The 104,399-nt window shown below is 39.7% G+C and overlaps 2 protein-coding genes across 5 annotated transcripts; one reads left to right on the top strand and one right to left on the bottom strand.

The window, feature by feature from the left end:
* The first annotated feature begins 10,393 nt into the window (after positions 1-10,393).
* Positions 10,394-44,477, top strand: LOC139755162 (charged multivesicular body protein 1a-like). 4 transcript variants are annotated; one of them, XR_011714058.1, is made up of 7 exons: positions 10,394-10,551; positions 12,101-12,174; positions 13,300-13,442; positions 24,370-24,526; positions 33,397-35,000; positions 37,265-37,378; positions 43,131-44,477. XR_011714058.1 is itself a non-coding variant. In XM_071673322.1 (5 exons), exons 1-5 carry the CDS (start codon positions 10,512-10,514, stop codon positions 33,610-33,612), a joined length of 630 nt encoding a protein of 209 aa, XP_071529423.1. In that variant the 5' UTR covers positions 10,394-10,511; the 3' UTR covers positions 33,613-36,833. The 4 variants fall into 4 exon arrangements, 1 of the variants encoding a protein (XP_071529423.1); XR_011714057.1 differs by having other exon boundaries at positions 43,128-44,477; XR_011714056.1 differs by lacking the exon at positions 43,131-44,477 and having other exon boundaries at positions 37,265-37,503.
* Positions 43,068-97,921, bottom strand: LOC139755163 (DNA repair protein XRCC1-like). The gene is made up of 13 exons (XM_071673323.1): positions 97,621-97,921; positions 88,473-88,667; positions 86,538-86,738; positions 84,932-85,067; positions 80,734-80,871; positions 75,134-75,554; positions 72,926-73,039; positions 72,498-72,625; positions 65,735-65,807; positions 55,367-55,637; positions 53,588-53,721; positions 48,911-48,986; positions 43,068-44,499 (listed from the first exon to the last, which is right to left on the bottom strand). The coding sequence occupies exons 1-13, from the start codon at positions 97,669-97,671 to the stop codon at positions 44,386-44,388; spliced, it is 2,052 nt and encodes a 683-aa protein (XP_071529424.1). The 5' UTR covers positions 97,672-97,921; the 3' UTR covers positions 43,068-44,385.
* Positions 97,922-104,399: the final 6,478 nt, after the last annotated feature.

The following is a 104,399-nucleotide window of genomic DNA, read 5'->3' as shown; positions in this document are numbered from 1 at the left end:
AAAGATTGACCAAGAGGATATATGTGTCGGAGGTGGAGGGAACGAGGAGAAGAGGGAGACCAAATTGGAGGTGGAAAGATGGAGTGAAAAGGATTTTGTGTGATCGGGGCCTGAACACGCAGGAGGGTGAAAGGAGGGCAAGGAATAGAGTGAATTGGAGCGATGTGGTATACAGGGGTTGACGTGCTGTCAGTGGATTGAATCAAGGCATGTGAAGCGTCCGGGGTAAACAATGGAAAGCTGTGTAGGTATGTATATTTCCGTGTGTGGACGTGTGTATGTACATGTGTATGGGGGGGGGTTGGGCCATTTCTTTCGTCTGTTTCCTTGCGCTACCTCGCAAACGCGGGAGACAGCAACAAAGTATAAAAAAAAAAAAAAAAAAAAAAATATATATGATTTCAGAAGTGGTAGAGGATGTGTGGATCAGGTGTTTGCTTTGAAGAATGTATGTGAGAAATACTTAGAAAAGCAAATGGATGCATATGTAGCATTTATGGATCTGGAGAAGGCATATGATAGAGTTGATAGAGATGCTCTGTGGAAGGTATTAAGAATATATGGTGTGGGATGCAAGTTGTTAGAAGCAGTGAAAAGTTTTTATCGAGGATGTAAGGCATGTGTACATGTAGGAAGAGAGGAAAGTGGTTGGTTCTCAGTGAATGTAAGTTTGAGGCAGGGGTGTGTGATGTCTCCATGGTTGTTTAATTTGTTTATGGATGGGGTTGTTAGGGAGGTGAATGCAAGAGTTTTGGAAAGAGGGGCAAGTATGACGTCTGTTGTGGATGAGAGAGCTTGGGAAGTGAGTCAGTTGTTGTTCGCTGATGATACAGCGCTGGTGGCTGATTCATGTGAGAAACTGCAGAAGCTGGTGACTGAGTTTGGTAAAGTGTGTGAAAGAAGAAAGTTAAGAGTAAATGTGAATAAGAGCAAGGTTATTAGGTACAGTAGGGTTGAGGGTCAAGTCAATTGGGAGGTGAGTTTGAATGGAGAAAAACTGGAGGAAGTGAAGTGTTTTAGATATCTGGGAGTGGATCTGGCAGCGGATGGAACCATGGAAGCGGAAGTGGATCATAGGGTGGGGGAGGGGGCGAAAATTCTGGGGGCCTTGAAGAAAGTGTGGAAGTCGAGAACATTATCTCGGAAAGCAAAAATGGGTATGTTTGAAGGAATAGTGGTTCCAACAATGTTGTATGGTTGCGAGGCGTGGGCTATGGATAGAGTTGTGCGCAGGAGGGTGGATGTGCTGGAAATGAGATGTTTGAGGACAATGTGTGGTGTGAGGTGGTTTGATCGAGTAAGTAATGTAAAGGTAAGAGAGATGTGTGGAAATAAAAAGAGCGTGGTTGAGAGAGCAGAAGAGGGTGTTTTGAAATGGTTTGGTCACATGGAGAGAATGAGTGAGGAAAGATTGACCAAGAGGATATATGTGTTGGAGGTGGAGGGAACGAGAAGTGGGAGACCAAATTGGAGGTGGAAAGATGGAGTGAAAAAGATTTTGTGTGATCGGGGCCTGAACATGCAGGAGGGTGAAAGGAGGGCAAGGAATAGATTGAATTGGATCGATGTGGTATACCGGGATTGACGTGCTGTCAGTGGATTGAATCAGAACATGTGAAGCGTCTGGGGTAAACCATGGAAAGTTGTGTGAGGCCTGGATGTGGAAAGGGAGCTGTGGTTTCGGGCATTATTGCATGGCAGCTAGAGACTGAGTGTGAACGAATGGGGCCTTTGTTGTCTTTGCCTAGTGCTACCTCGCACACATGAGGGGGGGGGGGGGGGGGGGGAAGGTATTCCATGTGTGGCGAGGTGGCGATGGGAGTGAATGGGGGCAGACAGTGTGAATTGTGTGCATGGGTATATATGTATGTGTCTGTGTATGTATATATATGTGTACATTGAGATGTATAGGTATGTATATTTGCGTGTGTGGACGTGTGTGTGTATACATTGTGTATGGGGGTGGGTTGGGCCATTTCTTTCGTCTGTTTCCTTGCGCTACCTCGCAAACGCGGGAGACAGCGACAAAGCAAAATAAATAAATAAATAAATGTGTATATTATATGGGAGGGTATTGATTGAGAGGGTGAAGGCATGTACAGAGCATCAGACTGGGGAAGAGCAGTGTGGTTTCAGAAGTGGTAGAGGATGTGTGGATCAGGTGTTTGCTTTGAAGAATGTATGTGAGAAATACTTAGAAAAGCAAATGGATGCATATGTAGCATTTATGGATCTGGAGAAGGCACATGATAGAGTTGATAGAGATGCTCTGTGGAAGGTATTAAGAATATATGGTGTGGGAGGCAAGTTGTTAGAAGCAGTGAAAAGTTTTTATCGAGGATGTAAGGCATGTGTACATGTAGGAAGAGAGGACAGTGATTGGTTCTCAGTGAATGTAGGTTTGCGGCAGGGGTGTGTGATGTCTCCATGGTTGTTTAATTTGTTTATGGATGGGGTTGTTAGGGAGGTGAATGCAAGAGTTTTGGAAAGAGGGGCAAGTATGACGTCTGTTGTGGATGAGAGAGCTTGGGAAGTGAGTCAGTTGTTGTTCGCTGATGATACAGCGCTGGTGGCTGATTCATGTGAGAAACTGCAGAAGCTGGTGACTGAGTTTGGTAAAGTGTGTGAAAGAAGAAAGTTGAGAGTAAATGTGAATAAGAGCAAGGTTATTAGGTACAGTAGGGTTGAGGGTCAAGTCAATTGGGAGGTGAGTTTGAATGGAGAAAAACTGGAGGAAGTGAAGTGTTTTAGATATCTGGGAGTGGATCTGGCAGCGGATGGAACCATGAAAGCGGAAGTGGATCATAGGGTGGGGGAGGGGGCGAAAATTCTGGGGGCCTTGAAGAATGTGTGGAAGTCGAGAACATTATCTCGGAAAGCAAAAATGGGTATGTTTGAAGGAATAGTGGTTCCAACAATGTTTTATGGTTGCGAGGCGTCGGCTATGGATAGAGTTGTGCGCAGGAGGATGGATGTGCTGGAAATGAGATGTTTGAGGACAATGTGTGGTGTGAGGTGGTTTGATCGAGTGAGTAACGTAAGGGTAAGAGAGATGTGTGGAAATAAAAAGAGCGTGGTTGAGAGAGCAGAAGAGGGTGTTTTAAAGTGGTTTGGGCACATGGAGAGGATGAGTGAGGAAAGATTGACCAAGAGGATATATGTGTCGGAGGTGGAGGGAACAAGGAGAAGAGGGAGACCAAATTGGAGGTGGAAAGATGGAGTGAAAAAGATTTTGTGTGATCGGGGCCTGAACATGCAGGAGGGTGAAAGGAGGGCAAGGAATAGAGTGAATTGGAGCGATGTGGTATACCGGGGTTGACGTGCTGTCAGTGGATTGAATCAAGGCATGTGAAGCGTCTGGGGTAAGCCATGGAAAGCTGTGTAGGTATGTATATTTGCGTGTGTGGACGTATGTATATACATGTGTATGGGGGGGGTTGGGCCATTTCTTTCGTCTGTTTCCTTGCGCTACCTCGCAAACGCGGGAGACAGCGACAAAGTATAATAAAATAAATATATATATATATATATATATATATATATATATATATATATATATATATATATATATATATACATATTCATACTTGCTGCCTTCATCCATTCCTGTTGCCACCCCACCACATGAAATAGCATCCCCTCACCCCCAACAGAAAAAGACAAAAAAGGCATTAATGGGATGGCCTTGATTAGGGCCTCAGCTGCCCATGTCATCTCAGTTGACATTAAAAAAAGGGGTGACAAGTGGTCATTTCAGCTGACAAATGATACTAGTTTTGACAAGGTTTAGAGTAACATTTACTGACTCTGATGATCAATGGTAGAACAACTTTCATTCTGTGAATAGTGTTGGTTGCCTATGACTATAGTCAATATAGCAGAAATATGTGTGGTATTCAAGCATCAAAAGGTAAATTTCTAACCTCTACCTAAACATTCAAGAGTTAAGAAGAGGATGACTGTGATACATATAGTGTAGGAGAATCGTTACATGAAATATAAAACATTTTAAGTTGCATCAGTGTTGCTTATGAAAATATGTATAAATTATTCTTTTACAGGGGTGTATTGAAGGGGGTGGATGCAATTGCCTTCTTCCCCTTCAAACTATCATTATACAATAAACTTACTCAGTGTTATTGATAATTTGAAAATTTTTACAATTATTTTATGCCATATAGTGCCTCGAAATGAAAAATTAATGTACGTATAACTGTTTCATCAAGTTACGATGAAAAAAATGTTCATTTCATGACTTTCTGTAAACTCTGATATAGATTCACAACATTTTTTATCTGCAAAGGCATATTGATTTGTTTTCTTTTGTCATTTGATATATATATTTGTTTATGTTTGAAAATGGTCACTAGTCTCAAACTCTCCTCAGGTACAATGTACTCTTACATATCACAATTGCTATGTGTTCACTGTGTGCCCCCACCCCCTCTAACCAAATCTTGGACATGTCCCTGCCCTTTCAACGTGGAAGTACACAGCTGATATCCTTAGCTGATGATGTGGCAGATATTTTCCAATAATCCATTAACCAGAAGCCTATAGAATGAGGACCAAAACCTCTAACCCATCATCCAGCACTGAAGGGAGAGGTCAGCCAAGCCTGCTTAGGAGAAATTAGCTGCCTGTCAGCAAAAACCATTGCACACAGTAGGATGCTTAACTGGTAGAGGACACCATGGAGTACTGCTTGAGATATCTGATGACAAAAATTTCTTGTAGACAATAGTACCAAAAATGTGGATTACCATCTTGAGGAGGATGGACAACTGATATTCCATTGGTCATCTTGGAGTGATCATGCTTAGTGGACTCTATCAAATATTTTATTGTATGTGCATGCATCATGATGTGATGAACTGGTGCTGGTCACATGACAGATATTGTGCCAAGAAGATACAAAGATGGTCTTATTTGTAACTCTACCAAGTCATAGCACCCATAGGTACAGTCTCTTTGGATACAGAAGTGGCCCTTCTTGAAATAACTACAATTGTGATTCCTGACTACTTCACCAAGTGGCTAGAAGCCTATACCATCCTGGACCAGGAGGCCTCTACTACTGCAAGAATACCAGTGGGTAAGTTCTTCAGCAACCTTGGTATGATGAATGAGTTGCATGCAGACCAGGGAAGGATCTTCAGCTAGTCTTTCCAGATTACTGACAGCTGGTAGATGTCAGGAAGAACAAGGAGGGCCTCCTTGGTGCCCTTACTGTGATAGCATTGTGGAGAGGTTTAACCTGACACTAAGACAAGTATTAGCCAAGTTCTGTGCTGAGGGGTCTCTCCAAGTAGGACCTGAAGCTACCACTAATTTATTCATGTTTGAGGTCATCAATCATGAATATTTATAAACCTTCATCGAGGTCAGGTCTTTACAGAAAGGAGAAAAAAAATTGTCAATCATAAGCTAGAGTGTTTGAGGAGGTCAGTTTTATTAGCATGTTTTACCAGATATTAAGAAAGGAGCAGGTCATAGGTGTTAGGATAAATTTTGATTCGTGAGAAAATGTTAATAAATGTGAAAATTTGGGAAAAGTGAGGACAGGTGTAAGATGCAAATTGCAAGATGTAGAATGCTTCTGGGAACTACAACCTTCAAGATGGTAGTGCTTCCTTGGGTGACTGCTGCGCACTACTCACTGATATGGAGGGTGTAAGATGGTTCCAGGCAGTTCTGCAACACAATTCGGGGAGGGTGGGGGTTAGATTTCACTAATGTGGCAACAATTTTCCTATAACCTATTGACAAGTTGGATGGACTTCTGTGGTGTAATAATTAGCATTCCTGACCATGACACTATCATGAGCCGCCCAGTGTCGAGCGCATAGGTTCAAATCCTGGTTGCGGCGGTCAGTCCGCAGTCAACCCAGCTGTTCATCCACTCCTAAGGGTTGGTCGATAAAATGGATACCTGCTCAGGGGGTGATGATGCTGTTTCCTGTAGAGCGAGGTGGCGCTGAGAATGGATGAAGTATATATATATATATATATATATATATATATCTGTATATGTTGACATGTATATGAACACGAATATAGTGCAGAGGAATGCACTCTCATATAGAACACATAACCAACAGCCAGGACTCGGACCAGGACCTTTGCGTGGTAGTCGGGAACGCTAACTGCTAGACTATGATTGCCCCTACATTCATGTTCATATACCTCCGCATTTGTACAATAAAGTTCTGTGAAATGCAAGCTGCTGTTAATGTCAGCCTGATGGGATTTCACCAGTTTAGACCCCGTTGCTCATGGATGTGAGACGAAGGGTATTCGATTACTTGTAATCGAATAATCAGTATTTCATTTCGGCCGATTATAACCGTTTTCGTTTAACACGCAAAGGTCTAGGTTAAAGCTATTGGAGAGTATTATGTGTTTTATGAAAATGCGCATTCATATGTATTATATTCGTGTATATATATATATATATATATATATATATATATATATATATATATATATATATATATATATATATATATATATATATATATATTTTTTTTATTATACTTTGTCGCTGTCTCCCGCGTTTGCGAGGTAGCGCAAGGAAACAGACGAAAGAAATGCCCCCCCCCCCCCCCCCATACACATGTATATACATACGTCCACACACGCAAATATACATACCTACACAACTTTCCATGGTTTACACCAGACGCTTCACATGCCTTGATTCAATCCACTGACAGCACGTCAACCCCGGTATACCACATCGCTCCAGTTCACTCTATTCCTTGCCCTCCTTTCACCCTCCTGCATGTTCAGGCCCCGATCACACAAAATCTTTTTCACTCCATCTTTCCACCTCCAATTTGGTCTCCCTCTTCTCCTCGTTCCCTCCACCTCCGACACATATATCCTCTTGGTCAATCTTTCCTCACTCATTCTCTCCATGTGCCCAAACCACTTCAAAACACCCTCTTCTGCTCTCTCAACCACGCTCTTTTTATTTCCACACATCTCTCTTAGCCTTACGTTGCTCACTCGATCAAACCACCTCACACCACACATTGTCCTCAAACATCTCATTTCCAGCACATCCATCCTCCTGCGCACAACTCTATCCATAGCCCACGCCTCGCAACCATACAACATTGTTGGAACCACTATTCCTTCAAACATACCCATTTTTGCTTTCCGAGATAATGTTCTCGACTTCCACACATTCTTCAAGGCCCCCAGAATTTTCGCCCCCTCCCCCACCCTATGATCCACTTCCGCTTCCATGGTTCCATCCACTGACAGATCCACTCCCAGATATCTAAAACACTTCACTTCCTCCAGTTTTTCTCCATTCAAAGTCACCTCCCAATTGACTTGACCCGCAACCCTACTGTACCTAATAACCTTGCTCTTATTCACATTTACTCTTAGCTTTCTTCTTCCACACACTTTACCAAACTCAGTCACCAGCTTCTGCAGTTTCTCACATGAATCAGCCACCAGCGCTGTATCATCAGCGAACAACAACTGACTCACTTCCCAAGCTCTCTCATCCCCAACAGACTTCATACTTGCCCCTCTTTCCAAAACTCTTGCATTTACCTCCCTAACAACCCCATCCATAAACAAATTAAACAACCATGGAGACATCACACACCCCTGCCGCAAACCTACATTCACTGAGAACCAATCACTTTCCTCTCTTCCTACACGTACACATGCCTTACATCCTCGATAAAAACTTTTCACTGCTTCTAACAACTTTCCTCCCACACCATATATTCTTAATACCTTCCACAGAGCATCTCTCTCTCTCTCTCTCTATATATATACACTATCTCTGGGGATAGGGGAGAAAGAATACTTACCACGTATTCCCTGCGTGTCGTAGAAGGCGACTAAAAGGGGAGAGAGCGGGTGGCTGAAATCCTCCCTTCTCTTTTTTAAATTTTCCAAAAGAAGGAACAGAGAAGGGGGCCAGGTGAGGATACTCCCTCAAAGGCCCAGCCCTCTGTTCTTAACGCTACCTCGCTAACGCGGGAAATGGCGAATAGTATGAAATATATATATATATATATATATATATATATATATATATATATATATATATATATATATATATATATATATATATATATAATTCCCTGGGGATAGGGGAGAAAGAATACTTCCCACGTATTCCCTGCGTGTCGTAGAAGGCGACTAAAAGGGAAGGGAGCGGGGGGCTGGAAATCCTCCCCTCTCAGATTTTTTAAATTTCCAAAAGAAGGAACAGAGAAGGGGGCCAAGTGAGGATATTCCCTCAAAGGTCCAGTCCTCTGTTCTTAACGCTACCTTGCTAACGCGGGAAATGGCGAATAGTATGAATAAAAGAAATAAAGAATATATATATATATATATATATATATATATATATATATATATATATATATATATATATGTATATATATATATATATATATATATATATATATATATATATAAATCCTTACACCAGCACAAAGGCTTGTACACTTACTGATATGCAAGAGCAGACATTGATCGATCTGACAACGGTGCCTTGTGGCTAGGGGAGTTGTGATGGGGTGGTTGGCTTTCGTAGCCACATGCTTGTTCTCCTACTAATTATGCAATTTTATCTTGATATTTATTTCATAATGATTGGGGGGATGATAGAATGTGCTTTCAATTTACATGGGAACAGATTAGTGTTATTAATATTAGCAATTAAGAGATTCACTACGGGTAGTATAATCCGATGAGGGGTAAAATGTGACAGGGTTGTTAAGGTCCACAGTATACAAGGTGATCGTTTTCTTGTCAAGTGTTTAGCAACAGCATTACTGTGGTCACTTATGCTCACTGAATGACAATGCCAATAGCATCTCGGTTAATGTTTCATCTGTCTGGGCAATACACACGTCTTACATGCCTTACATTAACGACGTTAACAGTCCCAATTTTCTGATAATTTGGTCCACTTTTAATCAAGTAAGGTCTTACTGATAGTTTTATCCTATTGGGAGGCAGCTTGAAGCACTGTTTATACTCTGTCTTACATTAGCTAAGTTAGGAGAATAGGCCAACGACAAACATCAAGGTCTATCATACTTTTGATCATTGTTGTTACTAGATATATGAAATGTCTCCTTGGCTTTCCAGTAAGCCTTCTTCACAAACCACTTGGGATAACATATGGCTACATTCAACTTTTTGAGTTGAGGGATCACATATACTTAACGCTTCTAAAAGCATGAATATTATACACGCAGAAAGATCATGCACTGAAAAATGATGAATATAGCTCTCAGTGCATGATCATTCAATAAAAATGTCTGTAGTTATGTCCATGTTATAGGAGCATTACGTATATGTGATCCTACAAGTCTAGATGATAAATGTAATCATATAAGATTTACCTTTGGGCAGTTATGTTATTCCAAGTGATTTGTGAACAAGGCTTACTGAAAAGCCAGGGAAACATTTCATACACTAGAGAACAGTGAACAAAAGTATGATAGAACTTAATGTTTGTTGTTAGCCTCTTCTCCTAATTTAGCTAATGCTGCTAAGATGCAATGAAATCTTTCAGTGCAGACCGCGAAGATAATGGTTGTATGGCTCTTCACTAGTGCTACGTTTCTTTTCTTTAGCAAGACCCCAAGCAGTCAGTACAAAGGCTATGCTATCATACCTAAAGGTCACACCGTCCACGTGTGGGTCGTGCCCTGATCAAGGGTTCAAGACACTTTTGTGTCATACCGCCGTCCACGAGGAAATTATTCTTCCCTTGCGTCCATGTCACGGTAATGAATACACATTACGTAGGTAATTCTTCAGTATATCCGTCATGAGTAGAACATTCCTCTGGTCAGTATCAGGCGGAGGGGGTGGTGATGATCTTTCAATGGAGGTAAGAATGAGATGCAAGACTCGTGAATCTAACCCCTTAAACAAAATTTATTAGTAATATGCACAATGAGTTCTAGTGGATAGAACTTGATGGAATACACATGTATGGCTGAAAATGGATTGTGGATGTAGGCCAGAAAGAAACGAAAGATGTATTCGATGATAGATTTCTCGTTATGTAGCACTAAATGTCAATGGCTTATGCAATTGTACAATACCTCTCGGGATGTCAGACAAGAGACTTATAATATCCGGTGGGATACATTTCCCACAGATTAAAACTGGGATATGTGACCTGAACTGAGGTAGATGACATAGCTGTAATATAGAGTAATTTCATATCTTAAAACACGTACACAAAACGTGATGTTAACAGTTTGAACTTCCCGCTGAATTTGTGACGTCATAAACAATAGACGTACCAATAGGATCATATAAGGTATTGAAATATTTTTGGACAGCCATTAATACTAAGATTGATAAAATCCAAACCTCTTCATCCTCAACATGATCCTGCTGTCACGGACCTTATAGTGTGTATGTTTTGGCCTTGATAGAAGGAATTTGTGATCGTGACTCATATTATCACTCATAAGGAAGGTACAGACCTTACATTACTGCCGAGCAAGATGTCCTGGTTTGGAGGCAACTCTGACAAGAAGATGCAAGGTTAGTACATGATGGGACGCTGATATAGTGGCCTTGAACTTGAAGTTCATCTTGTGAAGATTGTTAAAGGTACAAGGGTGTGCAAGAATGTCGCGTATATATATATATATTTTTTTTTTACTGGTTCAAGATCTTGGATTTCCCAGTTTTTCCCGACCATGAATATGTGTTCATGATGATATTATCGTGTGATGGGAAAATGTTCATGAGTCCATGTTGCTTGTCAGTGGCCTGTGAAGTGCCATTACCTAAGAAATATTTAGAACGAATGATGATTTTATCTGATATTTGAAATAAAGGTAATTAGAAATATTATTCTTGATGGAATATCTTAATCATTATTCTTGATGGAATATCTTAATCGTAACTTTCTTTATAAATATACTGAATATTTAGATCCTATCATGTTGATTGTATTTGCGTCTCCCTATGGTAAAGTAATTAATTTTCAGGCTATTTAGATTATTTTTTATTGTCATTGTATTGCAATGTAAAGGTTCAGTACAACTGTCAGTATCACCCTGTAGACATTTGTTTCAAAAGCATGCTGTATTTGTCGCATAAAATTTCCTTGACAAATGAAAGTTATCAGAATTTTTATGGACCTCTGTATTTGTACATCACCTTTATGTGGACAACATGTTCAAGTTTTTCATTTCCCTTCCACATGGTTGGTGTGCTTGAGGAGTGGCACAGATCTTTCCCACAGTTAGATGAGTTATTCAGAAATTTGCTTAAATATTTCTCCTTTTCCTTTGTACACATTACATTTAGACTGTTAACAAAGCTGCAAATACTTTCTGGGACAATAAACTCTTTTAACTTTTGGATGTGTCTGTCTTAACAATGGGATGAATTGATGAATTATGAAACTAACTGAAAAAAAATTGAACTTGTGATTACAGTCCACATATACATATGTTTAGGGAAGTATTTATATGTTTACTTTTTCATGGTAACATAGATATGCTTGCTTCATATATTTTTATTACAACTTACTACTAATCTGTAATTACACATTTTTTTCTTTTACATTGGAGACTGCCAGTCACTAACAAAAGTCCACATAAAGGCCAGGCCTTAATTGAAATATGGAGAGGTTAATGGAAAGGAAAAAGGAGATAAAGGAAAGTATTTACAAATTTGAAAGAAGTGAAAATCTGATCTTTTGAAATGTTTATAGTCATAATTATTGGGAAAGGACTGTATGGGATGAAGTTTTACACTCATAGGGCCCCATCTCTTGAATGCTGTGTTATCATAGAACCTCTTGAATTTATGCATGCTGTCTGCAGTAGGCATGTCCTTTGTCAGTTTGCTCCATTCATCCACCACTCTTACACTGTAAGTATTATTTTACATTCTTATTTAAATTTTTTTACATGATTTCCTGTTATTTCTGGTTGCAGTAATTTAGATGAGGTCTCAATCTGCAGTCATTTTAGCTGAATTCAAAGGAGGAAAACTGATCACCTCAAAGTGTTAATGGATTTGTCATATTTGAAATTTTTTGTCTGTTCAGAGTTTGATTTACAATTGTTTATTTCAGACTGTTTGTTCCAATTGAAGTTTTGCGAGAAGCAAATGGAAAGGCTCTCCAAAAAGGCAGAGAAGGATCAGAAGGTATTATTATTTTAATTTTGTGTCTAGATTTGTATGAAATATACAGGGTTTGGATTGTCTGTATATGAAATTTTTCTTGTATATGTTCATCTGTTTATTCAGTATGTAACGACCTATCGTTTTTCAGCCTTTTGGCTAAGATCAAAGTGTAGTATGTAATGACTGTAGTGCAGTGGTTTGTCCTTGTAGAATCTCTTAGTAATACCATGATCACTGCTTTTTTTTTTTTTTTCACTCACCCAAGTGATTGTGGTCTGCTGAGACATTCTTTAACTAGCAAACAAGTACAGCAAAAATATAAGCTTGAATTTGTAGTATCTTTTAATCTACCATAAGAATTGGTAAACAGAGCATTTGTACAATGTATTTATTAGGATATTGTGTATTTTAAAAGAGAAAAAAGTTGAAATATTGTAAGTAGATATTACAACCATCCATATCATAAATGCCTTTTTAATTGATGGAAATACATAAACAGAACTGAAGCCCTGAGTGAGGGGAGAAGGTGTTCAAGGGAAAATTCTCATAACAGTACAGAGTATTTTTCTTTATGATTTAAAATTACTTTAGAATCAGAGGCTCATATACTTTCAGTATATGAATGATGGAATCTTAGCTGGTCACACTGACCACATTCTATTGAATGTGCTATTTTTTTGTATGATGAAATGCAAGAACAATATAAAATTATAAGGAAATGAAAGATGTGCATTATACTGAACATTTTGTGACACTTAAGTTGGTACAGGCTCTTGTTAGTGACAGCCCACTTCCAGGTGTGTCATTACTTACTCAGAACAGGTATATGTGCTCAGGGTGCTATGACTGGCACAAGGCAGCCTGAGTGTAACTTAAATGTAGTGGGCTCTTTTAGCTGGCTGTCTGTGTTGTGCAATCAGTTCATGAATATGCTTTTTTTTTTTTTTTCTTTACTTATTTATAATTTTTTTGAACTCATGAATCCATATATTCCACAGGGAAGTTGTTTAGTGTAAAAATGAGTATGAAAATGGTCTGAATGGGTTTGTATTTTTTTTCTTTCTATAAGTGGATGAATCTACATAATGTTATGTTACTCATATGTAACAGTTGAAATATTCAGTAAAGCTTTTCTGTGTTTCTCAGATTCAAGAAGGTAAGATCAAGAAGGCTCTTCAACAGGGCAATGTTGAAGGAGCTCGAATTTATGCAGAAAATGCAATACGGAAGAAAAATGAATCACTTTCTTACCTACGGATGGCATCAAAGGTTGATGCTGTGCAGTCAAGGTAAGGGATTTTTTGAATAGTTTTGTGTTACCAGTAATATTCAAAGAGATTTAAAGTCATTTGAAATCTGTATACGGATTAAGTTTGAGATCTATATATGGATTAAATATCTATAAGCGAACACCATCTCTTGTGATATTTATCTGTATAGTAGGGAGGAACTAAGGCATATGTGATATCTATGTCTGTGGACAGGCAAATGTATATACAGCAAAGATAGATCAGATTCAAACCCTTGAGAGGGTGCCTAGCTACCTTAGCCACACGGGAGGTTAACAAGACATGCCTTAGAATTCTGGGATTTTTATGTCCCAACTTTGTCTTATTGAGGGTAGTTTGGACTCTAATCTATTGTGGGTTCAACAGTTTAATAAATTTGTAAGCGGTCTGAAAAATATATAGACACTATAGGTCTGATTCTAGCCTTAGACAGGGCACCTGGTTACCTCAGCAATACAGAGGGTAAAAGACACGCACCAGAATTCTGGTGAAGGTTACGTGTACCGAACTTCATTTTGGTGGGGGTAACATGGACTTTAATTCATTTTGGCTCCAATGTTATGACAAATATGCCAATGGATAGTCTAACGTACGTACACCATGGGTCAAGTTCGAACTCTTGGCAGGGCACCTGGCCGCCTGGGCCACATGGAGGTGAACAGATACACACCCCAGAATTCTAGTGTTTTATGAGTCCCTACCTCATCTTGGTGGAGGTAGCATGGATTTTAATTTCTTACAACTCTAATGGTTTGACTAATATGTTGATAGACAAACAAATGTATATCCGCCATGGGTTGGATTCGAACCCTTGGCAGGGCTCCTGGTTACCTTGGCCACACAGAGGTTAAAGGACACACACATCAGAATTTTGGTGATTTGTTAGTGTATCCCAACCTCATCTCAGTGGGAGTAGCATGGACTTCAATCTATCATGGTTCCAATGGTGTAATTTTTTGCATAGAGCTAGTTGTGTAGGGTGAATATAAAGAATACAGGTTGGCATGAAGAGCTTGGCAATGTTGCTCTGGTGGTCATTATTTTTAAAGCTAGATTACTTGAAATGCTCGTCATAACTAAGGAAAAATGAAAGAACATCCTCCCAGGCTTTTGTCCATTTTTAAACATTGTTCATAGGGAGTAATTAGAGGAGAGCACAGAGAATTATACAAACATAACTGAATGAATATCAAGGTCTCTTGCCTGATTCACCAGTATCTTAGGAACAAGGATTTATACCTGGCCTGACCGTACCTAAGGACATCCTCTGACCCTCGTATCACATGTGAGGTCAGATCAGAGGCCATGTTCTAAAGGGATTGGTAGATTAGAACTTTGTTCCACAGGTAATGAATAATAAGTCATGTGAGAAGCCTTGTACCTTATTTAGGTTTGTGTTGATGATTTTATACTGTTTTTGTGTCATTGAGATATTCATTCATTCATTCATTTCTCCTATGAGCATTGAAGATTCCAACTACCCTTTTCTCCTGTGGGATATGAAGATTCTGTTTACTCCTTGGTACAAATGTGGGTCACCTTTAACATTGATTTGAGTAAAGTTAGGCTTTCATTTTTATCATAACCCCTTCACTTATGCATTTTTTTATGTTAAAAAAAATTATTTTCAAAATGTTTACATTGAGGCAAAGTTACAACATTTAACTACAAATACTGTTTTAGAAAAAAAAATATTACGTACTTGAGTTATTGAACAAAAATATTGTTTTTCTTAACTTTTGATTGTTTATGATGAGGATTAAATGCTATTTCAAATGATTTTGATTGACAAAAAAAGTAGATTATATACCTTTGATAAATTTTCCTCTAAAACATGTACACATGTAGAAAATAAGCAGCCAAGGAAATACAAACTTCATCTCAGGTATATAGGTGCCAAATATTTCTTCCATATTTACATTTTTGTGACTTTTTTGTCTTGTCGAAGCTCATTACTATTAGATGAACTTGTTAGTGTTAATTGATATGTTGAAAAACTGCATGAAACTGTCATAAGCAAGGATTATGGTTTTGTTGGTATCCATCCTCTTGTACTGAAAGAGTGTCCCTTGGAACTTGCTCCTGTGTTTGCTCATCTGTTCCATATTTAAAAATCAAAACTATTCCTTGTTCTTCGAAGCATGCTTTGATACATCCTGTCCTTAAAGAAGGTGACCTTTCTGACCCCTCTAACTATCATCTTACTGTTTTGACATGAACCATTTCCAAAGACTATGAATCCCTCCTCATCTTCCATATCCTTTGACACTTTAAATCTCACAGTCTTGTCTTTGATCACCGGTATGGCTTTGTAAGGCAGATCCAGTGGTGATATTCTTTCCCATCTTACTTATGTTTGGTCATCATTCCTAAAAGATTCTAGGGAGTCTTATGTTGTTGCCCTTGACATATCCAAAGCTTTTGACAAGTTGTGGTGTCGGAGTCTCACCTCTAAAGTTCCTTCCTTTTAGCTTCCCTCCCTCATATGTACCTTCCTATCTGGCTGATCTGTGGTTGTTGATGGATCAGCCTCCATGCCCTTTCACCATCAACAATGGTGTCCGTCCTGTCTTTCACACTTTTTCTCCCTTTTATCAATGATTTCCTCCCACAAATAACCAGTTGCACTCATATGCTGATGACTCAACACTGCATTCATCCACATCCTTCATTTCTGCTCCTTCTCTCACTTGATTTACATCTCATCTCAGACTTGGACAGGATATCTCAGTGGTCTAGACAAAATTTAGTTTAAGTTTAATACCTCCAAGACTCACTTTCTTCCCACCTCTCCAAAACTCCTCACAACTGTAATTTCACCTCTTGCCTCAATGAACATACTTGGTATTACTGTAACATCAACTCTTTTGTAAAATCCCACATGACGGATGTTTTTGTAAAATCCCACATGACGGATGTAGCAAAGTCTCCCTCATAGAAGCTAGGATTCCTGTTTAGATTTCAAAATTTCTTTGCTTCTAAACAGTTGCTCTGATCATACATAGGATTGATACATCCTTGTACGGAGTACTGCTCTCACACTTGGGTGGTTCTAGCTCTGCATCCTTACTTTGCATAGTTAAGTTGAAAGTGGTCAGATTTGTAAACTTGACCCACTTCCTCTATGCAGCAATGTTGGTTCACTTTCCCTCTTTTATAGGTATGACTTTGGTTTTTGCTCCAGAATGCTGGCTGCTTCTGTGTTGCCTTCACTAGACAGACCACACGATACTTGGCAAGCTGCTGTCACATAATTACTGCATGGCTATTGGCAACTGAAGTTTGGGCTATCTTTGTAACTGTTTCTTTCCTTACATGCTGAAGTTTTTGAACTCTACCTTTGCATGTCTTTCCCAGTAAATATGAACAGGTATATTTAAAGTGACAGGTTTTTACTTCTTCAAAATTTGTAAATACTTTCCTTTACCTCTTCTTTTTTTATTTTATTGTTATTTTGCTTTGTTGCTGTCTCCTGCGTTAGCGAGGTAGCGCAAGGAAACAGACGAAGGAATGGCCCAACCCACCCTCATACACATGTATATACATACACGTCCACACACACAAATATACATACCTATACATCTCAACGTATACATATATATACACACACAGACATATACACATGTACATAATTCATACTGTCTGCCTTTATTCATTCCCATCGCCACCCCACCACACATGAAATAACAACCCCCTCCCCCTGCATGTGCATGAGGTAGCGCTAGGAAAAGACAACAAAGGCCACATCCGTTCACACTCAGTCTCTAGCTGTCATGTATAATGCACTGAAACCACAGCTCCCTTTCCACACCCAGGCCCCACAGAACTTTCCATAGTTTACCCCAGACGCTTCTTACGCCCTGGTTCAATCCATTGACAGCAGGTCGACCCCAGTACACCACATCGTTCCAGTTCACTGTATTCCTTGCACACCTTTCACCCTCCTGCATGTTCAGGTCCCGATCACTCAAAATCTTTTTCACTCCATCTCTCCACCTCCAATTTGGTCTCCCACTTCTCCTCGTTCCCTCCACCTCTGACACATATATCCTCTTTGTCAATCTTTTCTCACTCATTCTCTCCATGTGACCAAACCAATCCAAAACACCCTCTTCTGCTCTCTCAACCACACTCTTTTTATTTCCACACATCTCTCTTACCCTATTATTACTTACTCGATCAAACCACCTCACCCCACATATTGTCCTCATACATCTCATTTCCAGCACACCCACCCTCCTCTGCACAACTCTATCTATAGCCAACACCTTGCAACCATATAACATTGTTGGAACCACTATTTCTTCAAACATACCCATTTTTGCTTTCCGAGATAATGTTCTTGACTTCCACACATTCTTCAATGCTCCCAGAACTTTCGCCCCCTCCCCCACCCTATGATTCACTTCTGCTTCCATGGTTCCATCCGCTGCCAAATCCACTCCCAGATATCTAAAACATTTCACTTCCTCCAGTTTTTCTCCATTCAAACTTACCTTCCAATTGACTTGTCCCTCAACCCTACTGATCCTAATAACCTTGCCCTTATTTACATTTACTCTCAGCTTTCTTCTCTCACACACTTTACCAAACTCAGTCACCAGCTTCTTCAGTTTCTCACATGAATCAGCCACCAGTGCTGTATCATGAGCGAACAACAACTGACTCACTTCCCAAGCTCTCTCATCCACAGCAGACTGCATACTTGCCCCTCTTTCCAAAACTCTTGCATTCACTTCCCTAACAACCCCATCCATAAACAAAATTAAACAACCATGGAGACATCACACACCCCTGCCGCAAATCAACATTCACTGAGAACCAGTGACTCCTCTCTTCCTACACGTACACAAGCCTTACATCCTCGATAAAAACTTTTCAATGCTTGTAACAACTTGCCCTCCCACACCATATATTCTTAATACCTTCCACAGAGCATCTCTATCAACTCTTATCATATGCCTTCTCCAGATCCATAAATGCTACATACAAATCCATTTGATTTTCTAAGTATTTCTCACATACATTCTTCAAAGCAAACACCTGATGCACACATCCTCTACCACTTCTGAAGCCACACTGCTCTTCCCCAATCTGATGCTCTGTACATGCCTTCACCATCTCAGTCAATACCCTCCCATATAATTTCCCAGGAATACTCAACAAACTTATACCTCTGTAATACCTCCGTAATTTGAGCACTCACATTTATCCCCTTTGTCTTTGTACTATGTCACTATGCAAGCATTCCTCCAATCCTCAGGCACCTCACCATGAGTCATACATACATTAAATAACCTTACCAACCAGTCAACAATACAGTCACCCCCTTTTTTAATAAATTCCACTGCAATACCATTCAAACCGGCTGCCTTGCCAGCTTTCATCTTCTGCAAAGCTTTTACTGCCTCTTCTTTGTTTGCCAAATCATTCTCCCTAACCCTCTCACTTTGCACACCACCTCGACCAAAACTTCCTATATCTGCCACTATCAAACACATTCAACAAACCTTCAAAATACTCTCTCCATCTCCTTCTCACATCACCACTACTTGTTATTACTTCCCCATTAGCCCCCTTCGCTGAAGTTCCCATTTGTTCCCTTGTCTTACGCGCTTTATTTACCTCCTTCAAAACATCTTTTTATTCTCCCTAAAATTTAATGATACTCTCTCACCCCAACTCTCATTTGCCCTCTTTTTCACCTCTTGCACCTTTCTCTTTACCTCTTGCCTCTTTCTTTTGTACATCTCCCAGTCATTTGCATTATTTCCCTGCAAAAATCATCCATGAGCTAACTTGGGCTAATAACTTTCATGTCACAATTGTCTTAGGTTAACTTGGGATGATAAATTTTCACGCAAAGGCCTATCATTAGAATACTGTACTCAGGATAATAGGGAAAGAGATTAAAACATAACTTTATGGTATATTATTTTTGTATCCTGGATTGTTATGAAATTTTTCCTGTTTCCTGGATCACTGCAGCACTTTTGTAGGCAGCTTTTTTTTATTCTTTATTTTGATTATATGTATTTTGATTTTCACACAAAAAGTTTGGCATCACTTAGAGATCAGTGCAACCTTCTTTTGACTTTGATAGTCCACCAGTATAACCAACTTTTTTATGGGTAGAATCCTTTCTCTTGATGTAATCTTGGCTGTGAGTGACCTTGTCTTGTTTAGCAGAGCTATGGTCTTAATTTAATTGTTGCTTCTGATTAACCATAGATTAGAGACTAACCTCACACAATAAGCACCATAATGCGTTAGCAGGCAGCACACTGTAGTTTTTATGATTCATTATGATAACCACAGTATGTATAATGTGATTAATATTCATGCTCATCCATTCAATTGGGAACCAAACCTGTACATATAGAATACAGAATTTGGTATTAAGGAATAAACCTTCATTAGAATGGCTACTCATAGAATGAAATTTCATTCTTGTTAGATTTTAGAATCAAGGTACAGTTTTGAACTATGTCCAAGATAATGGTTTTGAAAAAATTGAAATTCATATTTCTAATATCTTCTTTTTTTTCTTTTAAACTATTCGCCATTTCCCGCGTTAGCGAGGTAGCGTTAAGAACAGAGGACTGGGCCTCTGAGGGAATATCCTCACCTGGCCCCACTCTGTTCCTTCTTTTGGGAAAAAAAAAGAAAAAAAAAACAAAAAAACAAGAGGGGAGGATTTCCAGCCCCCCCCGCTCCCTCCCCTTTTAGTCACCTTCTACGACATGCAGGGAATACGTGGGAAGTATTCTTCATCCCCTATCCCTAGGGATATCTACAATATTATTATTTACTTTATTTATTATACTTTGTAGCTGTCTCCCGCGTTAGCGAGGTAGCGCAAGGAGACAGACGAAAGAATGGCCCAATCCACCCACATACACATTTATATACATACACGTCCACACACGCACATATACATACCTATACATTTCAACATATGTATACATACACAGACATATACATATATACACATGTACGTAATTCATACCTGCTGCATTTATTCATTCCCATCGCCATCCCTCCACACATGAAATGACAACCCCCTCCCCCTGCATGCATGTGAGGTAGCACTAGGAAAAGACAACAAAGGCCACATTCGTTCACAATCAGTCTCTAGCTGTCATGTATAATGCATCGAAACTACAGCTCCCTTTCCACGTCCAGGCCCCACAAAACTTTCCATGGTTTACCCTAGATGCTTCACACGCCCTGGTTCAATCCATTGACAGCATGTCGACCCCGGTATACCACATCATTCCAATTCACTCTATTCCTTGCGCACCTTTCACCCTCCTGCATGTTCAGGCCCCAGTCGCTCAAGATCTTTTTCACTCCATCTTTCCACCTCCAATTTGGTCTCCTACTTCTCGTTCCCTCCACTTCTGACACATATATCCTCTTTTTCAATCTTTCCTCACTCATTCTCTCCATTTCAAAATATCCTCTTCTGCTCTCTTAACCACACTCGTTTTATTACCACACATCTCTCTTACCCTTATTTACTTACTCGATCAAACCACTTCACACCACATATTGTCCTCAAACATCTCATTTCCAACACATCCACCCTCCTCCGCACAACTCTATCTAAAGCCCACGCCTTGCAGCCATATAGCTTTTTTGGAACCACTATTCCCTCAAACATACCCATTTTTGCTTTCTGAGATAATGTTCTCGCCTTCCACACATTTTTCAACGTTCCCAGAACTTTTGCCCGTCCCCCACCCTGTGACTCACTTCCGCTTCCATGGTTCCATCCGCTGCCAAATCCACTCCCAGATATCTGAAACACTTCACTTCCTCCAGTTTTTCTCCATTCAAACTTACCTCCCAGTTGACTTGTCCCACAACCCTACTGTAACGAATAACCTTGCTCTTATTCACATTTACTCAGCTTTCTTCTTTCACACACTTTACCAAACTCAGTCACCAGCTTCTGCAGTTTCTCACCCAAATCAGCCACCAGTTCTGTATCATCAGTGAACAACATCTAACTCACTTCCCAAGCTCTCTCATCTGCAACTGACTGCATACCTGCCCCTCTCTCCAAAACTCTTGCATTCACCTCCCAAACAACCCCATCCATAAACAAATTAAACAACCATGGAGACATCACAAACCCCTGCTGCAAACCAACATTCACTGAGAACCAATCACTTTCCTCTCTTCCTACTTGTACTCATATTATTATTTATTTTAATATATTATACTTTGTCGCTGTCTCCCACGTTAGCAAGGTAGCGCAAGGAAACAGACAAAAGAATAGCCAAACCCACCCACATACACATGTATATACATACACGTCCACACCCACACATATGCATACCTATACATCTCAACGTATACATATGTATACACACACAGACATATACATATATACACATCTACATAATTCATACTGTCTGCCCTTATTCATTCCCGTTGCCACCCCGCCATACATGAAAAGAAAACCCCCTCCCCCCGCATGTGCGCGAGGTAGCGCTAGGAAAGACAACAAAGGCCACATTTGTTCACACTCAGTCTCTAGCTGTCATGTATAATGCACCGAAACCACAGCTCCCTTTTCACGTCCAGGCCCCACAAAACTTTCCTTGGTTTACCCCAGACGCTTCACGTGCCCTGGTTCAATCCACTGACAGCACGTCGACCCCAGTATACCACATCGTTCCAATTCACTCTATTCCTTGCATGCCTTTCACCCTCTTGCATGTTTAGGCCCCGATCACTCAAAATCTTTTTCACTCCATCTTTCCACCTCCAATTTGGTCTCCCACTTCTCCTCATTCTCTCCGTGTGACCAAACCATTTCAAAACACCCTCTTCTGCTCTCTCAACCACTTTCTTTTTATTACTATACATCTCTCTTACCCTTTCATTACTTGTTCAATCAGACCACTTCACACCACATATTGTCCTCGAACATCTCATTTCCAGCACATCCACCCTCCTCCGCACAACTCTATCTATAGCCCACGCCTCACAACCATATATCATTGTTGGAACCACTATTCCTTCAAACATACCCATTTGTTTTGTGATAGAATATTTAAAGATACTTTAACATTTATTTTGTTCACTATACATATTATATTTAAGTCATGGCAAAATATTTTGTGATGCATATGTTGTCCACTGGCCATTAATCTAGTAATCTTTTTTCTTTATGATGGAGACAAAAGTCCACGACTCTGCCAGTGTTTTTGTAATTTCTATAATTTTCTGCCTCCAAAGTATATATAGTAAGTTCAGCTTGTTTGCTAAGAGTAATAGGAGATCCTCTTGAGGTTTATGATGGAAAGAAGCTCTTGGCTATAGCCGAGTCCATCCTCAGTGCACACTCAACTGTGGCCACTGTAAGCAAAATAAAGAAAACTGAGATCTAGTTCTTTGTATGACATTCCATTAACTGCTTAGTTGATGTATAGTAGGGTTGATGTGATGGAAAAAATGGGAAACCTACTATCTGAATCAAAGACAGAATCAGAGGAACTTGCTGGAAACAACTGCAGTCATTCCTAAGGCCAAGTCATTATATGACAAAGAAAAAAAGTAATATGATACAATTCACAAAGAAACTTTGAGTGTTAGTAAAAGGTGGTTTGAGACATCCAAAATGCGTCATGGTTTGCCCTTATGCATGACTGGGAAGGCTGCCAATTCTGATACAGAGGTAGCAGAATGGCTCCTCAGGATATGAAGAAAATTATTGAGGTAGGAGGTTGTGCATCTAAGCAGTTGTTTAATGTCAATAAGGATAGCTTATTTGTAGAAGAATTACAGAGAAGACATTCAATAGCATGGAAGAAAAGACTGTTATAGGGTTCAGAGCAGCCAGTCATCTCTTGATTTTTGGGGGGAAGGGAGTGCTTAGGGAGATTTTGGGAAGTAAACAAAAGAAGTATCTCATATCATAACAAGATAGAAGTAACTGCCGATTTTAGAAATAGATGAAAATAAATGGAATGCAGCAGTGGAATAAGCAATTGAACTGAGCAGCCTAAATTTGTTTTGATTTAACAAGGTTGATGGGAGTTAGTCTTCTAATAGGAAATGCAAAACGGAATGAGGTATTTAACAGAGCTGTCATGTGTAATGCACCGAAACCACAGCTCTCCATCCACATTCAGGCCCCACAGAAATTTTCTTGGTTTACCCTGGTTACTTCACATGCCTTAGTTCGGTCCATTGTCAGCACTTTGAACACTGTATACCACATTTCAATTCACTCTGTCCCATGTGTGTGTTTTTACTCTCCCGCATGTTTTGGCTACAATTGTTGAAAAAAATTTTCACTTCATCCTTCCACCTCCAGTTTGGTCTCACTGTTCTGCTTGTTCCTTTTTTCAACCTTTCCTCTCTGATTCTCTCCATATGTCCAAACCATTTCAGCACATCTACTTCAGCTCTCTCAACCACTCTTATTTCATAACCGCACATTTCTCTTACCCTTTTATTACTTAATCAAACCATCTCACATCACATATTTGTCCTTAAGCATTTCGTTTCCAACAAACCCACCTCCTCCCCACAGTATTATCTATAGCTGTATTGCAAGAGGTCACTGTGGTGCATGTGGTCTAGTATATATGTATTTAAGGTGTAGGCACAATCTAGTGTATAACAGGTGCAAATAATACCATAGTCCATTGAAATGCTTTCAGTGAACTAAACTGTAGCATATGAAACAGCTTGGAAAAACTATGGAAAGGTCTGTGGGTGTAGTTGTGGATTGGGGGCTATGGTTTCATTGCATTACACATGATAGCTAGTGAATGGATATGAATGAATGTGCCCTTTCATCTTTTATTCATGGTACTGCTTCACTAAGGCAGGAAATGGAAACAAGATTGGGAAAGAAATAGAAATGAAATAAATTCTAATCATGTTTTTTATTTCTTTTGTGTAGAATTCAGTCAGCAGTGGCCATGAAAGGTATCACCAAGAATATGGGTTCCGTGGTCAAGGCTTTAGACCAAGCTCTCAATTCCATGGACTTGCAGAAAGTGTCTTCTATCATGGATAAGTTTGAGTCACAGTTTGAGGACCTGGATGTAAGAACTTCTGTGAGTATCTTTTTAAAGATTGATTTTAAGTGTGTTAGGAAACTGGAGATACTTTTTAAAGCACCATGCTATCTATATCCAAACCATCCCTTACTGTCATCACCATGTCACCCACAGTTCCTCAACTTGTATAGTGCACCACTTACATAAATGGCCATGTCCTGCTAATCACACTATGACATCCATACTTCCCATATCTCTACTGCTTAGATGTAGAATTTATTATAGCTCATCAGGTGGATTACCTTTTCTATTGTGGTAAATGGGCTTGAGTTGTCAGTTGTTGCATGATGTAGCATAGGTGACACAATCAGACACACCAGCATGCATGCACACACTAACAGACACACATAGGAAATTGCAGTGCATTGATATTGTGTATGCATAACCATCATAGAGGACCAGTGATGATGAATGAGATGGAAGTTCAGGAGCTAGCCAACAAATGGGTTAGACCAGATGTGAGAAAAGCAGTAAAGCAGGAGGTGACAAGACTTACATAGGTGATGGTCTTTGTGATGAAACAGAAAAACACATGTCATCAAAGTAAAAAAGCAAGTAAGGAAGGAATGAGGATTAAAGAGCTACTGTATGCCGTACATATGGGAGAGGCAGTGCCTGATTTAAGGAAATTAAAATGACAAGGAGAGATGATTGAGATGAGAGTATATGATGACCTCATAATGTAATTAGTATGTACCAACTGACTTTATTAAGGTTATTTTTTAAGAAAGTCACTTACAAACAAAACTCTGTCTATATAAAATCTTTCAGAGATATTTTTAAGCTTAAAGAAATGTTAACTAAAGTAAAATGTACAGAAGAGAAACCATGAAATACATGTAGTGTAAATGTTGAAGGTTTGAAGTATTTCTCAAATCATTTAGATAAAATTGGAAATATGCCATTACATTTTTTTTTCTAGAAATAGAAAAGAGGGGCAAGTATGAAGTCTGTTGGGGATGAGAGAGCTTGGGAAGTGAGTCAGTTGTTGTTCGCTGATGATACAGCGCTGGTGGCTGATTCATGTGAGAAACTGCAGAAGCTGGTGACTGAGTTTGGTAAAGTGTGTGAAAGAAGAAAGTTAAGAGTAAATGTGAATAAGAGCAAGGTTATTAGGTACAGTAGGGTTGAGGGTCAAGTCAATTGGGAGGTGAGTTTGAATGGAGAAAAACTGGAGGAAGTGAAGTGTTTTAGATATCTGGGAGTGGATCTGGCAGCGGATGGAACCATGGAAGCGGAAGTGGATCATAGGGTGGGGGAGGGGGCGAAAATTCTGGGAGCCTTGAAGAATGTGTGGAAGTCGAGAACATTATCTCGGAAAGCAAAAATGGGTATGTTTGAAGGAATAGTGGTTCCAACAATGTTGTATGATTGCGAGGCGTGGACTATGGATAGAGTTGTGCGCAGGAGGATGGATGTGCTGGAAATGAGATGTTTGAGGACAATGTGTGGTGTGAGGTGGTTTGATCGAGTAAGTAACGTAAGGGTAAGAGAGATGTGTGGAAATAAAAAGAGCGTAGTTGAGAGAGCAGAAGAGGGTGTTTTGAAATGGTTTGGTCACATGGAGAGAATGAGTGAGGAAAGATTGACCAAGAGGATATATGTGTCGGAGGTGGAGGGAACGAGGAGAAGAGGGAGACCAAATTGGAGGTGGAAAGATGGAGTGAAAAAGATTTTGTGTGATCGGGGCCTGAACATGCAGGAGGGTGAAAGGAGGGCAAGGAATAGAGTGAATTGGAGCGATGTGGTATACCGGGGTTGACGTGCTGTCAGTGGATTGAATCAAGGCATGTGAAGCGTCTGGGGTAAACCATGGAAAGCTGTGTAGGTATGTATATTTGCGTGTGTGGACGTATGTATATACATGTGTATGGGGGTGGGTTGGGCCATTTCTTTCGTCTGTTTCCTTGCGCTACCTCGCAAACGCGGGAGAGAAAAAAAAAAAAAAAAAGAAATTGAAAATAGAACATCTAGCTCAAGCAAATAAAGCACCAAGAAGTTAGGGGTTTCTGAATATATGATAACTGAAAATAAAAAAAGAAATGGAATTTATTAGTTTAGGACAAGATTTATATTCTGACACCTACAATACTGTTTAAACTTTTATGATGTGATAGTAATGTTATATGTGTTGTTTTAAAAACAATTTACATTAAATGCATATTGACTTCAGTAATGAAAAATTCTTCAGAATATCTTTTTCTCACCATAAATGATATAATTTTGATGAGCTATGGCCAGGAGTAAGTTGGTGGTGATACAATATAGTGGGAATGGTTCTTGTACATGACATTACTGGATATATATGAGACCAGCTGTTGCATGAAATATCAGTTGTCTTATTATACCTTCCCTCTTTTGTCAAATAAATGATTACTTTAACCACAGCATATGGTAGTCCAAAGTAACAAGAAAAATATACATTGTGGAAAATTTTGTAGGCAGTAAAGGTACACTTCATGGTGAAACATTTAAATAGAATTGAAAATTATCTTACAATTCTTTGACGGCAGAGAGCTGGGGTGAGAGAGTATCATTAAATTTTAGGGAGAATAAAAAGATGTTTTTGAAGGAGGTAAATAAAGTGCGTAAGACAAGAGAACAAATAGGAACATCGGTGAAGGGGGCTAATGGGGAGGTAATAACAAGTAGTGGTGATGTGAGAAGGAGATGGAGTGAGTATTTTGAAGGTTTGTTGAATGTGTGATGATAGGGTGGCAGATCTAGGGTGTTCTGGTCGGGGTGGTGTGCGAAGTGATAGTGTCAGGGAGAATGGTTTGGTAAACAGAGAAGAGGTAGTGAAAGCTTTGCAGAAGATGAAAGCCGGCAAGGCGGCGGGTTTGGATGGTATTGCAGTTGAATTTATTAAAAAAGGGGGTGACTGTTTTGTTGACTGGTTGGTGAGGATATTCAGTGTATGTATGGCTCATGGTGAAGTAGCTAAGGATTGGTGGAATGCATGCATAGTACCATTGTACAAAGGCAAAGGGGATAAAGGTGAGTGTTCAATTTACAGAGGTATAAATTTGTTGAGTATTCCTGGGAAATTATATGGGAGGGTATTGATTGAGAGGGTGAAGGCATGTACAGAGCATCAGATTGGGGAAGAGCAGTGTGGTTTCAGAAGTGGTAGAGGATGTGTGGATCAGGTTTTTGCTTTGAAGAATGTATGTGAGACATACTTAGAAAAGCAAATGGATTTGTATGTAGCATTTATGGATCTGGAGAAGGCATATGATAGACTTAGAAAAACAAATGGATTTGTATGTAGCATTTATGGATCTGGAGAAGGCATATGATAGAGTTGATAGAGATGCTTTGTGGAAGGTATTAGGAGTATATGGTGTGGGAGGCAAGTTGCTAGAAGCAGTGAAAAGTTTTTATCGAGGATGTAAGGCATGTGCATGAGTAGGAAGAGAGGAAAATGATTGGTTCCCAGTGAATGTCGGTTTGCAGCAGGGATGCGTGATGTCTCCATGGTTGTTTAATTTGTTTATGGATGGGGTTGTTAAGGAGGTAATTGCAAGAGTTTTGGAGAGAGGGGCAAGTATGCAGGCTGTTGTGAATGAGAGTGCTTGGGAAGTGATTCAGTTGTTGTTCACTGATGATACAGCACTGGTGGCTGATTCGGGTGAGAAACTGCAGAAGCTGGTGACTGAGTTTGGTAAAGTGTGTGAAAGAAGACTGCTGAGAGTAAAAGGCAATTAGGTTCGGTAGGGTTGAGGGACAAGTCATTTGGAAGGTAAATTTGCATGGAGAAAAACTGGAGGAAGTAAAGTGTTTTAGATATCTGGGAGTGGATTTAACAGCAGATGGAACCATGGAAGCAGAAGTAAGTCACAGGGTGGGGGAGGGGGCGAAGGTTCTGGGAGCGTTGAAGAATGTGTGGAAGGCGAGAACATTATCTCAGAAAGCAAAAATGGGTATGTTTGAAGGAATAGTGGTTCCAACAATGTTATATGGTTGTGAGGCACAGGATATAGATAGGGTTGTATGGAGGAGGGTGGATGTGTTGAAAATGAGATGTTTGAGGACAATATGTGGTATGAGGTGGTTTGAATGATTAAGTGATGAAAGGGTAAGAGAGATGTATGGTAATAAAAAGAGTGTGGTTGAGAGAGCAGAAGACGGTGTATTGAAATGGTTTGGTCACATGGAGAGAATGAGTGAGGAAAGATTGACAAAGAGGATATATGTGTCAGAGGTCGAGGGAATGAGAAGTGGGAGACCAAATTGGAGGTGGAAGGATGGAGTGAAAAAGATTGAGCGATTAGGGCCTGAACATGCAGGAGGGTGAAAGGCGTGCAAGGAATATAGGGAATTGGAAGGATGTGGTATTCCGGGGTTGACGTGTTGTCAATGGATTGAACCAGGGCATGTGAAGTGTCTGGGATAACCATGGAAAGTTTTGTGGGGCCTAGATGTGGAAAGGGAGTTGTGGTTTTGGTGCATTACACAACAGCTAGAGACTGAGTGTGAACGAATGTGGCCTTTGTTGTCTTTTCCTAGCGCTACTTCGCATGCGTGCGGGGGGATGCCATTACATGTTTACATGTTTAACCTAACTCTTTCACAGCTAACGCAGGAGACGGCAACAAAGTATAGTGAATAAATAATTTTTTTTTTTTTTTTTTTTTTTTTTTTTCATACCATTCGCCATTTCCCGCGATAGCGAGGTAGCGTTAAGAACAGAGGACTGGGCCTTTGAGGGAATACCCTCACCTGGCCCCCTTCTCTGTTCCTTCTTTTGGAAAAAAAAAAAAAAAAAAAAAATATCTTTTTTATTATACTTTGTCGCTGTCTCCCACAGCAACAAGGTAGCGCTAGGAAACAGACAAAAGAATGGCCCAACCCATCCGCATACACATGTATATACATACACACCCACACATGCACATATACATACCTATACATTTCAACCTTTTTTTTTTTTTTTTTTTTTTTTTTTTATACTTTGTCGCTGTCTCCCGCGTTTGCAAGGTAGCGCAAGGAAACAGACGAAAGAAATGGCCCAACCCCCCCCCCCCATACACATGTACATACACACGTCCACACACGCAAATATACATACCTACACAGCTTTCCATGGTTTACCCCAGACGCTTCACATGCCTTGCTTCAATCCACTGACAGCACGTCAACCCCTGTATACCACATGACTCCAATTCACTCTATTTCTTGCCCTCCTTTCACCCTCCTGCATGTTCAGGCCCCGATCACACAAAATCTTTTTCACTCCATCTTTCCACCTCCAATTTGGTCTCCCTCTTCTCCTCGTTCCCTCCACCTCCGACACATATATCCTCTTGGTCAATCTCTCCTCACTCATTCTCTCCATGTGCCCAAACCATTTCAAAACACCCTCTTCTGCTCTCTCAACCACGCTCTTTTTATTTCCACACATCTCTCTTACCCTTACGTTACTTACTCGATCAAACCACCTCACACCACACATTGTCCTCAAACATCTCATTTCCAGCACATCCATCCTCCTGCGCACATCTCTATCCATAGCCCACGCCTCGCAACCATACAACATTGTTGGAACCACTATTCCCTCAAACATACCCATTTTTGCTTTCCGAGATAATGTTCTCGACTTCCACACATTTTTCAAGGCTCCCAAAATTTTCGCCCCCTCCCCCACCCTATGATCCACTTCCGCTTCCATGGTTCCATCCGCTGACAGATCCACTCCCAGATATCTAAAACACTTCACTTCCTCCAGTTTTTCTCCATTCAAACTCACCTCCCAATTGACTTGACCCTCACCCCTACTGTACCTAATAACCTTGCTCTTATTCACATTTACTCTCAACTTTCTTCTTCCACACACTTTACCAAACTCAGTCACCAGCTTCTGCAGTTTCTCACATGAATCAGCCACCAGCATACATATACATACACAGACAATCACATGTTTACCAAATGGTGTCCTAGGTACGTCTCTTCGCTGTATATCAACTGACTATTATATTTCTCTCTTGTGTCTCCACTGATGATGTGATTATTACATGAAAGTGCACTTGGGAACTTGTTGTGTTTCATTTTCCCTGTGGACTCATAGGAATACACAGGCATATACATATTCATACTTGCTGCCTTCTTCCATTCCTGTCGCCACCCCGCCACACATGAAATGGCACCCCCCTCCCCCCACGCACACACAAGGTAGCTATAGGAAAAGACAACAAAGGCCACATTCGTTCACACTCGGTCTCTAGCTGTCATGTGTAATGCTCCGAAACCATATTTGAAAATTCATAAAAGATCAACCTGCATTGTCCCTTGAAAACCATCATAAAGAATACCATCATAAATGCTGAGTACAAGGGCAAAAGTCTTAAGTGAGTTATCCCTTCATTTCCCTTTAGGAAAGCTGAAACTGCCCACCAAATGAATTTTATATGGTAATTGCCAAGTGAAGTTTTACCAGAGTTGGTCTACGTAAGGTTACACCACAAAACCTGTGGTGAACTGTATTCCTCATCACCTTATGAATCAGAGTAAGGTATCATACAGAACTCATGTTAAGGTCCATCCTGTCCCTGCTATTAATAGTACTGCAGCATTGGAGCTACAGGAGCCCATGAGAAAAATATCTGAGGGTGACACCAGTATCCTTTGTCAAAGAGATTTTTGAGTATTTGTAGATAAGCAAATAATTATTAGAGGCCTTAGGAATGAAACATCCTTGACAAGATTGTAAATGCAAAAAGAAAGACCAAGAGAAGAATGAGAAAAGGGTCAGTGTATCCTCGACAAGTGTAAATGCAAAAAGAAAGACCAAGAGAAGAATGAGAAAAGGGTCAGTGTAACACCAAAGAGGCAAAACAGGAGTTAGAGATGGAAATAGGAGACCAAGTCACTGGCTTCATCAGTAGAGAGAGACCAGATAATCAAGATGTGAAAGAGTTAGGTTAAAAGTGGTGCAGTTAGCGTATATACAGATGGAGATGGACTGGCAGTAAATTGTAAGGACAAGATATTTTCTGATCCATTTGATGGTTTTTACTGAAAAATAGTTTTTGTGATGAAAATGGTATATTCAACATGATGGTCTCACAAGTAAAAATAGCTTTATTAAGATGATATTGTTATTTTAATTGAGATCTTGTTGGGAAGAGGAGTTGATGATTTAGGAAAGAATTAAATGGTCATGGTCTGTGTATGCTGTATGTCTTAAGGATATGCATCACTATTCATCTATTCAGTATTCTTGAATAGATTTCATTTACAATATTTAAGGTAAGCTGTGAGCATTTTAAAGGTATTGACACGTAAAAATACCAGTCAGCTCTTCAAACACCATAGAAACTTTGACAAATTTCTTTATTCTTTGTCTTACCCTATTTCCCTCTCACCCAAGATAACCATATTGGTGTGTGTTTTGCCTGTGCCATGGTGATCACTGTATAAAAACATACCCATCTTTAAGAATTTAAAGTTACACGATTGTATAGAAAGTTCAAGAAATTGGCCCCTTTGAATGTAGAAATCCCTCCCCTACTTCAAAAATAGGTACTAACACTTACTTATATGTGCATGCATATGTCATAGGTACAGAGTAATACCTATGATTGATCCCAAAGATTATTGAAAATATTCAAATACAGTTTTAGTGATGCATGTAGAACATTCAGTTGTGATTGGGATATGAAGTTTTTGAATGATGTAAAACAGATCCTAGTCATTTTCTAAGAAAATTCATATATCATTTATGGTATTAAGACTAACATGAAGTCAACATCTAACAAATCATAATAATTTCCTCAACAGGAAATGGTGTAATTATTGTATTCTGAAAAAATATTCCAATAAAAAGTTGATGTATATAATCCAGAAACTGCAGAAGCTGGTGACTGAGTTTGGTAAAGTGTGTGGAAGAAGAAAGTTAAGAGTAAATGTGAATAAGAGCAAGGTTATTAGGTACAGTAGGGTTGAGGGTCAAGTCAATTGGGAGGTGAGTTTGAATGGAGAAAAACTGGAGGAAGTGAAGTGTTTTAGATATCTGGGAGTGGATCTGGCAGCGGATGGAACCATGGAAGCGGAAGTGGATCATAGGGTGGGGGAGGGGGCGAAAATTCTGGGGGCCTTGAAGAATGTGTGGAAGTCGAGAACATTATCTCGGAAAGCAAAAATGGGTATGTTTGAAGGAATAGTGGTTCCAACAATGTTGTATGGTTGCGAGGCGTGGGCTATGGATAGAGTTGTGCGCAGGAGGATGGATGTGCTGGAAATGAGATGTTTGAGGACAATGTGTGGTGTGAGGTGGTTTGATCGAGTGAGTAACGTAAGGGTAAGAGAGATGTGTGGAAATAAAAAGAGCGTGGTTGAGAGAGCAGAAGAGGGTGTTTTGAAGTGGTTTGGGCACATGGAGAGAATGAGTGAGGAAAGATTGACCAAGAGGATATATGTGTCAGAGGTGGAGGGAACGAGGAGAAGAGGGAGACCAAATTGGAGGTGGAAAGATGGAGTGAAAAAGATTTTGTGTGATCGGGGCCTGAACATGCAGGAGGGTGAAAGGAGGGCAAGGAATAGAGTGAATTGGAGCGATGTGGTATACCGGGGTTGACGTGCTGTCAGTGGATTGAATCAAGGCATGTGAAGCGTCTGGGGAAAACCATGGAAAGCTGTGTAGGTATGTATATTTGTGTGTGTGGACGTATGTATATACATTTGTATGGGGGGGGGGGGGGGCATTTCTTTCGTCTGTTTCCTTGCGCTACCTCGCAAACGCGGGAGACAGCGACAAAGTATAAAAAAAAAAAGAAAAAAAATATATATAATCCATGTAATACATAAGATTATCATGTCTTTTTTAGTCTGTTTATGTCAACTTTCATGAAACTTATCACCACCAACAGGTATTGGAAGACAGCATGGGTGCTGCTACAACTCTAACCACTCCAAAAGAGTCAGTGGATTCTCTCATCCAGCAAGTGGCTGATGAAGCAGGTCTGGAAGTGATGGATCAGGTCAATGCCCAGACTGTGCCTGTAGGAACTCTTACTACTACCGGTGAACGCACAGCTGATCAGGAGGACCAACTCACCAGACGGCTTGCGGCTCTTAGAAATTAGCACTGTGCCTCAAAGGGCCATGACTTATTTATAATTATTGACGTAAATATATCTCGTCATACACAGACACTTTTGTAGAATATAATTCAATCTAATGTTATGTATGACTAATATGATATTAAGAATATCTGCTGATTTTACATACAGTTGGTCATAAACATTGAGATTTCTGGGTTGGAACAAGTAAGACAAAGTACTTTAATTTGTATACTTTTATATATCATTTATTTTGATCCAAACCACTTTGTTCATCAGATTCTCACTCTTCCCCAAAAGTCACTGACCTCTTAGAGATTTGGTGTTTAGAAGCATATTCTTACCTTGATGGCAGTTTTGATTGACTTTAGCAGTTTAAAAGGCAAACAATTTACTTAGTGTGTGAATCTGATGGTATTAATAATGAGTCTTCTGGACCTAAGGGTTTATTTTAATTGTCACAATTTGAAATGATATTTTGGACATTTGATGGTTTTTACTGAAAAATAGTTTTTGTGATGAAAATGGTATATTCAACATGATGGTCTCACAAGTAAAAATAGCTTTATTAAGATGATATTGTTGTTTTGATTGAGATCTTGTTGGGAAGAGGAGTTGATGATTTAGGAAAGAATTAAATGGTCATGGTCTGTGTACGCTGCGTATGTCTTAAGGATATGCATCTTTTCTCTTCAAATGCTGATTTATGGTATTGATTGAATTATATTCTTATTATATGTAAACTTTCAAGGTAAATTAGGGATATATTGGAGAAGTGGAGCTCATTTAGAAATAAATCTTTAAAGGTTTCAGAAATGTTTTGGTCAGGATGAAAGAGAAATCATAAGACGGCTGTTTGTATTCTTTAAAGTGTAGATAGGAGAGGTATATCATCATTTACACATGTTTCCAATGCACCATATTAAAGAGACCTCTTATAACAAAACCTCTTATAGTAGCTTTTTGCTTAAAGGACATGAAAAAAATTTCATAGAATAAATATATACATTTCATTAAAAAGGAAAATTGATCAAGAGGCCCAAGACAGAGATACTGAACTTCATAAAGTCTTCAGCACAAAGATCTCAAGTGATGACTACATGATGTTGTTTGATGCCCTAGAGCTTGTTGCTGAAAATGACCCAAATATGGAGTGATGCACAGGAATTGTGAGGATCATGTTCCCTTTGAGGAGATGCCTCACAACAAGAAACAAAGTTAAACAATCAATCCTTGATGCCTTCTATGAGAAGAAATGTGAAGCTTCACAGAAAGATTTACCACAGTCTGGTCCGTCTTCTTAGCAGTAATTCATCCCTCTCATCTCCTACTGCTGCCAGGAAGGTATTGGTACACTGTCAGAGCACAAAAGCTGTGGTCATCAACATAGCAAAGTCTGACAAACTGATGAGGTAGGTTTCACATGATATTTGTATTAACAATATCTTTGTTTTATCTATAAAATGCCCTAGTAACATATGTAAAGCCATTACTGTCACCCAAGGAAGCCATTCTGTAGCATTTACTAGTATAAGAATTGACAGTCAGGGACACATCTCCATAGGCACCATGTTCTAGTGACCCTTTTTAATGGATTTTTTCATTTAATGGACATTCATCAAGAACACATATCATCCTTTATAAGAGGTTTCTTTGTACACTTGAAATAATTCCCTTTTGGCATGAAAGACTGTAATATATTACTCTTAAAAATCAGTTGGTGTGATTTGCACGAAAGGAGAAAAAACCTTGAATGTCCAGGCCCCGGGATTATTCTCTTCAACACATGGCATGCACCCATCAGAAATACTACATACACAGTGGAGAAATTTAGAGATGCTCTGGATAGTATTTACAAAGTGTAACAGACCAGTCAGGCTTTAATGGTTACATGGGCTTGTGGGTTGAAGCTTCCAACAGCTTGGTTGACCAGTGACTCAGGTCTGTAGCCTGGGTTCAGGCTAAGTTGTTTGGTTGGGAGATCTTAGAAGATGTCATCAGGGAAACTCCACCTGGATAAATTTGATAGCATATGGGAAATTTTTCATCATTGATACAAATCTGGTGGCACTGAGAAGAATAGACTAGCTGATCTATAAGGGAAATTTAAAGATATAAGAGAAGTTTTTGGTACATGGATTAGTCTTTGGCATTTTGAACAATATTAGCCACACTAGGAAGAAAAGAAAATTTTTTGGATGGTAGCAGATGATGATGGTGAATTTTTTTGTACTTCAGCATATTGCCTTTTCTTGCATTGTCAGATCTTTTGTTTTGCCCTTTGTACCCCTTTCCCTTCTCCCCTGCTCTCATTTCTTCTTTTCTCTTTCTATACCTTTACCAAACTCACTGTTGGGAAATGCAAAGTGTATTGAAGTGGAAAGCTCATTCATGAAATACTTATTCTACCACAGCTTATGCTGAAATAAGCTCACACCTCAATATTGCCATGTTACAGTTTTCTGTGGTATTCAGGAATGATAATTCAGAAATTTACAAAAAGTGTTAATTTCTAATGACCACAATCATTTGTAAAGTTTATGACATAATAGGAGTCTTGTGGGTTGCTGGATGAATGAGTTTGAATGTTTTGTTGTAGATATAGATTTAAGATTTAAGTGCATACAGTATTGGTAGAAGTAGCATAGTATTTTTGGCTATACATAAGTTACATGGTTGAAAAATCTGATATCCAAGTAATTTTGAATGATTGTCAGTAATGAAATAAACTGCAATCATCGTGTGTTTTAGAGCCTGGATGTTGCTTTTGAATGATATATTCTTACTAAATAGCCTTAGATCTCAAGTTTGAATTTTTATTCCAACTTAGTTACATTTATAACCAAGTCAATACATACAGTGTGAATGTATGTTATTTGTATATGCACTAACTTTGTCAGTTATATAACTGCCCATAAATAGTGCTTTCTCTGAAATACATAAGATTAGGCATGAACTTTTACATACATACACTGTACTTTATAAGATATAGGTCTTGTGGTTATGTGATGAATAGTTTTTCTGAGTACCATTTTCACTTTAACAACTGTGCCTTTGATATGTGAATTGTGTATCTATTGAAGGAAATCTAAATGATTATTTTTTCCCATTAGATTATTTTTTCCCACTTATACAAAGGGAACTTACATACGGGGTACTGAGTACACCTCAGTTTAGTTGTATTCATCAACTAGTTACCTTTAATAGGTTTATTAGAGTCAGTTCAATAAATTTTTATAACATTTTTTTATTGTATTATCTTCTATACTGTCCGTGCTAAATTTTGAATTGTATTATCTTGGATATGTCCTTGCTAGACATACAGTAATTGTTTGTAAACCTGTGTGTTTATAAATGATAATCCTTTAGGAGGAGTGTAAGTGTATTGTTCATGGACTATACCATTAGGTACTTATTTATATCCAGCTTATGCATGTCAAGTTTTATGAGAATTTCCATGATTTTAGAAACATTTCATTTTCTCTTAATACAGTTTTTACAAATGCTATGGTGAAAATATGATACACAAGTCTCTTTGATAACTGTTGTTAGTTTTACTATTATATTGTCCATGAGTGACAGCAAATTGCTATTCCTTCAACAAATGAATTAATGTAAAACAAGCCTTTATGCATGTCTTGATTTTATGCATCTTGTCATCCTTAATCTCTTTCAGAGTAATGGGGAAGATCATTTACCTACCTGGAGGAAACCATGGAAATGTCTTTAAAGCCTTGTGGACAGGGAGCTATGCTTTTGGTGCATTGCACAAGACAGCTAGAGAGTGGATGTGAGCAAAAGCAGCCTTTTTTTCACGTGTTCTTGGGGCTACCTCACTTATGTGGGGAAACAGCAAACAAATACAAATTTTTTTCGTATCTCCTCTCCATCTTCACTAAATGTGGCAAATTTTAATCTTGTGTGGTGCCTTTATGAAAAACCTCTTGACCATATTGTTTCCTTCAAACAAGTACTGGTGGGTGTACCCCTCACCCATCCTACTCAAGTTGGCCCTACACTACTAGCATTTGTAAATACTAGGAAACTTATCTAAATTAAATGGGATTTTAATAACTGTACTTGATCTGAAGTATATTTATTGTTCTAAATTCAGTAAATTAATACTTTATTCAGATTCTATATCAGGTATAAAATCAGTATTAGAATATAAAGGTGACTATTCTATTACATTAGGATCCAATCTGATTGTTTATGGGGATTATCAAATGTACTTTCCAAATCTTTATATAATTAAAAATTTCATCATTAATAATAGCAGGAGAAACAGAAAATGTACTTGAAATGAATTTTGCTCACCGTATTAAGGTAAATGATCTTATTTAGGGCATATTAGGTCAGTTTGATGAGGAGGAAACACATTTACTGTTGCCCTTGTGGTAATTAGGGAGTGCCAAGGCTTCATATAAATAAATACCTTTTTTTTCAATACAACATAAATTGATTTGTTCATGATAAACTTTTACAGTTTGAAGACTAAGGGTCTCATCTGCATGTCTATTTAAATAATTTGGAGATACATAAGAAATATTTTATTTTGTGAACTGTAGTAAAAGCTGTCAACTAAAAGGCGTGCAAGGAATAGAGTGAATTGGAACGATGTGGTATACCGGGTTTGACGTGCTGTCAATGGACTGAACCAGGGCATGTGAAGTGTCTGGGTATACCATGAAAAGTTTCATGGGGCCTGTATGTGGAAAGGGAGCTGTGGTTTTGGTGCATTACACGAGAGCTAGAGACTGAGTGTGAACGAATGTGGCCTTTTGTCCTTTCCTAGCGCTACCTCGCGGGGGGGATGATGATGATGTTATTTCATGTGTGGCGGGGTGGCGATGGGAATGAATAAGGGCAGCAAGTATGAATTATAAGCATGTCTATATATGTATACGTTAAAATGTATAGGTATGTATATGTGCGTGTGGATGTGTATGTATGTACATGGGTGGGTTGGGCAATTCTTTTGTCTGTTTCCTTGCGCTACCTCTCTAACGTGGGATAGGGGAGAAAGAATACTTCCCATGCATCCCTCACGTGTCGTAGAAGGCGACTAAAGGGGACAGGAGCGGGGGCTAGAAACCCTCCCCTCCTTGTATTTTAACTTCCTAAAAGGGGAAACAGAAGAAGGAGTTACATGGGGAGTGCTCATCCTCCTCGAAGGCTCAGATTGGGGTGTCTAAATGTGTGTGGATGTAACCAAGATGAGAAAAAAAGGAGAGATAGGTAGTATGTTTGAGGAAAGGAACCTGTATGTTTTGGCTCTGAGTGAAACAAAGCTCAAGGATAAAGGGGAAGAGTGGTTTGGGAATGTCTTGGGAGTAAAGTCAGGGGTTAGTGAGAGGACAAGAGCAAGAGGAGTAGCACTACTCCTGAAACAGGAGTGGTGGGAGTATGTGATATAGAGTCTAAGAAAGTAAACTCTAGATTGATATGGGTAAAACTGAAAGCTGATGGAGAGAGATGGGTGATTATTGGTGCATATGCACCTGGGCATGAGAAGAAAGATCATGAGAGGCAAGTGTTTTTGGAGCAGCTGAGTGAGTGTGTTAGTAGTTTTGATGCATGAGACTGGGTTATACTGATGGGTGATTTGAATGCAAAGGTGGGTAATTGTGGCAGTTGAGGGAATAATTGGTGTACATGGGGTGTTCAGTGTTGTAAATGGAAATGGTGAAGAGCTTGTAGATTTATGTGCTGGAAAAGGACTGGTGATTGGGAATACCTGGTTTAAAAAGAGAGATATACATAAGTATGCGTATGTAAGTAGAAGAGATGGCCAGGGAGCGTTATTGGAGTACGTTTTAATTGACAGGTGTGCGAAAGAGAGACTTTTGGATGTTAATGTGCTGTGAGAGGTGCAACTGGAGGGATGTCTGATCATTATCTTGTGGAGGCGAAGGTGAAGATTTGTAGAGGTTTTCAGAAAAGAAAAGAGAATGTTGGGGTGAAGAGAGTGGTGAGAGTAAGTGAGCTTCAGAAGGAGACTTGTGTGAGGAAGTACCAGGAGAGACTGAGTACAGAATGGAAAAGGGTGAGAACAAAGGGTGTATGGGGAGTGGGGAAGGAATGGGATGTATTCAGGGAAGCAGTGATGGCTTGCTCAAAAGAAGCTTGTGGCATGAGAAGCGTGGGAAGTGGGCAGATTAGAAAGGGTAGCGAGTGGTGGGATGAAGAAGTAAGATTATTAGTGGAAGAGAGAGGCATTTGGACGATTTTTGCAGGGAAAAAATGCAAATGATTGAGAGATGTATAAAAGAAAAAGGCAGGAGGTCAAGAGAAAGGTGCAAGAGGTGAAAAAGAGGGCAAACGAGAGTTGGGGTGAGAGAGTATCATTGAATTTTAGGGAGAATAAAAAGATGTTTTGGAAGGAGGTAAATAAAGTGCATAAGACAAGGGAACAAATGGGAACATCAGTGAAGGGGGCTAATGGGGAGGTGATAACAAGTAGTGGTGATGTGAGGAGGAGATGGAGTGAGTATTTTGAAAGTTTGTTGAATGTGTTTGATGATATAATGGCAGATATAGGGTGTTTTGGTCGAGGTGGTGTTCAAAGTGAGAGGGTTAGGGAGAATGATTTGGTAAACAGAGAAGAGGTAGTAAAAGCTTTGCGGAAGATGAAAGCCGGCAAGGCAACCTAGCACGCACAGAGTGTCGGAGGGCAAAAATGTGCCCGGTGACGCTCCGTCACTTTGCTCTCCTAACCTCTCAGCCTAGCGTGCACCAAGTAGCGGGTCTGGATGGTATTGCAATGGAATTTATTAAAAAAGCGGGTGACTGGATTGTTGACTGGTTGGTAAGGTTATTTAATATATGTATGACTCATGGTGAGGTGCCTAAGGATTGGCGGAATGCTTGCATAGTACCATTGTACAAAGGCAAAGGGGATAAAAGTGAGTGCTCAAATTACAGAGGTATAAGTTTGTTGAGTATTCCTGGGAAATTGTATGGGAGGGTATTGATTGAGAGAGTGAAGGCATGAACAGAGCATCAGATTGGGGAAGGGCAGTGTGGTTAGTGGATATGTGGATCAGGTGTTTGCTTTGAAGAATGTATGTGAGAAATACTTAGAAAAGCAAATGGATTTGTATGTAGCATTTATGGATCTGGAGAAGGCATATGATAGAGATGCTCTGTGGAAGGTATTAAGAATATATGGTGTGGGAGGCAAGTTGTTAGAAGCAGTGAAAAGTTTTTATCGAGGATGTAAGGCACGTGTACGCGTAGGAAGAGAGGAAAGTGATTGGTTATCAGTGTATGTTGGTTTGCGGCAGGGGTGTGTGATGTCTCCATGGTTATTTAATTTGTTTATGGATGGGGTTGTAAGGGAGGTGAATGCAAGAGTTTTGGAAAGAGGGGCAAGTATGCAGTCTGTTGTGGATGAGAGAGCTTGGGAAGCGAGTCAGTTGATGTTTGCTGATGATACAGCGCTGGTGGCTGATTCGGGTGAGAAACTGCAGAAGCTGGTGACTGAGTTTGGTAAAATGTGAGAAAGAAGAAAGTCGAGAGTAAATGTGAATAAGAACAAGGTTATTAGGTACAGTAGGGTTGAGGGACAAGTCAATTGGGAGGTAAGTTTGAATGGAGAAAAACTGGAGGAAGTGAAATGTTTTAGATATCTGGGAGTGGATTTGGCAGTGGATGGAACCATGGAAGCAGAAGTGAATCATAGGGTGGGGGAGGGGGCGAAAGTTTTGGGAGCATTGAAAAATGTGTGGACGTCAAGAACATTATCTTGGAAAGCAAAAATGGGTATGTTTGACGGAATAGAGGTTCCAACAATATATGGTTGCGAGGCATGGGCTATAGATAGGGTTGTGCGGAGGAGGGTGGATGTGCTGGAAATGAGATGTCTGAGGACAATATGTGGGGTGAGGTGGTTTGATCGAGTAAATAATGTAAGGGTAAGAGAGATGTGTAGTAATAAAAATAGTGTGGTTGAGAGAGCAGAAAAGGGTGTTTTGAAATGGTTTGGTCACATGGAGAGAATGAGTGAGGAAAGATTGACAAAGAGGATATATGTGTCAGAGGTGAAGGGAACGAGAAGTGGGAGACCAAATTGGAGGTGGAAAGATGGAGTAAAAAAGATTTTGAGCAATCAGGTCCTGAACATGCAGGAGGGTGAAAGGCATGCAAGGAATAGAGTGAATTGGAATGATGTGGTATACCGAGGTCGACATGCTGTCAATCGATTGAACCAAGGCATGTGAAGCATCTGGGGTAAACCATGGAAAGTTTTGTGGGGCCTGGATGTAGAAAGGGAGCTGTGGTTTCGGTGCATTATACACGACAGCTAGAGACTGAGTGCGAACGAATGTGTCCATGTTGTCTTTTCCTAGCACTACCTTGTGCACATGCGGGGGAAGGGGGCTGTCATTTTATGTGTGGCAGGGTGGCGAGGGGAATGAATAAGGGCAGACAGTATGAATTATGTACATGTGTATATATGTATATGTCTGAGTGTGTATATATATATGTATATGTTGAGATGTATAGGTACATATATGTGCGTGTGTGGATGTGTATGTAAATACATGTGTATGTGGGTGGGTTGGGCCATTCTTTCGTCCGTTTCCTTGCACTACCTCGCTAATGCTGGAGACAGCGACAAAGTTTAATAAAGAATATATAAAAAATAAATATATATGAGAGAGAGAGAGAGAGAGAGAACGGTTGCTATTTGAGAAAATGAAATGGTTATGTTTGGGAGGTATAGTAGTCCCAATGGTGTTGTATGGATGCAAGGCATGGGCTAAAAGTGAGAATGTATAGAGGAGGGTAAGCATTAGAAATAAAATGTTTGAAAACAATAAGTGGTGTGGGAGGGGATGATTGAATATGTAATGACAGGATATAAGAGAAGTGTTGAAAAGAGCATAGCTAAAATAACTGAAGTAGGTGCATTGAAAAAGTTTGGACATATGAAGAGAATGAGCGAGAAAAGGTTTACAAGGAGCATAAATGTATGAGAAGTTGGGGGTACAAGGAAAATATGGAAAGCAAACGGGAGATGGGAGGGTGGAATGAAAATGATTCTGAGTGCTTGGGGCCTAAATATGCAAAAAGGTGATAGGCATACATGGAACAGAGTGAACTGGAGTGAAGTGGTATATGTGGAACATGTTGTCAAAGGACTGAACCAGGGTATATGAAGCAGACACCAAGGAAATGTCTGTGGGGCCTAGTAATGACTGGGGGCTGTAGTTTTGGTGAATTATACATGACAGCTAGAGAGTCAACTTGAGCAAATGATGCCTTTTCTTCATCTGTTCCTGGCACAACCTCACTAACACGAGAGATGGCAAGTATGAAAGAAAAAGAAAATACGTTAAACATTGATAGTGCAATCAGGATGTCATTCAAATACTAAAAGAACAAAATGGAACATGCACTACGTTACAGAAAATGCCCTCTACTGATCTGTTCCTACATGGTCAACTTTCATAATCAAATTAAATTCTTTTATAAAGTATATCCCAATGGTATCTGTGCCTTGTAAATATATTAATATGGCTCATTTCCTACAGCAGGTGTGTATGGAAGGACAGATGAAAAGACAGGCAGACAAAAGGTCTAGAGCAGAGCAACAAAGATAGCTTAAGAAAAAGATGATTTACAGGGAAAGGCTACAGGCTTTAAATTTGCCATCATTAGGAGAGAAAAGAGTGAGGGGTGATCAGTTCACTCTTTAAATTTCTAAAGAGATTAATGAAGTTCAGAGTGACCAGTTCTTCAAGAAATACATGGATACAGCAACCAGATTAATGCATTAAATGACAAAACACTTTAATGTGAATAGCAAACATTAATTTAAACAGCTTTATGATACTAGAGAATGTTCCAAAAATGGAGCCCAACAAGTTGTAATTCCTTCCTTGTACAGTACAAATAGGTAACTGCACATAGATAATTCATGACTTTCTTACTATACCCTTCTGAGGGACAGACAAGACTTTAAATGTAAACATAAAGCTACGTTTAAATTTTTTTTTTACACATTTTTCATACCTTCAGTAAAAATTTCTTGTACTATGGAGTAACTTACTGTAAAAAAATATTGTCCTTTTTTTCATGGAATTTTCTAAAAAGTCAACAAACTATGAAAAGCAATTATTGGACTTAAAGCATTTAGAATGTTACTTTTCAGACTAATTAAAAAATGGTCTTAACATGTGATAAGTAGTCAAACGTTTATATAGAAGATTACAGACAGACAATATTTGATTCTAGTAGTCTTTTTTTTTCTAAGATTTTGTGAGATATCTGACAGGTGAGCTTTTCAGTTCCACAGGAGTTGCATTAGTGCATACAGTATATCACTATATACATCAGCCAAATGCTTCACAAACCATTCTCCACCTCGGAAGATCATCAATATGGTATCAAAATCCTAAAAACAAGAACATTCTTCCCTCACTTTCCAGCAAAAGACATGCTCACAATTTTATTTTTGTTTTCTTTATGAAAAATAGATATAATCATCACTTCTTAAAGCGAAATAACTTTACAGCCACACTCTGAACTGCGAAATACACAAGTATATTTTGCACAAATCAACAATCAAGCAAAAGCAGCCACAGTGTAATTTTGAAATATGTACATTTCTAATCAACTTTTCAAAAATACCTGAGGTTTCTCATATACTACCAAAAAAATTTGAATCACAGTACCGAGTTCTTTAAAAGTCTATCACAGGGCCAAAACAGCTCATAACGAAAGAAAGCTGTATTCCATTCTGTATGTTTTACAGGTTTGTAAATGTGAGACTATCATCACATCATTACCTTACTCCTTGGGAACTATCAAAAATGGCTGGTGAGGAACAAGCTTCTGTTTGTCACTGCAACGCCATATCCATAAAGGTTTTACAAACTGTAGAGATGAGTTTTCATTCAGAGCCTGAGGTAGAAATTAGAAAAAGTTAGTAAACAGAAGAAAACTATTGGTTTCTTAGTCCCTTTATATTTCTTATTACCCCCAGTAAAGCAGTGTTCTTCAGGCTGCCATATCCAAAAAAACCTCTCAAGCACCCACTCCTCATATTTTCATGGATCCTCTCCCAAAAATATCTCCACTTTCCCCACTCAGGTTGCCCACTGTCTTTAACAAATTCTGATTCCTTCCATTCTATTTATAATAGCCCCAAGACCTCTTTCCAAGAAAGGGTCCCAAGACCTTTCTAGAGGCTCCTATACCCTAAGGTAGTGCTACTTCCAGAAGAGGGGATACAATGGACTCCTTTGGTGTACTAAGCTCGACAAGACTGTACTCTAAATGATATAGCGCTGCCAAAGGTGACTTTTGATTTGCAGTGCCCCCTCCAACCTGCAGAGTACTGAAACACTTCCTTCTACCTCATTTCTATAGATTTTCTTTTTGATCCTATCATCTTGCATCCTTCCCACATGGCCAAACCATTTCTGGGTACTCCTCCCAATCTAGTTTCTAACATCTCACCCCCATAAGGTTCTTTCCATTCTTTGACACCTTAAACCTCTTATAAACCTCACTATTACTTACTCCATCCAATTTGCTAACAAGGTAAGCACTCCTTAAATCAGCTCAATATTTTAAAGTATGTAAAAACATTTCTACACCATAGGCAAGGCCCTATGAGCATTAGTGATAGCATCTGCTTGCAGAGGTGTTCAAAAATCAGGATTCCACCCACTCTAACCACCATAATAACTATGAGGCCATCTAATACTTGTTCATAAAGTTCTAAAAACCAAAAAGCAACCCATCCAGTTCTATGATATCAGTGGCATGGTGATGAGGAAGTGGCTTCTTGGCTTCCAACCCTCATCATTCACTAACCAGTGAAGTCTGTACATTGGGGTTGTTACTAAAATGACTTGAGCATTGCAGCCTTTCCAAAGGAAGGAGAGGAAGTAAAGGATCAGAATACACTTAGATTCCTGTAAAAGTTTGCCTTTACAAGAAAAATTAATTGTCATACTTCAAAATCAATATAACATTTCTGAAGAGAACATTAGAGAGCAGTCACATGGAGAAGGATGGACCTTAAGAAAAATCAGTGTAAAAAACCTCAAGAATGAATACTCCTTTGCAAAAATTTGGCCTAAGCTCTGGATTATCCTCCAATGAAGGTGGCATACTGAGCCATACAAGGGAGGTCAACCACATCTAAACACAATCATAAACACCTTTTAATGATTTCAGCACAGAGACTCCTCATGAAAGCCAAGGCAGAGGACACTTTCCTTATTATATGGTGGATTTTAGCAGACAGCCTTATTTGTGAAAGGTGTACCAACTTCTTGATGTACAATAATATATACTTTGCTGACAGAGCAAAAGATTGTAAAACATTAACTAAATGTTCCCATAGAGCCGGATGCTACAGGTTTCCTTAACTATGTCCCCCTTGCTTTTATATAAGAGCATTATACATGTACCTTGCCAGTTCTAAGGCAACTATCCATGGACCACAAACAACAATAACAATAACATCACTCTCTTCTGAAACATAACTGTAAGCTCATTCATCTATATTGCCTTACCACATTTCAAACTACAAAAGACTTTCACTGCCTCCTCTTTTTTTCTCAATCTAATTCACCATGACTCTCTTACTCCACATCTCACCTCATCATAAACATACCACATCTAACTCCCTATCATCTAAAATATTCAGCAATCCTTCAAAACACTGTCTCCTTTACACATCTTTATCTGTTTCCTTTTGCTAATTCACTCTCCTTATTTTCATCTCCGTTTCTCCTATTGTTCTCCTCATAACACTCATCTTCAAAAATATTTTATTATTTTCTAAAGTTCATAGCCACTCATTCCCTATCAATCATTTGAACTCTAATTTTTCTGACCTTTCTTGTAATCTCTTACCATTCTCTCTTTCAACTAATCACTTGCACTTCTTACCAGCAAATACTGCTCATACACCTACCTTTTCTAATTCAGTAGCAATTTTACTTAATTCTACCTAACACTATGCTTTCTCATTAGTCTAAATACTGCCATATGCCACGTGCAATAAAACCCTCTGTTATTCAAAATGCTAAGGAACCAGCCATTCAAAAAAAAATTTGTTACTCTAATTTCCATAGAACATTGAATAATTCATAAGTTGTAATATCTTAATATATTCAAACTGTTAGTAAATATATTACATTCGGAAAAAAAAATATCTTTAAGCAAATAAGTACAACTATATGCCTTGATCTTCTGTTGCTTGGTATTGTCATAAATAGTCATCATGCTGATTTTGGTGTCCTTCACATGTGACATCTTGGATTCACCCATAACCAACCTCTTGCAAAACTCTATCTCCTTTTCGAGGCTTAAAACTTTCCTCTTGAGCTTTGTGTGAGACACAGATGGCTTCAAGGAGCTGTCAGACAATTGCTGATGACAACTGAAAGGGGCTCCTGTCCACAATTGTAATCCAGTATGAAAAAAATACACATGTGCAAGATCACCACACAAAACTCTGACAGAGAGCGCATGGGAGATGGTAGACAATCACCAACACCACAAAACACTAGGGGGTGAATACATTAATCACTGCGAAGTGGTGCTCAAGCGATCTGAAATACTTTTAAGAATTTCTTTTTTAATTTTTCTAATTTTTTCACTTAATTGATGGTAGCCCACTGAAACAAAAATATGTTAAAAACATTTCCCTGTCTCAAATAAAGGAAAACTGCATTTTACCTGCATACTTCAGAGATGATTCTCTACGATATCTTTCTCTCCCGACTTGCATATAGTCTCATCCCATGTTGTTCTTCACTCAATCTCTCCCAGTATCTCTAAAAAGTGCCACTTTTCTAGATCATGCACTTCCAATACTTCTTTCAAATACACTCCATCTTTACCTAAACCCTGCACCAATTTTTACTATACAATCCACCATGAAATGATCAGACATTCAACCTGCTGCCCTGCATATCATAATTACAACCACCAACCTCACTACTGCACATCAGTGGATTAACACACAGTTCACTTATGCCCATTGATCCCCTAACCCCACTCATCCATGCACACTTTTGTAACCATATTTTCTTAAACTATGCATTATTGATCACCTTTCTTCTCTCAGGACACAGTCCAACAGTCATTTCCTATTTTCACATACACCAGGGACACACACGACCTCAAATTATACTTTCAACTCCACAATTCTCACTTGCAATCATACATTTTGCTTAATTTACCACATATTCAGTGTAAAGTAATATAACTGGTCATGAGTAACAATTCTGTTTCCAGTCTGTAGTCCCTTTACTCTGCAGAGTGGTTGGTTGTTTAAAATCATGCTCCCATACCTACTTCTCTCATTCTCACTTTTCCCTGGTATGGGAAATAAAAAAAAGGGCATTCTTTTTCATTTTCTATTCACTAAGATCGAATAATTGTTCCTTTGTGAATTTCACTCTGGTGTAATGATGACAACCATCAACGATGCTTACAAATGTACGTATCACAGGACTGTCTTTGGCACAAAGCCATTGCAATAGATTATCAAGGGCAATGAGTGATCCTATTCAGGCTACTATATCCACAAAGCCACCAATCTTTATACATCTGACAAAAATTTTAAGGGTGTACCCCATATTGTCAAGGAGCACCTGGAAAGTGTTTCACTGGCAAGGGACTCAGTTATGTCCTTAATAATATAATTCTACATTAGATGGGGAAGTAAATGACCCAATATCTAGACAGAAGATTGGTGATAAAGTAGTTGCGTAAGGAACACTCTATGACAGTCATAGTGACTGGACCTCAGTTTCAGTTTTGCAGGTTTACAGTTACATTCAACAGAAACCACTACTTTCTTTTCACTGATGGTTCTTATTCTTTACATACCTCACATGACAGTCCACCATGTATGCAATTTCCACACAAATAAAGTTAATGACCTCACGCACACCAATGCTATTTCCCTTTTTGGTTCTCCAGCTGTTTTCCTAATTCCCCTTGTATACATTAATTCTTCTTTCTACTCTTCCACTTGACTACTAGTTTGTATTTTTTCCTGTTCCCTTAGGATATATCAGTTTTTCTTATTTCCACTTCTGCCAAGTCCCTCGCTGGCGCAGTACAAGCACAAGCAAACTGTTTCACATAAATGTTAGCAAAACAACTAACAGAAAAAATGACTAACACCTCATACACTGTTATTGGGCTGCTGCTCGAATGCATTAAGATACATGGTAACCAAAGTTCTATGAAAAATCCTACATCGGCTACCTTATTCTGAATTCGGCATTTATATGATATAATACATACAATATCATTTCAAAACCTTTGCATAAGCACTAACCTCATCAAAATTTTCATCCCAATCTTCATCAGTAATGACAAACTTCACTTTTTCATTCATATAATCTTCTACATCTCTGAAATGGAAAACACCTGTCAGTCAAAATCTACATTTGAGAAACTAAAATGCACAAAAACAAAACAGAAAGTATTTAACAAGGACTAAATTAACAATCAAATCAAACTGTGGTGAGGTAACAGAATTTAACAGAAGTGTGGAAACTTTCTCAATGAAAATAAAGAGTGACCTCAATGTCAAGGTTACTGGAGCAAATACTTGGTACTCATTACAATAATATTCACCTATGGTGTTATTACAAAGTTAAAAGAATATGGAGCAATTTCGATGTCAGGGTTATGGGAGGAAACACTTAGTATTCAGTCAAAAAATGTTCACATCCATCACTGAGATTAAGGAATGTGTCAAAACCTGAGGGAGCACGATGGAGTACTTTCCTAAGAATACCTACTATTTGATTTAATAAATGATTGCTGTTTCTCGTGTCAGCAAGGTAGTGTCAGGAAACAGATGAAGAATGACCCATCCACTCATATACACATACATATACACAAATGCCCATACACACACATATACATATCACCATATACACATATGCAGACATATACATATGTACATATTCAGGCTTGCCTTCATCCATTCCTGGCACTATCCTACATCACAGGAAACAGCATCACTACCCCCAGCTTTAGCAAGGCACTGCAAGGATAACAGACAAAAAAGACCACATTCATTCACACTCAGTCTCTAGCTGTCATGTGTAATGCACTGAAACCACAGCTCCCTATCCACATCCAGGCCTCGTAAACCTTCCCCAGACATTTCACATGCCCTGGTTCAGTTCATTGACAGCACATTGACCCTGGTATAACACATCATTCCAATTCAATGTATTCCTTGCACGCCTCTCACCCTCCTGTATATTCAGGCCCCGATCGCTCAAATATTTTTCCCTCCATCCTTCCACCTCCAATTTGGTTTCCATCTCTGAAACATGTATCCTCTTTGTCAACCCTTCCTCACTCATTCTCTCCATATGTCCAGACCATTTCAACACACCCTTTTCTACTCTCTCAACTACACTCTTTATATTACCACACATCTCTCTTACCCTATTATTACTTACTCGATCAAACCACCTCACACCACATATCATCCTCAAACATCTCATTTCCAGCAGATCCAGCCTCCTCTGCACAACTCTATCTATAGCCTACGCCTCGCAACCATATAACATTGTTGGAACCACTATTCCTTCAAACATACCCAATTTTGCTTTACGAGATAATGTTCTCGACTTCCACACATTCTTCAACGCTCCCAGAACTTTCGCCCTCTTCCCCACCCAATGATTCACTTCCGCTTCCATGGTTCCATCTGCTGCCAAATCCACTCCCAGATATCTAAAACACTTCACACCAAAATTACATTTCTCAAAACCCTTCAATCACCATGGCATATTGTTTCACACAATAAGTGGTAAGATACTGCTTTCACAGTGTGTACCTTCATTATAATTTGAGGCTACTATGTCATCTATTTTGAATAAGTCCAGTGATTTAAAAGTAATCTATAAGGCAAGGGTGGCCTCTGGTGGCTTAGAAATGTATTTTGAGGTTGCCTAAAAACCTTGCCAATTTCTGAAATACCTATTACAAAAATATGAGGCCTCTAGGTTCTACATAAAGCTGTAGTAGCTCTGATCCTTCATGAGTGGACTTTATTGGTCTTTTCAGGCCAGGCTCGATTACACCTGGATCCTGCCTTTGACCCTGAAGTACCTTCATTATTTTGTGGCTGCCTGTTCTGAATGAGAGCAGTGAATCAAGTGTAACCTTGAGGGCAATCTATAGGGTCTGGGTGGCCTGTGGTGGCCATGGGATGATAACTTAAAGCCTTGCCCACATTCTTAAGTAGTTACACCTGTATCTGAGGTATTTAAGTACATGACGCTGCATTAACTCTGAACCTATCAAAGGTGGCATGTCTTGGTCCTTATGGCCAGGCTTTGATATCCTTGGATCTTACCTTTAATCCTGTGGTACTCTCAAGATAATTTGAGGCTCCAAGGTTACTTATTTTGAAAGACAGCATAGCCCTAACTGTAATCTTTAGGGCTGAGGTGACTTCTGGTGGCTTAAAAGGCCTTTAAGGACAATATTAGGTGATAACACTTATCTAAAGTGGTTTTCTTATGATTAAAGTTTAATTCCAACCATCTCTTCTAGTTACTGTTATCAATGGAGTTGGTGTTAACGATATGCATATGTGATAGTATTTTGAACATTTGTGCATATAACTAAGCCAACTTCTTGCTAAAGAGAAAAATTAATCTTTCATATTTCAATGCTGAATTGTTTTTCTTCCAGTTAAGTCCCTAAAAATACAACTCAAAAAATTTAAGGATGAGTAAAGGGTACAAGAGAATTATGAGGGAAGGTTCAAATACAGAATACTTTGAAATTTTGCAGATGAGAAAGGGCATTTAATAGCTAAAAGAAAGTTATGATATTGGCTCAAATGATATGAACATTCTCTTACCCATTAAAAGCTATGATGTAACGGTGTAAGAGTTTCTTCTTCTCCTCAGCCATCTTGCCATAGATAAAGAAAAATTTCCCTTTAAAGTAATCCCCAAGGGGAGGGAGAGGCAGATTTGAAGTGTCAGGAAGCGTCTGGTCAAGGATTAAAACAATGAATGATTTTAGTAAATTAAACAAATACTTGACACTCGCAAATATTACCTTTTCTTTCTTTTCATTTATGCGTAATCACTGTTTCCCACATCCACATGGTAATACCAAGAACACACAAAGAAAGGCCACATCCACAAACATCCATTAATTTGCTGTCATGTGTAAAGCACTGAAACCACAGCTCCCTATCCACATCCAGGCCTCGTAAACCTTCCCCAGACATTTCACATGCCCTGGTTCAGTTCATTGACAGCACATTGACCCTGGTATAACACATCATTCCAATTCAATGTATTCCTTGCACGCCTTTCACCCTCCTGCATGTTCAGGCCCCGATCACTCAAAATCTTTTTTATTCCATCTTTCCACCTCCAATTCAGTCTCCCTCTTCTCCTCGTTCCCTCCACCTCTGACACATATATCCTCTTGGTCAATCTTTTCTCACTCATTCTCTCCATGTGACCAAACCATTTCAAAACACCCTCTTCTGCTCTCTCAACCACACTCTTTTTATTACCACACATCTCTCTTACCCTATTATTACTTACTCGATCAAACCACCTCACACCACATATCATCCTCAAACATCTCATTTCCAGCAGATCCAGCCTCCTCTGCACAACTCTATCTATAGCCTACGCCTCGCAACCATATAACATTGTTGGAACCACTATTCCTTCAAACATACCCAATTTTGCTTTACGAGATAATGTTCTCGACTTCCACACATTCTTCAACGCTCCCAGAACTTTCGCCCTCTTCCCCACCCAATGATTCACTTCCGCTTCCATGGTTCCATCTGCTGCCAAATCCACTCCCAGATATCTAAAACACTTTACACCAAAATTACATTTCTCAAAACCCTTCAATCACCATGGCATATTGTTTCACACAATAAGTGGTAAGATACTGCTTTCACAGTGTGTACCTTCATTATAATTTGAGGCTACTATGTCATCTATTTTGAATAAGTCCAGTGATTTAAAAGTAATCTATAAGGCAAGGGTGGCCTCTGGTGGCTTAGAAATGTATTTTGAGGTTGCCTAAAAACCTTGCCAATTTCTGAAATACCTATTACAAAAATATGAGGCCTCTAGGTTCTACATAAAGCTGTAGTAGCTCTGATCCTTCATGAGTGGACTTTATTGGTCTTTTCAGGCCAGGCTCGATTACACCTGGATCCTGCCTTTGACCCTGAAGTACCTTCATTATTTTGTGGCTGCCTGTTCTGAATGAGAGCAGTGAATCAAGTGTAACCTTGAGGGCAATCTATAGGGTCTGGGTGGCCTGTGGTGGCCATGGGATGATAACTTAAAGCCTTGCCCACATTCTTAAGTAGTTACACCTGTATCTGAGGTATTTAAGTACATGACGCTGCATTAACTCTGAACCTATCAAAGGTGGCATGTCTTGGTCCTTATGGCCAGGCTTTGATATCCTTGGATCTTACCTTTAATCCTGTGGTACTCTCAAGATAATTTGAGGCTCCAAGGTTACTTATTTTGAAAGACAGCATAGCCCTAACTGTAATCTTTAGGGCTGAGGTGACTTCTGGTGGCTTAAAAGGCCTTTAAGGACAATATTAGGTGATAACACTTATCTAAAGTGGTTTTCTTATAATTAAAGTTTAATTCCAACCATCTCTTCTAGTTACTGTTATCAATGGAGTTGGTGTTAACGATATGCATGTGTGATAGTATTTTGAACATTTGTGAATATAACTAAGCCAACTTCTTGCTAAAGAGAAAAATTAATCTTTCATATTTCAATGCTGAATTGTTTTTCTTCCAGTTAAGTCCCTAAAAATACAACTCAAAAAATTTAAGGATGAGTAAAGGGTACAAGAGAATTATGAGGGAATGTTCAAATACAGAATACTTTGAAATTTTGCAGATGAGAAAGGGCATTTAATAGCTAAAAGAAAGTTATGATATTGGCTCAAATGATATGAACATTCTCTTACCCATTAAAAGCTATGATGTAACGGTGTAAGAGTTTCTTCTTCTCCTCAGCCATCTTGCCATAGATAAAGAAAAATTTCCCTTTAAAGTAATCCCCAAGGGGAGGGAGAGGCAGATTTGAAGTGTCAGGAAGCGTCTGGTCAAGGATTAAAACAATGAATGATTTTAGTAAATTAAACAAATACTTGACACTCGCAAATATTACCTTTTCTTTCTTTTCATTTATGCGTAATCACTGTTTCCCACATCCACATGGTAATACCAAGAACACACAAAGAAAGGCCACATCCACAAACATCCATTAATTTGCTGTCATGTGTAAAGCACTGAAACCACAGCTCCCTGGACACTTCACACGCTCTGTTTCAGTCCAGTGACAACATGTCTGCTTCCTTATGCCATATTATTCCAATTCACTTTATCGCATGCATGTCTTTCATCCTCCTGCATGTTCAGGCTCCAATCACTCAAAATCTTTTTCACTCCATCCTTCCATCTTCAATTTGGTCTCCTCATTCTCCTTGTACCCTCCAATTCTGACACATGTATCCTCTTTGTCGACATCCCCTTACTCATTTTCCCTGTGTGTCCAAACCATTTCAACACACCCTCTTCAGCTCTCTAGACTGCTCTATTTACTACCACACCTTTCTATTACCATGTACTTGTGCATGTCCCTCTTATCAAACTAGGTGTATTCCCAATCACCAGTCCCTTTTCAACAGACAACTCCTCAAGTAGTTCATTATTTTCATTCTAATGCTGAATATCACATGCGCCACAATTGTACCCTCCCCTACCACATCACTCACCTTCACATTCAAATCACCCATCACTGATACCTGATCTCTTACATCATAATTGCTAACACACTCACTTAGCTGCTCCCAAAACACTTGCCTCTCATGGCTAGATGCACAAGCAGAGATAATGAGCCATCTCTTGCCATCCACTTTCATTTTCACCCACATCAGTCTGGAATTCACTTCCTTACACTCTTCCAAACTCCCACTACTCCTGCTTCATGAGTGGTGCTAATCCTTCCTTAGCTCGTGTCCTCTCACCAACACTTGACTTCACTCCAAGACATTTCCAAACCATTCTTACTCTTTACCCTGGAGTTTTATTTCCATCAGAGCTAAAACATCAAGGTTTCCTTCCTCAAATATGCTACCTACCTCTTTCTTCTCACCTTAATTACATCTACATACATTTAGTCACCCCAACCTTAGCCTTTGAGGAGGATGAGCACTCCTTGCATGGTTCCTTCTTCTGTTCATCTTTTAGAAGCTGAAATATAAGAAGAGGAGGGTTTCCAGTCCCACACTTCCACCCCCTTTAGTCGCCTTCAGCGACATGCAGGGAATACAGAGGCAGAATTCCTTTGTCCCCACCCCAAACATTTCAACTTCAAAATTCCATATAACTGATTTCCTCATTACGGGCTTCTCTTGATAAGTCACTCTCCTAATTCATACCCACTTTAGTCCTATTTAATGATATAATACATATTGTTACCATCACTACTCCTATTACCTATTTCTGCTTGAAGAATGAATTCGTATAATTATGGTCCATGGTAAAGTTTCATTTGAGAGAGAACTATGCTAACATGAAGTCTTGTTGTTGGTATCCTAAAACACTATTGCACTGAAACATGTGGAAACCAAAGCCCTTCTGAAGATATATCAAAACTTGTCAATTCTATCATGTAGCATGTATGGATAATGCGTTTATCCACAACAAAAAAAATCACCACTTGACCAAACTGACATTCTTACCAGATACTTTACGTTATCCTCATCAATATCTGTATCATCATCATAGATTTCATCCTCACTGCTCACCATAGTGCCGTTTGCCACTCTTGCATCTTTAATTTTAGTTTCCTTCACATCACTCATCATAACTTCTCTGTCTTTCTTTACTTTTACTTTAGGATATGCTGTACCCTCATTTTCTGCCATTCCATTACGATTATCAGGTCTCGTATTCTTGGCAGTGTTTGTCTTGGAAGAGAAGTCTTCATTCTTTCTGTGTCTTGCAAGAACTCTGAAATGTTCAATTAGGTTAATAATTCATTTACCACATATTACTATTAATTTCACGATGAGAAAAACTAAATAATACAAGAATAAGCAAAGTACTCATGGCCCATTTGATCTTGGTTCAGTCACAAGGCAAGGCAGGGATGTAAATGTGTTAGATGCAGTGTTTCCACATATGTGGATCACTACATTCATATAATGGTCTTACTTCATCTAAGCTTACCTAGTGATTACCTTACACTCATGTTGCTTGTCTCTACTATCATAGCAACGTCTGGGATCAAACACCATTGATGACCCTCTGTCCAGCTGTCTAGTCTAAGGCTATGGACCACAAGACTATACCCTTGATAACATGTGTGTCTAGCAAAAGGTAAGAAGTTTAATGAAGCTTATATGGACCTGGAGAAAGCATTTGGCAGCCTAGTGGAATGCTTTTGGGTTTGTGTTAAGGACATATGGAGTAGGGGGACAACTGTTGGATACTGTAAGCCTTCTATAGAGGACCAAATGCATGTACATGAGTGGATGGAGAGTTGACCAAAAGTTTCAGTATACAAGTGGATGTGAAGTAGGGCTGTGTGATATCAACATGGCTTTTTAAGATATATAGATGGAGTGATAAGCAAGATGAAAGCAAAACTAGGGAAAGGGGGTGGAGATGATGTGTGGTGGTAAGGCATGTTGGCTAATAAAAGGCCTGTTTGTAGATGATACTGTGTTGTTTGCTAAGAGAAGAGGAGTTGCAGAAGGCTGTGTGTTATATGATGTGTGTGAGTGTAAGCGGTTGAAGGTACATACAAGTAACGGTGTCTAAAAGGAAACAGAGTGAAAGTATATATTTTGCAAAGCCCTATAGTGTGTGAGATGAAAGTGTACTAAACTGTGTTATAGATGTTGGGGGAGAAAGACTGGAGGAGGTGAAAGAATTCAAGTGTTGACGAGCTATCTTTGGTAAGTCTGGTGATACAGAAGGATAGGTAAGGGAGAAAGCAGTATTGGGTTGATGACTTATTGGGTCCCTTATCAGATTAATGAAGGGTAGATGTGTAAGTATGTATATGAAGAAAGGATTAAGGAACATCACAGTCCTCCCAACCTTGACATTTGCAGCTGAAACATGATCCTGGAATGAGGCAGAGAGGTCAAGAATCCAGGCTATGGAAATGACCCATTTGAGAGGAGCATGTGGTACGACTAGATGGAATGAAGAAAGAAATGAAGGGGCATATAAGAGATATGGTAAGGCAGGAAAAGCAAAAGGAATGAAATGTAAAGTGGTAGAGTGGGCAAAAGATAATATTTTAAAGTGGTTTGGGCATGTAGAAAGAATGCAAAGAGAGTATATGACTATGATCAAAGGGGATGATGTGAAAGGAATACCACCTGTGACATAGGGAAATAGAGTGGAAGAATACTGGAGGGAGAGTAATGGTGGAAGTCTTGTGGAATGGTGTAGGCAAGGGAGGTATATAAGGTTAAGGATAAATGGAGACTCTTTTGCTGTGGCCACCAACTTAATGGGAGTTTCCCGAGGGAACAGGCAGATATAAACAGATATACAGATAGATAGAACTAAAGGTGCCCTTGACCTATCTAAGGCTTTTGACAGGGTGTGGTATCAGGGTTTCATCTCTTAAGCTACCCATTTTTGGCTTCCCTCCCCCACTCTGCTCCTTCATATCTAGCTTTCACTCTAGCAGATCTATCTCTGTGGATGTTGATGGATCAGCCTCCTCCATTTCTTCGTCAACAGTGGTGTCCCTCAAAGTTCAGTCCTGTCTCCTACACTTTTTCTCCTTTTTTTCAACAATTTCCTCTCCTCCACAAATAATCCAATGCACTCATATGCTGACGACTCAACACTGCATTCATCCATGTCTTCCAATTCTGCTCCCTCTTCTCTCACCCAATCTGCATCTCATCTTGAAACAGCTTCCTCAATAAACTCAGACTTGGACAGGATATCTCAGTGGGGTACTCAAAATCTTGTTAAGTTTAATGCCTCCAAGACCCAGGTCACCCGTCTCTCTTTTGAAAACTCCTAACAACTCTTGTCTCTCCTTTGGCAATTCTATAATTCCACTTCTTGACTCAATGAACATATTTGGTATTACTGTAACTTCCAGTCTTTCTTGGAAAGCCAACATTACAGTAATAGCCAAGTCTGCCTCTAAGGAACTGAGTGTCCTGTTTAGATGTCGAAACTTTTCTCTTCTGAAAAGTTACGCCACTTATACAAGGGATTGATTAATCCTTGTATGGAGTGCTGCTCTCACACTTGGGGTGGTTGTAGCTCTGCATCCTTACTTAAGGGAGTTGAGTTGAAAGCAGTCCACCTTACAAACTGTCCTAGGCCAACTTCCAAACTTGACCCCCTTGCCCTACACCACAATGTTGGTTCACTTTTCCTCTCCTATAGGTATTACTTTGGGCTTTGCTCCTGAGAGCTGGCTGCTTGTGTGCCTACACCACTAGCTAGACCAAGCAATACTCAGCAAGCAGCAGCATTACATGATTATTGAGCGGCCACTAGCAACTCAAGGGTGGACTGTTTTGATACCTGCTTCTTTCCCTACACAATGAAACTTTGGAACTCCCTGCCTTCTCATGTCTTTCCCAATAACTATGACCTGGCAAATTTCAAAAGACAAGTTTTTCACTTTCTCAAAAATTTGTAAATTCTTTCCACTGTCTTTTCTTTTTAAGCTTCATAATTCTCTCTATATTTCAATTAAGGCCTGGCCTTGATGTGGACTCTGTGATTGGAGCCTTCAACATAAAAATAAAGCTAACTTCCAAACTTGACACTCTTGCTCTAGGCAGCAATGTTGGTTCACTTTCCCTCTTCTTAGGGTATTACTTTGGTTTTTACTCCTGAGAGGTGGCTGCTTGTGTGCTCCCACCACTTGGTAGACCATGCAATACTCAACAAGCTGCTGAGTCACATGATTACTGTGTGACCATTGGCAACTAAGGGGTGGGCTATTTTGGTAACTTCTTCTTTCCCTACATGTCGAAGCTTTGGAATTCTCTACTTTATCATGTCTTTCCCAATAATTATGACCTGGCACATTTCAAAAGACATGTTTTTCACTTCCTTCAAAGTTCGTAAATACATTCTTGTCTTTTCTTTTTTCCTTTCAACATAAAAACAAAATTGGTTCAGCAAACTATTTCTGAATTTGAAAACTTGTCAGATACTTTCTTGTTTCACTTCATTTTCATGATTCCAATTTTTAATGAATGTATTCACTTTGTTTTAGATATCTGGGAGTGGATCTGGCAGCGGATGGAACCATGGAAGCGGAAGTGGATCATAGGGTGGGGGAGGGGGCGAAAATTCTGGGGGCCTTGAAGAATGTGTGGAAGTCGAGAACATTATCTCGGAAAGCAAAAATGGGTATGTTTGAAGGAATAGTGGTTCCAAAAATGTTGTATGATTGCGAGGCGTGGGCTATGGATAGAGTTGTGCGCAGGAGGATGGATGTGCTGGAAATGAGATGTTTGAGGACAATGTGTGGTGTGAGGTGGTTTGATCGAGTGAGTAACGTAAGGGTAAGAGAGATGTGTGGAAATAAAAAGAGCATGGTTGAGAGAGCAGAAGAGGGTGTTTTGAAGTGGTTTGGGCACATGGAGAGGATGAGTGAGGAAAGATTGACCAAGAGGATATATGTGTCGGAGGTGGAGGGAACAAGGAGAAGAGGGAGACCAAATTGGAGGTGGAAAGATGGAGTGAAAAAGATTTTGTGTGATCGGGGCCTGAACATGCAGGAGGGTGAAAGGAGGGCAAGGAATAGAGTGAATTGGAGCGATGTGGTATACCGGGGCTGACGTGCTGTCAGTGGATTGAATCAAGGCATGTGAAGCGTCTGGGGTAAACCATGGAAAGCTGTGTAGGTATGTATATTTGCGTGTGTGGACGTATGTATATACATGTGTATGGGGGGGGGGGTTGGGCCATTTCTTTCGTCTGTTTCCTTGTGCTACCTCGCAAACGCGGGAGACAGCAACAAATTATAAAAAAAAAAAAAAATTCACTTTGTCAGTGTAAAATACTCATTTGAGGAACCTGCACTGACTTATTCAAGCATTTTGCTTAATCAAAAAATCAACCATATTTGCAAGTTTCTCACTGCAACAAATCTGCATCACTGCTCTTGCTACCATTTAGGGAAGGGTGCATATTTCATCTCTTAGTTCATACACTTTCTGAAGCACTTCTGGATGGGACTGCCAGTGCAATTCACAATAATGCAGGAAAGCATTATGTTCTGCCCCCATATTTTCACATAAGTGCAATGAGCTTTCCTTTCTATGGATATGTTTTTTTTTTTTTTTTTTTTTGCTTTGTCGCTGTCTCCCGCGTTTGCGAGGTAGCGCAAGGAAACAGACGAAAGAAATGGCCCAACCCACCCCCATACACATGTATATACATACGTCCACACACGCAAATATACATACCTACACAGCTTTCCATGGTTTACCCCAGACGCTTCACATGCCTTGATTCAATCCACTGACAGCACGTCAACCCCGGTATACCACATCGCTCCAATTCACTCTATTCCTTGCCCTCCTTTCACCCTCCTGCATGTTCAGGCCCCGATCACACAAAATCTTTTTCACTCCATCTTTCCACCTCCAATTTGGTCTCCCTCTTCTCCTCGTTCCCTCCACCTCCGACACATATATCCTCTTGGTCAATCTTTCCTCACTCATTCTCTCCATGTGCCCAAACCATTTCAAAACACCCTCTTCTGCTCTCTCAACCACGCTCTTTTTATTTCCACACATCTCTCTTACCCTTACGTTACTTACTCGATCAAACCACCTCACACCACACATTGTCCTCAAACATCTCATTTCCAGCACATCCATCCTCCTGCGCACAACTCTATCCATAGTCCACGCCTCGCAATCATACAACATTGTTGGAACCACTATTCCTTCAAACATACCCATTTTTGCTTTCCGAGACAACGTTCTCGACTTCCACACATTCTTCAAGGCTCCCAGAATTTTCGCCCCCTCCCCCACCCTATGATCCACTTCCGCTTCCATGTTTCCATTCGCTGCCAGATCCACTCCCAGATATCTAAAACACTTCACTTCCTCCAGTTTTTCTCCATTCAAACTCACCTCCCAATTGACTTGACCCTCAACCCTACTGTACCTAATAACCTTGCTCTTATTCACATTTACTCTTAACTTTCTTCTTTCACACACTTTACCAAACTCAGTCACCAGCTTCTGCAGTTTCTCACATGAATCAGCCACCAGCGCTGTATCATCAGCGAACAACAACTGACTCACTTCCCAAGCTCTCTCATCCCCACCAGACTTCATACTTGCCCCTCTTTCCAAAACTCTTGCATTCACCTCCCTAACAACCCCATCCATAAACAAATTAAACAACCATGGAGACATCACACACCCCTGCCGCAAACCTACATTCACTGAGAACCAATCACTTTCCTCTCTTCCTACACGTACACATGCCTTACATCCTCGATAAAAACTTTTCACTGCTTCTAACAACTTGCCTCCCACACCATATATTCTTAATACCTTCCACAGAGCATCTCTATCAATTCTATCACATGCCTCTATCATATGTTTTATATATTTGACAATTCTTATGAAATCATTTAATATGGTCGTTAGCTCCTCACACTTAATGCTAGATCCAGGTGCCTGCCTACGAAGCATGCAGCACCTCTATACTGCATGTGGGGTCTTCCCTCTCAACAATGCTTGAAATCCTGCACTTTATTCTAACACTGACCGAGCTCCATCAGTGCAGATCTCATATTCAATGCCATTTTCATTTCAAAATTCACCAGTAATACTGAACACCTCCACTGCAGATGTTCTTCCATCACTAGCTTTGCAAAACAAAACAAAAAAAAAATCTTCCTTAATTTCATCATTTACAACATAAAGTGTCAGTTATCAAATAAGCATCTTTTAAGACATCCACTGCCTCATCTATTTACAATCCAAAGCGTGATTCTTACAAAATTCCATCAAATAATCACGCAGGTTTTCACTTGTATCTGAAATTCATCTTCCAATTGTTTCATCACTATATGGAATATTACACAGCTGTTTCACACTTGATTCACCAAGCATTACTTACAGTGTGTCTATAACAGCAGGTAGCACCAAATATTTTGCTATCATGTGAATTTTTTTATACCCTGTAATTCTGTAGGAAACTTTGTAAGATGCAAGGTATGTCCTTGTTGCAAAAGTTGTCGCTTTTGTAAAGACCTGTCTCTGCATATCAACCTCTCTGAATTGTCTTTGGAACAAGTCAAAGGTTTTACCAATACATTCAGGATGCTGGGTTTCAAGATTCCACTTTAATCTATTCTGCTTTATATCATCCATGGCACAACACTAGAACATAACAAACACAGAGGCCTCTTCTCCATGACCATTCATATTTGTGAACCTGAGCAAAATGTTATTTCCATTGTATTTCTTTTTTCTTTTTTCTTTATTTGCTAATTTCAGTATCATTTCAGAAATACTACTCACAATCTCTCTTTCCTCTTAAAAGCAGTTGAGAACTTTTCTTTTCTAACCTTTAAGGGTTCACAGCAATAAATAAACAGAAGATAAAAGCAGTATGCACCTCCACACAAAACTAGTATCACACATGTGTTGACTGGACTGTCCTACAGGCAATCTGTGAAGAATATTATATCTGTCCCAAACATGAACAGGACTGAGCCAGTTCAGTGAGCACAATAAATGATTTTTTCAAACTTGGTGAATTTCTTTTGCAATATATTATCCAATCATTTTAAGTATATAGTATATGTCACAGCTTGTAAACCAGAGGATGACACATATGTAATGTCTGGGACTTGGACATATGCAAAGGATGTTACTGGGCTTTGTCTTCAAGAGGTTAAAAGTCACCTTTGGCAAAGCTATATTATTGGAAGTAGAGTCTCATCAACGAATATCTCACTCTAAAGGCTTCTATACATCCCTACTACTTGAAGTAGAGCAGCTTTAGGCTGCAGAAGCCTTAGAAATGTCCTGCCTATGACCAGGACTCTTTCAAAGCATGTGGTCCTGAGGTAATTGAAAAATATATACGGTATGCAAAGAAAGAGAGCCAGGACAAGTGGTTTGCAAAAAGAGAAGAGGTGGTGAATGCCATGTGTAAGATGAAGTGTGGGAAAGCAACTGGAGGAGATGGGAAAGCAGCCGAGTCTCTTACTAATGGGGCTGGTAGTGTTGTTGACTGGGTAGCTACAATTTTCAATGCATGTATGGCTCAAACTATGCTACCTTGGGACTGGTGAGATGCCCATATAATGCTATTGTATAAAGGCAGTGATGACAAAAGTCTATGTTCAAATCACAGTTTGACTAGTATACCCATTGACTTGTAAGAGTGGTGACTGAGAAGGTCCTGGCAGGAATAGAGGACCATATTGGGGAGGAACAAGTGGCTTTTGGAGTAACAAAAGATGGTGTGATCAGGTTTTTGCTTAGATAAATCTGTCTGAGAAATACTTAACAGAAAGAGAAGGGTTTATACCTAGCATATACAGATCTTCAGAAAGTGTAGGATAGGAGTGATAAGAGATGCTTTGCAGATGGTGTTACAAAGATGTGGTGTGGGAAGAAATCTACTAGAAACAGTGTGGAGTTCTATCCAGCAAGCAAGGGATGTGTGTGAATAAGGAGAGAGGAGGATGAGTGGTTTCAGGTGATGGTGGGTATGCAACAAGGGTGTGTGATGTAACTACAACTGTTTAATCTGTTTATGAATGGGGTGGCAAGGGAGACGTGCAAGGGATGTGTAAGGAGAGAGGATGACAAGCGGTTTCAGGGGAAGGTGGGTATGCAACAAGGGTGTGTGATGTAACTATAACTGTTCAATCTGTTTATGAATAGGGTGGCACGGGGGACATAAAAGTCTTTTTCTTTCTTTTTAAAGACATGATTCTGGTGACAGACTGTTTGAGTTTGAGAGAAGAGGATGTTCATAGTTTATGTGAATAAAAGAAGGAACATATAATCTAGTAAGGGAAACAGTGTAAATGTGAGTTTGAATGGAGATAACCTGAAGGAAGGGTGTGTTATACATACTCAAGAGTGGAAATGGCAGGGCAGTAGATGGAACAATGGGATCTAGAGTCAGCCATAAGGTGGGTGAATGGCTATGGTCTTGGGTGTATTAAGGTGGATGTGAAAAGAATGGCTATGGTCCTGGGTGTATTAAGGTGGATGTGGAAAGAGAGGTCACTGTCTCTCAAGACAAAAATGGGTATGTTTTATGGTACAGTAGTCCCAACAGTGTTGTATGGAACACGGTGGATATGTTGGAAATAAAATGCCCACAGACAATATGTGGTGGGAGGAGGGCTGATTGATTAAGAAATGGTAAGGTATGAGATAGGCGTGGAAGTAAGAAGAGCATGTTTGAGAGACCTCATGAGGGTGTGCTGATATAGTTTGGACTTAAAAGGATAAGTGAAAGGTATATTGAGTTATCAGGGCTTAAACAAGCTGAATGGTATGAGGCACGCATGGGACAGAGCAAACTGGACTAGTGTGTTATTAAAGGGGTGACATGCTGTAGATGAGCTGTTTTAGGGTACATGAAATGGCCAGAGGAAACCACAGGAAAATTGATGGAGCTTTGCAGGGGATAAGGGGGTTCTGGTTTCAGTGTATTACATATGACAGCTAGAGAGTGGATGTGAGCAAATGAGGCCATTCTGTCCCTGGTACTACCTTGCTGTGAGAAATAACGAACAGATATGATAATACATTCTTAAGTATGTTTGCCATTTTTCACATTAGCTACATTCGACCAGAAGCATATGAAGAAATGACCTCATTCATTTATAGCCACTCTCTAGCTATCATTCAAAATGCACCAAAACCAAAGCCCCCTATCCACAACCAGGACCCACAGACCTTTCTGAGGTTTTCCCCCCATCACTTCCATCCTACTGACAGTAAATTGTCCCCTATATACCATATCACTTCAATTTGCTTTATTCATTGCATGCCATACATCCTACTGCATGTTTGGACCCTGAGCCTTTCAAGTATCTTTCACTCTATCCTTCCACTTCCTCATAATTTCCCCTTTTTTTTCCTGTTACTTGCACTACTGACATGTATATCTTTCTATATATATCTCCAAAGCCTATTCCTTCTGGAACTCTAATAAGGGGGTAGCCATGGCAATAGGCTCTATAACTAGTGGACTCCAGTGCAACTTCTTAGCTTTCAGTGCCTTAGACTTAACAACCCATTGCCAGGGGGAAACTCCAGAGCAGTGTTTGCAAATTCTCCTACCAAATGTTCCTACTAACTGCCTCTACCTAATGTTCCTGCTTAATGTTCCTACTGACAACTTCTACTTATATTTCTACCTAATGCTCCAGCCTAAACGTTCCTAACTAGTGCTCCTACCCATAGCTCCTACTATTTTACCAAAAGGCTGGGTTAGCATGTACTGCTCACCACAGAAATAGAGTTATGAAGGAGCTGTGTGAGTCAAGCATTGTCAGGTGTTATGAATGATAAGGAGAAACTGTATGTCTGAGGACAGAATGCTAGTAGTCCATAAGTGAGGCAAAAAGAAAAGACAGCTATCTGGGTCAGAGGAGTTTCACTTGACAACCACTAAAGTGCTTGCTCACTAAGTAGCCATCACTAACCCTCTCAATAAGTACACTTAAAACTAAATTATATAATAAAACGACAGTAAAGAAAATTTCCATAAAAGCTGATTGACAACAGCAGCAGAGCCACACAGCACAAACAAAACATATGTGATCCAGAAAAAAGTAAGCTATAAGTAGCTGATAGAGGATAGGTTGATAGCATCAACCTGGTACCAGTTGCTGACTGGCCAAAGGTAGACCCATAGAGTGAACAGTAAGTGAACAGTATTAGGAGATACTTTGGGTCATTCACAAAGGGTTGGTGAAGGATTATGCCTATTCATCAAAATATAATGGGTTGGGAGAGTCCTGACCCAAAAATTTCAAGAGAATCTCTCATGCTCACAGGCCGACCTGCATAGGAGAAAAAACATACTATTCAGTAACTTACCTCTCAATCTCATCATCAGTATTTTCATTGTCACTCATGTCAGTGTCATGACCATAGTCATCTTCATCAGGTACTGAAATATCAAGTCAACAAAAAATGATCAATGAATGAACAACAAATGGAAAGGAGTTTCTATCTTCTATTCCAAATTGCAACAATTGTAATATATCCAATCTTTGCAGGGCTATGAAAGTTAATGATCTAGACTGAGCTTCACTGGTTAAAGGCTGCAAAATGGAGGACCATATATCACAGTACTGAACGGCAAGTTATCATCAGAGAGTGATGGCAACTATGTTGAACTTTTCAAAAAATACGGATGAGGACTTAAGATTGTGGGGTGTCTTGACTGAGTAAATCAGGGGATGGTGATGCTGTTTACTGTGGGGCGGGGTGAGGCCGGCAATGGATGAAGACAAGTATGAATATGTACATGTGCATATATGTACATTATATGTTATTTATTTATTTATTTTGCTTTGTCGCTGTCTCCTGCGTTTGCGAGGTAGCGCAAGGAAACAGACGAAAAAAATGGCCTAACCCACCCCCATACACATGTATGTACATACACGTCCACACACGCAAATATACATAACTATACATCTCAATGTACACATATATATACACACACAGACACATACATGCACACAATTCACACTGTCTGCCTTTATTCATTCCCATCACCACCTCGCCACACATGGAATGTAAACTCTAGATTGATTTCTTTTTTTTTTTTTTTTTTGCTTTGTCGCTGTCTCCCGCGTTTGCGAGGTAGTGCAAGGAAACAGACGAAAGAAATGGCCCAACCCACCCCCATACACATGTATATACATACGTCCACACACGCAAATATACATACCTACACAGCTTTCCATGGTTTACCCCAGACGCTTCACATGCCCTGATTCAATCCACTGACAGCATGTCAACCCCGGTATACCACACCGATCCAATTCACTCTATTCCTTGCCCTCCTTTCACCCTCCTGCATGTTCAGGCCCTGATCACTCAAAATCTTTTTCACTCCATCTTTCCGCCTCCAATTTGGTCTCCCACTTCTCCTCGTTCCCTCCACCTCCGACACATATATCCTCTTGGTCAATCTTTCCTCACTCATTCTCTCCATGTGCCCAAACCATTTCAAAACACCCTCTTCTGCTCTCTCAACCACACTCTTTTTATTTCCACACATCTCTCTTACCCTTACGTTACTTACTCGATCAAACCACCTCACACCACACATTGTCCTCAAACATCTCATTTCTAGCACATCCATCCTCCTGCACACAACTCTATCCATAGCCCACGCCCTGCAACCATACAACATTGTTGGAACCACTATTCCTTCAAACATACCCATTTTTGCTTTCCGAGATAATGTTCTTGACTTCCACACATTCTTCAAGGCTCCCAGGATTTTTGCCCCCTCCCCCACCCTATGATCCACTTCCGCTTCCATGGTTCCATCCGCTGCCAGATCCACTCCCAGATATCTAAAACACTTTACTTCCTACAGTTTTTCTCCATTCAAACTTACCTCCCAAATGACTTGACCCTCAACCCTACTGTACCTAATTACCTTGCTCTTATTCACATTTACTCTTAACTTTCTTCTTTCACACACTTTATCAAACTCAGTCACCAGCTTCTGCAGTTTCTCACATGAAATATGTGTATGTATATATATCTATGTTAAGGTGTGTATATATATATATCCCTAGGGATAGGTAAGACAGAATACTTCCCACGCATTCCTCACGTGTCGTAGAAGGCGACTAAAGGGGATGGGAGCGGGGGGGGGGCTAGAAACCCTCCCCTCCTTGTATTTTAACTTTCTAAAAGGGGAAACAGAAGAAGGAGTCGTGCGGGGAGTGCTCATCCTCCTCAAAGGCTCAGATTAGGGTGTCTAAATGTGTGTGGATGTGACCAAGATGAGAAAAAAGGAGAGATAGGTAGTGTGTTTGAGGAAAGGAACCTGGATGTTTTGGCTATGAGTGAAACGAAGCTCAAGGGTAAAGGGGAAGAGTGGTTTGGGAATGTCTTAGGAGTAAAGTCAGGGGTTAGTGAGAGGACAAGAGCAAGGGAAGGAGTAGCACTACTCCTGAAACAGGAGTATGTGATAGAGTGTAAGAAAGTAAACTCTAGATTGATATGGGTAAAACTGAAAGTAGATGGAGAGAGATGGGTGATTATTGGTGCATATGCACCTGGGCATGAGAAGAAAGATCATGAGACGCAAGTGTTTTGGGAGCAGCTGAGTGAGTGTCTTAGTAGTTTTGATGCACGAGACCGGGTTATAGTGATGGGTGATTTCAATGCAAAGGTGAGCAACATGGCAGTTGAGGGAATAGTTGGTGTACATGGGGTGTTCAGTGTTGTAAATGGAAATGGTGAAGAGCTTGTAGATTTATGTGCTGAAAAAGGACTAGTGATTGGGAATACCTGGTTTAAAAAGAGAGATATACATAAGTATACGTATGTAAGTAGGAGAGATGGTCAGAGAGCGTTATTGGATTACGTGTTAATTGATAGGCGCGTGAAAGAGATTTTTGGATGTTGATGTGCTGAGAGGTGCAACTGGAGGGATGTCTAATCATTATCTTGTGGAGGCGAAGGTGAAGATTTGTAGAGGTTTTCAGAAAAGAAGAATGTTGGGGTGAAGAGAGTGGTGAGAGTAAGTGAGCATGGGAAGGAGACTTGTGTGAGGAAGTACCAGGAGAGACCGAGTACAGAATGGAAAAAGGTGAGAACAAAGGACGTAAGGGGAGTGGGGGAGGAATGGGATGTATTTAGGGAAGCAATGATGGCATGCACAAAAGACGCTTGTGGCATGAGAAGAGTGGGAGGTGGGCAGATTAGAAAGGGTAGTGAGTGGTGGGATGAAGAAGTAAGATTATTAGTTAAAGAGAAGAGAGAGGCATTTGGACGATTTTTGCAGGTAAATAATGCAAATAACTGGGAGATGTATAAAAGAAAGAGGCAGGAGGTGAAAAAGAGGGCAAATGAGAGTTGGGGTGAGAGAGTATCATTAAGTTTTAGGGAGAATAAAAAGATGTTTTGTTTATGGATGGGGTTGTTAGGGAGGTGAATGCAAGAGTTTTGGAAAGAGGGGCAAGTATGAAGTCTGTTGGGGATGAGAGAGCTTGGGAAGTGAGTCAGTTGTTGTTCGCTGATGATACAGCGCTGGTGGCTGATTCATGTGAGAAACTGCAGAAGCTGGTGACTGAGTTTGGTAAAGTGTGTGGAAGAAGAAAGTTAACAGTAAATGTGAATAAGAGCAAGGTTATTAGGTACAGTAGGGTTGAGGGTCAAGTCAATTGGGAGGTGAGTTTGAATGGAGAAAAACTGGAGGAAGTGAAGTGTTTTAGATATCTGGGAGTGGATCTGGCAGCGGATGGAACCATGGAAGCGGAAGTGGATCATAGGGTGGGGGAGGGGGCGAAAATTCTGGGGGCCTTGAAGAATGTGTGGAAGTCGAGAACATTATCTCGGAAAGCAAAAATGGGTATGTTTGAAGGAATAGTGGTTCCAACAATGTTGTATGGTTGCGAGGCGTGGGCTATGGATAGAGTTGTGCGCAGGAGGATGGATGTGCTGGAAATGAGATGTTTGAGGACAATGTGTGGTGTGAGGTGGTTTGATCGAGTGAGTAACGTAAGGGTAAGAGAGATGTGTGGAAATAAAAAGAGCGTGGTTGAGAGAGCAGAAGAGGGTGTTTTGAAGTGGTTTGGGCACATGGAGAGGATGAGTGAGGAAAGATTGACCAAGAGGATATATGTGTCGGAGGTGGAGGGAACAAGGAGAAGAGGGAGACCAAATTGGAGGTGGAAAGATGGAGTGAAAAAGATTTTGTGTGATCGGGGCCTGAACATGCAGGAGGGTGAAAGGAGGGCAAGGAATAGAGTGAATTGGAGCGATGTGGTATACCGGGGTTGACGTGCTGTCAGTGGATTGAATCAAGGCATGTGAAGCGTCTGGGGTAAGCTATGGAAAGCTGTGTAGGTATGTATATTTGTGTGTGTGGACGTATGTATATACATGTGTATGGGGGGGGGTTGGGCCATTTCTTTCGTCTGTTTCCTTGCGCTACCTCGCAAACGCGGGAGACAGCGACAAAGTATAATAAAATAATAATAATAAAAAAAGATATTTTGGAAGGAGGTAAATAAAGTGCGTAAGACAAGGGAACAAATGGGAACATCAGTGAAAGGGGCCAATGGGGAGGTGATAACAAGTAGTGGTGATGTGAGAAGGAGATGGACTGAGTATTTTGAAGGTTTGTTGAATGTATTTGATAACAGAGTGGCAGATATAGGGTGTTTTGGTTGAGGTGGTGTGCAAAGTGAGAGGGTTAGGGAAAATGATTTGGTAAACAGAGAAGAGGTAATAAAAGCTTTGCGGAAGATGAAAGCTGGCAAGGCAGCGGGTTTGGATGGTATTGCAGTGGAATTCATTAAAAAAGGGGGTGACTGTATTGATAACTGGTTGGTGAGGTTATTCAATGTATGTATGACTCATGGTGAGGTGCCTGAGGATTGTCAGATTGCTTGCATAGTGCCATTGTACAAAGGCAAAGGGGATAAGAGTGAGTGCTCAAATTACATAGGTATAAGTTTGTTGAGTATTCCTGGGAAATTATATGGGAGGGTATTGATTGAGAGGGTGAAGGCATGTACAGAGCATCAGATTGGGGAAGAGCAGTGTGGTTTCAGAAGTGGTAGAGGATGTATGTGAGAAATACTTAGAAAAGCAAATGGATTTGTATGTAGCATTTATGGATCTGGAAAAGCATATGATAGAGTTGATAGAGATGCTCTGTGGAAGGTATTAAGAATATATGGTGAGGGAGGTAAGTTGTTAGAAGCAGTGAAAAGTTTATAGCTACCTCGCTCAAGCATGAGAGAGTGACAAAGTATAATAATAATATTAATAATAAAATATATATACATACATTTACTCAGTTTTTATCGAGGATGTAAGGCATGTGTACGAGTAGGAAAAGAGGAAAGTGACTGGTTTCTAGGGAATGTCGATTTGTGGCAGGGGTGGGTGATGTCTCCATGGTTCTTTAATTTGTTAATGGATGGGGTTGTTAGGGAAGCGAATGCAAGAGTTTTGGAGAGAGAGGCAAGCATGCAGTCCGCTGTGGATGAGAGGGCTTGGGAAGTGAGTCATTTGTTGTTCGCTGATGATACAGCACTGGTGCCTGATTCGGGTGAGAAACTGCAGAAGTTGGTGACTGACTTTGGTAGTGTGAAAAAAAAAGCTGACAGTAAATGTGAATAAGAGCAAGGTTATTAAGTACAGTAGAGTTGAGGGACAAGTCAATTGGCAGGTAAGTTTGAATGGAGAAAAACTGGAGGAAGTGAAGTGTTTTAGATATCTTGGAGTGGATTTAACAGCGGATGAAACCATGGAAATGAAAGTGAGTCAATGGGTGGGGGTTGGGATGAAGGTTCTGGGAGTGTTGAAGAATGTATGGAAGGCGAGAATGTTACCTCGGAAAGCAAAAATGGGTATGTTTGAAGGAATAGTGGTTCCAACAATGTTATATGGTTGTGAGGCACGGGTGATAGATAGGGTTGTGCAAAGGAGGGTGGATGTGTTGGAAATGAGATGTTTGAGGACAATATGTGGTGTGAGGTAGTTTGATCGAGTAAATAATGAAAGGGTAAGAGAGACGTGGGTAATAAAAAGACTGTGGTTGATAGAGCAAAAGAGTGTTTTGAAATGGTTTGGTCACATGGAGAGAATGAGTGAGGAAAGATTGACAAAGAGGATATATATGTCAGAGGTGGAGGGAAAGAGGAGAAGCGGGAGACCAAATTGGAGGTGGAAAGATGGAGTGAAAAAGATTTTGAGTGGTCGGGGCCTGAACATGCAGGAGGATGAAAGGCTTGCAAGGAATAGAGTGAACTGGAATGACGTGGTATACCAGGGTTGACGTGCTGTCAGTGGATTGAACCAGGGCATGTGAAGCATCTGGGGTAAACCATGGAAAGTTTTGTGGGGCCTGGATGTGGAAAGGGAGCTGTGGTTTTGGTGCATTATACATGACAGTTAGAGACTGAGTGTGAACGAATGTGGCCTTTGTTGTCTTTTCCTAGCACTACCTCGCGCACATGCGGGGGGGAGGGAGTTTTCATTTCATGAGTGGTAAGGTGGCGACTGGAATGAATAAGGGCAGACAGTATGAATTATGTATATGTGTATATATGTATATGTCTGTGTGTATATATATATATGTATACGTTGAGATGTATAGATATGTATATGTGCTGTGTGTGGACATGTATGTATATACATGTGTATGTGGGTGGGTTGGGCCATTCTTTCGTCTGTTTTCTTGAGCTACCTCGCAAACACGGGAGACAGCGACAAAGTATAATAAAATATAATATAACTTGTGTGTGTGTATGTGAGAAGATGCGTCTTTCTTTGTCTGTTTCCTGGAGCTGCCTCACTAGGACAGGAAATGGAGATCAAGTATAACAAATACAATATTAAACAGCAGTGGTTATCAAAATCAACTGACAGTGCGTAAAGAATGACCATAAACAAGAATTACTGAAGATATACCATGGGAGTAGGCAAAGGTTAAGACTGCACACAAGGTAAAAGGAAAGCATGATGGAGAATATGTGATATGGAGGAATGAAGTAATGCTAAATATTGTAGTATTTGGATAAAGTTACACATGAACCACTCTCCTCTGTAGCAAAGTAAGGTGTACATGAATACATACATAAAATTAATATGTTACCTGTTGCAGCAGCAAAGCTTGGTGGAGGTGCTGGTTTAGCAACTGGTTTGGATTCTTTGGGCAAGAGCTCATCAGCCCAGATTTCTTCTTCACTTTCATTCTGGTCATGTTCCTTTTCTAATTCATACCTAACATTACAATTCAAGTATCAATAACTTCTGTTGTATTACATTCAAATTATATAATTTCATATGAACATATGCTTTGCTTCAAAGTCCAGCAGATAATTGTTATAGTGTGCATAATATATCATTCCTGGTAAGTATATACTTCAGTATGTTCATTGTGTGTTTGTGTGATTTATTCTTTAAACTGCAACTCCAAAAACAAACAATTCTTTCATTTCTCAACAAAAAAGAACATATCTAAATGGCACACAACTCACTGTAACAGTGTGAGCCAAGAAAGACATTATAATAAATGACTACCTTTTACAGGAGTATCTGATCTTGTTTCTGTGGCAGTCAGTGACCCATTTAGCAGTGATGATCTTGCCACGGCCTTTTACTTGCTGATATTTTGGAGTATTCGTAAAGGCACAACTGTCCACAAGTAAAAGAGAAGGCTTCAATAAACCATTAATTTTTCTAAAGTTCAAGGCACTCAAAGAATGGTACAAACTAATAAAAGGTAATCAAAAAGTGCAGAAAATGTGTCAAAAACACAGTATCCATTTTTTGAGAATGTTTGTTTATCATGGGGAAAATCATAGGATATTTCAGTTAGTGAGGACCACGGATGACACAAACTTCTTGAGATTATTTCCTAATTCAAAAAATAATGGAAACCAACCAATAATAATTAAAAAAAAAGGACACACGCTTCTTTTGCAAAACAAACAGAAGCCACTGATGGTAATGACAGATGACCTCAGGCCCTGCCAAGTTGGCAGGCCTCACAGAACAATCAAATGAAAAAACAACTCCAACAGGTGATGAAAGGGGCAGGTGGGAAGTACAGACTGCTACAGATGATCTCAGATCCTACCTCACTGCATAATCAAGAATGAGTACACAGCTCCAATTCATAAGAAATTTGCAGGTGGGAAGTAAAAAGTGCTGAATCACTTTCAACATGAGAATAAACAGGCCACTTAATCTCAGTTAGTGAGTCACTTCCATCTTTAAACTACCTTTAATTCATTCATGGTCATGTCAACTAATTCAGTCTAGTTTCAGGGGATTATATCTAACTATCTATACATATCTCTGCATCCATTCCCTCCAGGAACTCCCATTAAGAGGGTGGCCACAGCAAAAAAATCTCCATTATGACTGTCCTTACATGCATCCCTAACACAAACTACACCACACATTCTTCCACCATTGCTCTCCCTCCAGTATTCCAGTATGGGGTGTGAGGTGGTTTGATCGAGTACGTAATGAAAGGGTAAGAGAGATGTGTGGTAATAAAAAGAATGTGGTTCAGAGAGCAGAAGAGGGTGCATTGAAATAGTTTGGTTACATGGAAAGAATGAGTGGGGAAAGATTGACAAAGAGGATATATGTGTCAGAGGTGGAGGGAACGAGAAGTGGGAGACCAAATTGGAGGTGGAAAGATGGAGTGAAAAAGATTTTGAGCGATCGGGGCCTGAACATGCAGGAGGGTGATAGGCGTGCAGGGAATAGAGTAAATTGGAACGATGTGGTATACCGGGGTCGGCGTGCTGTCAATGGATTGAACCAGGGAATATGAAGCGTCTGGGGTAAACCATGGAAAGTTTTGTGGGGCCTGGATGTGGAAAGGGAGCTGTGGTTTTGGTGCATTATACATGACAGCTAGAGACTGAGTGTGAATGAATGTGGCCTTTGTTGTCTTTTCCTAGCGCTACTTCGCGCACGTGTGGGGGGAGGACGTTGTCATTTCATGTGTGGCAGGGTGGCGACGGGAATGAATAAAGGCAGCACGTATGAATTATGTACATGTGTATATATGTATATGTCTGTGTATGTATATATATGTATATGTTGAAATGTATAGGTATGTATATGTGCATGTGTATGTATATACATGTGTATGTGGGAGGGTTGGGCCATTCTTTCATCTGTTTCCTTGCACTACCTCGCTAACACGGGAGAGAGCGACAAAGCATATAAACAATATTCATTATCTTATTTGTGTAGTATCAGAAAAGAATCATTTAGGATCAGAAGCCTCTGGAAAAAATTTAAGACTAGAAACTGCATCAGAAACCGATTATCATCATAAACACAAAGTAATAGGGGATGGGGGAGTGAGTTGATGGGTCATGCAACATATACAGATCACAGGGCTTACTTTCTAGCTGCTATTCTTAAACACTTTGCTAGAGAGTCCACATGTGATAGGTTGCATTTGCTACTGTACTTACACCACACTTATTATGAGTAGAAAACAAAAATTAATGAGAGAAACGGTAATCCAATCACTTCTCAAATAGGCATGCTGACTTTTCTATCAAGGGTCTTCTTACCTAACGAAAGGAATAAATTATGAATACATAGGACAATCCCCCATTCAAAGTAAACTCTTGTACTTTTTACTGATGCAGCATTCAAAATCCTATGCTTTCAACCGACCATAAGCAATTACACTATCAATGTAATATGTGAATATCCATAACATATAAACATTGAAGCAAACACAAATAAACTTACATAAGGTGGGTGCAGCCTGGTTCCCAGTCAGCTTTGTAACTAGCCCCCATCTCCAGCATCATCTCTCGCAGCTGTGACCTCTGTGGATTTTGATAACCACTTAAGACGAACACAATATTGTCCATAAGAGATCTAAAAGGCTTAGTCTTCTTAGTTTTGTCTGATACTGCTGTTGTAGGTCTGGAGACTGAGGGTTTGTCAGTCTTTTTTTCCTCTTTGCTAATTCTATTCTTACTACTCTCTTCTTTTCTGTCTTTTCCACCATTCTCTGATGACCTATGCCTTACTTCTTTTCTGTCAGATTTAGGATCATATTTTTTTTGTCTGTCTTTACCACCATTATGACCTTTCTTATGAGGGGTGGATGAAGATGAGAATTCTTCAGTTTTAGTAACTGTGGAGATCTTCCCTGGATCCTTGTCTGTTGATAATAACAATAACATTTGTTAAGACCCAAAACCATTAATTTTTCATTACATTTAAGAATGTATTATCAGATTCACTTCTGTTTTTTAAGACTACTATTCTAAACTGGAAGCATGAATATTCTAGAAAAGAGAAAGTCTCTGTAGGGCATTACACAATCAGCTAATGTCACTTGCCTGGCAGTCCAAAAACCTGGTTCCTAGGCACAAAATGTGATCCATGTGCGTACCTATTCAAAAACAAGATTTTGCCAAGACCCAGGACTAGCACATAGTGTATATCATGTATACTGCTTGTTTTACAATACTTTCTTCGATGCTGCCACATACATGCATGGAATAGTTCTCTATCCCTAATTCATCCAGAATAGCTTTTTTGCCTTTTCTCCAGTTTTCTTTTAAAAGTTTCCTTAGTGACTTTTTGTAAGGTGTTATTTTGCTGGATAAAACACTATATTGGTGATTGACTTGTTAGGATTTTCAAAGTATGTATGGATCATGATGTAGAGCCTGAGGATTAATGAACTGTAATGTATATTGCCAATATATAAAGGCAAGGAGGATAAAGGTAAGTGTTCAAACTACTGAGGTATAAGTTTGCTGAGTGTACATGATAAGCTGTATAGGAGGGTAGTGATTGAGAGAGTACAGGCATGTACAGAGTGTCAGATTGGGGAGGAAAGGGCAGTTTCATACATGATCAGGGAAGTGAGGATCAGGTGTTTCCATTGAAGAATATGTGTGAGATATATCTAGAGAAATGGATCTGGAGAAAACATATGATAGGGTAGATAGGTATATGCCTTGTGGAAAGTCTTAAAAATATATGGTGTGGGAGGAAAACTGCAAGAAGTGGTGAGAAGTTTTTATCATGGGTGTAAAGCAAGTGATGACTAAGAAGGGAGGAAAGTGAATGGTTTCAAGTAAAGGTTGGTCTGCAGCAGGAGTGTGCTATGTTACCATGGATGGTATGGTGAGGGAGGTAAATGCGACAGTCTTGGTGATAGGACCGAGTATACTATCTGTAGGGAATGAGAAAACCCAGGAAGCGAGTCAGATTCGAGTGTGAAACTGCAGAAATTGGCGACAGCTCTGGAAAAGTGTGCAAAAAAAGGAAGCTGAGTAAATGTGAATATAGGCAAAATTAATAGTTTCAGCAAAGTTTGAGTTAGTTGGGGTGTGAGTTTAACTGCAGAAAAACTGGAGGAATTAAATAGTTTTACATACCTGGGAGTGGATATGGCAGCAAATGGAACCATGAAAGTGGAAGTGAGTCATACAGGGTGAAGGTTCTGGTAACACTGAAGAATGTGTGGGGAGAGAGATCATTAGCTGGGAGTGAAAAAACGGGCATGTTTGAAGGTATAGTGGACCCAACATTATCATATGGATGAGAGGCATGGGATATAGATTAACAGTGTGGAAGAGGGTGGGGGTATTGAAAACAATGTTTGAGGACAATATGTGGTGTGAGGTGATTTGACTGAGTAGGTTATGAAAAGTTAAGAGAGAGGTGTAGTAAAAAAAGAGTGTGGTTGAGAAAGCTGAAGAGGATATGCTGAAACTGTTCGGACAAAGGGAGAGAATGAGTGGGGAAAGGTTAACAAAGAGGATATACCCAGATATATGTGTCAGAAGTGAACTGAACAAGGAGAATGGGGAGGCATAATTAAAGTTGGGAAGATGGCACGAAAAAAAAATCTGAGTGACTGGTGCCTAAACATGCAGGATACAGTAGACTGGAATGATATGGTGCACAGGGGTCGCAGTGCTGTCAATGGGCTGAAATAGGGCATGCAACATGTCTGCAGTAAACCATAGAGAGAGAGGGCTGTGGTGCCTGGTTGCGGACAGGGAGCGGTGGTTACAATTCACTATATATATGACAGCGAGAGAATAGATGTGAGCGGATGCAGCCTTGCTAAAGCACGAAACAGTGAACAAGTTTGAAAGGAAGAAATACAATGAAGAGTATATCTATTCCAAGACTAAATAATATTTATGGTTACAAATGTCTTAGGAATAATATCAGGGTTGGTGATACCATTACTTCTAAAGAAGGAGTTGTGGGAGTGTGTGATAATGATTAAGGAAGTAAATTCTAGATTGATGTGCATAAAACTGAAAATGGATGACGAGAGATGGGTGATTATTAGTGCTTATGGACCTGGCCATGAAAAGAAAGATAATGAGAGGCAGGAGTTTTGGAAGCAACTGAGCAAGTGTGTCAGCAGTTTTGATGTAAGAGACCAGGTATTGGTGATGGGCGATTTAAATGCAGAGCTAAGTAATGTGGCAGCAGGGGTATAATTGGGGCACATGGGGCATTCAGTGTTAGGAATGGAAATGGACAAGAGCTTATGGAGTTGTCGGCTAAAAAATGTGTCATGAATGGAATACCTGGTTTAAAAAGAGGGATATACACAGGTATACATATTTGAGTAAAAGATATGGTCAGCTGGCACTACTGAATTCCATATAGCTTGACAGGCATGAAAAAGAGAGACTTTTGGATGTAAATGTGCTGAGAGGGGCACCCTTTGGAGGGTGAATATCTGTAAAGGTTTTCGAAAAGTGAAAACAATGTCTGGGTAAAGAGAGTGGTGAGAGTGAGTTAGCTTAGAAAAGAAGCCTGCATGAAGAAATACCAGGAGAGATTAAGTGTAGAATGGCAAAAGGTGAGAGAAAACGAAGCAAACGGAGTGGGTGGGGAATGGGAGGTATTCAGGGAAGCAACAATGGCATGTGCAAGTGATGCATGTGGGATGTGGAAGGTGGAAAGATCAGAAAGGGAAGTGAGTGGTTGAAAGAAGATGTAAAGTCAGTAGTGAAAGAGAAAAGAGAGGCCTCTGGAAGGTGCTTACAGGGAAGGAGTGCAAATGACTGGGAAATGTACAAGATAAAGTGGCATGAGGTGAAGAGGAAGGTGCAGGGGTTGAAAAAGAGGGCTAATGAGAGTTGAAGTGAGTGAATATCAGGAAACTTAAGGGAGAATAAGATGTTTTGGCAGGAAACAAATAATATGCAAAAGACAAAAGAACAACTTGCAACATCAGCAGATGGGGCAAAAGGGGAAGTATTAAGAGGTGAAGATGAAAAGAGGAGGAGATTGAGTATTCTGAAGGATTGTTAAATGTGTTTGATGACAGAAGGCAGATGTAGGGTATTTTGGGATGGATGGTATGTGAAGTGAGAGTCATGGAGAAAGGTTTGGTGGTGAAAGCCTTGTGTAAGATGAAATGCATCAAGGTGGCTGGAGTCGATGGTATTACAGATGAATTCATTAAGAAGGGATGACTGTGCTATTGACCGGTTGGTAAGGACTTTCATTATATAAATGGATCATGGTGAGGTGCCTGAGGATTGGCAGAATGCATGTATAGTGCTGCTATATAAAGGCAAGGGGAATAAATATTTGCAACCATGGAATTGGAAGAGTCATAAGGTGGGGGAGGGGGCAAAGGTTCTGGGAGTGCTGAAGAATGTTTGGAAAGAAACATTATCTGGAAGGACAAAAATTGGTATGTTTGAAGGAATAGTAATCCCAATAATATCATATGGATGTGAAGCATGGAATATGAATAAGGCTGTGCAGAGGAGGGTGGATGTGATGGAAATGAAATATCCGAGGACAATATATGGTGTGAGGTGGTTTGATCTATTAAGTAATGAAAAGGTAGGAGATGTGTGGTTGCGAGAGCAGAATAGGGTGCACTGAAATGCTTTGGATATATGGAGAGAATTAGTGAGGAAAGGCTAAGAAAGAGGATATAAGTGTCAGAAGTGGAGGGAACTAGGAGGATGGAGAGACCAAACTAGAGATGGAAGAATGGAGTGAAAAAGATTTTGAGCAGTTGTGGCCTGAACAAGTATGAGGGTTAAAGGTGTGCATGAGATAAAGTGAACTGGCATTATGTATTCTACTGGGGTCAACATGCTGTGAAGCATCTGGGGTAAACAATGGAAAGGTCTGTGGGGCTGTGGTTTTGGTGCATTACACATGACAGCTAAAAAATGGATGCGAGATAATGTGGCCTTTCTTTGTCTGTTCCTGGTGCTACCTCAATAACACAGGAAACAATGATCAAGTGCATAAAGAAAACTTTTTGATATATTCCATGGAATCTTTGTGAGCTCAATCACTATGTTGCTTCCACAGTGTTATGTTTTCACTCAAACTTTCTTTAAATCCTTTCGATCATTATGAAGCACAAACAATCATGTATCTTTCTCTTCTCTTTTCTGAACTGTTTAGTTCAAGTTCTTCACCTGTTCCATGTTGGTTCAAGTGCTTCATTCCCTTAATTCTGTTTCTGAATTCTCTATAATTTATTTAACTCAGTCTACTTAGTTGGTGACCATACAACACAGCAGTATTCAATATTTCATCTTATAAAAACACTTATTACCAGATATGATTACACAATTTCTCAATAAGACCTTCAATTTCAGATTTTACGATGAGAGAATGTGGCCTTCGTTTTTTTGTTTGTTCCTGTCACTAATTCACTAAAGAGGAAATTGACATATAGCTATGAAAAAATGATACATCCAATGTCTTGTAACACACTGAATGTCACATATTTTCAGTACTCTCTTCAACTAATTTCTTCATTTCATGACCTTTTACCTATAACTTTATACTTTAATCTACAATCTTACACTGTTCATCATTCTCCTTATTCTGTTATTGGAAACTAACATCCCCAGACCATGTTTCTAATAGTACAGGATAAATATTGCATGATAATAAGGACAGCATAGTGCCTGACAATGTATGGCAAAAACCACAAATGGATAACTGTGCAAATGTGCCTAAAGACAACAACCACTTATAGTAATATGATACAGGACAATCATATTATTTTTTTTCACAACAGTGTTTCAACAGACAACATGTCAGTGGTATTACCAAACTCCACCTGCATGAGGTTACACCTTGAGTTGGAAAGTCAACTTCTGTGACACTTCTCAATCCAAGAGTTCATTTGCCTACCACTGAATGTATAGGAGCTTTGGAGCTGCAGGAGCCCCATAAAAGGAGGAAAAAAATCTAACAACTATGAAAAAAAAATGTTTTCAATTCTTTCAAATACTGGCACCAGCTGTTATCTAATATTCATACAAGTTACAGTAAAAACAACCCAAAGATTTAACATTTGAAAAGTTCTTCACCTAAATCTGCTTTCTTCTTGAGCTGATAAAATCCTACATCAGATGGTGGATCTTGAGCCTTCCTTTTCAATGCTCCTGGTGATGTGCTGGAGGCTGCAGCTGCTGCTGATGCTGCCCGAATAGCTGCTGCACCCGTAACTTAAAGGAAAAATTCAACAACTTAAGATAAAAATCTAAAGTTATTCCATTTACCATACAAAGTCCATGATGTACAAGTCAAGACACCTTGAAAATCTGCTCCATGCTTCTTGGTCACTGTTAACATTCTCACATTTGCATGATTGAAAAATGCAAGGCTATAATGCAAATGAGTGGGAGATGTATAAAAGAAAGAGGCGGGAGGTCAAGAGAAAGGTGCAAGAGGTGAAAAAGAGGGCAAATGAGAGTTGGGGAGAGAGAGTATCATTAATATTTAGGGAGAATAAAAAGATGTTTTGGAAGGAGGTAAATAAAGTGCGTAAGACAAGGAAATCAATGGGAACTTCAGTGAAGGGGGCAAATGGGGAGGTGATAACAAGTAGTGGTGATGTGAGAAGGAGATGGAGTGGGTATTTTGAAGGTTTGTTGAATGTGTTTGATGATAGAGTGGCAGATATAGGGTGTTTTGTTCGAGGTGGTGTGCAAAGTGAGAGGGTCAGGGAGAATGGTTTGGTAAACAGAGAAGAGGTAGTAAATTCTTTGCGGAAGATAAAAGCCAACAAGGCAGCGGGTTTGGATGGTATTGCAGTGGAATTTATTAAAAAAGGGGGTGACTGTATTGTTGACTGGTTGGTAAGGTTATTTAATGTATGTATGACCCATGGTGAGGTGCCTGAGGATTGTCGGAATGCTTGCATAGTGCCATTATACAAAGGCAAAGGGGATAAGAGTGAGTGCTCAAATTACAGAGGTATAAGTTTTTTGAGTATTCCTGGGAAATTATATGGGAGGGATTGATTGAGAGGGTGACGGCATGTACAGAGCATCAGATTGGGGAAGAGCAGTGTGGTTTCAGAAGTGGTGGAGGATGTGTGGATCAGGTGTTTGCTTTGAAGAATGTATGTGAGAAATACTTAGAAAAGCAAATGGATTTGTATGTAGCATTTATGGATCTGGAGAAGGCATATGATAGAGTTGATAGAAATGCTCTGTGGAAGGTATTAAGAATATATGGTGTGTGGGGCAAGTTGTTAGAAGCAGTGAAAAGTTTTCATCGAGGATGTAAGGCATGTGTACATGTAGAAAGAGAGGAAAGTGATTGGTTCTCAGTGAATGTTGGTTTGCGGCAGGGGTGTGTGATGTCTCCATGGTTGTTTAATTTGTTTATGGATGGGGTTGTTAGGGAGGTGAATGCAAGAGTTTTGGAAAGAGGGGCAAGTATTCAGTCTGTTGTGGATGAAAGAGCTTGGGAAGTGGGTCAGTTGTTGTTTGCTGATGATACAGCACTGGTGGCTGATTCATGTGAGAAACTGCAGAAGCTGGTGATTGAGTTTGGTAAAGTGTGTGAAAGAAGAAAGCTGAGAGTAAATGTGAATAAGAGCAAGGTTATCAGGTACAGTAGGGTTAAGGGTCAAGTCAACTGGGAGGTAAGTTTGAATGGAGAAAAACTGGAGGAAGTGAAGTGTTTTAGATATCTGGGAGTGGATTTGGCAGCGGATGGAACCATGGAAGTTGAAGTGAATCATAGGGTGGGAGCATTGAAAAATGTGTGGAAGTCAAGAACACTATCTCAGAAAGCAAAAATGGGTATGTTTGAATGAAGGAATAGTGGTTCCAACAATGTTATATGCTTGCGAGGTGTGGGCTATGGATAGAGTTGTGCACAGGAGGGTGGATGTGCTGGAAATGAGATGTTTGAGGACAATATGTGGTGTGAGGTGGTTTGATCAAGTAAGTAATGATAGGGGTAAGAGAGAAGTGTGGTAATAAAAAGAGTGTGGTTGAGCAGAAGAGGGTGTTTCAAAATGGTTTGGTCACATGGAGTAAATGAGCGAGGAAAGATTGACCAAGAGGATATATGTGTCGGAGGTGGAGGGAACGAGAAGTGGGAGACCAAACTGGAGGTGGAAAGTTGGAGTGAAAAAGAATTTGAGTGATTGGGGCCTGAACATGCAGGAGGATGAAAGGCGTGCAAGGAATAGAGTTGACTGGAACGATGTGGTATACCGGGGTTGACGTGCTGTCAATGGATTGAAACAGGGCATGTGAAGCATCTGGGGTAAACCATGGAAAGTTGTGTGGGGCCTGGATGTGGAAAGGGAGCTGTGGTTTCGGTGCATTATTACATGAGAGCTAGAGACTGAGTGTGAATGAATGTGGCCTTTGTTGTCTTTTCCTAGCGCTACTTCGCGCACAAGCAGGGGAGGGGGTTGTTATTTCATGTGTGGTGGGGTGGCGATGGGAATGAATAAAGGCAGACAGTATGAGTCATGTACATGTGTATATATGTATATGTCTGTGTGTGTATATATATGTATACCTTGAGATATATAGGTATGTATATGTGCGTGCGTGGACATGTATGTATATACATGTGTATGTGGGTGGGTTGGGCCATTCTTTCATCTGTTTCCTTGTCGTTACCTCGCTAATGAGGGAGATGGCGACAAAGCAAAAATAATCAATTAAATCAAAGACTTTATCTTTATTTTATTATACTTAGTAGCTGCCTCCCGTGTTAGCAAGGTAGTGCAAGGAAACAGACGAAAGAATGGCCCAAACCATCCACATACACATGTATGTACATAAATGCCCACACATGCACATACACTTTATGCTTGAATAAATTAGAGACTTTAAACTTCAAACAAGTTCAAGCCAAAGAGAGGCATGAATATGATCTACTTCATTTGTGGGCAGCATCAATATCAAAATAATAACAAAACCATTCAAGATAATGATAATCTAATAAATGAAAAAAAGAAAAAACACTGGCTGTATGTGTCTTGAATCTACAAATCTACATGCTGTCTTAATAAGCCAGTTAACTCCCCTTTTAAGTTGTAACATATCTTGTTGCATATAACAAATCAACCAGCTGTTCATCTTAATGAGTCTCAACAAGTTTAACAATACAGCATATAGGGGTGGATAGACTGGCAACAGTGTTACTGCTCATTTGTTTGTTATCCAAGTAAACAAGAAGTTTATCCAACTTAAAAATCAATCCACCAATCCTTTGTGCACCACAATGAAGCAATAAGACATATGCATATAATTACATAGTCTACATGAGGGAAAGCAGCTAATGCTCAAACTAATATTCAAGCAATGTAGTCCTCTAAACTCTATGTGAGGCCATTTAACCATAAAATCTTTTGTCAAGCATCTAATCCACCGATTATAATAAACAGCTGTTACACTACAAACAACTGTGGTTCATTTTCCCTCTTTTAGGTATTACTTTGTTTTTTCTCCCGAGAGCTGGCTGCTTGTGTGCTCCCACCATCAGTAACAATATGTGATCCTGGGCAAGTTGCTTTATCAGATGAGTACTGTACGGCCACTGGCAACTCCAGGATGGACAGTTTTGATAATCGATTCTTTTTCTACACCTTGATGCTTTGGAACTCTCTACTTCTCAGGTCTTTCTCAATAACTATAACCTAGAACATTTTAAAGGCAGGTTTAAAAGGTAAGTTTTTTTGCTTCCTCCAAAATTTGGTAATGCTTTTCCTTGTCTCTACTTTCTCCTGTTCATAATCCTCTGTTTATTTCAATCAAGGTCCAGCCAAGATGAAGACTTTTGTCCATGATGAGTCTAAAAAATAAAAATGTAGTTTAAGGAAAATGCATCATTTACCAAACTGGCCAATACTAAGTATTCAAAATGATTCACAACTTTTTGGAAATTTACATGATTAAGTGCAAAATCCTATTACTCTATCACTGTCTACATGGAAAGAAGTCAGTCTACATAAAGTCTTGAAACAAAGTTACTAACATAACATATATGCTGGCTTATGCAAACCTACCTATTCTACCTAAAACAACACAAGTCCTGAGGTACAAACTAAATTAATTGATCCCAACATCACAGTCTAAATGAAATTTTGGTATCATACTTTGCCAAACACTTACAATGAATTAGACCAGTGTCTAAAAAAGTACATAAGAGCTCAAGGACATACAATTATTCATAAGTTGAGCGAAAAAAATATTCAAATGTGACCTTCAATAAAAAATTCATTGTGAAATTTACAGTCCTCCAGAAACTAACCAGATATGGTAGGTGAAGATTCCTTTTCCTTTCTTCGAGCAAACATGGAACCAATTGAAATAGGGTCACTGTCATCCTCCTCCTTAAGAGTGAAACTTCCCAGTTTGGTGACCCTAGATGAGGAAGAAGTTGGTTCCTGACAGAAGATTCAAAACAAGAGTTCAAATGACATGTCATGAAAAAGGACATATAATGCAAGTCAAATGCTAATAGAAATTTTCAAAATAAGAGTGCACTGTGAAAATAACAACTTCTCACAGTATCTAAGGAGGAGGAACTCTTTATCAAAAGAAAGTTTAAGTTGACAGTTGAACAATAAACTAAAAAATAACAACGAACCGTGGTATTTAAATACTATGTCTCCAATTAAAACTTCTGCTTGTGGGCTTTGAGATCTAATAAAGCTTTACGAAAAGAGGAAATGATATGGATAAATAGAGGGTGGTGAAAGTAAGACTGGGAAACAGGTTTGTTTGAAGAGAAACTGCAGAATGGCAAAAGATGAGAATAAATTAAGCTAGTAAGTGGGTGATGAATGAAAGGTATTTAAGGAAGCCATTTGTGGTATGTGGAAGGTGGGCATGTGAGAAAGGGTACTAAGTGGTGGGATGAATAAAGAAGCTAGTGAAAGAGAAAAGAAATATGTATGGGTGCTATTTATGGGGAAGGAGTGCAAACAAGTGGGAGATTTGCAAGAGAAAGTACCAAAAGGTAAAGAGGAAGGCGCAAGGGCAGAAAAAGAAGGCAAATGAGGATTGGGGTGATCAAGCATCAGCAAACAACAGGAAGAACAGCAAAATGTTTTAGAAGGCTTATAGTGTGTGTAAAACAAGAGAGCAAACAGAAACACCAGTGAAGGGAGCAAACTGGAAAGTAATAACAAGCTAAGATGAGGTAAAGGGGAGATGGAGAGAGTTTTCTGAAATACTGTTGAATGTGTTTGATGATAAGATGGTTGATACATGATGCTTAGCTTAGGAGACATGTGAGGTAAGAAAGTCAGGGAAAATGGTTTGTTGAAGAGAGAATAGATGATGAAAGCCTTGCAAGAAATGAAATGTGGCAAAGCAACTGAAGTGGATGGTATCACAGTTGGATTTCTTAAGAAATGGGGTAACTGTTTAGGTTATTTATGATTTTCGACGTACGTATGGATCATGGTGAGGTGCCTTAGGATTGGTAGAATGTATGTATGGTGTCAGCATATAAAGGTATGGGGCATAAAGGTGAATGTTCAAATTACAAATTTATAAGTTTGTTATACAAGAGAGTGGCAACTGAGAGGGTGGTGGTATGCACACAGCATTAGACTGGAGGAACAATGTGGTTTCAGGAGTGGTAAAGGATGTTTGGATCAGGTGTTTGCTTCTAAGAAGGTATGAGAAATACTTAAGAGAATCAGATGGATCTGGAGGAAGTGTATAATATGCAATATATGGAGATTCCCATAAAACCCTTTATGTTAAATAATCTTTAATATTTAGAGACTTTATTTCATATGCCTTACAATTCCTGGTTTACAAAAATAATAATCTAAGTGCACTAAACTTCACTTTTAGTGTATTATTTTGTTCACTATACTGTATAATGTATGAACTCACTTCACCCGAGCTCTAACTGTGATGAAAGATAAACCATACTGCATATTCTTGTTGAATGGTTGTGTGCATATAACTTTAATACGATCCCACTTCTGGCATGCCACACTTTTGTTTAGTTTATCTGGGCCAAACATGCGGACACGGTTCAAGTCTGTACTATTTCTTGACTCGATGGGAGACATGAAGGATGAAGCCACAAGAAGTAACTGAAATGTATGAAATATATAATGTAACAATATTCATCTCTGTAGACACTTTATAACTATGGAAAGATCTTTAAAATATGAGAACATTTCTATTGATTTTTAACTACACAAGTCTTTCCTAAAACAGAGCCTTCTGCATTTGCCATGGATACAATACATTTATGAAGAGCTTGGAAACAGATTAGCCATATGAGAACTTCAAAGGACCACAGAAAGGTGCAGCAGTTGAAAAAGAGGGTAATGAGAGTTAAATCTAGTCTGTTAAAAGCAAAATCCGATATATATGGGTCTGTTGAATCGAGGGTTTCCTGTATTTTCATTTTACAGTAACTGTCTCCATAACCATATCACCTCAATATGTTATCATTTACTTTAATGACCACTGACTTCACAATAAAATTATCCTTTTCATTCACATATTTATCACTCTATCTGCATCTCAACTGCTTAAAACTATATTTTGAAAAAAAATATCTCGGTTCCACCAAACTCTCCAATCAATCTTACCAAATAAGGATGTTTGCAATTTCTCCCTTCATTACTCTCCTCAGCTCTCTAATACTAAGCCTGTCTTTCATAATTACCTCTTCTAATTCAGCATCTACCCTACTATCCTAAAAATGCATTACTTATATTCAATACACCTTTTCATTCCTTTGTTCAATGATCCGTTCTTTCATCCACATATAGTATTTCTTCTGATATCATATCACAAAATACACAACATTACTCATACTTAATGACATAATCTACAGTTGGCAGTATCAGTCTTTAGCAGGAAGTCGTTGGCAGTCACCCAATAACCAAGGAGGTATATTACCAGTATTACCCACCTGGGTACTGGGAGGGTTAGAGGGAGTTGTGTAGTGAGCCAGCACTTCAGTGGTTGTCAAGATGCACTCCTCTGACTCAGATAGCTGGCCTTTCTTTCTGTCACATCCCCACATAGACTGATAGTATTCTGTTCCCAAACATACAATCTCTCCTTATCATACATAACACCTGACAACACTAAACTCACACAGCTCATTCTTCATAACTCTTGATTTCCCTGTGGTGAGCACCATGGGCTACCCCTGCCTTTTGGCAAAATGGCAGGAGTAATAGATAGGAGTAGTAAATAGGAACATTTAGGCAGGAGCATTGGGTCAATATATGAAGTAGAAGATAAGAATACAAGGCAGCAACAGGTAAACATAGTCAGCAGGAACATTAGGCAGGAGCCTCTGCAGATACTGCAGTAGAGGTATCCTCTGCCTGTGACCTGTTAAGGGTGAGGCACTAAACACTATGAAGCACCACTGGAGTTCACAAGTTATGGAGACTCTATTGCCATGGCCATCCCCCTGAGGGGGTTCCAGGTGGGAACAGGCACAGGATATACAATTGGATATAGATAGATAGATAGAGAGATACACAGACAGATAGGTAGACACAATCTATACATACTGTTTTTCATTTTAAACACTATAAATAAAACTACACAGGATAATGGCAATAACTCCCTTACAATTATAATTCGCAAAGAACTTTCTTGATACAGAATAAGGAAATGACAATCCTATATGAGAAAAGTTTATTGCAAAAACAATATCAGCAACAGGAATTAATGATACATTCAGCTTTCTTCATTAGACTTCAATAAACACATCATGTGTAAAACGAAATCCAGTTTCATTGGCTGAGTACTGAATGCTATAAATTATGGCAAATAATCCTATAAGTTTTACTAACCTGGAAATCTCCAGCTCCTTCTCTGCCAACTAACACTTCAACAAATGCTGAACCTTCATTGCCAATGTCAATGGAGTGGATGGAACTTAATCGTTCCAACTTCATCGTGACAGTAGACTGATTACCAACAGTACCTGGAGCACATTTCCACTTACGGAATGTTTCTGAAGATAGCAGGTTCTCTGCTGGATGATTCTGAGAGCATAAGAAATAATCAACATTCAAAATACAAACTTTTACAAATGGAGGATACATCAGTTGAATTGTACATCAAATGAAGAAAAACTAACAAATTATATATCAGTTATCTGTTTGAGCAATTATGGTGTGGAAATTTCATGCTCCTAGGGCCCCATCTCTTAACTTTCTCTACAATCTTGTATGCATACAGCATACTGTATCTCCCCATACCTGGACTAACTGGATTGTAAATGTGTTAAAACTGAGGTATTCCAGGTTTTGTGAGAAAATTGCCTACAATCAATTGCACAACTAGGATAAAATGTCCACAACAAAGAATGGCTTTTTCCCAGTGCCTATGTGGAACACGGGAACCTGATTGTTTTCAAAATGTCTGGGTTCTGTGGGATCCTGCATTCATAGTGTTTGGATTTGAGAAGATATACTGCACATGGGGTGAAAAATTAAGGTGAAAATTCTCTTACAATAGTTTAATAAGCATACAAAACTGCACAGGAAACTGGTCAAGTACACAATTATCTGATGAAGGAAGTGAATTCTTCGGCTGTATTAAAGTAAACTGGTTTAACAAGCAGCATTTAATCATGAGGATACACCTATATCCTTAAAAGGATTCAACAAGAGAATTTGGCTACCATGATATTTACAAAGGCTGCTAAAGTTCCTTTATAAAACTCTATCTACCATACACCATCACATCCATGAAACTGCAGGTGGCACCATCTGTCCCTTAGATATTTTACTGTTAGTGCTCAAGAAATAGTTTTTCAATTGGGAAGGAGGGAAACAGGGAGACTGAGAAATAAATGATTATTCAGAGCTCTACCAAGAGTAAAGGAATGATTTTTCATACTTCTAAGCCTATATTTTTTACCACTGGACTGGGCCTTATGATCATCAGTATGAATTCTCACACAAAAGAAGTGAGATTTTGCAAGAAAAATAACCTTACCCTTATCAGCAATTTGGTCTTTGATCTAAATTGCCCTCTTATGAAGGTCACACAAGAGACTGACCAGATCTAAGAAAAGATACTGTCTAATAAAGGTTTTAGCTGAATATCATAGATATGTTTTACTAATCTAACCTAATGAGAGATTTCCTAAAGAGGGATGTAATATACTGAATCCTTAGGCAGATTACTACAGAAGTTTTAAATTATCAGTGATATATTTTCATCCTCTCATACCTACAGCAGTCACCAGGAAAATCTATATCTGTACCACAAAACTGATTAACATTCACTTGCACGGCTAAACTGTACTACATAAGACATCAGTTACAATACTGGTAGACTACCATTACTAATAAAGTGAGCAATATTCCAGTTAGATTTCTGGCATCACTACAACTTTACCCATAGCACTTGTAAACATGTACATTTCAGTATGAAGTAGACTCTGAAACACAATGTTCTGTCTTTGAATAAATATGCATCTTTCAGTTACAAACTCACTGCAAAAGATTGAAACTAGTAGTTTGTATATTTCTTCATATGCTACAGCTAAATGTTTGGTTACTGAGCATCAATTTTGGTAAAGGTCTCAATCAGCTCCACATAGCTATTAATTTTGGATATAATATAATTTTTTTTCTGCAATGCTAAAGGTGTTCAGACAATACAGAAACAGTTGCAGAGCATGATTTAAACATTTTATTCAACTGAAAAGTATCCACCCCTGAATGCCTCCAGAGACATTTATGTAAGCTAAATAATGCCTCTAAATGGATATTTAGACATTGCTGCACCTCTATTGCAAGGCCATGCACTTGAGCCTGGGTGGTGACTGAAGTGGCAACACTCAATCTGATCTTCCCACAGTCAGCCATCCTCCAGACATGACAATGAGAGTAAATTATCATGAGTTTTCTAAGAAGGAAATTGAGCAACAACTATCTAACTTTAGAGGACCAGCCTGATCATGAATTATTTGATGATAAAGATGTCTTCAGATTGTGTGGAGACAGATTCTATGGACAGTGACTGTTGCAGCATCAAAAACTGACCAAGATGAGGCAGGTTTTTTTTATTTATTTCTTTTTCAATTGCAGGGGGTGGGAGGAAAAACAAGGCAATTTTGCCACTAAACAACATTGGTTATGGCCAGGAAAGAATTTTCTGTATGATGAAACATTAATCAGATGTAAATAATTAGGTACTGAATGATAAAACATGCACAGCAGCAATTCACTTGACACGCAGGCATTACTCACACTTTTTAGTGCACTGTGATGAAACATTTACAACATTTCTACATGTTATTACAGTTAAAGAAGCAGACCAAAAATACTTCAGAGGTGATTTTTCTCATTGATATATGAATGTCTTTGAAACCACAAAGCATAAACAGAGTTTGAGTATTGGAAAGAATAACCTAAAGGAATGTTCAGGAGTTAAAAAAGGTAATGGTAGTGATGGTTATGTATGTCAAGGAAAATACTGGATTACTATAAAAGTAGGTACACACTAATAAATCAAATAAATGAACTTATGAAAACCTCTTACACTTTATGTTTATCTTAACATTCAATATTCTTATTAAAATATACTACTCACATCCATGACTGTGCACAGCACAAATGTCAATGAATGTTAACGAGCAGGTAACATAACAATCAGTCATGCAATATCCAACAGCAGACCACTTTAATGCTGGTATATTTCTACTGTACATTTTGGACAGTATGTCATGTTAGGTGTGGTTTTTCTTAAGTTTAGTTGATTTCTTTAAAAGTGGTTCGTCTATGAAAACCTCACCTAACCTCATGAAGGAGCAAGGATTTACTTAATATTCATTATCATAGGAGGTGCTACAGCTAAAATCCCACCCTCTATATCAACATTACAGACTGAGAATTTCAATGGACCACTTTCATCAAAATCTGTCACTCAGAACATTTATCTGTTTTCATCGACATTACCATGAAACCTTACCTACAGAACCTATCCTACTTTACCTTTTGTTTCTTAACCTATTCAACCTAACTTAGCTTAACAAATCCTAAGGTTCCACCATGTATAGTGCAAAGCTTAATGTTGCACCAGTGAAAGGAATGCCAATGTTGTGAACAAATATTGCAAACTCTTGAACAAGTCACTGCAGTTCTCCAGTTTAGTTCTACAATGAAACTAATTTTGGGATATGGCACTTTATCATTTAGGCAATTTATATAATTCACTGATTACAGAAAAATCTAAGAAGGATGATCTGAAGCTTGATATTCTATTAAAAATTACTGCATAAAATGGCAGTAATATTTATCTATATATATTTATTATACTTTGTCGCTGTCTCCCGCGTCAGCGAGGTAGCGCAAGGAAACAGACGAAAGAATGGCCTAACCCACCAACATAGACATGTATATACATACACGTCCATACATGCACATATACATACCTATACATTTCAATGTATACATATAAATATACAAACGCAGACATATACATATATACAAATGTACATAATTCATACTTGCAGCCTTTATTCATTCCCGTCGCCACCCCGCCACACATGAAATGACAACCTTCTTCCCCTGCATGCGCGCGAGGTAGCGCTAGGAAAAGACAACAAAGGCCACATTCGTTCACACTCAGTCTTTAGCTGTCATGTATAATGCACAGAAACCACAACTCCCTTTCCACATCCAGGCCCCACAAAACTTTCCATGGTCTACCTCAGATGCTTCACATGCCCTAGTTCAATCTATTGACAAAACGTCAACCCTGGTATACCACATCATTCCAATTCACTCTATTCCTTGCACACCTTTCACCCTCTTGCATGTTCAGGCCCCGATCACTGAAAATCTTTTTCACTCCATCCTTCCACCTCCAATTTGGTCTCCCACTTCTCATTCGCTCCACCTCTGACACATATATCCTCTTTGCCAATCTTTCCTCACTCATTCCCTCCATGTGACCAAACTATTTCAAAACACCCTCTTCTGCTCTCTCAACCACAATCTTTTTATTACCACACATCTCTCTTATCCCTGGGGATAGGGGAGAAAGAATACTTCCCATGCATTCCTCATGTGTCGTAGAAGGCGACTAAAGGGGACAGGAGCAGGGGGCTAGAAACCCTCCCCTCCTTGTATTTTAACTTTCTAAAAGGGGAAACAGAAGAAGGAGTCACGCAGGGAGTGCTCATCCTCCTCAAAGGCTCAGATTGGGGTGTCTAAATGTGTGTGGATGTAACCAAGATGAGAAAAAGGAGAGATAGGTAGTATGTTTGAGGAGAGGAACCTGGATGTTTTGGCTATGAGTGTAACGAAGCTCAAGGGTAAAGGGGAAGAGTGGTTTCGGAATGTCTTGGGAGTAAAGTCAGGGGTTAGTGAGAGGACAAGAGCAAGGGAAGGAGTAGCACTACTCCTGAATCAGGAGTTGTGGGAGTATGTGATAGAGTGTAAGAAAGTAAATTCTAGATTGATATGGGTAAAACTGAAAGTTGATGGAGAGAGATGGGTGATTATTGGTGCATATGCACCTGGGCATGAGAAGAAAGATCATGAGAGGCAAGTGTTTTGGGAGCAGCTGAATGAGTGTTAGTGGTTTTGATGCACAAGACCGGGTTATGGTGATGGGTGATTTGAATGCAAAGGTGAGTAATGTGGCAGTTGAGGGAATAATTGGTATACATGGGGTGTTCAGTGTTGTAAATGGAAATGGTGAAGAGCTTGTAGATTTATGTGCTGAAAAAGGACTGGTGATTGGGAATACCTGGTTTAAAAAGAGAGATATACATAAGTATACGTATGTAAGTAGGAGAGATGGTCAGAGAGCGTTATTGGATTACATGTTAATTGATAGGCACGCGAAAGAGAGACTTTTGGATGTTAATGTGCTGAGAGGTGCAACTGGAGGGATGTCTGATCATTATCTTGTGGAGGCGAAGGTGAAGATTTGTAGGGGTTTTCAGAAAAGAAGACAGAATGTTGGGGTGAAGAGAGTGGTGAAAGTAAGTGAGCTTGGGAAGGAGACTTGTGTGAGGAAGTACCAGGACAGACTGAGTACAGAATGGAAAAAGGTGAGAACAAAGGAGGTAAGGGGAGTGGGGGAGGAATGAGATGTATTTAAGGAAGCAGTGATGGCTCACACAAAAGATGCTTGTGGCATGAGGAGTGTGGGAGGTGGGTTGATTAGAAAGGGTAGTGAGTGGTGGGATGAAGAAGTAAGATTATTAGTGAAAGAGAAGAGAGAGGCATTTTGACAATTTTTGCAGGGAAAAAATGCAAATGAGTGGGAGATGTATAAAAGAGGCAAGAGGTCAAGAGAAAGGTGCAAGAGGTGAAAAAGAGGGCAAATGAGGGTTGGGGTGAGAGAGTATCATTAAATTTTAGGGAGAATAAAAAGATGTTTTGGAAGGAGGTAAATAAAGTGCATAAGACAAGGGAGCAAATGGGAACTTCAGTGAAGGGGGGTGATGGGGAGGTAATAACAAGTAGTGGTGATGTGAGGAGATGGAGTGAGTATCTTGAAGGTTTGTTGAATGTGTTTGATGATAGAGTGGCAGATGTAGGGTGTTTTGGTCGAGGTGGTGTGCAAAGTGAGAGGGTTAGGGAAAATGATTTGGTAAACAGAGAAGAGGTAGTTAAAGCTTTGCGGAAGATGAAAGCCGGCAAGGCAGCAGGTTTGGATGGTACTGCAGTGGAATTTATTAAAAAAGGGGGTGACTGTATTGTTGACTGGTTGGTAAGGTTATCTAATGTATGTATGATTCATAAAGGCAGACAGTGTGAATTGGGTGCATGTGTATATATGTAGGTGCCTGTGTGTGTATATATATGTGTACAATGAGATGTATGGGTATGTATATTTGCGTGTGTGGACGTGTATGTATATACATGTGTATGGGGGTGGGTTGGGCCATTTCTTTCGTCTGTTTCCTTGCACAACCTTGCAAATGCGGGAGACAGCGACCAAGCAAAATAAATAAAATAAATAAATAAATGATTCATGGTGAGGTGACTGAGGATTGGCGGAATGCTTGCATAGTGCCATTGTAAAAAGGCAAAGGGGAAAAGAGTGAGTGCTCAAATTACAGAGGTATAAGTCTGTTGAGTATTCCTGGTAAATTATATGGGAGGGTATTGATTGAGAGGGTGGAGGCATGTACAGAGCATCAGATTGGGGAAGAGCAGTGTGGTTTCAGAAGTGGTAGAGGATGTGTGGATCAGGTGTTTGCTTTGAAGAATGTATGTGAGAAATACTTAGAAAAGCAAATGGATTTGTATGTAGCATTTATGGATCTGGAGAAGGCATATGATAGAGTTGATAGAGATGCTCTGTGGAAAGTATTAAGAATATATGGTGTGGGCGGCAAGTTGTTAGAAGCAGTGAAAAGTTTTTATCGAAGCTGTAAGGCATGTATACGTGTAGGAAGAGAGGAAAGTGACTGGTTCTCAGTGAATGTAGGTTTGCGGCAGGGGTGTGTGATGTCCCCATGGTTGTTTAATTTGTTTATGGATGGGGTTGTTAGGGAGGTGAATGCAAGAGTTTTGGAAAGAGGGGCAAGTATGCAGTCTGTTGTGGATGAGAGAGCTTGGGAAGTGAGTCAGTTGTTGTTCGCTGATGATACAGCGTTGGTGGCTGATTCATGTGAGAAACTGCAGAAGCTGGTGACGGAATTTGGTAAAGTGTGTGAAAGAAGAAACTTAAGAGTAAATGTGAATAAGATCAAGGTTATTAGGTACAGTAGGGTTGAGGGTCAAGTCAATTGGGAGGTAAGTTTGAATGGAGAAAAACTGGAGGAAGTAAAGTGTTTTAGATATCTGGGAGTGGATCTGGCAGCAGATGGAACCATGGAAGCGGAAGTGAATCATAGGGTGGGGGAGGGGGCAAAAATTCTGGGAGCCTTGAAGAATGTTTGGAAGTCGAGAACATTATCTTGGAAAGCAAAAGTGGTATGTTTGAAGGAATAGTGGTTCCAGCAAATGTTGTATGGTTGCGAGGTGTGGGCTATGGATAGAGTTGTGCAGAGGAGGGTGGATGTGCTGGAATTGAGATGTTTGAGGACAATATGTGGTGTGAGGTGGTTTGATCGAGTAAGTAATAATAGGGTAAGAGAGATGTGTGGAAATAAAAAAAAAAGTGTGGTTGAGAGAGCAGAAGAGGGTCTTTTGAAATGGTTTGGTCACATGGAGAGAATGAGTGAGGAAAGATTGACAAAGAGGATATATGTGTCAGAGGCGGAGGGAACGAGGAGAAGTGGGAGACCAAATTGGAGGTGGAAAGATGGAGTGAAAAAGATTTTGAGTGATCCGGGCCTGAACATGCAGGAGGGTGAAAGGCGTGCAAGGAATAGAGTGAATTGGAACGATGTGGTATACCGGGGTTGACGTGCTGTCAATGGATTGAATCAGGGCATGTGAATTGTCTGAGGTAAACCATGGAAAGTTCTGTGGGGCCTGGATGTGGAAAGGGAGCTGTGGTTTCGGTGTATTATTACATGACAGCTAGAGACTGAGTGTGAACGAATGGGGCCTTTGTTGTCTTTTCCTAGCACTATCTCGCACACATGAGGGGGGAGGGGGTTGTTATTCCATGTGCGGCGAGGTGGCGATGGGAATAAATAAAGGCAGACAGTATGGATTATGTACATGTGTATATATGTATATGTCTGTGTGTGTATATATATGTGTACATTGAGATGTATAGGCATGTATATCTGCGTGTGTGGACGTGTATGTATATACATGAGTATGTGGGTGGGTTGGGCCATTCTTTCATCTGTTTCCTTGCGCTACCTCGCTTACGCGGGAAACAGCAAGAAAGCAAAAAAAAATAATAAAATCTCTCTTGCCCTTTCATTACTTAATCGATCAAACCACCTCACACCACATATTGTCCTCAAACATCTCATTTCCAACAAATCCACCCTCCTCCGCACAACTCTATCTATAGCCCATGCCTCGCAACCATATAACACTGTTGGAACCACAATTCCTTCAAACATACCCATTTTTGCTTTCCAAGATAATGTTCTTGCCTTCCACACATTTTTTAACGCTCCCAGAACTCCCAGTAATATATAAGGTAAAATATAATATATAAGGCAAAATATAAGGCTAAATTAAGTAAAAGTAAGTAATACACTTGTAAAAAATCAACATTACCTATGAAGGCCTGATCTGACCTCCCTACCTGACCAATAATTACCTTAATTTCCAGCTTTCTAGTATTAACATGTCACACTGCCAAATGTAAGCAAATTGACACCATAACATGATCCCCAACAGAGGGTCATGTAATGCTGTTATATTTCTACTATCATTTAATATACTACCTGAGATTAGGTAAGTTTTGAACTTTCTCAAAATATCTTAAAAGTAAACTGCCTTCCTTTACATTAATCAATCTCATATTTACCCTAATGAACATGACCCTCATCTATCGTCTTTTTTAAATATCATTCAGTAATATCTAAAGTTCCAAATCATGCTCCAAAGGTATTTCTGTAACAATAACAAACTATTTAAAGAACCTAAAACATAAGTAGCAATTTTTCATTGCTAGTTTTGCTTTAAAGCTAAATTGATAAATGATACAAATCACATAATACCTAGTTTAGATGATAATGAGAAATCATTAGTATATCCAATGATGAGAAAGCATTATATAAGCATCAATCATATATCATTAGACCCACTGGTTATGACAAGCTGGCAAAACTGGTGCCGAAGTCGGCAAAACAACATTTAGAGCAATTATATCGAGGCGTCAGCAACAGAGACAAACGGAATTTGAACCACAACTGATGACACAATCATCACCAGTGAGTAGTAAGGCTATTTACACTATCAGGTGGCATAATAAACACAACCACTTAAAATTTAATATGACCAAAAGCACAAATGTAGAAATTGGCGCCAACTGTCCGGACGTTTAACTTCAGCCATTTTCAATCAATTGACCAACAGTGTACAGGTCTCACCGTTATACACCTACCGGATCTTCACTGGAGAATGAGAGCACTTCAGTAAACTTGATGGTGGGCATACTGACGTGGGGGAAAATCTTACTACATATGTCTCAAACTCATACACTTCTAACACAATTATATTGCTCCTTGAAATTATGGACACTTCCTCTAATGTCGTCTTGTTAAACGTTTCTTCTTGAATTCAATTCAATTCTGATCACATGTTTTCTTCCTTTTCTAATTCTGTTGTATATTTTTCACTTAGGGATAAAGTGACCCAACACGAGATTAAACTTCTAGTCTCTTGTATTGTTTTTAAGGAATCCGGATTGCTAAGTATTATTGTGACGTCACATCACGAACGGATTTTCGAACCTGTGATCTGAAGAACATTTACTTAAAAAAAATCTTCAATTATGCGAGTGGATGTGGCCTTTATGTGTCTTCCTGACGCTAACTCGATAACGCGGAAAACGGCGATCAATTATGGAGAGAGAGAGAGAGAGAGAGAGAGAGAGAGAGAGAGAGAGAGAGAGAGAGAGAGAGAGAGAGAGGGGGGGGGGATAGGGGAGGAATACTTCCCAGTGATCCCGCGTGTCGCAGAAGTCGACTAAAGGGGACTGGAAACCCTCCCTTCCCCTCCTTGTATTTTAACTTTCTAAAAGGGACGTGTGTGGACGTGTGTATGTACATGTGTATGGGGAGGGGGGGGGGGGTTGGGCCATTTCTTTCGTCTGTTTCCTTGCGCTACCTCGCAAACGCGGGAGACAGCGACAAAGTATAAAAAAAAAAAAAGGGGAAACAAAATATACATATATATATATATATATATATATATATATATATATATATATATATATATATATATATATATATATAAATATATATATATATATATATATATATATATATATATATATATATATATATATATATATATATATATAAATATATATATATATATATATATATATATATATATATCTTTTATTTTTTTTGGCTTTGTCGCTGTCTCCCGCGTTTGCGAGGTAGCGCAAGGAAACAGACGAAAGAAATGGCCCAACCCACCCCCATACACATGTATATACATACGTCCACACACGCAAATATACATACCTACACAGCTTTCCATGGTTTACCCCAGACGCTTCACATGCCCTGATTCAATCCACTGACAGCACGTCAACCCCGGTATACCACATCGATCCAATTCACTCTATTCCTTGCCCTCCTTTCACCCTCCTGCATGTTCAGGCCCCGATCACACAAAATCTTTTTCACTCCATCTTTCCACCTCCAATTTGGTCTCCCACTTCTCCTCGTTCCCTCCACCTCCGACACATATATCCTCTTGGTCAATCTTTCTTCACTTATTCTCTCCATGTGCCCAAACCATTTCAAAAGACCCTCTTCTGCTCTCTCAACCACGCTCTTTTTATTTCCACACATCTCTCTTACCCTTACGTTACTTACTCGATCAAACCACCTCACACCACACATTGTCCTCAAACATCTCATTTCCAGCACATCCACACTCCTGCGCACAACTCTATCCATAGTCCACGCCTCGCAACCATACAAAATTGTTGGAACCACTATTCCTTCAAACATACCCATTTTTGCTTTCCGAGATAATGTTCTCGACTTCCACACATTCTTCAAGGCTCCCAGGATTTTCGCCCCCTCCCTCACCCTATGATCCACTTCCGCTTCCATGGTTCCATCCGCTGCCAGATCCACTCCCAGATATCTAATACACTTTACTTCCTCCAGTTTTTCTCCATTCAAACTTACCTCCCAATTGACTTGACCCTCAACCCTACTGTACCTAATAACCTTGCTCTTATTCACATTTACTCTTAACTTTCTTCTTTCACACACTTTACCAAACTCAGTCACCAGCTTCTGCAGTTTCTCACATGAATCAGCCACAAGCGCTGTATCATCAGCGAACAACAACTGACTCACTTCCCAAGCTCTCTCATCCACAACAGACTTCATACTTGCCCCTCTTTCCAAAACTCTTGCATTCACCTCCCTAACAACCCCATCCATAAACAAATTAAACAACCTTGGAGACATCACACACCCCTGCCGCAAACCTACATTCACTGAAAACCAATCACTTTCCTCTCTTCCTACACGTACACATGCCTTACAACCTCGATAAAAACTTTTCACTGCTTCTAACAACTTGCCGCCCACACCATATATTCTTAATACCTTCCACAGAGCATCTCTATCAACTCTTATCATATGCCTTCTCCAGATCCATAAATGCTACATACAAATCCATTTGCTTTTCTAAATATTTCTCACATACATTCTTCAAAGCAAACACCTGATCCACACATCCTCTACCACTTCTGAAACCACACTGCTCTTTCCCAATCTGATGCTCTGTACAAGCCTTCACCCTCTCAATCAATACCCTCCCATATAATTTACCAGGAATACTGAAATTTGAGCACTCACTCTTATCCCCTTTGCCTTTGTACAATGGCACTATGCACGCATTCCGCCAATCCTCAGGCACCTCCCCATGAGTCATACATACATTAAATAACCTTACCAACCAGTCAATAATACAGTCACCCCCTTTTTTAATAAATTCCACTGCAATACCATCCAAACCTGCTGGGAGAGGGGGGGCTGGAAATCCTCCCCTCTCGTTTTCTTTTAATTTTCCAAAAGAAGGAACAGAGAAGGGGGCCAAGTGAGGATGTTCCCTCAAAGGCCCAGTCCTCTATTCTTAACGCTACCTCGCTAACGCGGGAAATGGCGAATAGTATGAAAGAAAAGATATATATATATATATATATATATATATATATATATATATATATATATATATATATGTATTATTGACAGGTTGGTAAGGTTATTTAATGTATGTATGACTCATAGTGAGGTGCCTGAGGATTGGCGGAATGCGTGCATAGTGCCATTGTACAAAGGCAAAGGGGATAAGAGTGAGTGCTCAAATTTCAGAGGTATAAGTCTGTTGAGTATTCCTGGTAAATTATATGGGAGGGTATTGATTGAGAGGGTGAAGGCATGTACAGAGCATCAGATTGGGGAAGAGCAGTGTGGTTTCAGAAGTGGTAGAGGATGTGTGGATAAGGTGTTTGCTTTGAAGAATGTATGTGAGAAATACTTAGAAAAGCAAATGGATTTGTATGTAGCATTTATGGATCTGGAGAAGGCATATGATAGAGTTGACAGAGATGCTCTGTGGAAGGTATTAAGAATATATGGTGTGGGAGGCAAGTTGTTAGAGGCAGTGAAAAGTTTTTATCGAGGATGTAAGGCATGTGTACGTGTAGGAAGAGAGGAAAGTGATTGGTTATCAGTGAGTGTAGGTTTGCGGCAGGGGTGTGTGATGTCTCCATGGTTGTTTAATTTGTTTATGGATGGGGTTGTTAGGGAGGTGAATGCAAGAGTTTTGGAAAGAGGGGCAAGTATGAAGTCTGTTGTGGATGAGAGAGCTTGGGAAGTGAGTCAGTTGTTGTTCGCTGATGATACAGCGCTTGTGGCTGATTCATGTGAGAAACTGCAGAAGCTGGTGACTGAGTTTGGTAAAGTGTGTGAAAGAAGAAAGTTAAGAGTAAATGTGAATAAGAGCAAGGTTATTAGGTACAGTAGGGTTGAGGGTCAAGTCAATTGGGAGGTAAGTTTGAATGGAGAAAAACTGGAGGAAGTAAAGTGTTTTAGATATCTGGGAGTGGATCTGGCAGCGGATAGAACCATGGAAGCGGAAGTGGATCATAGGGTGGGGGAGGGGGCGAAAATCCTGGGAGCCTTGAAGAATGTGTGGAAGTCGAGAACATTATCTCGGAAAGCAAAAATGGGTATGTTTGAAGGAACAGTGGTTCCAACAATTTTGTATGGTTGCGAGGCGTGGGCTATGGATAGAGTTGTGCGCAGGAGGGTGGATGTGCTGGAAATGAGATGTTTGAGGACAATGTGTGGTGTGAGGTGGTTTGATCGAGTAAGTAACGTAAGGGTAAGAGAGATGTGTGGAAATAAAAAGAGCGTGGTTGAGAGAGCAGAAGAGGGTCTTTTGAAATGGTTTGGGCACATGGAGAGAATAAGTGAGGAAAGATTGACCAAGAGGATATATGTGTCGGAGGTGGAGGGAATGAGGAGAAGTGGGAGACCAAATTGGAGGTGGAAAGATGGAGTGAAAAAGATTTTGTGTGATCGGGGCCTGAACATGCAGGAGGGTGAAAGGAGGGCAAGGAATAGAGTGAATTGGATCGATGTGGTATACCGGGGTTGACGTGCTGTCAGTGGATTGAATCAGGGCATGTGAAGCGTCTGGGGTAAACCATGGAAAGCTGTGTAGGTATGTATATTGGCGTGTGTGGACGTGTATGTATATACATGTGTATGGGGGTGGGTTGGGCCATATCTTTCGTCTGTTTCCTTGCGCTACCTCGCAAACGTGGGAGACAGCGACAAAGCAAATATATATATATATATATATATATATATATATATATATATATATATATATATATATATATATATATATATATTATCCCTGGGGATAGGGGATTAAGAATACATCCCACGTATTCCCTGCGTGTCGTAGAAGGCGACTAAAAGGGGAGGGAGCGGGGGGCTGGAAATCCTCCCCTCTCTCTTTTTTTTTTTTAATTTTCCAAAAGAAGGAACAGAGGGGGCCAGGTGAGGATATTCCAAAAAAGGCCCAGTCCTCTGTTCTTAACGCTACCTCGCTATCGCGGGAAATGGCGAGTAGTATGAAAAAAAAAAAAAAAAAAAAAAAAAATATATATATATATATATATATATATATTATATATATATATATATATATATATATATATATATATATATATATATATATATATATATATATTGGGAAGGATCACAATTTTGCGCGTGATCAAGATATTCCTATGAGTCCACGGGGAAAATGAAACACGAAAAGTTTTCGTGTTTCATTTTCCCGTGGACTCATAGGAATATATATATATATATATATATATATATATATATATATATATATATATATATATATATATATATATATATAATGGGGTATACCCATTTTCGCCCTCCCAGATGACCTCTCCACACATTCTTCAATGCTCCCAAAACCTACGCCCCCTCCAATGACTTACTTCCATGGCTCCATCTATCAACATGTCCACTCCCAGGTACCTAAAACATTACTTCCTCCAAATTTTCTCTGTTTAAACTCACTCAACCACCTAACCTCTCCTTCAACCCTATAAAACCTAATCAACTTGCTCCTATTCACATATACTCTCAACTTCATTCTTTCACACACTCCCACAGTCAGTCACCAACTTCTTCAGTTCCTCACTAGAATCTGCCACCAGTGCTGTACCATCAGCAAATAACAACTAATTGACTTATTGACACCTTCCATCCCCCCCCCCCCCCCTAGACTGCAGACTCGCTCCTTTCTCCAAGGCTCTTGCATATACCTCTCGCCACCCCATCCATAAACATATTAAGCGCCATGTTGACATCACACACCCGTGTCGCAGACCATCCTCCACTTTGTACCAATCACTCTCCTTTCTTCCTACTCGTACACAGGCAGTACACCCATTGCAAAAAGTGTTTACTGCATCTAGCAGCTTACCTCTCATACTATATATTCTTAAGACCTTCCATAAAACACATATCTACCAATCCTATCATATACTTTGTTACAATCCATAAATACCATATACATATCCTTACATAAGTATACTTATGTAAGTAGGAGAGATGGCCAGAGAGCGTTATTGGATTACGTGTTAATTGACAGGCGTGCGAAAGAGAGACTTTTGGATGTTAATGTGCTGAGAGGTGCAACTGGAGGGATGTCTGATCATTATCTTGTGGAGGCTAAGGTGAAGATTAGTATGGGTTTTCAGAAAAGAAGAGTGAATGTTGGGGTGAAGAAGGTGGTGAGAGTAAGTGAGCTTGGGAAGGAGACCTGTGTGAGGAAGTATCAGGAGAGACTGTGTACAGAATGGAAAAAGGTGAGAACAATGGAAGTAAGGGGAGTGGGGGAGGAATGGGATGTATTTAGGGAATCAGTGATGGATTGCGCAAAAGATGCTTGTGGCATGAGAAGAGTGGGAGGTGGGCTGTTTAGAAAGGGAAGTGAGTGGTGGGATGAAGAAGTAAGAGTATTAGTGAAAGTGAAGAGAGAGGCATTTGGACGATTTTTGCAGGGAAAAAATGCAATTGAGTGGGAGAAGTATAAAAGAAAGAGACAGGAGGTCAAGAGAAAGGTGCAAGAGGTGAAAAAAAGGGCAAATGAGAGTTGGGGTGAGAGAGTATCAGTAAATTTTAGGGAGAATAAAAAGATGTTCTGGAAGGAGGTAAATAAGGTGCGTAAGACAAGGGAGCAAATGGGAACTTCAGTGAAGAGCGTAAATGGGGAGGTGATAACAAGTAGTGGTGATGTGAGAAGGAGATGGAATGAGTATTTTGAAGGTTTGTTGAATGTGTCTGATGACAGAGTGGCAGATATAGGGTGTTTGGGTCGAGGTGGTGTGCAAAGTGAGAGGGTTAGGGAAAATGATTTGGTAAACAGAGAAGAGGTAGTAAAAGCTTTGCGGAAGATGAAAGCCGGCAAGGCAGCAGGTTTGGATGGTATTGCAGTGGAATTTATTAAAAAAGGGGGTGACTGTATTGTTGACTGGTTGGTAAGGTTATTTAATGTATGTATGACTCATGGTGAGGTGCCTGAGGATTGGCGGAATGCGTGCATAGTGCCATTGTACAAAGGCAAAGGGGATAAGAGTGAGTGCTC

Source organism: Panulirus ornatus, chromosome 18 (assembly GCF_036320965.1).
Source record: "Panulirus ornatus isolate Po-2019 chromosome 18, ASM3632096v1, whole genome shotgun sequence".
In the NCBI taxonomy this organism is placed as follows: domain Eukaryota; kingdom Metazoa; phylum Arthropoda; class Malacostraca; order Decapoda; family Palinuridae; genus Panulirus; species Panulirus ornatus.
This window is presented reverse-complemented; position numbering and strand designations above follow the sequence as displayed.

Excerpts from the sequence above, each read along its gene's own strand:
- LOC139755163 (XM_071673323.1), bottom strand. The coding sequence starts at position 97,671 with ATGCCCACCATCAAGTTTACTGAAGTGCTCTCATTCTCCAGTGAAGAT. Across the intron at positions 88,668-97,620 it reads CATTCTCCAGTGAAGATCCG|AATCATCCAGCAGAGAACCT; the intron begins GTAGGTGTATAA and ends TTATGCTCTCAG. Across the intron at positions 73,040-75,133 it reads CCAGGCTGCACCCACCTTAT|TTGTGCCTTTACGAATACTC; the intron begins GTAAGTTTATTT and ends ACTTGTGGACAG.
- LOC139755162 (XM_071673322.1), top strand. The coding sequence starts at position 10,512 with ATGTCCTGGTTTGGAGGCAACTCTGACAAGAAGATGCAAG. Across the intron at positions 10,552-12,100 it reads CTCTGACAAGAAGATGCAAG|ACTGTTTGTTCCAATTGAAG; the intron begins GTTAGTACATGA and ends TGTTTATTTCAG. Across the intron at positions 24,527-33,396 it reads ACCTGGATGTAAGAACTTCT|GTATTGGAAGACAGCATGGG; the intron begins GTGAGTATCTTT and ends CACCACCAACAG.